Here is a 114,305-nt window from a genome sequence, read left to right on the forward strand (position 1 = left end):
TTCACTTGTTTTTGTGGCCTTGAGCTTCTGGGTCTCTCGAACACCTGGGCCGCTCGTATCTCTAGAATTGGTACATGCATGAATGGCTTCTTGTATGGGCTGGACGCTTCCCTAGGATGGGAAAGAAGCCTCTCTAGTCGCCAAGGACATATGTGGCCTGTTGGTATGAATGTGTGAATTATGTTACACAATACAATGTAAAGTTGTGTTGTTCGTTTTCGGGCTGGTTTGCTAAAGAGGCTAATGTAGCTAACAATAAACAATGACTAGCCAATTTAATATCACAATGACAAAGACGAACAGGAACGCTATAAATGCTCCGAGACCGGAAATTACGTCAAAATTGTAACTCGGAAGGCTGGCGTCCGAGGATTCAGAAACACACCATTATTTCCTCATTTGGTCATTTTAACATATTGCATAGTACCGCTCTTAGACACACAATGTTTATACTTAAGAGGCCAAGCTATCTTACTACTATAATAGCAGGCCTGTCGCACCAGTTACTCAAGTTGGTCATGTGCGCATGTGCCAAGCAGCCTGCAGCTCACACACACACAACACAGCACGCGCAAACGCATGCATACACCACACGCACGCACTTACACACCACATACACACACCGCACACACACGCACATGCGCACGAACATACACGGAAACGCACACACACGCACACGCACCGCACATCAAGACAAAGGCAGCGACACATACACGGAAGCACACACATGCGCGCACACACACGCACACACGTCGCATGTCAAGACAAAGCCAGTGACACACTCGCTGAGGTAAGGCGTTATGTTTTAAACGGCTCCGCCATCGACACACGCACAGGTTAGAACACACATGCACACACCACAGCGACACTCGCCCTTAAAGGAGACATATTATGGTGTTTTCCCGACAAGTAAACATAGTGAGTAAACATGAGTTCCAGCAAACATGGTTGAAGCTGTTTGCTGGAAATAGCTTTTAGGAAAAAATCTCGCCTACCGCTATTCCCCTATTGCCCCCCTTTCAGTCCCTTCAGAATGCACTGTTTCTGGTGTCTGTAGCTTTAATGCAAATGAGCAGCAGCTCATTTGACCAATTGACAATTGACTATTGACCAATGAGCTGTCAGAGTGAACCACAGCATGGAGGAGAAGTGATTGTTGCCGTGTGCGGACCAAGCCCCCAGGAGCAGTGCATACTTCCGCAATCCACCAGTGCTCAGCGGCCAAGCCTGGTATTGCAGCTGTTTTAGCGGGCTGTGGACGGGTCCATCAATTCATGGAGGTCCGGAAATAGATATCGCCGTTCACTCCAATACAAGTGGGGAACAGGAATGTGTCTCCACAAAAAATGTCTGGATATCAATCATAGGCTCATAATTATCTTTATACCATGTACTAATAAAATGTAAGTTTTCTCTTTACAAAACGACTCCTCAACCGTTTTATTAGCCGTTTTATTTATTTACTTTGGGGTGGGCAGCCGAAAGGAGTCGTAGTGAAACAAATGTTGTTTCGGCCTGGCATCCGATAGGGCTCAGTGCCATGGACCTATAAAGGATTAAAGTTACCTATTAGACCTGTTAAAGTTAACTTCTCGTGTCCGAGTTTTTTTCCTTTTACTTAACATGAATGACGTTGATGTTTATTAGGCACTGTGGTGACTTTTTAATCACTTAAAGTCGCTGAGGGATTTGTAGGCTGGTTCAGCTTTTGGACGTGTGCACTCAATCACTCACGTTTCTCTGCTTGCGATCATTGCAATTCACGATTTATTGATCCATTTATTCAAAAGATCCAAAGACAAAGAAGGGGTGCATTACGGTATCATGGTCAAAAACTGTTCATCCAGCCTCACAATCATAATTCTAAGTATTTAAGTCTGTTGTTGTTTTTATATAAGGTGTCCTTAAGTGTCCTGAAAGGTATAATAAATAAAATGCATTTTATTATTATTATTATTTTTAATTTTATTAATATTGATATAAAATGTTGGCTCCATCAAAAGCAATGTACACCTGCCACCTACAGTTATTCGATTTTTATTTATTTTTCTCTGACTTTTCAGATTTTTAAAATATTTTAAACTTTTTAAGATATTTTACTTTTAAAATATTATCATTTTTTAAACATGGGAGTCATAGGGAGTCGTCCTCCCATTGACTTCAACAGTACTTCAACTGTTTAAGACGTAACTAAAGCAATTTCCAACCGTTTATCTTCGTTCAAACCATGTAACAAATCTACACACTTGTATCTTCAATAATATTTAAATGGAATTTCGATATCATGTAAACTTTCTTCAGAATTAGTTTCATACCGGCTTCGATTTCAGCTGAAGACGTCTGCCCATTCTGACACACCTACTTCTTAAGACATCGTAACTCAATCATTTTTCAACCGTTTACCTTCGTTCAAACCATTTAACAAATCTACACACTTGTATCTTCGATAATATTGAAACTGAATTTCGATATCATTTAAACTTTATTCAGAATCACAGTTTTAGTTTCATACCGGCTTCGTTTTCAGTTGTTCTCACTGATTTACGTCGACGCTGGAGCTGAGGACGTTCAACACTGTTGCCAGATTGGGCAGTATTGCCCGCCAGATTGGGCTAGTTTTCAAGGACGTTCAGGCAGTGTTGCCATATTGGGCTGTTTTTCCCGCTCTATTGGTCTACTTTTAATTTAAGGTTTTCCTCGCGCTTAGGCACCACCGCCTCCTGCAGCGCGAGGTGGTGGTCCATCAGCAGCGGGAAGCAGGCCTCAAGCGGGAGACATTTGAGGCTAACAATCCCTTTCTCCTCCATGTCGTGGTTCGTGTACTTCCGGGAGTCAAAGCCAAAGTTCCTTTCCCCCAATTCATTCAAGAGCTCCAGGATTGTAATGCGTGTGTACGACACACGCATTACAATCCTGGAGCTCTATATCTAAATAATATCATATAATACATATTATCACGGCCAAGCTCCCGTGTGCGCCTCCAGACGATATTATGAATCACAAACAACTTCGTCGGGTTCTCCGACATCTCTGGTTCTTCCACTTCCACATCAATCTGAAGTAGACTGAACCGCGCACTGCCTGCTGCCGGCTGCCCGCTGCCGGGAGGTGGTGCTTCGCGGCGGTGGTGCCTCGCGGCAACCGGCGGCAGGCAGCATGTCGCAGTTCATACTTCAGGGAGTCAAAGCCAAAGTTCCTATCCCCCAATTCCTTCTCAACCATAGCTGAGATAACCCCAACTACAGTCTCGTTGTGGAAATACAAGAGACGTCAAAGAACCGACGTGTTATGCGCCATAACATCAACAGCAAATGCTGTGTGTAATCACACACACACACACACACACACACACACACACGTGGCGCTCGCACGGTCGTGTCTCATTGGCGGGCCAAATTCTCTGGGCGGGCCAGGGAGAGAAAGGGGAGGAGTTTAGATAATTTATGACGACACACAGGACCACATTCCAAATCAGCGCGCTTGAGCCTCCTTTTTTCAAAGGCGAGTAGAACACCTAGTGCTCGTTTTACACCGAACACAAGTTTTAGCCACTGGGGGACCATAGGCAGGCTAGGGGAACTCATATTTATGTTAGAAAACCTCATAAAGTGAGATTTTCATGCCATGGGACCTTTAATAGGTCCATGGTGCGGACTCCTGGAGCTCTATCTATATGATATAATATAATATAATATAATATAATATAATATAATATAATATTATATAATATTATATAATATTATATAATATAATATAATAATATTATTATATAATATATAGGTATTTATATAATATTATATCTAATATCACAGCCAAAAGCTTTGTGCGCCTCGGATGATTATGATGGTACAACAAGTAAAGACTCGTAATGGGCCATGGTTGAGAAGAATTGGGGGAAAGGAACTTTGGCCTTGACTCTCTGAAGTCCATATTGAACCGCGACATGGAGAAACGGCTTGTGTTCATTTAATTTCCTTAATTTAATTTAGAGAATAGATAGATAATAGATAAATAGATAGATTAAAGATATACATAATATATATTATATATATATATAGATAGATAATAGATGGGTAGATAGGTGAGCAGGCATTTACTAACTGGTAAATGTTTTTGTTTTTTATTCACGTTATCTCTGTAACATTTAGCTATTACTGTTTAGAGAAATAGATAAATACATTAATAATATAAAAAAAAATAAGCTTATAATATAGGTATAGTAAGTAGATAACTTAAAATAATCGAATCTATAAAAAGATATTCTTGATATAGTGGGATTTTGGGCTAAACCTCACCATTAATTTGAGTAAGGTAAAGTTGAAAATGAAAACAAAACAAGCACAGTATGGGGAAATATATTTATTTAACAAAGCGGCAGATATTTTGTGATCTAAGAATAGGACATCTTTGTAATGAGGCTAGTTATTATCTCATCTCAGGAGGAGTTAAAGAAATCTGAACGCTAGGGCATAATGATTTTCTGAACCTGTCTGTCTTCTCTATGTAGAATCTAGGGTTAAGACTCGATAGGTAGATTGACGAACACAGAGATTGTGACATCAGTCAGCAACACGCAAGCTGTGTTCGTCAATCTACTTCGAGTCTTAAAAACAAAATGGCGTTGACGGGTGATCTACTGATGGTATCGTGTGTATAAAATGTAAAAAAATTAATTAAATTAATAAACAATCTGTACACCTACAAAGTTCTCAATGCCTCGTTTTATATGTTAAGACCCTTATTATAATACCAAAGAAGTGTCGGGCTACTTTTAGCCTTTTAAGTGGTTTAAAATAGCGATTTCGTTTTTACCATAACCAGTGCCCCCATCGTTCCAAGTTTATAGCGTTTTGATAGAATCGGCTAAAAACAACCAACTGACAAAAGCGTCTATATACGGTTTTTGTGCTCCAAACGAACGTTTCAACTCGTTATCATACAAAACATATCCCAAATCCATTTTACACCGGAATTACCCTTTAACACCATTTGCACTATTGTCCACGGCACTAAAACAACATATGGACTCTACCATTACACATAGCATCACTTAACCCTTTCAATCTCAGTCTCATTTTAATTAATATAACACCAGGCCACATATGAATAACAATTAATTATTTGCCTCAGATATACAACTAACATTCACAACAATCGTATATGTAATGATCATGCTTCAATATAAAAAAGAAGCATGATCTTTTTTATATGATAAAAAGCATGATGATGAAAAAGGTGATAATGCAGTTTCTTGATGCATGTCATTTATAAGCGCTGAGGGACAGGTCTAGCTTGTTCCAGGTTCAGGTTGATGCACCACACTTCCAGAAGATGTTAATTCTTGATGTACCTAGTGTGTTCTTTGGCCTCTGCATGGTAAAATCTTCCTGTCACAGTGTCTTTGAGTTAAGGATAGACAAAGAAGGAAACAAAACCACAATGAAAAACAGAAACGTAATGGAAAAATGGTCTGTTTTAGTAGTAAGCCCTCTCACCAACGTTAAGGTACAGACCTTTAGAGAGGTTTTTCTTTCTTTTTTTAACTTTTTTTTTTAAGGCTAACTCAACTCAAACGTATTCATAGAACACATTTTTAAACAACAACTGTTGGCCAAAGTGCTGTACAATCAAAAAAAACAAAAGCATTAAACATATTTTGTTTATTCCAAAAAATAATAACTTATCTGGCTATATTATACTGTTTAGAAGATGCATTAAATATATACAATATCCATAACATTCGAACAGCAATATTGACAGTAGAACTATTTAGGAAAATCTGAATATTAACAAGAATCAAATAAGTCTAGGGGACTCTTACCTACCTGTCCTACAAAGGCATCCCTCCATATTATGCATATTTACATTTATGTTCCCTAAATTTCAATGGGTAAAAAAAAAACTGAGCAGAATAGTTAGAATATGATTTGACAATTTGGAAAAATGTATTCATAAATATTCTGTACATGGGAAAGACAGGACTGGTGAAAGGGCCTACCACGCCTCCTGCATGGGACCAGAGGTTATTTTCCTTGCCGGATGGTCCGTCTGCAGAGACAGTGCACATCCACATCAATGGCGAATGGCTCGGCAGTGGGGGACCTCATGGCTCTAGGGAAGCGTTGCACTTCTCCAGCCTGAAAACAGGAAAAGAGGTGACTGCGCATTTGTCCTTGATAGTATTGGACTGTGGTGGGACCCTCACCGCTGCAGAGAGCAAAACTGTTGGCAATAGCAAACAGTCCACAATCTGAGCCACCTGCCTGCTGCTGTATGTCAGGCCACTGCAGTCGGACACCCTTCCCTGGAAAAGCAAGCAGACCTGTGACCTGTTCAATGAAGACCTCTGTCCTGGTGTGTCCTAGGGAGTCATAAATGTTTACTGAACCTCCCCGGCAGCCAATGTCACTTACCGTAACCCAGTGATTTGCAGAAACATTAAGTATCTGTACAAACCCTTGTGCTGGCTTGGTCAAATTGGACAGCGAGGCTAGGGAGGTGGTGGCGTAGAGCCCGTTGATGTTAGGGTTCTGAGCCTTAAGCAGGCCCTGAGCATGGTCCATTGCATGGTCACCTAACCAAGTACTTGGGTTGTTGAGCATGGCCCTGAAGTCCTCCACCCTTTTGCTCAGTGCAGCTAGACAAGCCTGGCCTGGCTGGACACTAGTGATGACAACATCAAAGTCCTGAAACAAACAAAACAAACATTTCACTAATTTAGCAACAATGTGAGCATATAATAGACGAGCAACCAAAGTATTTAACTTGCAAAGCAAGTGAAGTTAAGACTGACTGAAATATTTCCCTCTAGTGGGTCCTCCTCCAACTCTGCTCTCGAGATGAAGCATCTTGTTTTCGAGGGGGTCCTATGAACTTGATGCCTTTGATGTCTTAACGATTTTTTGGTATCTTAACCATTTACCTGTACACAGTTGGCCAATCTGGGTCCATGGTGTGACCATGCCTTCCACACTTCCTCTCATTCTTCTTCAGGACCTCCATGCCTGGTGTGATCCTGAAGCGCTTGGTGCCCCTCTTCGTCCTCCTCTTGTATGATTCTTTCTGTCTCTCCTTGGCCTTCTCTATGTTGGCAGTCACCTGATGCAGGATAGTTAATCGATATATGAATATACTGCCCTCGCAATTGTCTTTCTGTGCAAGGCAACTAACTTAAGTACTGGTGATGTCCTCAAATATGAAGCAAAAACATGAAATACATAATGATAATAATATAAATAATGATTTGCTTCCCATTTATAAAACACTTGCCTTGTCGATGACCTTTCCATCGCTTGCCTGGACGTACTTCTCAATGTCCTCCTTATCTGGGGAAGCAATGTCCACATCATCTTCGCGTTGGGGTTCTGCATCACCCTGTTGGGGTTTATTTATCAATAATGACCGTCTCACTGTACATTATCCCATACATAATATACACTATACCTGAGGATGGTATGCTGATGTGATTCGGTGCGTGACACCAAACTCCTCAAACAGGGACTTGTTTACCTGAATTAAGGAATTCAACAGTTATTAGGTTTCTTGTTTGCCAGTGTTAATCAATCACTGTTAAATTACACATCTATATGTGTGAATACTTCACCTTTTTCCAGAATTCACGACCCTGGTCTTTCAAGATGGCCTCAGGAGCACCATGAGTGTAGAACATGTCCATCAAAGCCTGTGGAATATCAAAATAAACTAAAATTATTCGCCATCCCCCCCCCCCCAAAAAAAAATAAGTCAGTTTTAACAACATTCTACATTCACGATATGTGACTACGCTGCAAATGTTGCTATGATTTAGACACCTGTGATGTGGCAGTTGCAGTCTTGTCCTTGATGGGCCTGGCCTCCACCCACTTGGTGACGAAGTCAGTTGCTGTCAGACAGAAGGGGTTCCCATTCTTTGAGCCTTTGAATGGTCCAATTCGGTCAACACCTAGAGTAGGGACAGAAATAAACACATGCCAATTTGTACTCATACAAGTACCTGCCCACAGACCATGATGTTATAGAGATAGAAAAGGCAATACAGTACATTAAGAAAATAATAAAAATTAAACTATGACTTCGAGAGGTTGTAGCCGTTCCACAGAACCCAAAAGCAAGATATCTCACCAATCATATGCCATGGTGTCTTTGGTTTGATGGGCTTCAACTCTGGTGCCTCCGTTTTCACTTGCTCAAACCTCTGGCATGACATACAGGTTTTCACCTTTACAACACAAGGAGATTAAACACAACAGATTTAATAATATGCTCTAGAGTAGAGGCAATTTTCTTTGCGTGTAGTAGTTTGAACAGTTGTTTGAATTAACAATTACTTATATAAGGCAATCACTATAAATGATTCTTTAAATCTCATGTGCATGCAGCATCAGCATATCACAGGAAATATTAGAGCTGATCTGGATCAAACACAACTAGAACAAATTGATCACTTGCCCAGTCCTAATTGTCTTCCAGTAGAAGTGTTGGTTGATCTTGTCCTGCATCCTCTTGGCTCCAAAGTGGCCAGCATAGACTTCTGTCAGCACCTCATCCTTCTCTTTCTCAGTGAGGATCACCCTCCTCATTGAAAGGCCACTCTCCCCAAGGTAGTACATACAATTTCCTATAAAGAGGGAGAGAACATACATCAGCACTGCATTAGCTGTAGATTGCTTATAACATAATTCAGTTTCCTTTGCAGGGCCTACTAATTTGTGAAAATGGAAGATGAATTAAGATGGACTGCATAAAATGTTATTTATTTGATTACAGAATACCTTTAAGAGGGAATGTTTTTGCATCCCTCCGGATCTGCCGTTTCTCCGTGAGAGAGCCCTGCTTCATACATCTGAGACGACAGATACAAGAAAATAGAATTCAGTGACACTATTTTCAATCAACAAGAAAAACCTATAAACCTAAAATCTATCTAAATTAAATGAACACAAGCTAGCTAGCTAGACTATGATACACGTTAAACACTCAGTTTACTAGCTAAATGTGATTAAACATTAAATACAATACAAATATAAAGTTAGAAACGCTAATAAATGTCATTCGCAAAATAAGTTGTATCTGTTTAATGTTATTTCGTCTTGTGACGCTCAATGAATGAGCGCGAATGTTCGCGAACGTTCATCAACCTTCCTACATCATCGTTCGACGCGATCGTCCGTTGCCAGGCAGGTTTGGAATGTTGGAACCACAGGCGGTTTTCGCCCCCAGTACAATTTTGTGTGTCGACAGCTCCGCCATCGACACACACGCCCAGGTAAGATCACAAACGCACACACCGTAGCGACACTTGCCCAGGTAAGATGTTATGTTTTTAAACATAACCGCTCCGCCGTCGACAAACTCTCCCAGGTAAGACGTTCTGTCAATAGACTGTAGAAATTGCGATAAAAGAAGGGAAGAGACCATTTCTGACCTCGACAAGCAACGGCAGGTCGTTCATTTTATCATATAAAAAACGTTAAATTCAAACATTGCGCCGAACGGCATATCAACACACAAGTCACGTGATCAAAAAGAGCCAGTGTCCCTATAACGCAACAAAAACATGTCAATAACACAGTATGGTGAATTATGTTTATCGAGTCCCCCACAAGACTACACCTTGTTGCTAAAATGTAATATTACTCTCCTCCGTGAGCCTCCCAAAATGTCTTTACACTTTGTTGCTCAAACTTAATATTACTCTCCTTCTTGAGCCTCCCCAAATGCTTTGCGATATTGATATCCCCTTCCCCTCTGCGGACTGTTTTAGTTATTTTATTTTTCTTATGTTTTGTGTGTATGCTATGTGTTACTGTAAGCTACTGCTGCCTGTCTTGGCCAGGACACTGGAAGAGATGTTTAATCTCAATAATGATTATTATTTTTAACTAACCAATAGTAGTTGCCTTGCATTTTAAAATGTCAATGCACTTTTCATCCCTGAATAACAGTAAAAGCTACTTAAAAATTGATTTGCATGCATAGTATACTACACTTTCCATTGAACAATTACCCCTGTTACCATAAATTGACAAATTGTATGATGCAATGAAATGCTCACACACTAGCTGCTTTCAGACACACGTGTAAATCCTGATATTCTCCTGATCGGCCGTATGTAACATATCCTGAGATTTGTACCCTGAAAATCTCTTGAATAATGCTACCCCTGAGGTAGTATTTTCTCCATAGGAAATGTGAATTACCTTATATGTGAATGAGGAGTAGAAAGTCTTTATTTCTCACACCACTTCAGTGGGCGTGTTGATGACGCTTCTGCATTTCATTGAGTGGCCCCCTAAATGATATTCAGCCTGTTGCCTTTTGTTAGCTTAATGGTTAAAAAATATTTAAATGTTGGCACTGCTTTTAAGAGTCATTTGTGGTGAACGATATTATACGTTGTTACATTATAGGCAAGATGTAATTATATTATGCGCTCAGAAATCTGTTACATTATTGACTGGGGTTTCCACATTATTGCTATGGGTTTAATTACAACTGGAGGTTGAGCGCGCACAACCCGCACACAAAAACTCTAGTCTATATAATATATGGATAACTTCTTAGTAACGGAGCGACACAAGAACGCAGGTCGAGACATTGATATCCATATTAACTCTGATTTACTAGGACCGGAACAATGTTACAAGTTCTTCTTGACAGGTGCAGTAGAGCGCCCCCTAAGGCATGGGAATAACAATGAAACTATCCATTGTATGCATAACATGAGGGATGACTGTCGTGTCCGACATAACTATTAGTGAAGCGTAATTACTTGCTAATAAAATTCAAAGGCAAAGTCAATATATGCCGACATTAACATGAAAAGTGATAGTAGGATCTGTTTTGCAAACAACCACGTCTAGACTTCCATTGGCTCGGATGGAAATCAGTAAAAGACCAGGAAAACACACCCGCACACCCACAGACAGACACACACACACACTCCCCCCTCCACACACACACACACACACACACGCACACACACACGCACACACGCACACACACACACACACACACACACACACACACGGCAACCTACTGGGGCACAAGGAGAATTGTGCAACAATGGACCTCATTGTATTAGCAAGAGTTCATGAAATATGTGATGATTATTAGACTGATGTTTCCAGATCTCGGAGCCCTCAGCCATAGCAGCACTAACACTCCGGAGTATGTGGACCATGAATCATGATGACCTCATACACAACATGTCTTACTCCATCTTAAACTCATAAACTTCTCTGTTTAGATCAAAGTGTTTGCCTTTGTTTCCATTACATTTCATCTTACCTTCGACTGTAGAGGTAAATATCGTGAAGAAAAAAGTTAGATATGTCCATCAGTACGTAGCACAGTGAAAGTAAAGCGCCCTTATATAGACTCACTAAAGAACAAAACAGACTAAGACAAAGAACGAAGTATTTTCTAGTTACATAGACTGCCACCTCCAAATGTACAGTAAACACCCAATAATCCAGATTCCAAAGTATCATAGTAATAATATAATTATTAATCAGTTTGTGTCAGGCAGCCAGACCAGTGCAGAGCACTATGTTGAATAACAATCTACTCCTGAATATGCTTTCAAACGACACACGAGCACGCAAAATATCCCAAAATGCAAATGTTCTAAATAATTTTCATGAATGGATCAGACATGCAACCTGCAACCTCAGGGTCTACTATAACAACCTCCCCCATACCACTAATTTACATACGGCTGCGGGTAATGCTGCTTATAAGGAGAAAAACCTTCAGCGGAGTTAAAAAGGAGAAAAGTGTTGATAAGGAGAAAAGCATTTGTAAGGAGACAAACCTTCATAAGGAGACAAGCAATCACAAGGAGACAAGCTAACAGGCTGAGGATGTGGATCCCTGCTGTCTTTCTCCTCCTCGGAGCGATGCTGAACTCCTACAACCTGCTGGCCACGCTGGGCCATTCGCGCCCGCTGCAGCCGTCCTCTCTGATCATCGGCCTCATCTCTTCCGCCAACGTCCTGCTAACCGCTACTACCTTGGCCATGCACGTGGTGGTGTCCGAGCTCGTGTTCCAACGCGCCCAACTCCCGTTGTACCTGCCGGTGCTGTTGGTGGTGTGGCTGGGCACGAGCGCGGTCAGCTTCTGGAGCGTGGCGCTGCTCAGCACGCTCTACTGCGTCACGGTGGTCCGCTCCTCCTCGCCGCTCCTCCTCACCGTCAGGAGGAACTTGGGAGTCGTGGTCCGTGCCGGGCTAACGCTGATGCTGGTCTCCTCCTACCTGGTGTTCCTCCCATTGCTCAGCCTCCAGAAACGTCCCGTCCCGTGCTCGACCCACGCCTCAAACGACCCGATCGCGCTGAACACCTACAACGCCTCGCAGAGCCTCCCTCAGACGGCCCTTCAGAACCTCCAAGAAAACGTTACCTGCGTCTCCTCTGTTGTCGGGCTTCCTGTCCGGCTGAATCTGTACGTCTATGTGGCCTCCTTCATCAGCTACATGCTCCTGCTCCCCATGTGTACCATGTTGCCTACATCTCTGCGCTTGGTCTTCTTCCTCTTCTCCCACGCCCTGTCCATGAAGGCTCATCACAGCGGCGTCGGCAGCCCCGACTCCTACCTGCTGGTGTGTGGGGTGACGGTAGCCCTGGTGTGGGTCTTCATCTGCACGCTGATCACCATCACCATCTTCTACATCCACGCCACCTTCTACTCCAAGCCCAGCACAGACGTCCTGTTCTACACCTTCTCCTTCTACTGCCTAGCGTCCGCCACCCTCCTCTCTGCCTCCAACCTCCCGCTCAGGCAGCGCCTGCGAGCGCTGTTCTGCAGAGCGTGCGCTGTCCAGGGATGAGTGCACCATGACTTCAGTTTCTTCTCGTGTCACACATTAACAAGTAGAAAGGTACGATGGGGATTGGGAATGGCTGAAAAACGCCCCATCCCTTTTTTAGTCAATCAGGAAGGTAGTCATCAGTTTCACCAAAGAGGGTGCCATTTACTGTAGGTAGAATTGTATTGTTTTATTCAACCTTGAAGGGGAAGTGTGTAGAATGGACTATACACAAAATGAAAAAGAGTTTATGTTTTAATTGGTTTGTAATACCATGAAAATAAGAATGGTTGTGTTTTCCTTACCTTAGATTGAGCCCTATATATCTACCAAGGGGGTGGGTCCTCTTCCACAGAGACCACCATGTTGCACTGCCATGTTTATAAAGTAGCCCAGAGCGGCTTAAACAATCATAATTGTGATCTTACTTGTTTGCTATGACCTATCGTTTTACAGTAATAACCAATGCATCCTCTTCTTTTTGTCATTTTTGGCAGTCTCTGCATATCTTCATGTAGCCCATCATCCCCTTTCCAGTCAAAGCAAGGACAATGTCAGTGTTTGCTGAAATAGTGGGCGACCGCAACTATCAAAACTATGTTATTGTGCTGTTGTTGGGAGCCAGAAATAAAGAATTGTCATTTACCAGTCTTTACCAACAAATAGTAATTTGGGGAATTTTAAAATTTTCAATAGTATCACCTCTGAATCGTACAATATGATTTTATTTTCTTAAGATGTGCTCACATTTTTAGCATTAAAACACTTTAAAAACATGCAGAACGCTTTGTAATCTGTTCACGGCCATACACTCAAAGAGCAGAGTGCACTGATCTGACTGCATAGTAGCAACAGCACGCTGTAGCAAGTCTTTGCAGTAGGTTTAAGCCCTCCTAGTTTTAAAAATGTCTAAGCAGTCCCACAGACATTTGGGACTGCTTAGGTCCAGTCTGGGTTAATGGTGGTCAACCGTGATCATTAACCACAAGGTCAACATAGTAGGTTTTTTTACTCCTATGTTCATTTCTTCATGGACAAGAAGTCATCAAACATGGAAAATGTCTGTAAATAGTCATGCTCTTTACTTCAAGTACAGAAAGGATCATTAAATTACTTCGGCGGCGACCCTGAATGGGCCCCAAAACTTAGTTAGACAACCTCAACTTCTTGGTTAGGCAGCTCTTCCTGGCAGAAAGATCACTGCCAGAAAGAGCCTGTGTGCTGATTTATCTCAAAACTATCTTAGCAAAGTATAGCTAACTTTTAGCCATGGCCAGAGACAATTCCAAAATCTAGCCATTTGCTCAATGTTAATTACAATAATTATTGTCTATAAAGTGATTTATAAACTATTTTTCTATGTCAGGAAACGTTATAAATCTTTTTATTATATACATATTTATTTATTTATCTATCTGTTCCGTTTTAATACAGCGACGAAACAGATGCATGCTTGTTCTCCTTAGACTGCTACCAGGGTATAAATAATAAATTTCCCTTTAGAAAGCAGATATTGTTTAGGGTTTATGCTAGGATATATCTGATCTCGGAAGTCAGAAGCATCTACTATGGATACAACATTGACAGGGTCAATTTCCGATGGTGGTCGTGTTGGCTCAGCCTCAACACCACCACCATAATTAGAGCTTTGTTTTAAGTTTATGATAATTGAAAAAGTGTCCAAAATATTTACGCAGTCAAATATATTACTTTTAACTTAGCATTTTCCTGCACACTATCTTGCTACTTTGTGTAGGTCTATAAGTTAACAAGTTAATTGTTAAAATGTAATCTTCTGGACTCCTACAAGATCACATTTGAAGCAATGACTACTGGCGGCTTGCATGCTTTATGGCCGTTCTGAATTTTTCTGGAGTCTTTAAAGTATTGTTCAGTCTTTGGAAAAATTGACACCCACTCCTTTGAAAGACGAATCCTGTCCCACATGAGGAGTTTCTGAGAATGATTAAAATGTTGTAGTAAGTGCCTATCGTTACATATGATTTATCGTATGATTTCATGCTCATGCACACAAAAGTTAATCTATTGAATCGTGTCCCAAACACGATTGTCCGACTTTTTCCCTGCTACACAGAACGAAATGTAAACCAATGCATTCTGAAATGGATAGAGAGAAAGAGAGAGAGAGAGAGAGAGAGAGGGAGTGTGTCAAAACAACAAATGCAAATGCAAAGGGATACTTTGATTTCCCAATTTTTTACAGCAGATCTCCTCAAGAAAAATTCTTGCTCATGCTCACGAAAAGATCCCATTGAATCTTTCTGAAATAAGTCAGATTTTCTGACTTATTTCGTGCTACAAAGAACAAAATTCAAACCATTGCCTTTCAATTGGGATATTTTCTTAGACTACAGAAGGGTTTTTGCACAGATAGTACAGTGCACTGTATTATCTATGTACTTGATGTATCGATGTATATTTCAAAACAACAAATGCATCAAAGGGTAAATGTAGTGTATTAGGGATACTCTGATTTCCCAGTTTTTTACAGCAGACCTCCTCAAAAACATTTTGTGCTCATGCTCACGAAAATTAATCTATTGAATTGTGTCCCAAAGCACGATTGTCCGACTTTATTTCTTATTCCTTATTTCTTTCTTTACTGCACAGAACGAAATGTAAACCCATGCATTTTGGATGGGAGCGTTTCTCAGAATATAAACAGGTATATATACTGTATATATATATATATATATATATATATATATATATATATATACTGTATACTGTATATATGAATATATAAAAAAAATGTATATGTATATGTATGTAAAAAATATATATATATATATATATATTTATTATATACAGAGAGGCCCTCTTAAAGGAGAAATCCGGTGTAAAATGGATCTGGGATATGTTTAATATGATAACGAGTTGGGATGTTTGTTTGGGAGCAAAAAAGCGCATGAAGACTCAGGGCCCTATCTTGCATCCTGCGAATTGACTTTCTACACTGACCCAAGTGTCGTTGCTAGTTTGCAACTGGCGCAGAGCGTTCTTTTCCCTCCACCGCCACGCATCGGTAAATTAGGAAATGATTTACATTTTACATTTAGGGCATTTAGCAGACGCTTTTATCCAAAGCGACTTACAGTAAGTGCATTTGTTACAATAAGTACATTTGTCATAAGAAGTGAAACAATATATCGCTGTCGGTACAGTAAAGATGTTCATAGAACCAGGTGCAAATATTACAATCGCTAGGCTAACCCGTTCCCTGTGTAAAGCGTGTAAAGATAGCAGCTACTGTAGATGCTACACAATTAAGTCCCTTGAATAAGTGCAATGTACAAGTGCCAGGACGTACAACATTCAATGGTGGCTGTGCAAATGATCTTGCGCCCCAAGGGGCGGTTCGGCGAAAGGAGGAGGCATGTTCTGACGCAAACTTTCCCTGGTGCTATTTTGCAGTTTCAGAAAACAATTCTGCCACAAACCAGGAAATACCTGGTTTAAAGTCAGTGGCACGTTGTTCAGATGCTATTTTAAGGGCTCATGCATAATGTTGCTTGTGCACCTCGCGCATACACTTTGCTTCTCTCATCTACCTAGCCTAGATTAGCCTAAATTATTTGGGAAAGAACAGCTGATACAGCGTTAATAAGTTGTACTTTTAGATAAATGCATCTGCAAACACCGTACAGCAAACACATATTTTCTTGACACAGACATCGTGTACAAGCCCATAACTTTTAGGATTGATGAGTATTTGATTGTGAGAAAACATTGTTTTACCGCGAGTGAGTGTTAAAAAGAATGAATGAATGCGGGCGCGCGTAAAAGAATTAATGAATGCGGGTGCGCGTTTGTGCGTCCATCTGTTTAAACACACGCAAACTAAACACGTAACGCATAATACAGTCCATGGCAATGTATATTAATGGGGGGACACATGCATATTATGGTGTGTTCCTGAATCCTTGAACGCCAGACTTCCGAGTCGAAAGTCGAAGATCTCCCAGCTTTCATGCGGCATTTCTCGCAGGCACGCCCCCTTTTTGTCTTCATCTTTCGAAAATCTGAAAATCTGAGGGTTTGAGTCCACACTTACCGAGCCCTTTCCATGAGTCTGCATCAGTGCAGACTTCACCTAAGGGAATTACCCACAGTTCAAAGCATTGTGACATTTACCACGGGGACCATAGGGAAATCCGGAAATTAGGAAGGTAAACAACAAGACGACGCTACTGTCTATTCAGCTTATTCCGCACGTAAACAAGGGGGGCGCCATATTGGTTCCGTTTTGTGTTCTATCTTCCGGTTGAGCAACTCTGTCCGTTATCGTACAGTGGCACAATACATTAGCAATTTTAGTCAAGATGCCCAGCATTATTTGTTCCGTGCGGGGCTGCCATAACAACTGGAATAAAAGACGGGTGTCCTTGCAACAATACTGTGTTGTACACGGGAAAACCAGGGCAGAATGTTGTGGGGCAACCTTCAATCTTCATCCTCCGCCATCAAGCGATGAGGACCGGCGTATGTGGCTAAAGGCGCTAAATTTGAAGAACCCTCCGAAAAAACCCTACTCTGTTCTTTTCATTTTGTGGATGGCAGACCATCAGACCAACACCCATACCCCGAGAAATGGTTGGGATATGTTGTTCCTCCGGCGAAAAAGGCTTGTCAGATGCTTGTGAGGCTCCAAGGTAAGATAACATTTTAGCACTAACAGCTATCAATATCGCTAGTCGTTAGCCAGCTAGCGTCTAATGAGTATGATCAGCATATACCCGCAACTATGCCTTGGCTTGACCTCAATAAATGAACAGCATTACAAGATAAGATCAGGTCGAGGCTTTCTTATTTGATGTCCAGGACTGGTTATGTTGAAAGGCAGCAAAATGATTAACCTTATCGTTGATAACTTTCTGATGTCTGATGCTGTTATTTCTACAGAACCCTCAACCAGCTCTGCAATCCAGGAGACTGATGGGATGACACACCGTGATGCTTATACACAGGGGAAGTATACATTCATGGAAGATCGCATCTTTACTGTCAGTGACTCACTCCATTGTCCTCTCCCCCATGACCAGGCAACACAGTGTCCTGAACAACATCTTGTACACACCGAACTTCTCCGGAATGATCGGCTGTGTCTACTGTACACTGGGTTGTCAGTGGATGCCTTTGAGGCTTTATCTGATGACCTGAAAGAAGGATGCTGCATCTCTCAGCTACATCCCAAGGATCAACTGTTGATGACCCTGATGAAGCTCCGGCTGAACCTATTGCAGGACGACATCGCAGAGAGGTTCTGAGTGTCTCAGTCTGTGGTAGGTGGATAATCTCTCAGTGGCTGGACTTCATGGAGGAGAAGATGAGGTGCTATGTTCCTTGGCTGCCCAGGGAGACGATCCAGGCAATGATGCCACAGAGCTTCAAGGAACATTATCCATTAACCACATGCGTAATCGACTGTTCTGAGACCCCTCTTCAGAAGGCTCACAATCTGGACTCAAGAGGCTAGTCTTACAGTCATTACTATGGACATAATACAATCAAGTTCCTCATAGCTATATACAATAAAGTAATCATTTGCATAACTGCATATAACGCTCACAGAGCAACAGGCGACCTTCATTATACTTGTCTGAAACTAAAGGAAGCATGTCTCTGAAATAGAATGCTCTTAGTCTAGCCACAGTCTTTGCACAGAAAGCCTCATCATATGGTATGTGAAGCATTACCTGTTTTGAATGAGACCAAATCAGTAACTTGCATGCCTTTAGCTTTGTGCAGAACAAGCCAATTTGTACTTGCATGTAGAAGCCGCGGGTAATAATTAAAAATATCCCCATATGACACCTGAGGCCACCGCCGCATGTCATCCAACCACTCGGTGGAGTCCATTAACCTCGGGTGGCGAAGATCAATCCCTCCATCCAAACTTTTGACATGTTTTTTTGTCTCTTGGGTATTTCAATGTAGCTATCTAGCCATAGCTAGCCAACCGGAATCTTCAACACAAAGCGGAAGACAATAACATTTAAAAAGGGGCGTGGCGGAATAAGGAGTGGCAAAGTCACGCCCCTTCCGGTAGAGCCCATGGGACCTATGAGATCGAAAAATATGAATGGGTTTCACATATTACACATATGTTGTTTGTGGATTTAAAGGATAATTTTCCATGCAAAGAAAACTAAACATTTTCGTGAAGAAGTTTGATAATGTTCGTTTTTTTCCAAGGGGAGGATAAAAGCATCAAAAGAGGTGAAAACCATTATAAATTGGGGCATGTGGTGAGTTTCAGTTATGCCGATGGGGAGATTGTCGGTCTTGTCCACGCCAGTCGCAGGGAGCGTGACGGCACATACGAGACATGTAGTCTTTCTCATTGTGTTTTCTCTACAGCCTTTAACTGAACAATTGCACAATAAATGGTCAAACGCTCTTCACATGAAAAATTATCATTTAATTCCACAAACAATTTATGTGTAATCCAGGGCATATAAAGACTGGGACCAGAAGATAATTACCTTCTCTCCTTTGAAACCCATACATATTTTTCGATCTCATAGGTCCCATCGGCTCTACCGAAAGGGGCGTGACTTCGCCACTCTGCGCGACCATATAGGTATTTCTGCCTTTCTTTAGTGAGCCGGATCATTTGGATCAGCTCACCAACAAGATCCTGCTCTTTTGGCTCCCAAACGGCTCTTCATATTACTACTTATAATTAAGCCAAATGTAGCCCGTTCTGACTTATGATTAGTATGTGTAGGCCAATAATTATCTAAATTATTCAAGGCATCCTTTATACTTAAGTATTCAAAAGTAAAAATTATATTTTCTTATAATAATAAATTGCTGTAGCTGATTGTTTTCATTGCATTTACAAAAACAAAAAAAAGTGAAAATGAGAATTCCCAAACTGGCATGTGTCAGCAACATCTTTGTCATTAAACGTTGTCAAGGTAACATGTGCTCTCGTGAAGTGCTGTCCCAATCCCATATATACCTATCTGAGGCCATGTGGCTTCATACACTCGCTCACTTAGCACCTGAGATCAATTAAGTCTGTGAGTCCTTAGTCCTTAGTCCTCAGGGCTCACTTTGGGATTGGGCAATTGGATTGGAGATTAGCCTAAATTATTATTGGGCAATAATTTAGTCTAATCTTGACTTCAGACCAATTCCCCCTTTTGTTATTAGGGGTGGATGGTCCGGGAGGATGATGTAGGTGATTACCTCGGTCTTCTTGGCATTTAGCCTAAGACCAACCTTGGCACATTCCGTCTCCACTCTGGTCAAGAGCTCCTGTGCCTGCTCTACACGGTCCGATATCAGGCTGATGTCGTCTGCATAGCCCAGGTCTGTTAGGACTACGGCAGGGAATATCCTAGACCTCCTCAGTGTAATGGTGAAGGCGAGTTCCAGCTCTCGTCCACTGATGGCTTGCCTGAGTGCGTAGTCCAGCACTATAATGAAGTGGAAGGGGGCGAGGGTGTCTCCTTGTAACACCCCTGCTAGGATGTCAAACTCCTCACTGTCGCCTTCTGGGGTTACCACCCTTGCTCTTGTGCCCTCATACATGGTACCTATTGCTTGAAGTAGGTTAGAAGGGACACTGTAAGCCTTAAGAATGGTCATCATCACTCCTCTGTGTATTGAGTCAAAAGCTTTTTTGAAATCAATAAAACACAGGACCGCTGTCAGGTTGTTATTTTTTACCTCTTGGATGATCCTCCTTAAGGCTAGGATCTGGGATACGGTGGCTCTACCCTCTCTAAAGTCATTTTGGTTCTCTCTCAGGTGAGGGTCGATGGCACCCCGTATCCGATTCAGTATCATACGGTTGTACATCTTTGCGATGTTACATGTCAGACTGATGCCTCTGTAGTTGTCTGGCTTTGAGAGATCTCCAGATTTAGGCGCACCGGGATGATGTTGGAAAGAGACCACATATCGGGCTTGATGTTTTCCGTCAGAGCTAGGTTGCAGATCTCCAGGATGATGTCGTTGAGGTTGCAGTTTTTAAGGACCTCTGGGGGAATGCCGTCTGGCCCAGCCCTTTTCCCTTGCTTCAGGGTGGATTTTACTGCTGCAAGCTCGCTAATTGTAAAGGGGCCATCGTCAATTTTGAGGTCTCTTAGGACTGCCGATATTTCTTCCTCAGCTCCATCCATGTATGTATAACCTTATACATACATCTAGTCTAACTCTATATACATGTCAAATGTATGACATGCTGTACGTATAGCCTAGTTTTTACGTGATAAATATTTTTATATTGTCTGGCTATACCTGAACTTGGTTAATCCACTTCCACAATGGTGGAAGTGGATATCGAAGGGTCAGATACAGATCTTGTTATAACGATAATTGAATAAAAGCTATGGTCTACTTATATTATATAACTAAATAATTGTATCTTTTTATATAATGTATATTTTTATATTTAATTAATTAAATATTCAGATGTTTATAATTGTAAGCTATAATGTATTGTAATGTAAATATTAGAATGGGTGTTAAGTTCGCCTCTTATTGCTTGCTGCAAGTTCTCTTTAGTCCATAAATGAAATGGGCAGCCATTGTTGTGACGTGATCTCGGAGGACTCGGGTAGCTTTACTTCCGCAAGAAACTCAGAGCGAAAACTCAGACCCAACAGTGTTCAAAGCACTTTCCTCCGTGCTTAAGGTCCGAACCTCCGAACGTCCAGGAAACTATTTGTTGAAGTGTTTTGAAGGCGACATGATGGTGTGATCCAGATGCCTTGGCCACCAGCGTTCCGAGGTGGAAGTGGGTATTTCACGGAGGCACGCCGACTTTTTGGTCGAGCCCCCTTGGAATTCTGAGAGTATACCGAGTTCAGTGATGACCAGTGATGCCAGTAACGTGTTACTGGCCTCGGACCATTTTTTTCAGTAACGATTAATCGAATGCGTTACTATTTCCAAACCAGTAATCAGATTAAAGTTACTCATCAAAGTCAATGTGCGTGATACTGTTTTTTTACCGGATCACCGATGGCCTGGTGTTGAGAGCGATGGAGTGGTGTGTGTGTGTGTCTGTCTGTCTGTCTGTCTGTCTGTCTGTCTGTCTGTCTGTTTGTGTGAGAGTGCGTGTGCGTGTGAAGCGTAAGTCTCCAAAGTGTAGACACAGCTGGCTTGTGGACAAGTTTTTGAAGTCTGGGGTAAAAAGGTCAAAAGGAGCCGGCACCACGCCGCTTACGAGATAACAAAAAGTTAATGTGCATTTCTCTCATAACTTTTTGTCATTATTAAAGCGAGGCCTTATTCTCAGATATGCATGTTGGATGGCTAGGGTTTAGGTCTGGGAAGAACTTCAGGCCAAAATCTGGCAAGCAAGTGAGGTGAGGTGTAACGAGATGGAGCACTTGCTGAGTAATTTCTTTTATATATATACACCTGTGTATATTCTGAGAAATGCTCCTGTCCAAAATCCATGGGTTCAATCGTGCTCTGGGACAGAATTGAAGTACTTTTCGTGAGCATGAACTCGAAATGTTTTTGAGGAGGTCTGCTGTAAAAAACGGGGAAATCAGAGTATCCCTAATACACTACATTTACCCCTTGATTCATTTGTTGTTTTGACACATACATAAGTAGAGGGTGCACTGTACTATCCGCCCACACCCCTTTTGTTGTTGAAGAAAATATATAAATTGACAGACAATGGTTTTACTTTTGTCATAAAATCGTGCTCTGGGACACGATTCAATAGATTACATTTCGTGAGCTTAAGCACGAAATGTTTTTGAGGTTTGCTGTAAGAAACTGAGAAATCGGAGTATCCCTAATACACTACATTTACCCGTTGATGCATTTGTTGTTTTGACATATACATAACTAGAGGGTGCACTGTACTGTCTGCACACACTCCTTCTGAAGCCTCTCTCTCTCTCTCTCTCTTTCTCTCTCTCTCTCTCGTTTCTTTCTGTGGAGCACGATAATTGTCTGGAAAACGCTCCCATTCAAAATGCATTGGTTTACATTGCACTTTCCAAAAAAGCTTTAAAATGCCTTTTGAACTTTACCTTTATTTTCTTTTTTTACCAGAGAGATACATGATCTGAGAAATGATAAGCGTTTGAGACCCAAGTTCTGTCTGGGTTAGAGTTCTAGAATCCGGGTTGGAGTCCTAGAATCTGTGTTGGAGTCCCAGAGAAAGGACCAAGTTCCTTTAGGCGGGGTTGGAATACCAGAGAGACTGTTGATCTGATCTTTACAACACATTGCACTTTCTAAAATGCTTTTTTAACTTTGGCTTTATTTTCTATCTATTTTACTCATTTTTTGCATATGTTTTCTTTTCAATTATTTTATTTTATTTTATTTTATTGTATGAAAATGTTTACATGTGAAGCACTTTGAGTCTGCCTTGTGTATGAGAAGTGCTATATAAATAAAGTTTCCTTGCCTAGCCTATATTTCTCTCCCTCCCTCTCTCTCTTTCGCTCTCTATCTCGTTTCGTTCTGTGGAGCACGATCATTTTCTGAGAAACGCTCCTATTCGAAATCCATTGGTTAACATTTCGTTCTGTGTAGCACGAGAAAAGTCGGACAATCGTGCCCTGGGACACGATTCAATGATTAACGTTTGTGCGCATGAGCACAAAATCGCTTGATACCGAGTTGATCGTTAAGGTCATGGTAATAGTGGTGCACGGAGAATGCTGGACAATATACAGTCAACGCAATGTCGCATTGCTCAACACAAGGTTTAATCCACACCACAAATTAAGAAATATCTCAATCAAAGTTGAAGAACTACCTTTGGAATGAAACGAATGAAAAGATAATGAAAATTATTCATCACCCTGCATAAACGAAAACGTGAACTGAAGTGGAGCAGCTTGACCTGACGCTCAGGTGAACATCTTGTTGATGCGAGGCTTGAGGAACTCCAGCATGCCGTTGTCCTGAAAGGTCTTGGCCAGGCAGTCCACGTTCATGATGCTTTGGTGAGCTTCATCAAACAGCTCCTCTCCGATCACCTTCTTCACACGCTCTCTCCAGGCACTCAGTGCTGGCTGGCCCTCAAACACATCCAGACCAGTTCCAACCGGCTGCAAACCAGAGCATTACTTTTGGTCAATAAATATAAATATATATATATCATATAAAACGATAGATAGGGTATATATACATATATATATATATATATATATATATATATATATATATATATATATATATATATATATACATACCAGAAGGACTGGTCTATTACCTGCATGATCTCAACAATGGCCACCAGGTCTGCCAGGGAAACCTCTTCCCCAGCGATGAAGCTGCTGTCCCTTAGAAACTTGCTCTGAAACAAATCCATGGTCTGCTTCAGGTCCTCAAGCGCTGAGTCCATCTTCTCCTTCGGAACCGCCGTGCCTGTTACCACAGGAACCACAGCCTTCAAAAGACAAGGGTATAATATTCAGTGGCCGTAGTTTGTTCCAAGATCACCGTAGCATTCCTTACATTTAGTCGTTTGAAATGGAGGGTAACAAGTGAGGCTGAGAGACATACAATCAAACTTGTAGTCGTAAGAGTAACCGAAAATTACTCCAAGTGCTGTACAACCTTGTTACTGAGTACCATCTGGATGGAGTGCAGGGTGGGGCGGGGTGGGTCTGATTTAATCAACAACAGGAGATCATTAGATCCGCTAGCAGCTATGTGACATTGTCTAGGGACTAGAAACATTCATCATCAGAGCAAGGAACCATCCCCCCTAGCAGCAAGGTGACACTATCTCAGAGGTAGGAACCATCCTAGGCAACATCCTCTAGGAACTGAGAAGCATCCTTTAGGAGCTAGGAAACATTCTTTCAGATCTAGCTGACATTGTCTAGGTAGCTAGAAACCTTAATAGGTGTAAGGAACCATCCTCTAGGAGCTAGGAAACGAGGTAGTAAGCCTCCTAGGAAGCAGCAAGATGCCCTACCCTGAACCAGAAGACCTTTGAGCCATGGGCCCGCAGCGTGGTGTGCTGCCAGGACAGGAACTCATTGACAAGGGCTCGACGCTGGAGGTCAGAGGGGTACCAGTGACCAGGGACCAGCTGGGGGAACTTCTCCACCATGTACTGGAGGATAGCCACGCTGAGACACACACACACACACACACACACACACACTCACACACACACACATATAAAGACACACACACATATATAACCCCCCCCCACACACACACACACATAAAGACACACACACATATAAAGACACACACACACACACACACATATAAAAAAAAACACACACACACATAAAGACACACACACACACACATAAAGACACACACACAACCACACATAAAAAATCCACACATTAAACACATAGACACACAAACACACACACACACACAAAGACACACACGCACACATAAGAGAAAATATTTAAACAAGCCTGTAGCAGAAAATAACCTAGGCATATCTGTCAATGCAGATCGATATCGATTTCAAGGATGTTAATATAAAATACCACTATCAACAACATCAGTTGTAAAATCACTATCAACGCTATCAGTTGTAAAAATCACATTTTACAACTAATACTTTTCTACAAATGAATAATGCTTTAACTCTCTTTGTTTGCAAAATGTTTACTACGAAAACACCTCCTAGCCTCTAGCTCGGTAGTTTTCGTCACACAGTTGCAAGTCTCCCTCCTACTAATTGGGAGGGGTGCAATCTTACACATTGCGGCTTTAGATGAAGCAACATGAAGCTAGGAGTTATTGTATAATAAACCTACTTGCTGGATTCAACCAACTCACCGATTTCTCGTTATTTTTTATCTAAAATGTCCTTTTGTTTGATTTCAATCTATGAATTTCTGTAAGAATATAGATAAATAAAAAATAAAAACAAGGCCAATGGTTGAAATGTTTCACTGTGTTAAAATAAGCTTGTTTTACCTTTCTGTCAGGATAAAGTCGCCGTCTTTCATAGCTGGCACCTTCCGCACCACACTAACTTTACCAAAATCCTCCCCAAACTGCTGACCTTGGGATATACATTTTATTTACATTATTAATCTAAGCACCCACGCACACACAAGCATTTTTGACTGAATGGGTTTAAATAGATGAAAGGCTATATGGAAGAAGAGAAGCCCTCCTAGACACACACAAATAATGAGATTTGACATCTCTATTTGGTCAATTTGAATACATATATAGATACACATATTAAACTTATTTCCATTGGAATGCAAAATGTGCATAGATCTACAGACCAACTGCCTATGGGGGCTGCGATTGAACAACGTCAAGCGAGCTGTTGAGATCTGCTCTTGGGTCAGCCTGCAAGCTGCAGCTCCCTCACAGCAACCCACCCATCACAAGTACTCTGTTCCCCACACTCACAGAAGCATCCTTGAGTACACACAATCCCACACGCACACTCACACACGCATAAACACATACATACACATCTGTGTCTCAATGTGTTAAATAAAAAAAATATCTACATGGATAAAGCACAGCCCTCTTAGGCAAATAAAAATAAATAAGGATGAGATGTATCAAGGCTGAAACGCGAAGGCCCACCTGCAGAGAGGTCCACTAATTTGAAGGTGAAGGGGATGCCGGTCCTCTTGGCCAGGAGATAGACGGAGCGGCAGGGCTGTGAGTGGAGGTCCAGGTACAGCTCCATGTTCTCCACGGTGTGCCGTCACGGTCTGCTCAGGAACCGCACCAACCGCCTCTTTTGTCCCTCCTACGGCTCTGCCAGCAGCCTCGCTAAGTGATAGCGACAGTTCAAAGTATGCGATCTGTCGTGGATGACTGGTCTGAACTTTGGCCTTAAGCTTTGACCAACATTTTGTAAATATTGGAAATGATTTGGCAGAAGGAATGATTACAAACTAGCCAACAACCCCAATTAGCCGAGACGTGTGTGACGGCACAACCAATTACAACCAATGAGCTATAAAGGCTTCTGTTACAGCCACTGATCGGATGTAAAAGCATCCACTGCCACGAACTGTTTAGGTATGTAGCCTTTAACTACTAGTTATAAACTGTCAAATATAAAGTATTCAACTACAAGTAACAACTGATCAAATATAGAGGCTTCAGAGTTTGTCCCACAAACATTTATTCATATATTAGTTTCTGCGTCAGTGCTTGAATGTGGCTGAAAGGTAAGTCAACTTATGGTGTTTGTATTGAATCCGGAAGATAACAGCTGAACGCTTTCCAATACTGGCGATGGTCAAGGTCCAGGAGCCTATGAGTCTCATGACTCAGGCCTTTATTCACACCACTAGTTTACAGCTTTTGGGACTGAAGGAAGAATCTCTTTGAAGTCATGTTATTATCAATAAATGCATGTGTTTAATACCATGTGTGGTAGGTAATGAATACTGTTTAATATCAGAAGTGTGGATAAAGTAGTTCAAAATATTGTCTGTATTAATATTATACTGTTGGTGTTGATATTATATAGTTTATAATTTGGTTGGATACTTTCAAAATCTAGCTTAATCTGGCTGGTCTCTTCAACGTGCCTACCCTAGCTTTAATATATGAATACAAGAACAGATGGTGGACTAGCTAACAATAATTGTATTACCAATAATATAATGTTTCATATACACATTCATACATGATTATTCACACCAGAAAAGGGTTAGACCCAGGTCTGAGCCGTTGCCCCAGAGTTCATGACCTGACTTCCTGTTCCTACCGCCAGGCTCTGTTATGACAGGGCCAGGCCTCAGGGGTCATGGCCAAGGGTGATGACCCCAGCCCAAAGCAGAGAAGCCCTGCTCTCAGCCAATAGGAGAGGACTCTGTTCCAAATTAAGAGGAGAGGGCACTGGTCCCAGCCAATAGCAGCAGTTGCTGCTCCCACCCCAAAGCCGTGGGGGCTAGTGTGTCTGGTTCGTATTAAACGTGGGATGTGTTTGAGACTTGAGGCTGAGACGTATGACACATGAACTCTTCATGATTTGTTAGAAGCCATTACGAACACGTTAAATACAATATATAGAAACAGGGTTTTTATATTGTTATAACCATATCAATATAACATATTAAACACAAACAGCTCTCCCATCTGACCTGGTCTTGTACGGTTCTCGTAGTTTAGGGTCTAGCGGGTCGTAGTCTAGTAGGGTCTAGTAGGGTCCTGGTCTAGTAGGGTCCTGGCCTAGTAGGGTCCTGGTCTAGTAGGGTCCTGATCTAGTAGGGTCCTGTTCTAGTAGGGTCTAGTAGGGTCTAGAAGGGCCTAGTAGGATCTAGCAGGGTCTAGCAGGATCTAGAAGGGTCCTGTTCTAGTAAGGACTAATTGTGAATTTATCTAGTTAGGTCCTGGCCTATGAATTCATTTTGTAATTAATCACATAGATATTACCGATTTTTGCAAGGCCCACAGAGTACTTACATAGGGAGTTTGTCTTGGTGGAATATGACACCGCATCCACTACCCTTTGGTAGCACCCACCTGGGTGACATCACCCACCTGGGTGCCATTACCCGACTGGGTGACGCACAGCAGCCAGTGGGCACCAGAATGCTGCTGACACACGTCACAGTGCAGAGGAATGATGCTGTCTAATTAGAGACCAGAGGAATATGAGGTGGCCATGATGGGACAAGAGCCAGGGTGGGGATTTGGCAAGGATTCCGGGGGGGTTGGTCCCCACTACTGCTGTGATGAGTGGGATCTGTAGTGACCACAGAGAGACCTTGGTTTATCCTCTCATCCAAAAGAAGGTGCCCTACATCCCGGATCTTTTGTGGCAGTATGTAGGGGGATGAGCACTCCCTTCTGGCCCTCCAAAACCTCTACCAGTAGCAGCTGCTCTCAGAGGAATCACCAGACCTGCTGAGCTTCCAGAGGAACCAGCAGTGCAAGGCAGGTAGACCTGGTACATGGCAACCTGCTTTCAGAAGTTTACTGGTCTAGTTGGGTCTAGGGTCCTGGTCCAGTAAGGTCTAGCAGGGTCCTGGTCCAGTAGGGTCCTGGTCCAGTAAGGTCCTGGTCTAGTAGGGTCCTGGTCTAGTAGGGTCCTGGTCTAGTAGGGTCCTTGTCTACTAGGGTCCTGGTCTAGTAGGGTCCTTGTCTAGTAGGGTTTAGTTGGATCCTGGTATAGCTGGGTCCTGGTCTAGTAGAGTCTAGCAGGGTCCTGGTCCAGTAGGGTCCTGGTCCAGTAAGGTCCTGGTCCAGTAGAGTCTAGCAGGGTCCTGGTCCAGTAGGGTCCTGGTCCAGTAGAGTCTAGCAGGGTCCTGGTCTAGCAGGGTCCTGGTCTAGCAGGGTCCTGGTCCAGTAGGGTCCTGGTCCAGTAGAGTCTAGCAGGGTCCTGAGAGGAGAGTTATCGCCATAGTCCAACACCTCAGGCACTTTCAACATAGTGCTTTTTATTTAGTGTCTGGAAGTGTTTACCTCCAGACAGTATTTGGGATGCAAGTGCAGGATGTGGTCAAAACCCATCGATTACTCAAAATGCATAATGAAAAACACACACACATGCGCACAAACACACACACACACACGCACACACACACACACACACAAACACACACGCACACACACACACACACACACACACACACACACACACGTTTAACACCACCTTCTATCTCTGTTTGTAAGAGTCATTCGGTGTGGTCTAAAGTGTTGAACCCTGCTGGTCTCTTGGGGGCTGATCAGGTCTGGTATGGTCTTTAGTTATGAGTCATTAGTAAGGAGATTTAAACACACTCCAATGTCCTGTTCCTCACCAAACAAACACATCTGTCCCGTTATTGACTTTGACTTGTAATTATATAGATATTTATTGCGTTTTGTCGAGAGCTCTAAAGTGACACATGATTTATAATAAATGTGGTGGTAAATGGTTCTGTTTTAGTAGGGTCCTGGTCTAGTAGGGTCCTGATCTATAGCTCTAAAGTGACATATGATAATAAATGTCAACAGTTCTACTAATGTCAATAACCCATTCGTTACTGTGTGACTTTTCCTTATTACATTCCTTTCAAAACCCTTCTGCCTTTTGACTCTCCTCCATCCTTGCCTTAAAAAACTGATGGCCAGGATTCACATTCAAACTAAACTAATGTCTCGAACCATGAAGGCATAGTATGCAACAAAAGTCTCTCCTTGCTGTTGTTTGGCCCTTTATTTTTTCTTAATTGTTTCTTGCATTGTTCTTAATTATTGCAGTCAATAATAAACAAGGGAAACATTGGGTCCTCAAGCTTACCCACAGGTGGTTCTCACTTCATCTGCTTTGAATCCACCGCCTGAGTAGGGTTGGAAGGGGTTAAGAGTCACGTGGCTAAGCGAGTGGCGTTATAAAAAGTGTATGTGCAGAAAAAGAGAACAAAGAAATCACAATCTATTTACCAGGAGGGAGACTGAGTCACCCACCGCCAGGCTCGCAGGAGAAGGTTGCAGGGTCCGGGTCCCCGGTTCTCCCGGTTCTCCCGGTTCCGGCTGCTGCTGCTTCTGAGGATGAGGATGATGATGATGATGATGATGATGAGGACGGGTCCGGTGTTCTGGTGCTTCTTCACGCTGCTCTGCCTCCGAGGCATGCTGCATTGTTCTCCGGTTCTCCGCGGTGGGGCCAGCGAGCTGAGCGCTGCTGCACCGGTGAGTGAAACACTTTTCACTTCAACTTCATTCGTCCCGTCAGCACAAACCCTCTCCATGGACGAAGGAAATTCACCTTTACACAGTAAACAGATTACCTACTGCAGGGGGGAATTCTGCCTTAACACCTCCAGTTAACACATTACAGATAAACAACTTCTTCCTTATCATTATCTACAAGGATGAAATGTGTTGGGACTTGGGCCAGTCACGTGTTCGCCGCTTTAATGAGTTACAAATAAATGTGAGTTAAAGCACACACACGCACGCAAGTTAAAAAACAAGAACGCCCGCAAGTTAAAACACACACACGCACACGAGTTAAAACACACACACGCACGCGAGTTAAAACACAACCCCGCGCACTCGCGTGCGCTTTAACTCGCGTGCGTGTGTGTGTGTGTGTTTTAACGCACATTTCATTATAAAGCAAAAATCGCCAAGCTCGGTCCTGTCCGCTCAGCAGACCCCCTCCCCCCGCCTCATGTTTGGGTCACTGAGACCACAGTCACTTGTGTAATAATTAAGAAAATTAATATTTTTGAAGTGTTGAAAACAGCCTGCACTCACAGTAATTACATGAGTAACAGCCTAGTACCACCAGCATTAGCAGTAAGGCTGCTTTGACTTTCAATAGATTACTGTTATCTGGTTCTGTTTGCTCTGCAGTCTGCAGCCAGCGCCCTGGAGATGTGTTGACACCCGAGAGAAAATATGTTTTTGACAAGGGGATTGGGTTCCTGTGTCTGCAGGGCAGGAAGCGTTAATAACAGTTGTTCAACAACAACACCATAAAGAAAGAGAGGGGAGCTAACTTTGTGTCGGTGGAATCTGGCGAGGCGAGGGCTCAGGCATAGCAGACCAGAAGTGAAATGGTTTGATAGCAGTGTGACCACTTCGTGAAGAAATATAGGTACATGAAACATCACATGTGTAACACATACTACAGTCACAGGCTGCTGCGTGAACATTGACAAACAAAGACAGAAAAGTTTCTACACAGTAAACTATAGATAAACAATCTATTTACTGACAAAGATTGTAATCAAACTGCAACACTTGAGACTCAGTTCATAGAAATTTACAATCCATGGGACCAACTTGCACTAAGCCCAACGTAGAGATGAATAAAACCACATTTTGGGAGTCTGTGAGTTAACATATTATTTATCAGTGGGTTGCACCTGCAATGTCTGTGTGTTATTTTGTCTGCTGTTTTTAACCTGGAAAATCTAATCTGTGGTTTGGTCAATTTGTTTGCCATTGTTGACAAGGGAGAGGAGAGAGATTAGACACGCCTGGACAGGCCTGAGGGCTCCCGGGAGAAAAAGCCTGGTGGATAATTCTCTTGTAAATAAACGCAGGGCCAGTGCCTCTTGCCTACTGCCTCGTCCTGTCTGCTGCAGACCCCAGCCTCAGAACACAGCAGTAGACTGGCCCCCGGAGTAGACCCAGATCTGGGTCAGACCGGCCCTGGCAGCCCGCCCAGCCTCCCCACCACCACACACCTTTAGCGGCTATTCACATACTTAGCTTGTTAGGAGGGCGCAACTCATTAGTAGTAGAACGGGTGCGGCTCTTTAGTATTAGAGGCTGAACTCTGCATTAGTTGAGATTCAACTTGTTAGCATAAGGGGTTCAACTCTTTAGTATTAGAGGCTCAACTCTGCATTAGTTGAAACTCAACCTGTTAGTAGAAGGGGTTCAACTCTTTAGTATTAGAGGCTCAACTCGGCATTAGTTGAGACTCAACTTGCTAGGAGAAGGGTCAAATCGTTAGCGGAAGGGGTTCAACTCATTAGGAGAATATGTTCAACTGGTTAGTAAGGGAAGAAGCTAAACTAAACTTGTTTGCAGAAGAGGATTAACTCATAAATAGAAAATGCTCAACTTGTGGGGAGAAGAGGCTCAACTCATTAGGAGAAGAGGCTCAACTCGTTAGAAGAAGCTCCACTCGTTAGGTGAAGCTCAAATCATCAGGAGAAGAGTGAGTTCGACTCTCCTTTTCCTAATGAGTTCTACTCATTAGGAGAAGAGTTCTACTCGTAAGGAGAAGAGGCTCAACTCGTTGGAAGGAGAGGCTTAACTCGCTAGGAGAAGAGGCTCTACTCGATAGGAGAAGAGGCTCAACTCATTAGGAGAAGAGACTCAACCTCGTAAGGAGAAGAGGCTCAACTCGTTAGAAGGGGTTCAATCATAAACTGTGCAAAATATGGACAAGCATCTTTCAGCCATCGGAGTGTTGCCACAATGTTGAGACAACTGAGCAACAATCCATATCTGGTCCAATTCATAAGAGGGCGGGGCTTGAATGAGTGCATCGTACCAGTCTATGCATGAAAGAATTACAACCATATGGTGATCGTTCCTGCTAGGGTTCGACTCGTTAGTAGGAGAGGCTACTAACGAGTAGCCTCTCCTACTAACAGGAGAGGCAGTTGGAGAGGCTCAACTCGTTAGTAAGAGAGGCTAAACTCGTTAGTAGATGAGGCTCACCTCGTTAGTAGGTTGCAGGGTTTAGCTTGTTCATGGGAGGCCTGGCCTCCATCCCTCTATTAATTATAACAATAATAATAACTTTTATTCATATAATGAGTACCCAAAATATATTCAAGCGTCAGGACCTGTGAGTACATGATGTGATTATGCTGATTGTATGCTGATTTATAGTGCAGCAGCTTCCAACACATAGTATCTTGCTCACAGGCGTCTGTGTCGGTTTGGCTTGCTGATTGTGCTGTAGTTAAAGGGACAATATGTAGCAGAGCGTTAATAAGTTAATGCCTCTCCAGACTAGAACTAACGTGAGTTGCAAGGTTGAGGACGAGACAAGCACAACATTATACATCTTAGACTAGCGCAATAACTCTATATTGACAATGACAATTGTAATTTATTCATTGTTTGCATATTATAAACCAGCTCATGTGGCATCTCGAAATCCTTCTGGGATCCAACCTGTTTCCCAACCAAGCTTTTTCCAAAGCTAGGACAAGGCTTTTAAAGGGGAGTAGAATGTAGGCAATCTCAGCAGCTGCAGCACGCTGTCTTTGTGGGCCAATTTGTTTCTCATCTGGCAACCCGGGGTCCCGGGTACACACAGGCCAAAGCAATAAACAAACGCTCAGAATTTCAAAGGAGAACAGAGATAGTACGGCTAGTATTGTGCCTTGGCATGTTTCCTTAAACTCTAATGAAATATCATGGTCATTTTCTGATATGGGTTAGGTACAGTACATGTACATAGGTACGTCATTTTTTCTATACGTCCTCTGAGCTCCATAACGTCTTTAACGTAGGAATATAATCAGGTATACAAAAGAGTAGTTTATTCTATAATATATTTTACAGTAATGTTGTAGAACAAGCTGTCGTATGTTAGGAGCGTGTTAAAACACGCTGGATTAGCGCCTCAAATACCAGAAGGACACACACACACACACACACACACACACACACACACACACACACACACACGCACACACACACACACACACACGCATATGCACACCCCCACGTGTTGGCGTGGCGATGAGACACGTTGTGGTCGTGATGTTTCCTGACGAGTCAGCAGCCCCCCCCGTCCCCCCGTCTCGGGAGATTCTCACAAATTATACCACAACAAGCAGGAGATAGAGAGACACTTGCTGACACAATGTCTCTCTCTCTCTCTCCCTCCCCCTCTCTCTACCGCTCTGCCTCATATTATCTTTCTCTCTCCCTCTCTTTGTATCCCACCCTCTCTCTACCTCTCTTTGATAAGCGTTGACACTAATAGTCTTTACATTACTACACTACAATATTGTAGTGTAGTAATGTAGCAGTGGAAGCAGCGATAGTTGATCCTGATATCTGATATAATATCGAATCTAATCTGAATCTGACCCAATCAATAATCAATTGTAATTTCATATTATATTTAATGTAATCTGATCTAATCATATACCTAATGTAATCTGATCTAACAGAAATCATATCTTATATTATCTTTTTTTTCTGAGAGACGGTGTCAGAGGTGGGGCGGGGTAGGCTATGGGTGGAGGAGTAGAGAGATGGCGTAGGGGGAGAGGGATGGTGTCCTACTGTAGGAGGAGGGTGGCTACAAACTTTGAAAGGTTTCCTCTCCATCCTCCCTCTCCAATGGTTCTGTTAATTAGTATTTAGTATCAACACGCTGATCCTCCTCCTGCTGTTGTTTTGTGCAGGGCTCGGACAGGTTCCCAGTCCTGAGGAAGAGAAGCAGAGAAAACCCAACGAAGGACCCGGGGCCCCAATCCAACTCCAGTCAGGCCTGGAGCCGCCCGCGCTGTGGGGTCCCGGACGTCCCTGGGCCGGTACACCTCAGCGGGCGACGGAAGCGCTTCGTTGTGTACGGAGGTCGCTGGGAGAAGACTGACCTCACCTACAAGTACTGACACCTGGGCTACGTTGCCAATGTCTGTCTATTGAGATTCAAATTAACATCATGTCTTAGAGACACATGGCCACATATAACAAACGTGATTGGCTACAGTCTGAAGGTCAGCCAGTGAACATTGCACTTAATGTACGTACTTATTGTATGTCGTACTTAGTTATACTACTTAGTTGTGTAGCATCTTATCCCAGCTATCTTTGTTGTATACGGGGAATTGGTTAACCTAGCGATTGTTAGTGCTTGGCACTTGTTTCTATGAACATCCTTACTGTACTGTCAGTGATATATTGTTGTTTCACCTTCTTATGACAAATATACTTATTGTACCTCACTTTGGATAAAAGCGTCTGCTAAATGCTCTAAATGTAAATGTAACATGGCCCAGCTCAGCTGTCAGCTGGTAATGCTTCTGATTGGGCTCCAGGCTTGCGTTAACAAGCCTCATCTCCAGCATTAGGAAAACGTTTTGAACCAGACCCCTTGTGTCATCAGCCCTGCTCCAAGTTCAACATGTTTCGTTTCACACGTAATGTAATACCGCTAACCTTATAATCAGGATGCGATTTGCCGGTGGGGATGGTGGGGATTATCCCCCCCTCTGGTTTACACGTCCTACCCTCTGCTAAAAATTATCCCCCCCACCCAAAGTAGTTTCACCATTACATCGTAATAATTAACAACCAAAATACACAGGGTCCGTCTTCATTTTGAAACATTTTAAAATGTTTCTCAAAATTATCCCCCCCTCTGGTTTTTTCACAAATCGCACCCTGCTTATAATAGTGTTAAACCTTATAATACAAGCCTCTTATAACATGTGGGGTTTTAGCTCTGTATAAAAAGGGTTAGGTCGACTGCAGGCTGTGATGTAGTTCACCTCGTAAAACTCTGGAACACTTGAAAGAGCTGAACCTTAAAACGATTCCACGCAATCAAAGAGATATTGGTGATTTCATGGTGATGGTGAGGTCGTTGGTGTTTGTTTGAAGGTGTTTGAATGTAGGAGTGTGTTTTGTCTGCCCGCTTCTAGCTCTCAATTCAATTATGAGTTTTCACTTTGAGAGAGAGAGAGAGAGAGAGAGAGAGAGAGAGAGAGAGAGAGAGAGAGAGAGAGAGAGAGAGAGAGAGAGAGAGAGAGAGAGAGAGAAAGCATATACAGTAAACATGTCTGTCGGAGTGTTTATGTTGTGCACATTCCCAAATGTATGTTTGTGTGTAATTAAGTGCATACCTATGTGTGTGTGTGCCTGTGTGTGTGTGTTTGTGTCTGTGTGTGCAGGATTGTGCGGTTTCCATGGCAGATGGGTGAGGATAAGGTGCGTCGGGTGCTACAGGAAGCTCTGAGGGTTTGGAGCGAAGTGACGCCACTCACCTTCACTGAGCTCCGCAGCGGGAAGGCGGACATAGTCATCGACTTCACCAGGTAAAACAGTCCATCACCACCCCTTCATCACCCCCTCACCCTTTCATCACCCCTCACCAACACTACATCTCCCCCTCACAAACACCACATCACCCACTCACCACCACCATATCACCTGTATATCCTAGCAATATATATATATATATATATATATATATATATATATATATATATATATATATATATATAATATCATAACTACCATTTGTCTCAAGCTGTGTGTGTGTGTGTCTCTCTTGTTATCTCTCTTATCTATCAATCTATCACAACATACCATATGCATCACAAACTTCTTGATGTATATTCTAGCACTGTAGTTTGGCAGAAGGATATTAATGGGGAAAAATAGATTGGAATTTATATATTGCTTAAGCCCACAGGTAAATTACAACGTGCACAATAGACTAACATTCACACAAATAATCGCTGACAAACGGAGAGATTAGGAAACAAGATGAAACCTGCATGGCCTGACCCGTCAGATGTGGTGCCAGGTCTCATGTTGCCGTACGCTCACGTGTGTGCATGTGTCTTGACGTGCATGGGTCTCAAACTGCTGACTGGTATGGTCATGGTTCCAACATTACAAAAGAGTACTTGTATTGAAGTGAATTGCGCAAACAGGTAAATGCAAACAATAAAAACTTGATCATTGCTTAAAAGTAAAAATAGCTGTTATTTGTTGACACTGTTGACAGGAAGTTGCTGCTTGTTGTAGTGTTTCTGGGACGGTTGTAAAGTGAATGTCGATGTGGTCCAGGTACTGGCACGGGGACAGCCTCCCCTTCGACGGGCCGGGGGGAATCCTGGCCCATGCTTTCTTCCCTAAGACCCACCGCCAGGGAGACATCCACTTCGACTACGATGAGTCCTGGACGCTGGGCAACGACATGGGTAAGACCTGACCAGGCACACGGCTGCGGACCCCTACAGGAATGTATTTATAATCAACCCCCCTCAATTGCTTCCAAAATAATAGTAATAATAGTAAGTAATAATAGGCTTATTCGGATAATAAAACTAAATACAACAATGTCAAATCTTGTTTATCATATATAACAATAAATAAATAATAAACTGGGTCCACTCACACTCACACACGATCGGCTCACTGCTCGGAGCAGTGGGGTCTGAAACAACAACATGTGATCAGCAACATGGCCAGTCTACTTCATTAATAAGTAGACTTCATTGAAGTAAATGCAAATACTTCAATCCTACTTACCCGATGTGCTCATACATGTCTGACTGTCATTCCGAAAAGATACGATATGAAGCCAGACAGTACGTCTTACAAAGGAGGAGCCACGGTTAAGAGCTCCCTTAAACACAAACAATCAGCCCACCTGCACACAGTCACCTGGTCACCTCGCACCAATAATTACATTTAGAATATAAGGGATTCTGTGTACAGAAATGGCTTGGAAAGATCATGCACAGTGATCAGAGGGTGATTGACACCATATGACAACGTGGTCGGCCTAGCTCAGGAGATAGAGCGTGCTGCCTTTTAACCAGAAGGTTGCCAGATCGATCCCCGGCTCCTCTTAGCAGTGTCGAGGTGTCCCTGAGCAAGACACCAAACTAGACACGGACTGCTCCCGAAGAGCAGTCAGTGCTCACCCTGCGTGGTTGACTCCGCCATCGGTGTGTGAATGTGTGCTTTGGATAAATGCCCTAAATGCAAATGTGCCCTCCAGGCACGGACCTCCTCCAGGTGGCTGCCCATGAGTTCGGCCACGTCCTGGGACTGCAGCACTCCAGGGAGCCCGGGGCCGTCATGTCGGCCTACTACACCTTCTCCTACCCCCTGGAGCTCAGCCGGGACGACCGGCAGGGCATCCAGTACCTGTACGGCGCCCGGCCGCAGGCCCCCACCTCAGGCCCGCCCCGGCCCCCTGCCCCAGCTAACCCAGAGACCAATGAGATCACTGTGAGTGACACCCTCAAGCTCCAATAGGATCACTAAAAGCATAGTTCTAAACACATAAAGCTTTCAACACATCTCTCAGTATTGGCGTTGCCAAAGTATTCCTCTGAGGTTGAGAGTTGAAGCCTTGCCTGGCGTTGAAGCTACACCTTGACGCTGCACTCAAAGTTTAAATAATTTCAACTTTGACCCCAGTTGAAGTGCATCCAATCAGATTACAGCTTTGTTTGACCTTCTAATTCAACCACAACACACAAAATCCAACAGTGCTCTTGATTTCCGTACCTAAACCAATTTGATGCATTCAAAGTACTGAACTCACGTCTATCAGCTGTCTGTAGTCTGAACACCCAACCTGGTGTCCAATTAGCGGGACGCTTATCATGTGTTGACCGCTTCATAGACCTAGACAACCAAGGTTAGTCTGAAACAAATAATAAAGCTTAAAGATCCAGTGAACCCAAACCAGTTATTTTTTTGGCCTTGAACGTGGTCATTTGTCTTGATCTTCAACATAGAAATCTATGCCATTTTATCACTGTACTGAAATAAGTCCCCATTTAGAGAAAAAAGGGGGAAAATGTGTTTTTCCCATTCTCTCCAAAACACTATGTTAACGTTCCACTCTGCTGTGAACGCAGGTGGCGTTTGTTTGGTGACGTCAGACCCCCTTTTCCAAGTTAGTCTGACATCATGATCAAGGGGCACCTATTGCATACCACCACCAAGGTGTGTGTGAATGGTGAAGCTCTGTCTGAGCCACTGGGTTGGCTGGTAACCTGATCTATCTATCGTACATCTGGGTGGACACTCCCACCTGTGATGTCACTAAAGCAAGAGTAATTGGCTGCAGATCTCCTCTCTGAGGTTACTTCCGGTGCAGGCTCCACTGTCAGTACACCTCCACTGTCAGGACAGGAAATGCACGGGATACATTTCAAAATAAAATCGCGAATGCCTTTATACTTTTACTCAACTACGTTTCGTAGGGGAAAATCGTACTTTTTGCTCCACTACATTCCAAAAACCTGTCATTCCTTTCAACGTTCCTTTCCACGACATGCATGCGTGACCATAGACACAGCTAACCAATGCGGACGTTGCGGAGCCTAAACAACGTCAATATTTAACCTAGAAAAAACATGTCAAGCCTAAACGGTTAAGTTATACGTTAAAATTATTAATCGATTGGAAATATGATTGTTATATATTGTCTGTGGGGACCCCCTGTTTATATGGCTAGAGGCTAGGCGCTTTCTACATATCCAGGTGTACTCCCGTTAGAAGCTAAATGCTAAAAACAATGCTTGCCTGTTCAATAGTAATTGTGGGGTGAGGGAGGGCCATCAGACCTGTCACTCAAACCTCTGCGCCAGTTTAAAAAGTCTGCGTTTAAAAGTCTGCGTCCTGACAGTGGAGGTGTACTGACAGTGGAGCCTGAACCGGAAACGACCTCACAGAGGAGGTCTGCAGCCAGGTGCCTCTCCACTAAAGGGTCGATAGAGGAATGGCTTGTGATGGCTCGTCAACATCACACCTGCTGTTTAAATAGGGGACCTCAACAACAAGTTAAAGCTTAGTTTTAAAAAGGTCTTTACACCAATTCCAACATGAATATTTGCTCTCTGCCGTCAAACTGATCCACAAAGTGGAGTCATTTACTGTCTTAATCAAACATTTAAAGACCTGTTGCTTAGCGACAGCACACCATGTAGCTCTGAATTACAAACCTATGAACGATGGTTTCCTCAGCCAACCTCCCATCACATGTGTCTGTGTTCCAGCCTGACGCATGTCACACAGACTTTGACGCCGTGTCCATGATCCGTGGCGAGCTGTTCTTCTTCAAGAGGGGCTACGTGTGGCGGATCCGCGATGGCTACCTTGAGCGCGGCTACCCGGCCCTCGCCTCCCGCCACTGGAAAGGAATCCCAGACACCGTGGATGCCGCTTTTGAAGACCAGACGGGAAATATCTGGTTCTTCCAAGGTTAGGCCTCTTGCCATGTGGTTCATCACCTAGAATAGTCACATAATTACAGAGATCACACCAGACAAACCATCTCACAGTTCCTCTGCAGCAGAAATAAGATTACAAAGAACAATACAAGCTGAGATCGTTCAATCGTCCAATTAAAGGCTTTCCTGTAAATGTTTCCCTGAGAGATTTGGTTTAAACACATTGGAATTCCGTACGGGTGGGGCTACAACATAACAGGAATTAACAACCACTGTAAGGTATTCCAAGTCACGCTATTATGATCAAAAACATACCAGGCACGACCAAAATTGCCCTGATAGCAGTCTGGTTTTGAGGTACAGACAAACTTGAATCAAGGAAAACAACATGTTCAGCTAAACTTCCTGTTGAGGAAAACTCCTTGTTCATGTGGTGCGTTGATTAGGAGTCTTAAGTACAGAGACTTTCACACATTTGAAGGCAAATATGTTTTTTTCTTCACTCTAGCTCACTAAATAATTAAGTTAGCTAGACAGCTTACAAGTAAGATAGCTATTATGATAAAAGATACAATTTAAAAGCATCCCCTCTAGAGCTGTTAGTCCGTTCTGGGCAACAGCAGAAATATGGCGGCACAACATGGCCGCCTCCTTGAAGAGGACCCTCTGTCCCAGAGCCCGCAATGTTGCAGCACCAGGTTTCTACAGTAGCCCTAAATGGACAATTTGCTAAATATAAGACACATTTTTATAGAACGCTACCACCATGCAGAACATTGAACAATCACAATTGCAATATTTCTTTTACGCTATGGCCTATAGTTTTTACAGACCAAATAACCAAAAATGATTTATATCTGTATCAAAGAACCTCATCACTAGACATTTTGCTACTTGATGTCGTCTTAGACGATGACATTATTTTGGAACAGTACAGAACACCGTAGCTTCTCCTATATAAATGTGTGTGTGTGTGTGCTTCAAAAGGTTGATGATGCAGCTTGACCTCATAGGGCACAGTAACAGTAATTGCCTGTGAGTAACCAGAATAAAAAAAAAAACGATTGCCTATTGGTTTAAGGCAACCAAAAGTGATAGGAAAGGGATCCATTAAGTTACTGCTTGATATAACATTTTCCTTAAAAAATGTGCCCAATTTAATGACTGATTGATGGCACTTAAGGCTGTCATGGTGAAAATGGTTTTCATGGTCATAGTGGTCTTCATGGTCATGATGGTCATCGTGGTGATTAATGTCTCGGTGTGCAGGGGACAACTACTGGGTGTTTGATGCAGAGCGGCCAATCAGGGGGCCAGAGTCCATCCGGGGTCTGGGTCTGTCCGTGTCCCACCTCCAGGCCGCCCTCCGCTGGGGGCAGGACTCTAACTACAACACCTACCTCTTCCAGTCGGGCAGCTACTGGAAGCTCAGTCCCAGTGAGGGCCGCGTAGAGTCAGTCTACCCCCACAGCATGCAGGACTGGAGCGGAATCCCACACGACGTAGACGCAGCCTTCAAAGACATCTATGGTAACTCTACAGTAAATACCCTTGAAGTACTTACTAACCCCAATCTCTTACCTTAACCTTTAACTGCTAAAGTACGACCATTGCAACTCTAACATAGTACGACCTCTAGCTAACCCTGACCTTTAAGTAAACGATAAAAGCCTAACCCTTTCAATGTACCTATATCTGTGTATATATTAGGGCTGGGCGAGATAACACGTTAATTACGCGTTAACGCAATCTTATTTGAACGCGATTAATTCAAATTAATTTTCTTTTGATTTCTTTCTTTGATTTTGAAAGGTTTTGCCCAGAGAATGTCAACATTCATATCAGAATTAATGTTTGTTTTTAGTTCCACTTACTTTACATTAAATTACACTTGTGACTGCCTGATTACAATTGCAGTAATTGACTGCCTGTTTACAATTCCCAAATCTGTGGCGCTACTTATTTTAATTTAACTACACTTGTAGCAACTGCTCATTTACAATTGTACTAATTGAATACCTGTTTACAACTCCCAAATCAGTTTCATATTCAACCCACACTGAAACTCCCTCAAGATCACTTGGTCTAGTTTTTGCTTATTAGTACATTTGGTATGAATGATAATATGTCATTCCATTTGATAATCTCATTTAACTTTAATTGGAGTCGATTTAAAATAGAATTTTAAAAGTGTGATTAATCGCGAGTTAACTCACCAATACTATGCGATTAATTACAAATTATACTTTTAATTGTTGCCAAGCCCTAATATATATATATATATATATATATATATATATATACACACACACAGTGTATTGACCCAGCAGACTGTGACCAACATGTCCCCTTGTGTGTTTGGGTCCAGGTTATGCCCACTTCATCCGGGGAAGGCAGTATTGGAAGTTTGACCCAGTGGCTAGAAACTCTCTGGAGGGCTACCCACGGTACATCGGCCAGGACTTCTTCGGCTGCAGACAGAAGAAGTGACTTGGAGAGAGTGGAGGGGGCATTCTATTTGTTTGGACCAGAAGAGAACCCTTCCTATTCTTCTTCTTTTATGATCACTCGACCGTCCTCTCAGGAACACATTTCTTCAGACTCTGAACTCTGGTGTTGTTAATGTAATTATAATAAGAATGACGATAATAATGACCATGTTTTACAGTAGACCAAGACACGTATTAACTTTAGGACAAAAAGAGGTGGATGCTGCAAGTTTTTGTGGAGAAACTGTGCCTTTATGTTATCAGGGTCTTTTTTTACCAATACTGTATATAACATTTTTCTCCCTCTTCACATGACATTTTGTGTGTCAGTGGATGTTTACTAATTGTTTCCTATTTTCTCAAAAATACTCTCTGTTTTGTGAAATCACTCCCATAAGCACAACCATAAGATGTCTATCCTCACCATGAGCCACATATATCCACCCATCTGCAAACATCTTTTGATTGTAGTGTGATCTACAGGGAAACTAGAACTGCAAGTTCTCCAAATGTTATTCGTTTTTTTGTATTTAATGAAGTTATTAATTATAACACGGTGCTGTATTCAAGATAATCTTTTCAGGGACAGAAGACCAGAGAGTATCTGTAAGGTTCTTCACATTGAAACCCCTCACACCTTGCGGTTCTCCTCACCTCGGCAGAACCTGGCACCCTACCCGGTACCAGTATCCTGATACCCTTCTCATACCCTAGTTGCCTTATTTCCTTCAAAACCTAAAATTGTGTTTATCTCAATTGTTTTATAGCAATACTAATACATATATCTTATTTCACCTTATCAGCAAAAAAATTGGCACATACCACAATAAATACGAGTATGTCATTGGAATGTGTGTGATAATTTTGACCTTTTATCATGATAATCCCCATGTGTGCAGATGCGCATGCAAGCATGCTTGTTTGTGTGAATTGCTGAGTCGTGCAACATGTAACTCTCCTGCGGTGCTCGGAGGAGACCAGCGCAGGTCGCTGGCGCTACACTGACCTCTCGGTACTAAGTGATCGATTTGTTGTGCTTGTTGTTGTTTTGTTGTCTTCCTCTTAAGAGCTGTTGATCATGACTGGTATGTTGAAAACGACAACAACGTATTTATAAGCAAACAATTGAGCACACATTTTGCTGTACATGTATGCTTTCTTTTCCCTTTTGTACTCACTGATATGTAAAAACATAAATATATGTTGATTTCTAATAAAATACCAAACAAAAAAGTATTACTATCAAGCCTACTGTGTGTAACGTAGGTTAATACTGGTATACCGGATTATAGAATGATGTAGTCCTGAATTCTATATATTATCAATATGATTATATAATGTCATATTTTGGCTGATTCTCACAGCTGATTCATTATTTATTTTCAACACAATACAGTCAGCCCTGACCAGGTAGTTTTCAATGATCAATAATGCTCTCAAACCAACACACTACTTTTTACACACTACTACCTCTATGCATGCTCACAGACTTGGAGACTGACAGGCATGCAGCTAGAATCCTAAGCAAAGGAATTCTTTAAAATAATGGATGTCATGGGCTTGCTAACTGCCCAATTTCGGAACATACAATTAACAATTAACCTGCTTCCTAGCCAAATGGCGAAATCCTTTAAAGTGCATATGATTGGTGAAATACATGCCCCCGAAACACCTTAGAGGGTTTGGAACCCCCCCACCATAGTTTCACAAATTAGGCCCTCCCTAGACAACGTATATATGTATATATCAAGGGCTCATTCTGAGCTTAAACTAAAGGTTAAACTATACAAACATATAGGGAAGAGTAAACACTTTATGTTGAAAGCATAGCGTCGCGATTCCCATTTAAATGAATAGCACAGTGATTATTCTTCAAAACGAGAGCTGGTAAATTGTGAAAAATGAATTAAACTGTAATCAGATAACATATGCTAAAGACCCTAGAGCAGGGGTTCTCAAAGTTTTGGCAGCTGAGGGCCAATATAGGAACCCATAATTTGACTGCGGGCCGCCAAAGGAAAATTAATTAGGCGGGAAACGCCGTCAGCATCCCAGTGGTGAAAAAAAACATTGCACCATGGACCTCTGGGAGTGAGGTCAAGTGAGGTCTAAATCACGAAACTGAGGTTCATCCTTTCAAAGTAATGTACAGTCGGATTAAAACTAACAAATGTAGCAGGATTTAATTGAAAGCTAGAGAGGGTCGACTTTTCTCTTTATATTTATTTATTTTTGTTTACATTAATATTGATTTAATAATAATAAAAAAAGGACTAAAATCTTTTTTCTTTTTAACTTACTTTATATTACTTAATCTGTATGTCGTTGCGGGCCGCCAGGAATGTTTCTGCGGGCCGCCATTGGCCCGCGGGCCGCACTTTGAGATCAAATGCCCTAGAGTATCTGTGGTATAAAGGCTGGGCTGAATTTCGAATTATAATCCATAACGTTAGCTCTCTGGCTCATAGCTCAGCGGACTAGAATACCTTCCGTTGCCAAGTCATAGCTACGGTCCGTCCTATTTATGTGAAAAACTTTATATTTGGATTGTAAAACGCATAAAACTATAAATTAATGATCTTAATTTATTTTCTTTGGCAAGTGGTATAAACGGGATAATGCCCTTCGAGGTGTCAAAAACATGTTTGATCGATCGTAATTAAAGGGGACTACTTTTTGAGGGAGATGAAAACAGAGTATACATTTAATAAGCATGCAATACGAATAAGAAAAAGCATAATTATTAAAGTATTTGAATTGTTGGCAAGCAATAAGTAGAATAAATGGGATAATCAGTCTTATTAAAAGGGTTTGTGCAACCAACCGCATAACAAGACATGATTGCGGCTCTTGTCGCTCTGTCTCTTTCTGCAAACGACATGCGCGTAGAGCGGGGAGTGACGTAGACGTAGACTGATAATCCCTCTATTGATTTTCACAATCGAGTGATGGAGGTGGTTTTGGAGGCGTTTGATTGGTCAATGCGAGGAGAGGCGTATCGATCCGTAAAACGGTAATGCCGTTTTGAACAGTAGGCTGCTTTAAAAAGTTGTTTCGCTACCAGCCGTCATGGACGTTTTATGAGAGGTAAATGGTAAATGGACTACATTTATACAACACTTTTCTAACCAGTGGCCACTCAAAGCGCTTTACAATTATTGCCTAACATTCACCATTTCACGCACACATTAACACACCAACGGCGGAGTCAACCACGTAGTGCGACAGCCAGCTCGTCGGGAGCAGTCAGGGTGAGGTGTCTTGCTCAGGGTCACCTCGATACTAAGGAGCCGGGGATCTAACCAGCAACTTTCCGGTTTGCCAGCCAACCCGTTCTACCTCCTGAGCCACATGCCGCCCCTAGAAGTAACCATCATGGATGTTTAATAAGAGCCATGCCATGGCCCTGAGCCCCGTCCGCCTCTACCTCCAGACCCCCGCGGTAACCCGGGTCTACGTGACCGCCTGCGTCCTGACCACAGCGGCCGTGGTAAGCACCCCATACCTTGGACAGGTGATGTAGGCCAGGGATCATGAGTAGGTGCTGTGCTTAATAGTAGGCCTGATGTCGATGAACTGTGTGTTCTGATGAAGGCTTCTTATTAATGGTGAACCACAGGTGTCCATGGAGATGAAGTTGAGTTTTAAAGTTGTATGTTATTGTCGCGTATTAAACGTTCATATCATGAGAGATTCGTTTTTTGTAGTAGTAGTAGCCGAGTCAGAATCAGATTCAGGAGTAGTTTTATTACATCTTATTGTACGAGTACACAAGACTACAATTCTTAGGCTGGGTTCCTCAACAGCCAGATAGAACTAACAATACAAGAGAAAGTAAATAAAGATAAGTACAAATACAAATATGTAAAACTAAGTGGCAGCATAGATCACTATATAAACAATAATAATAAAATAAACTAAGTAATAATTAGAGAAACTAGGACAGTGGTAATAAGTAATAATAAGTAATGAGGTGTGGTAAAGTGTAGTGTAAACTGTTCAAGTGGTAGTGGTACCATCCACGGTTCTGATCTATCTAAGCTATTATTGACGGTGGTATTGTGGGTGTTTGTTTTGTTTTGCAGCAACTTGGTCTGATCACTCCTCTCCAGCTCGCCTTCAACCCTCAGCTGGTCTTCAGGAAGTGGCAGGTATACAGGAACACAGAACAACCTGGTGGATCAGCCTTCGTTTGGACTGATCCTCCTCTCAGACCCCCTCTCTCTCTGTCTCTTATCTTTCAGATCTGGCGTCTGATAACAAACTTCTTGTTCTTCGGCTCTCTCAGCTTTGGCTTCTTGATCAACATCATCTTTCTGTATCTTATTCCCCCCCTGTTTCTAGTAACCTAATCAATCACAAGCAAATGATAAAGGTACTGGGAGAACTCAGTTTAGATGATATATTGTAGACGGTGGGCTTGTGGTACCATATACAGGGCGCTTTGGGTAACATGTACAGGGGGCTTATGGTACCAAATGAAAGGATTGTGGTTCTGATCGGTTGGGCGTGTGGTTCCATACGTATGGATTGTGTTTTGATACAGTTGTGGTTCCACAACTAAAGCTTGTGGTTTATATCATAGCTAAGGATTGTGGTTCCATAGCTAAAGATTGTGGTTCCATCAGTAAGGATTGTGGTTCCAAAACTAAGGATTATGGTTCCATACGTAAGGACTGTGTTCCATACAGGAACGGTATGAAAGTGTTTGCGTTCCTTGACGATTCCCAAGGTTCCGGTACTGCCGCCTGCTGGAGGAAGGCTGCTTCAGGCGCCGGACAGCTGACTTCGTCTTCCTCTTTCTGTTTGGCGGAGTCCTGATGACCGTATCCTTTCGTACAAACACCACTGAAATGGAGTGTGAAGGATTGTAAAAGCCTTAAAGCCAGCAGCTGGGAATTTAGGGGAGCTGGGGGGATTGGCTGTGATATACTGTGATGGGGTTGTTATGACATAAAGCACAAGGGTGCCGTCTGGCTGTGCGAGCCAGACGGCAAGGAGGTAGATTTGGGGGTTTATCTGTCCTTTATGTGACACAGGCCTGCGGAGGTCAATGCTGAGTTTAATGAGTGTGTTTGAAGCGGTCTCAGGTTTCATGTGTCGTTGATCTGTGAGTCTGTTGTAATTATCTGGTAATCAGTCTCATTTAATGCAAAGTCACATGTTCTGCGTGTACAGGACAGTTTTTCTGGACCCTTTTCCACATGAAATAACCAGTATTACATTTTTATTACATTATGTATTACATGTAAATTACATTAATGGTTGATCTCCGATTAAATAAGTTAAAGTTTGTTTTGACACTGAAATTCATCCACCTACCCTGGGGAAGATACTCACTACTGGTCAGATATTTATTTACTTGATTTTTGTATTTACTTGGAAGGTTCCAAGGGAGTGTTTATTGTATCCTACCAGGGGACAGGTGTGTTTGGTGTATTGAGCCTTCAGAAGCCAGGTGTGTTCGGTGTATTGTATGATCCTTCAGAGGTCAGGTAGGTTCGCTGTAATGTATGATCCTTCAGAGGTCAGATGTGTGTATTGTATTAACCTTGCATGGGTCAGGTGTGACGGTGTACAGAGGTCAGGTGTGTTCAGTGTATTCTATTAACCCTCTAGAGCTCAGGTACTGGGTATCGTTGGTGTATTGTATTAAGCCTAAGAGGTCAGGTACGTTTGATGTACGGATGTCAGGTGTGTTTGGTGTATTTTATTAACCTTCCAGATGTGTGTTCGGTGTATCATATTAACCTTTCCGAGCTCAGGTATGTGTATTGTATTAACCTTCCAGAGCTCAGGTAATGGGTGTGTTCACGGACCAGGTCTTTCTGGGCCAGTCCTTCCCCTCCATGCTGGTCTACGTGTGGAGCCGACGGAACCCGCTCCTGAAGATCCACTTCCTGGGCTTGCTGTCCTTCCACGCCCGCTTACTGCCCTGGGGGCTGGTTGCATTTTCACTTATGCTCGGAAACTCAATCGTCGTTGATGTTCTCGGTACACAAGCTGTACCTCAATATTCCCAGCCGCTTTACTGGAATATTAGAATGTTTAATCTAAGGAATCCTTATGTGGTAAAACTTCAGAAACTAAGTTATGTGGTAGCAATGGTTTTGTGGTAAAGGTTTTGTGGTAACGGTTTTGTGGTAAAGGTTTTAGGGTAACGGTTTTAGGGCAACAGTTGAGTGTTGGTCCCCAGGGTTTCCGTGAAGGTCTTGTGTTAATGGTTTTCATGTGTTGTCGTCCCCAGGGATTATGGTGGGTCAAACATACTTCTATCTGGAGGATGTCCTACCAAACCAGCTGGGAGGATGGAAGCTCCTCCGGACGCCACATATCCTGTAAGTCCCCCTACCTGCTGGGTCGATTCCTCCTGCTAGGATGTGGTCAGTTGTAACTTCTAGTACTTCAAAGTAAAAGTCCTCCATCAGAAGTAAAGAGACAGTACAGCTGCCTGGTTGGAGATGAGACCTTACATTTACATACAGTATTACAATAACACGCCACAATCTACTAACTGCCGCATTAGACACTGCAGTATTAAAGTGGCAATTTGTGACAGCTTTGGCAATAAGCGGGTATTGTTCCCATAGGTCCCAACGGTGTCGCCACCGACACCCAGTTCGTAATATTCCTACTCCAAATACATGGTTTGTCATCAGAATTTTGTGCGCTGATAGTGACTTAACATAAAAAATGTTTACATGCAAATCCACAACATTAGCACTGAGTACTATTTTTGTTTATGACTGTGGGGTTAAGAAATGTACCCGGAATAAAGAATGAGAGACTGTCATTTCTTTCAGACGGTGTGTGTTGGATCACCAGGAGGGGGAGCCATTAATGCTGCGATAGAGCTACACTAGAAGTACGCAGCACTAAAGCTACGAGTCCCTGGGCTCATGGACAGAGTGGGTCCACCCTCAAGTCCGACCAGCCTCTTTCCTTCAGTCCCACACATTAACAAAAAAAGGGTGACTGAATCAAGCCTCCTTGTGCTCCGATGGGACGGAAATAGACCGGCCAAATAACTGGTATCTTATGGAAGTACTCCAAGAAGCATTGGAGGAGAGCGTCCACCCAATAGCTTAGAATGATATGAATATTATACATATTTATTTATGTCACAAATTGTGCACAAATGGTGAAGCATGAAGGTGAAACCTCTGCAAGTGACAATAAATACTTAAAAACCTTTAAAAACATCTATTAAAACATTATTTTTCTTTATAGCAGAAATAAAGCATTTTACATTTTAACAGTCATCCGTGGCCAACTAGGACCCTGACTAAATGTTTTAAAGGACGAGGTCTGAAAGGTTTCAGCCTAGCACTGGAATCTGTGCCAGGTCTGCACTTTCCCTGTTGCCTTTGTGGAGATCACAGAATAGAAAGTGCTGAGAGTGATAACCCACCTGCTAACCCACCTCCATGGCTGCAAACCACCTGACCTTGGACTCAAAGACCATCATAATCATTATCATTCAATCAACACATTCATACACCAGATATTGCATGAATCGTGACATTTGTCAGTTTTCTGAAGTGACTACTGTAAGATTAAAGAACCATATTTCAAACAACAAACCTGGGCTGGATTCTTTGGTATTTGACGAGATACAAGATGAATCAGGTATACATATGATATAGGATGTATAGATATTAACAGACAAATTGAGATTGTTTACTTTTATTTTGTAAGAATTATTAAATTGTACAAAAAGACAACTAAAACAACAGCATATATTATCTGTGATTGGGCGATGCGGAGACAACAGTCATTGGCTGAGGGGCAGGGAGGGATGGCGCTGTCAACTAGCAGGGAATTTGAAAATTAAATTAAACACGCAGATCAACATGACAACCTGATTTGGGCCAGCGAGCAGAAGGAATGTCTCGATTGCCGCCAAAGTTTGAGACCTCGTACCGTCAGCTAGCTGCGAGCTAGCCAGCACTGGCTTTTGGGGGAGGAGGGGCTACCAGGCGGGGGCGGTGTTGGCCAGCCGTCTCATTCGCCTGCAAAACAAAACAAGCATCAGGTCACAACACTGTCTTCAGAGGCTGCCATTTTTTCCTGAACTGAAGCATCTTCCAGAATTCCCATATTCTCCCAGAATTCCCATAGTCTCCCAGTCCCCCAGAAATCCAATATTCTCCAAGAACCAGTTTGAATTTCAATATTCTCTCAGAATGTCACAGAATTATTACAGCATTCCAGCTAACGAATTTTCTCCCAGAACCCCCAGAATTGCCATAACCTCCCATTATGCCTACTCCCAGGTCCTCAGGAAGGAGCAGAATCAGGCTGGTCCTGTTAGCCAACAAACTGTTGCTGGGAAGAGAGCCCTGCTCCCTAACAGGTCCTCACCTGGTGTTCCTGTCCTGGTCTCTGATCTTCTTCTCCATCTCGGCGTCGGTCAGGGTCTCCAGCAGGGGGCACCACTGGTCAGCCTCCCCCGTGTTCCTGATGGCGATCTCCACTGTGGGCAACGGGTTCTCACTGCACAACACATAATCACACCTTCATTGAATCTGTCCTACAGCAGTCAGTCAGTCCTCTGTTCATCTGTCCTCTATCAAAGTCTGCCCTCTATCAGTCCAGTACAGTCTTTATCACAGGCTGTTCTTTATCGCCATGTTTCCTTCATCTCAATCTGTCTGCTGGTCACGACAGCACAGGCCAAGCAGTGAGACCAGATTAATGTGTGTTTGTTTTTCTGCAGGTCATGAACTCATCAGAGCCAAAAGTGATCGGTTCTCAGGCGTTTAGAGTAGCAAACACCAGATGATGAGGTTTTAGCATTCCAGCTCAGACCTCTAACACACAAAACTCTGGATGGAGGGGTGTGTGTGTGTGTTTGTGTGTGTGTGTGTGTGTGTGTGTGTGTGTGTGTGTGTGTGTGTGTGTGTGTGTGTGTGTGTGTGTGTGTGTGTGTGTGTGTGTGTGTGTGTGTGTGTGTGACAATGAATTAAAAATGCTTAAATTTTTCTGACTGATACGCTTTTTCCTCCTGCGCAATTCTAAATTACGCACCAATTACTTAAGCCATTTCAAATATTTCTCCATCCATTGATGGCCTTACTGTTTCTAGTAATTATACAGCATGTGCCTATTGTCCTCAGGTTGTCATTGAGAGGATGAAGGAGAAATGTCAAGCTTGTTTCCTTCCTTCCTATTTACTTCTGAACATGGAATGTATTGTTGTGTAAGGAATAATTATTTTATTTAGAAAGTCAAGCTAAGATGCCTAGTGTTTCCACAGAAAGTATAGAAAGTATAAATTAAAACACCCGGGGACATCTAAACACTGCATTTTCAATTTGTTGCAATACTTGCACTGCAAACCCTGCACCGTTGTGTACACGTTAACACGAAACGGAAGTATGAACTCGTGCAGCACTGCAAAGATCTATTTTTTTCTCTCTGCATCACAATGTGGATTAATAAAATAAATCATACATTTATGATTTCATAAATATTATCATAAATATATGTTATGTTAAGCCCTTTGAGTTTGTACTGGTGATTGTGGTAATAAAATGTAATTGAAAATTGAATTTGATCTTCGCAAACATACCGTACGTAGAACTGTTAATCTTTTTTGCACTGCATAGCGTATAGAGTGCGTACCTGAAGGCGTAGGTCCTCTGGTGCCAGCTGAGCTGTCCCCTGATGCTGTAGGCGATGGTGGTGACAAACTCCCCCCCAAGGCCCAGCTCCGAGCACAGCTTCAGGGCAAACTTCTCTGGGGAGTTGTCCCTCTCAGACATGTCCCACTCAAACTGATCCACCAGAGAAATGTTCCCCACGTGGATGTTGAGCTGGCAGGGGCACAGGGACAGTTCTTGATCACGGTCTGTCCTTCATCACAGCTAAAGTAGTTGGTTATCACAGCTACAGGGCTTCGTCAATGCTACAGTTCATCATAACAGTTGGTCTGTCTTATAATTAATGCCACTGTAGGTCATCACAGTTACAGCCTGTCCTCGATCGCAGCTCCAGCCCGTTCCCTAACACAGTTACAGTCATTTATCAAAGCTACAGTAGTTAATCACAGTTACTTTATCACCTCTATCACGGCTGAAGCCTGTGCTTCATCACAGCTACATGCTATACTTCATCACAGCTACAGGCTATACTTCATCACAGCTACAGGCTGTGCTTCATCACAGCTACAGGCTATACTTCATCACAGCTACAGGCTGTGCTTCATCACAGCTACAGGCTATACTTCATCACAGCTACAAGCTGTGCTTCATCACAGCTACAGGCTGTATTTCATCATTACAGCTACGATCGGTGCTTCATCACTTCTGTATCAAAGCTTCAGTCCTTTGTCCCAGCGATCAGTCCTGATCTACCGGTGGTCTCACCTTGATGATGACCCTCTGGTCGCTCTGCTCCTCCAGCAGGCTGTCCGTGGGATAGGACTCCATCTGCTGGCGGATGGCTGAGGCGATGGCCGGCACGAAGGCCAGGGGGTTGAGATCCAGGTCGTCACACAGGATCTCCGCAAACATCTCCGGAGTCATCAGCTTCTCTGAAGGACAACAAACAGAGTGAGTGACTTTGATGATTTTGGTGATATAGTGGTGACGGTGTTATGATGATGGCAGTGACGCGGTGCTGTTGGTGTTATAGTGGTGCCAGTGTTGTGGTGATGTGGGCGTTGTGATGGTGGCCTGGTGGTGACGGTGTTATACTGGTGGCCGTGTGGTGGTGATGGTCTTATAGTGGTGATTGTGTTCTGGCTGTGATTTACCGTTCATGTTCCAGGTGAAGGCATCTCTGAGTTTCTGGCCCTCGATCTCCATGTCGAGACGGATGGGAACCAGGACCTCGGCCTGGGTGGCGTTCTCATGGATCACAGCGGGGTCGTGGTCGTCGAAGCTGGACACCCACCAGGAGAGATAGACGTTATTTATGGCAGGGGATGGAACTCACAATATAGGCTCCCAAAGACAACAAAAATGCATTTTTCTTTTGGTTTGTTCAATACAGCTCTACAATAAGGGCAAGTAAGAAGTCACGTGGGGACAGTGAAACTTTCATTCACATTCAGGGGTTTTTGCTGGAGTCAACCACGCAGGTTGACAGCCAGCTCGTCAGAAGCAGTCAGGGTGTGGTGCCTTGCTCAGGGACACCAACACTCGGCTAGGAGGAGCCGGGGATCGAACTTGCAGCCTTCCGGTTACCAGTCAAGCCACTCTACCTCTTGAGCTACTGCCGCCCCCCCTTTCAACTCACTTCACCGATTAGGCCGGCACAAAAAAAACACGAACACCTCCAGTGTTCTTGGTTGGGCACAAGCACATACAACATGACGGGTTGGACCCACCATGAGCATGTGTTGTTCTCAATTTTAACATAAACCCTGTTCTTATTGTAGAATTGTTTCTCGACCATTAATCAATAATTGAACAAATATCAACACATTCTCTTCTAATTGAGTTCAGCACGCTGTGTGGGTCCCTGGGGTAGAGTACCAGAGGGGGAAGGTCCTCTTCTTGTCGCGGCCCAGCCGGCTGCGGTTGATGGTGGTGGAGCAGGGGACGGCGTCCAGATGGTGGGAGCTGTTGGGGAGGGTGGGGACCCATTGGCTGTTCCTCTTGCCCTTCTGCTCCCTAGAACACAGGTAGAACACAGGTAGTCGGTAGGGAAAGGACCATATTAGGTTGGTGCTTTACCAGAATTTGTAGAGGAAGGCCCATGTTGGGTAGCGTCCTACCTAAGGTATGCTGGAGGTTCTGTGCTGATGGATATAGCTTTGTACTTCTCATCGTTTCCTTCAAAGATCTCTTCTACTTCAGACGCCTTCAACAGGGTGACGCTGGTGGCCAATGACGTGTAGCCGTGATCTGAGCAAAAAGAACACCAGAAAACACAAACATTGACATGGACGGCCATTAGATACAGCCAAAAATGACAGGTGATGACAGCCATCACTGATGACAGGTGTTTCACTGACCATGTGATGATTCAACTATCTTCTTCCGTTCCTCAACCGATGCTAGTTTCCTCCATAAGGACGGGTACCTCTTGTAGAGGGAACCCCGGAACATGCGGAGGTAGTTCCCCACCTACAAGGACACATAAAAAACAACTAGGACATGTTATCACGTCAAACAATTGTTATACGAGAAGCTTAACCCATAACAGAGACCGCTCAATGAGGCGAACGAATTGAGTTAATTTAATAGCAAGAATAATGGATACGTCCACATCATACTTTAAATTACAAACGGAGAGCATTGGTATTATCTCGAAGTTTAAACTCAAACGCAGAAAAAATGAATGAGTCGCAGCCACCGTAGATGAGTTATTAGCTGGTGGGCTAGCGGACGCCACAGCTTCCGGTGCTAAAACCATATTATCACAACAACATCAACCTTTTGATCATTGATATGTGTAAAACACGAACCTCTGACCCGATCATATAGAAATCTCCATCATCCTCGAGCTGAAATTTGACAGGTTTCTGTCCAAAGGTCTTGCTAAGCGCCATGGCGAAATGCAACAACAAAGCCTGGAGTTTGTGCGCATGCGCAAATTCATTTTTCGTCTCCCCTTGAGATGACGTTTGTCACATTTATTTTATTTATTTATATTATTATTATTTATTTATTTTTATTAAATGTGTCCTACACTCTTTATAGGTCCATGGTCCTACATAATCGATTCCTAACCCCCGGTGCCCGGACCGGAGCAAGTCCGTGGACCCGTTAGAACCGGGCCTTGAAGTATTGACAGAAAGGGCAAAAGAAAATTGATTACTGGTATTTTTAAATATATACATATATAATTTTTTTATAACTTAGGCCATACGAGTCATGTTATTTCCTCCAACAAATATACTCCATACCCTTATTTGTAGTGGAGATTCATACAATTAGCCTTTGTAGCCATCTAGTTGAAGCTAAACCAAACGTAAAATGCAGTGGCTTTGCACTGCTTTTGTGTTCATTGAAGTCTCAGGTGACTTTTCTTGTGCTTCTCTTATAAAATAGTTATTATTTTATATTATTGCATTATTGAAGGGAGCCTGAGACTCAAGCACTTCATTGCTGTTGCTTTAATTGTTGTGAATATGACATAAACCCTCTCAATAAACAGCCACATCCTTTATTTAAACATGATGCACCTTAAAATGAAGGCATTAAATTGACTATCGGTCCTCAATTTTTTGTTATGAGTATGCCTGTCCTTGGAACAAAAAGTAGGTAACCCCTGTTCTACATGGTACTCAGAGCTACCAACTCTCAGACATTGAGCGTGCGACCAAAGCAAATGACCTTCTTCAAAAAACATTTGTATTTTACGCAGCTTTTTATTAAAATGTACATACCGGTGTTACACCGAATTCTGCGACCCACCGAAAAGTATGACCCCAGGGGACGCTGTTGCATATTTTCTGCAATATGCACGAGTTTGAAGCGTAGACAGGCATGACAAAAACATACATAAAATATAAGATCTCCCCTCAAACAATTACCTTTTTATTAAAGGTGCTTAATAAATACATTTGATTGATTTGATCAGCATTTTACAGACCCATACAATGGATAGGGCGTTTAGTACGGTCCTTCACCGTTGCTTCTTTACCCGGAAAAAGCTACAGTCAGTGTTAAATTACGCTGATTTACCTTAGAGCATTTCCTATTATAGGCTACTGTGTAAAATGCTGTTTAGAATTAATGTTATTATCAAGAAAAGAAATACCCACTGGGGGGGGGGGAGATCTTATGTTTTATTTATGTTTTTGTTATAATGCACACGTGCATGTTGCAGAAAATGTGCAACAGCGCCCCCTGGGGCCACACTTTTCGGTGGGTCGCAGAATTCGGTGTACCACCGGTATTTGCACCAGACTTATTTTTTATTTATCATCTAATACTTCTCAAAATACATATTTGTCTTTTGAGACGTATGATTGTTGGGTTATTGATTGTTTTTAAGGCAATCTTTGTGATTCAGGTTTTTCAGCCTCCACACAGCTGGTCAGTTCTCCAGTGTTTTCCGCATCTACATCTTTCCGCAGTATGTTAATGTACACACATTACACGGGCAGATGTTAATGTGTACCCATGAATTGGTTCCCAAATCACCAGCCTGCTGGCTGGGAGCTCCTGGTGTCTCTGGCGATGAGCGACCAGTTTCATTTCCCTGACTACAGATGCTTTTTGGAATCTCATATACCCGGAAACTTGTTTTGGCATTTAGCCTAGGACCAACCTTGGCACACTCTGGTCAAGAGCCCCTGTGCCTGCTCGACACGGTCTGATATCAGGCTGATGTCATCTAGGGCTTACCACCTCTGCTCTTGTGCCCGTTACCATGGTCCCAATTGCCCAGAGCAGGTTAGGAGGGCCTTAAGTAAGTCCTGTATATATGATTGTCATTAATGATTTCTTTTAGTTTAACTTGTGCCTGTAGAAACACTAAAAATGGCATTGGGTTCGAACATCAGCAACGGCATATATCTATCTAAACAGATAGATAGATCTATGTAAATATATCTATATAGATAGTAGATATAAACAGGACAGAGAACAACAACAGCCATCTCAACTTTTATAAACTTAAGGTTTATTCATATATACATGAATATATTAATCTATAACCAAGAAACAAGAGAATGTACAATGCAAAACAGAATCTCTATATACAAATCAATAAATAAAGTTGTACATGGAGGACGGTAAGGGGGGGGGGGGGAATCTACTATACTAAACAGTTGGGGGGGGGGGGGGGGGTTAGAAAAATGTAAGATCTGTGTCTAAAAACGCTCATGGCACCAGAGCACACTTTAGAAAACAAGCAAGCCAGGTCCGGGTGGTCGTCATAACAACACAGCCTGTGTCGCCATGGCGACATAGGTCAGTAGGGGCTGCCATGGTAACCGTCCACCGTCTCGTTGGATAGGAAAAGCTTTCATGGGGTTAGGGTTAGGTTCATGTACACACAGCAATGTCACGCTAAATCAAAGAGAAGCACGTTGAAGAGAGAGAGATACAACACAGCACAGCCCCCTGGAGGACATGGGTTCCATCCCCAATGTAAAATTAACGCTGCTTGGGGGATTTAGTGGTTGAAGGGACGCAGCTGTCAGATCCCAATGTAGGGTTAGACCTACAACCAACTGTGTCGGTTTAGCCCTAAAAAACCAAAGAGTATAGGAATAGATCTCAACCCAACCGTATAGGGTTATAACAAAATCCTACAGGATAGGGTTAGATCTCAACCCAACAGTATAGGGTTATAACAAAATCCTACAGTATAAGGTTAGATCTCCACCCAACAGTATAGGGTCAGACCAAATCCTACTGTATAGGAATAGAACTCAACCCAACAGTATAGTGTTAGAACAATATCCTACAGTATAGGTTAAGAACTCAACCCAACAGTAAAGGGTTAGAATCAAATCCTACAGTATATGGTTAGAACTAAACTCGACAGAACAGATTTAGCTCTCAATCCAACAGTATGGGTTTAGAACATAACACTTCACGTCTCCAGTAGCATTCCTGCATGGGGTCTCACCATGCTTCACCTCTCACCTTTCTTCATTACAACACGTTAGACATACAAAACCATTCACAAACATGTTCTCATGGTGAAAGGCCCCAACCTATCTACCTGCTTTTGGCACATGAAGGGTTAAGTCTGCTGCCTCCGGTCTATAAACATACATAATAACATACTCACATCACTTCTGAAACGACCATGACATGACAACACAACCAGCCAATCAGAAAGAGGGGGCGGAGCTAATGGATGGAAGATCACAGTGATGACCAGTAGAGGACCAATAGTGGCAGCCAGGGGGTGTGGCCACCTGGGGGAGTGTCTTTCCTCTCTCTCTGCTCACTTTTCCAATGGCATGAGGATGAATGATAATAAATGTCATGCAGGTTAAAACGATGGAAGGTAACACTCGCTCTGAGCTGTGTTTAGCTGTGTTGTGTTTGTGTGTTAGCGGGGTTTTTTGGTACAGTGTTGTGGTACCGGGTTGTGACGCGCATCACGGTCGTGTGTGGTGTTAGTGTGCCGTGGTATTGGGTTTCGGTAGTCTGTTGGGGTATCATGTTGTGTTGTGCGTCAGAGTAGTGTGTTGTGGTAGCATGTTGTGTTGTGCGTCGGTGTAGTGTGTTGTGGTAGCATGTTGTGTTGTGCGTCAAAGTAGTGTGTTGTGGTAGCATGTTGTGTTGTGCATCAGTGTAGTGTGTTGTGGTAGCATGTTGTGTTGTGCGTAAGCGCAGTATGTTGTGGTAGCGTGTTGTGCTGTGCGTACACGTAGTGTGTTGTGGTAGCGTGTTGTGTTGTGTGTAAACGTGATGTGTTATTGTAGTGTGTTGTGTTTTGCGTAAGCAAACTGTGTCGTTGTAGTGTGTTGTGTTGTTGTAGCATGTTGTGTTGTGTGTAAACGTAGAGTGTTGTGGTAGTGTGTTGTGCGTATGCGTAGTGTGTTGTGGTAGCGTGTTGTGTTTTGCGTAAGCGTAGTGTGTTGTGGTAGCGTGTTGTGCTAGGGTGTCAGGACAAGAAGGAGCAGGTGATGGTTAAGCAAAGAGCTGTCTGGAGCGGAGATGTTTTAGCTGGAGTTTGGCAGCTTTAAGGACCATATCAATCACACTTCTGCCTGAGTCTTTGGCCCAAGACAGACAGGTAGAACCTCGTTAGATGTACTGTACTGTAAACTGGACCAAAACTCTGACCCTTCTACCATCCCTCACATCACCTCGACCACCAATCACAACACTCCATTGCCAGCAGTGATCAAAGACCCACTGACCCACCACCCCACCCATCCCTGCTGGGGCACCAAACACTGATCAACTCAAACCAGGTTAATGACATCATCATTCAGCAAGAATCACAGCCAATCAGAAAGAGCATTATATCCCAGGTCATGTGATCACTAATCCGACATGGCGTTGTGTCGCTGGTTATCCATAGTAACCACAGAGAAACCACCCCCTGCCATTCCAGCAAGAGAGAGAGACTGAGAGCTGGAGCAGAGAGAGAGTATCTTTCAGTTGTTTAAGCGCTGTTGATCCATTAAGGTGCAGCTCATGATCCAATCAAACATCGCCAGAGATGTTCTATGTACACACAGGTCTGGTCCAGAACAGACACCCAAGTAGGACGTCAACCCATGGCAGAGTGAGATATCGTTCAGTAAAAAAAAACAGTGCCATGTGATCCATGGCCACCTCACACAGGTTAAAATCATTCACCCCTGGTTTAACACCTGGTTGGTCCACGCAGGTTAAAAGTCCACCTCACACCTGTTATGACATCTCGTTTGTATACACGTTAGCAGTAACTTTCGCACTACCGGTATGTTAAACCGTGTTCACAGCTGAAAACGCCACAGAGCGCAAGAGCCCCCTTTCAACATGGCTGCAGCGATGACATCACATCCTGTCCTGCGGAGCACGGAGAGAGCTGGCAGCCATGATAGAGTCCTGGTGAGGGGGTGTTACTCAGAGCAAGCGTCTCTGTGTCCCAGTATTCAACGCCAACGCTATGTTCATCTCTCCAAGGTGAGGAGGAGAGGAGGATAGGGAAGAGGATAGGACGATGAGGAGGAGGTTGAGGAGGAGAGGAGGAAGTTGAGGAGGAGAGGAGGAGGAGGAGATGGATGGAGAGGAGATCAGAAGATGCCCTTGGCGATCTTCAGGCCTTTCTGCTTCATGCGCGGTAGTGTGGAGCTGGTGACGCTCTTGGCGCGCAGTGGGCGCGTGGGGCCGCGCTTCTTCAGCACAAAGTCGTAGTTGGCAGTGGAGTTCATGGCATAGAAGACGTTGGCGTTGTCAGGGATACGCAGTTCTGAGACAGAGAGTTAGACAGGACTTAAGACATGAAGCATCACGTCAATTCTTTGTCAGATCAACAGATCAACCGCATCAGCGATTTCAAATGTTTTGCCTTTATATATGTATGTCAATTCTGGCCCCCATTGCATTCCTGATCATCTCTGAAGGAGTTCCTCCTCAAGATTTCTTCATGCTAATTAACTGAGTTTTTTCGTGCCCTCTTTGGGGCTAGGGACAGGGGTTCTTAAATATATGGCCTATTAAGCCCTTTGAGACTGTACCGGTGATTAAGGGCTGAACAAATAAAATTGAATTGAATTGAACAGACAAGCCGATAGTCATGTTGGTACTTTAACATATTACAGGAATAACTTTATCTGACATCTTACTCAAAAAACAAAGTCAACCTTTGTTGTCTTATTTATGCTACAGTTTGAACGTGAAGCCCTTTGAGACTTTGACTGTGATGACTTACAAGTCCCATCTCGTCTCATCCCACTTATTGGCTATAACAAAAGTTCCTACTGCTAGATCTGCTCACTCCCCTGCTGCATTTTAGATAACCGGCATCACCCTGACCGCACGCAGTACAGGACGGTATTGTTTTCACATGGTCCATGTGTCGTACAGTCGCGTAGTATAATTGTATTATAAATTCCTGCCAATGATATGCATATACATCAACATCAACCCCTGTGCTGTGTGTTCACCTTTCTCCTCAGATATCTTCTGCATGAGCTCGTAGTCCTCGGCCTTCTCCCTCTCCAGGTTGTGTTTGATCATCGCCTTACGGATCACCGCCGGGGTCTTGTCCTGGCTGGTGACCTGAGAGACATACACACACATTGAGACCTCTACTCCTCTCCTCCTCCTCTCCTTCTCTCTCCTCTCCTCTCTCCTCAGCCCCTCTTCCTCCTCTCCTCTACCCTTTTGATCTTGATCTCCTTTCCTCCTCTCACCAGTCTTGTACTCTTGTTTCCTCTCTTGTCTCCTCCTTCTCCCCCTCTCCTCTGTCCCTTCCCCCTATGTCTCTACTCTTCCAATCCCCTCCTCCCTCTTCCCTTCCTCCTCCGTTCATGTTTCAGTTCTCCACGTCGGGGCTGACCTCCCCCTTCTTTGCCCTCTGCTCCTGCCCCCCTCTCTCCTCCTCTCTTCTCCTGCTTCCCCCTCTCCTCCCCTCCTCACCAGCATACAATGGAACGTGTTTCAAAACATGACTTCCCCCCTTCCTCCTCCCTCCCCTCTCTCTCCCCCCTCACCTCTTCTCCCCCTCGGCTCCTCTCTTCCTCTCTCCCATCTCTCTTCCCCCTCTCCCCTCCTCTCCCCATCCTCACCAGTATACTCTTGTACATGTTACCTCTCTCCCCCGTCTCACCAGTATACTCTTGAACATGTTCCCTCTCACCCCTCCTCTCTGCCCTCTCCCCTCCTCCACCCCGTCTCACCAGTATGCTCTTGAACATGTTCCCTCTCACCCCTCCTCTCTGCCCTCTCCCCTCCTCCACCCCGTCTCACCAGTATGCTCTTGAACATGTTCCCTCTCACCCCTTCTCTCTGCCCTCTCCCCTCCTCCACCCCGTCTCACCAGTATGCTCTTGTACATGTTCCCGTTCTCCACGTCCAGGCTGACCCTGATGATGCAGCAGTCGTCCACCTGCTGGTTGTAGAGCGGCAGTGACAGGGTGGAGTAGTTTGACACGGCCGAGGCAGAGCGCTTGTGGGAGCGGGAGGCGGCCAGAGGTGTGGAGCAGGAGGCAGAGGAGGAGGAGGTGCTGCTGGAGCCGGAGGCGGAGCCAGATGTGTCGAGGGAGGACAGCGATGTGCACTCCCAGAACTGCACACAGGAAACACAAGACAGTTGAGTACATTCCAGAGGAGAGAGCGGACTCATTAACATTCGGCCAATGGTTGTTCACGTACAACTAGTACAAGTATACAGTACTACAGTATTAGACAAAAGTTCTTTAAAAGGGGTGATATCATGCTTTTTCAACTTTTCCCTTTGCTTTTGACTGTTATATGACATATGTTTACATGTTTTACGTCTGCTAAGCTAGAAAAATCTTAGTCGGAGCCAGGGGAAGTATTCCATCGAGAACGCCCCTCAATAAGTGGTGAAGCAGCTCGTTTGCTCTCAAACATTACTTCCATAACAGTGTGACGTCAGACTGCAGTGGGCGTTGCTGACGTGCAGAAGTCCCGCCTCCCGGCTACCCGCAATGTTTACAACTTCTCGGGGGGGGGGGTGAATTTGCCAACACACGCGCAAAGCGTTCAACCAATCGCAACAGAGTACCCCCAAAGGCAATTATTAACCCTAAACTGGCATCCCAATATGGGGTCTTTAACTACATTCCAGAGGTAAGAGCGGACTCATTTGGGAAAATGGTCACGTACTAGTAGCACTAATACACAGTACTTCAGTATTAGACAAAAGCACTTTAAACATCGGGAGAAGGGTCTCAAAGGTCGTTGATCCTCTTCTCTCTGTACTCAGCCCTACTGGGCCATTTCGGAGGGGGCAGTGGACGGAGCTATGGAGAAGGGATAAGAGAAGGGGGGGGAGCCATTGGGAATGGGGAGCATCAATGGACAAGTGGGAGGGTCTTACCGTAGAGGCAGTCTCAGTAACATGCGTCTCTCGTCCCAGAACAGAAATTGAATGTTTGACCGAAGGAGTCGATGTCTGGAAAATGCAACAGAAACAAAACAAGAACAAAAACCCTTATAAAACAGCAACATTTGTATCACAAATTGAAGACAGCATCACAGCTAATATAATTTGAATCAGTTCTAAGCTAGGCGGCTTCGTGCCTTCCTCTCGTGGACCTCCGGTGAGTCGGACAGGAAGCTGGCATTGACGTCCTCCAGGTCGGAACCACTGGAGCTGACTGACGTCACGCTCAAAGCGTCCCCGCTGTCCCCTCCCCCTCCCCCCCCACTGCTTTGGTACGGTCTGCTGGGGGCGTGGTCAAAGGACTTGGAATGGTGGGAGCCCGGAGCGCCACTGGCCCCCGCCTCCAGCTGACGACTGGAGAGAGAGACAGAGAGACAGAGAGAACAGGGTTATTGTATACGGTGTGTCTGGTTGTGTGCGTGCATGCGTGCGTTTCTATGTGGGGTGTGTGTGTGTGTGTGCGTGCGTGCGTGCGTGTGTGCGTGTGTGACTCACTCGCTCCAGCGTTTGATGATGCCTCCGTTCTTCTTGGCCCTCAGCGTGTTGCTGGCCGACTCAGACAGAGGCTCAATCTCACAGGACAGGTGGTAGCTGGGCAGTAGAGACAGGTTATAGACAGGAGAGACAGGTTATAGGAGAGACAGGTTATAGCTATACAGGTTGTAGCTAGACAGGAGAGACAGGTTATAGACAGGAGAGGCTGGTTGACAGGAGAGACAGGTTAAAGACAGGAGAGACAGGTTACAGCTAGACAGGACAGACAGTTTAGAGACAGGAGAGACAGGATATAGACAGGAGAGACAGGTTATAGACAAGAGAGACAGGTTAAAGCTAGACAGGAGAGACAGGTTATAGCTAGACAGGTGAAACAGTTTATAGACGGGAGAGACAGGTTATAGACAGGAGAGACAGGTTATAGACAAGAGAGACAGGTTAAAGATAGACAGGAGAGACAGGTTATAACTAGACATGTGAGACAGGTTAAAGCTAGACAGGTGAGACTACCACAACTAGGCTAATCTATCTAGGCAAACCCAACCTATTCTAGCCTACCATTAGTAGCCTATGCCATAATACTATATTAACCAAACGTATTTTCATTGTCTATATAATGTTTTTAAAATGTATTGTAAATTTGTCTATTTCAAGAATATAACCCATGCAAAACCTGCAAAACCCTCGTGTTCAGCCAACCAGTGAGGTACACACGCTACAGGTTGAAAAGCACTGGCCTATCCTGGCGTTACACTACTAGCCTAACCTGGTATAGTACCACTAGCACCACTGGCCTATCCTAGCGTTACACTACTAGCCTAACCTGGTATAGTACCACTAGCACCACTGGCCTATCCTAGCGTTACACTACACAGCTAGCGTAGCAATAATAGCCATGCTATCATAGCACTACTGGCCTAGAAAAAAACAGTAATTAGGTATACTAGCAAAGCAGTACTAGCCTATCCAAGTATAGGATTATTAGCACCACTAGCCTATGATAGCATCGCACTTCACACCTAGCGGAGCAATAATAGCCTTGCTATCAAAGTACTACTGACCTAGACATCAGTCATTAGCTATACTAGCAAAGCAGCAGTAGCCTATCCTAGCATAGCACTACTGGCCTACTGGACTACAGCCTACTAGCCTAGCCTAGCGTAGCAATAATCACCTCTCAGCCTCGCTGAGTCTCTCCACGCTGGAGAACCAGTCTCTGAAGTGGCCGTCGGGCGTGAAGCTGTAGTTGTTAGAGGCTAGCTGGAGCAGCTTGATCTGAGCTATAACCTCGAACTCCTGGAGAGATGGACAGAGTCAGAGAGGGAGAGAGGGTGGGGGAGAGTCAGAGAAGAGAATCTCTTTCATTTCTGTGGTATATAAATCAATAAAGCTAGAGAGGTCATCTCTAGATTTATTCGCAGTATTGTATTCAGCCATGAGCACGAGGTCTTCAAACATACCTTTCTCCTTTTCTCAAAGTTGATCAGCCCTCCCTGCAATACACGGAAAATCGGTTTAGTTGACATGACATAGAGGTTAAGAGAGTGTTAAGGGCTCTTTATGGTACCACATTCACGCAACGCAAGGGGGTTACGGACCCCTTACGTCCTTGCGGACCCTCCTTGCGTCCACCGCAAGGGCTTGATGTGTGCCTCTAAAAAATCGGAACCTTCAGTCGAGGCGACGCAGCAGCAAGGGCTGTGATTATCACTTACTAAACCTGACGCATGGTCATTGCGGTGCGGGAACGTGGGACCATAAAAAGGCCTTTAGTCAGAGTCACTGAAGAGTGGTGCGTAACCGTGTCCTTCTTTACACCAGCATATTCAATCTCTTTCAAAATCTCGAATTGAGAACAGTCATTTGCTTGATGTTTGCCTCGTCTAAACAGGCGAGAATTTTTATTTTTTTTGTTAAGGTCAGCGGCTAGTTCATCTACATATTGTGTTTTTTGAGCTTTTTGAGAGGGGTTATTAAGGATGAATACTAATGACTACTGGGAGGCAGCCATTAAATTCCGCTCTCAATGTGCCAATTGACGTCACAGATGCTGCGTCCATATTTTATACAGGCTCTGGTCTAGACAGAATCTCTCTAGTCCCGTGCTTAGCTGTTACGTGACTGGTCGCTAAGCAATAAAGCAAGGTGGGTGTCATATGCATATATCCTCCTTTTTACTAATCTATGATTCACAGCTTTTGCAATTCTATTATAAAACATGAATTGCATCATGATCCAAAGTAATATAAATGTGTTATCATTTACATTCACATTGAGGGCATTTAGCAGACGCTTTTATCAAAAGTGACTTACAATAAGTTTATTTGTCAGAAGGTGAAAGGTGAAGGTGAAACAATATATCTCTGTCGGTACAGTAAAGATGTTCATAGAACCAAGTGCAAAGCACTAACAATCGCTAGGTTCACCCATTCCCTGTGTACAACAAAGATAGCTAGACTATGATGCTACACATCTAAGTACTATAACTTAGTACGACATACAAAAAGTGCGTACATTAAGTGCCAGGATGTACAACATACAATAAGTAGGAGGGGTGGGAGGGCTATGCAGTCTTTTGTGTAAACAGATTTGTTTATAATTCTATATTCAACGGTATAAAACTATCTAGAATCTCTGACATTTTGTAAACAGGGCCTGAGAGGGTTAGTGTGTTGTACTAGAGAGTGGTGCTGAAGAGAGCAATCCAGACCTCTGTGTAGTCCTTCATGGCTGTGTCCATCATCACCAGGTCGGTCAGGAAGGTTCCCAGATAGGGGATGGTACCCTGCATGACTCCCTGAGTACGAGGAGGAGGAGAATACAATATTTTCTGGATGTGCATTATAAACAAATAATAACATGAGTCTGTTAGACTGTGTGAGTGAGTGAGTGAGTGAGTGAGTGAGTGAATGAGTGAGTGAGTGAGTGAATGAGTGAGTGAGTGTGTACCAGCTCTCTCTGCTGCTGGTGTCTCCTCTGGGTGCGTTTGGGATTGAGCTCCAGCGTTGCAAACTTGGACGTTCCCTCCTAGGGGACAGAACACAACCCGTAAGCCCAGAGGAAACTTGTGCATCAGCACGTCAAAGAGCTGTGAAGATCTAGTTCAGTACAGTGACCCGGTCGCGATTGGTTGGTAAGGTGGAGAGCTTTAATATGGTTCCACAGTGCGACACGTGAATAAATCAATGCATACGGAGGGATCCAAACACTGTATGTTCAGTTGGTTTCTATACATCAACAGCTTTTCAGCAGTTTATTTAAAAAAAGTAGTTAAACATATTTTTCAAATGGCTATATTTTGTGACATGGATAGGGTTAGCTCTGCGTGAATCTGTGTCCATGAATGGATCTTCGCAGACGTAAAGTAAGTAGAACTGTAGATCCAGCTTAAATCTAATTCTGTAAATATATTCTTATATCTAATAGGGCTATCATATGATTATCCCTATACTAAACCATGCCAGACTATCTAACCAACTGACCTTGACCAGGAGTTCTCTACTCAGGGAGTAGTTGTTGTCGTCTGAGAAGATCTCTGACAGCTCCCGGAAGGTACGAAAGTTTTCCCTAAGAGAGAAGTGTCAGGTAGCATGTTACATGTAGCGTGTGGCATGTTGCATACATTGTGTTGCATTTTGAATATATTGTGTAGCATGTGGCGTGTTGCATCTTGAGTGCATCGTCTAGCATGTAGTGTGTCGCATGTAAAATGAAGCGTGTCGTATGTAGTGTGTTGCGTGTTGCCTGTAGCATGTAGCCCGTAGCTCCTCACCTGGACACCTCCTCCCAGGTGCGCTTCAGGCGGTGGATGGCGTTACACTGCAGTGCTGAGAGGATCGCTCTCAAAGAGGAGAAGTTCTTAAGTATGCGACACTCCTGAACGCAACAAAAAACACAGTCTCATAAAACACACACTCCTGAACGCCACACAAAGCACTCTCATACAACACACACTCCTGAACACAACACAAAACAGCCTCATAAAACCCACACTCCTTTACCCAACACGATGCACAGTCACAAACAAACACATAGCTGACACAACAGAATACAGTGTAAGTGTTTAAGAATAAGTGTTTTGTGCAACACACAAATTCAGTGTTGATTTGGCTCCCTTGTCTCCTCATCCCTATTTTCTTTATGCTGAACACAATATACTTAGGTACTTAGTGTATATGTAATGTCTTGACACTGAGCCAGTGTGACACGTATTGGTCACCTAAACAAGCCGATGTGTGTTAGATCCCAAACCATGACAGATTATTATGTGTATGAAGAACCGGACCACCGATGATGATGAAAAACGCTGACCATCATGGGATATACTTTGGAACTAATAAATCACACTTATTTTACAGTGCATTAGGGGTATAAAGAAGTTTCCTGTAAAGGGAACAATATTTGTACACTCACATTTCAGAAAACACTACCAAATGGTGACATCCTTAATAGTAGGGGTTGGACAAAATATCGATATGGTGATATATCGTCCCGCTTCTCCGTGCGATACGAGAATCGATAAAGTGGTGCATAATATCGATATATATATTTTTCATTTTTTATACTTTTTTTTCTTTTCTTTTTAAAATTTATTTAGCATTTTTCTGCTTTAATACTAAAGGGTTAGAAAGGAAAAGTCCCCCTGTGATTCCCGACCCTAATCGTAAATAGTGCACTTGTGGACCCATCGAACACAGCATAAGTGGTCGTCCCTAGTGCTAACATGCTAACGTACCCGGGCCACCTCCACCCAGCGCTCCAGCAGGCGTGCCCGCTGGCTGGCCTTCAGCAGCGGCGTGCTAAGGAGGGTGGTGATGACGCAGTTGGTGACGGAGTTGAACTGGGCGACAGTAGCCCGGATGGTGGGGGCCACATGCTCCTTCCCCTTCTTATCCCTCTGGGACCAGATCCCCCCTAGACAGTGGTAGGGAACCACTCTCTTAAACAGGTCCTGGGGGGGGGGGGGGGGGGGGGGAGAGAGAGAGAGAAAAAGGAAGAGAGAAGATTAGTCAAAAGGTATAAAACGGAAAGTGGACAATGTGTTTGTACAGTCAGTGGACCAGTGCTGCCCAGGACACGGGGACAGTCAGCAGTCAGTTCAGGATGGTGGCGGTGTGTTTCACAGGGAGTGGGTGGTACTTTCTACAGGAAGCGGTACTCACAGCGTCCATGAGGGTGAACTGCTCCGCCACCATGATGGGGTCAAAGGACAGGAAGCTGAGCATTGGAAGTTCATCCTCGAAGCCGCTCTCTTCCTGTGTGGCGAAGGGACAGCCGATATGCTCCGCTGCAGAACATCCCAGGAAACATCAAGTCTTACTATTAGATTTCTATATGTCTTCATATCGGCGGTCAAAATAACCCTGAAATCATGATACTATCGCATTTATGTATACCTCTCTATATCAGCTGCGGAACAACCCCTTAAATCATCAAGTCATACCATCACATCTCTGTACATATCTGCTGCAGAACAACCCTGAAATAATCAAGTCATACTATCACATTTCTGTCTTTCCGGGATAATCTGAAATAATAATAGCAACATAAGGGTGTATGTACACACTGAGTAACCCCTACTTACGCCGGACCTGTCTCTGTATTCAACTCTTAATAAACTGTTTCTGTACTGTCAAACCCCTAATTGCTCCTTAATGACCTGTCTCTGTACTGACTAACCCCTACCTGCTCCTTAATATCCTGTCTCTGTACTGTCTAACCCCTACCTGCTCCTTAATGACCTGTCTCTGTACTGTCTAACCCCTACCTGCTCCTTAATGACCTGTCTCTGTACTGTCTAACCCCTACCTGCTCCTTGATGACCTGTCTCTGTACTGTCTAACCCCTACCTGCTCCTTAATGACCTGTCTCTGTACTGTCTAACCCCTACCTGCTCCTTGATGACCTGTCTCTGTACTGTCTAACCCCTACCTGCTCCTAAATGACCTGGCCCTGTACTGTCTAACCCCTACCTGCTCCTTAATGACCTGGCCCTGTACTGTCTAACCCCTACCTGCTACTTAATAACCTGTCTCTGTAATCACTGTCTAACCCCTACCTGGTCTTTCATGCACTGTTAACCTGTATCCGCATGAGTCTAGTCTCAACCCTGACCCCTGACCCTTACCGTCGGGGTCTGGCTCGGTGACCTGCCGGCGGTGGAAGTGGGCCAGTAGGTTGTGGGCGCGGCGCTCCAGGTCCGAGCCAGGGAAGTGTTTGTGGAGGTAGGACAGCAGCTGGTGCAGACAGCCGTAGTCCGGGGGCGACCAGAAGTCCTCAGAGTACTGGTCCAACCACGCGCCCAGAATAGACGACACCGTGCTGAGAGAGTGGAAGAGGTTAACTACACTATATACATGGTAGTGTAACTATTATATAAATAGATTCATTATTTATAGTTTAGATAGGTGGGTGGGTCGGTGGGTGGATGGATGGATGGATGGATGGATGGATGGATGGATGGATGGATGGATGGATGGATGGATGGATGGATGGATGGATGGATGGATGGATAGATAGATATAGATAGATATAAAACATGCTCTATGTAAAACAAGAGGAATAGTGTATAAACTGTATAGATATTCACTATATAATACAATATAACTAGTATTTACATATGCAGTAGGACTGGTCTACCGTTTTGCCTCCCTTTAAAGAATGCGGCTAACTAGCCGTAGCGCTTGGTCTCAAAAAGAACAATACGGTTACTTTAGATTTCTACAGTCCTGTTTTTTGAAGAATGTTAAATATGCGACATACTTCCTCAGTTCGATGCGGTCGTCCTCACACACTCTGTGGGCCGCCATGGCTGGAAGGTTCTGGAGTTTAGCATACCTGGAGATTGTTCACATTCATTAGTTTAGCTTTCGGGAAGAGAGCTTTTATTAGTTCAGACTTCTGGTTGTATGTATGTTATTACTGTAAGTAGTTGCATTTAATGGTTGCATTTATTTATATTATAATCAGGTATATATTGGTAGTATATTCAGTTACATATAGTTTATATTGTATGTATTAATGTACTATTTCTAGTATATTCAGGTATGTATTGGTAGTATATTCTGTAGGGTCTGGCAATGAGTAATGAAAATGGCCCAACTCGAGGGGCCGCACCATGCATGCATTTGAAAATATCAGAAGAATACAAGGGGTGAGGTATTCAGACCAGTGGAGCTAACCAATAGATAAGACTCTTGCCGTATCCGGTCGGTAAAACAGCAACGCTTTTGGCCCGCCCATATTGATACATCGATTGATTAATGTTGTGGGCCAGGGGAGGCCCAGAATATACACGAGTATATTGCTCGTTCCCAGAGTGAACTCTGGATTTCCAGGGTATTACCGGCTCCAAATATCGGCTCAAGAAAATCGGTATCGGCGTATCGGTTATCGGCTAAGGCTGATGAATAAATATCTGTATCGTATCGTCCCTAAAAAATCCATATTGATCGATCCCTAGTATCAATGTAGTATTTCTAGTACATGCAGGTATATATTGGTAGTGTATCATGTATATATGGTATATATTGTATGTATTAATGTAGTCTTGCTAGTATATACTGCACATGTATATATCGGTAGTGTGTTCTGGTCCATATGATATATATCGTGTGTATCCATGTCGTAGTATATTCAGGTACATGTATATATTATACAGTTCACATGTATTGGTGGTACCTGTTGAGCAGCAGGTCGAGGACCTGCCGCGTGCTGGCGAAGGAGCGGTAGGTGCACAGGAAGATGGTGACGTAGCTGGAGTCCTTCCCGCGGAACGCCTTCAACATGTACTCCACCAGCCTCTCCAGCGTCCCCGCCTTGATGGTGCGCACCTTGCAGGTCTCGTAGAGGCTGAGGGCGGAGTCTGTGTCCACGCCCAGCCATCGCTGCCCCTTACTGGCCGACTGGTGCAGCTGCACCTTCCTCAGGGTGATGGTGAAGACCGCCCCATCCTCTTCCTCCTCTCCTATCTCCTGGGTGGAGCTCTGGAGGAGCAGAGAGGGAGGACGTCAGTCTCTTCGTCTCCAGCAAAACCCTCATGATCATAATCATCATCAGCATCAGCACCATCATCAGATAATTAGGTGCATCTTCAAATTTTACTGTTGTTAAATATGTAAAAGGCACTCCTCCACCTCATCCCCACCCGTTAACCCTGCACATCACTGCATATTAATAATAACATAATATATAATAATAAGAAGAAGGAGAAGGAGAAGAAGAGACCACGCCCCCAATATCCCTGAGCCATTCACAATTCTCCTGGGGTGATGGGTAATCTAGAACACCAGTCATCATCTCTTGGAAATACCCACAACATGACTCACGGCATACTATCTCACTCTCTCGCTCTCTCTTTCTCGGTCAACCAGCCTCTCTGTCTCTCTCTCTTCTCGTTGGGGTGGTTTCCGTGGTGACAGAGAGCGAACAACAGTGGGTCAGGTCTTGTAGTTTAGTTTAATCCTACAGCTGTTTTTGTACAGTTGCACTCATGTGTTTTTGTTGTGATGTGAGCAACAGAGAGTTTGTGTGTGTGTGTCAGAATGGGTTTTCTTTTACCAAATTCCAGCTAGTTCTATTTCCGTACGCAAACCACAATGTCTCTAGCTCAATCTATTCTTGTCTCTATTTGGCCTGTCTGTCTCTGACTTGTTTCCTGTCTCTTTCTCTCCGTTTCTAAATCTCTTTTTTTCTATAAGGGAATAACAAGTTAGTTGTCTCTCTTGGGTACAGGGAGTTTATTGTCTCTCTAGGGATCAGGGAGTTTCTTGTCTCTCTAGGGAGCAGGGAGTTTGTTGTCTCTCTCTAGGGAACAGGGAGTTTGTTCTCTATCTCTCTCTAGGGAACAGGGAGTTTGTTGTCTCTCTCTCTCTAGGGAACAGGGAGTTTGCTGTCTCTCTCTCTCTAGGGAACAGGAATTTATTGTCCCTCTAGGGAACAGGGAGTTACTTGTCGCTCTAGGGAACAGGGAGTTTGCTGTCTCTCTCTCTCTAGGGAACAGGAATTTGTTGTCTCTCTAGGGAACAGGGAGTTGGTTGTCTATCTCTCTAGGGAACGGGGAGTTTGTTGTCTCTCTCTCTAGGGAACAGCTCGTTTGCTGTCTCTCTCTCTCTAGGGAACAGGGAGTTTGTTGTCTCTCTCTCTAGGGAACAGGGAGCTGGTTGTCTGTCTCTCTCTAGGGAACAGTGAGTTTGTTGTCTCTCTCTCTCTCTCTCTCTAGAGAACAGGGAGTTTGTTGTCTCTCAAGGGAACAGCTTGTTTGTTGTCTCTCTCTCTCTAGGGAACAGGGAGTTTGTTGTCTCTCTCGCTAGGGAACAGGGAGTTTGTTGTCTGTCTCTCTCTAGGGAACAGGGAGTTTGTTGTCTCTCTATCTAGGGAACAGGGAGTTTTCTGTCTCTATATCTAGGGAACAGGGAGTTTCAATAATAAACTGAAGGAGTATCAGGGTAAGAAGAAAGTAATAAGTAAATGTCATGTATTGGCATATAGAATGCAAAGGCTCATTGGCAAGTCTAGTAAGCCCCATACAATCGGTGAGAATTTTATTCTCCCCTACAAAAAAGAGGTAGTTTGGGAGATGTTGGAGAGAAGTCATGCAAGCCAATCAACTAATCTCATTGTCTGATAACTAAGTCAAACGCAAGATAGACAATATGGCCGAGAAAGTGTTAGACCAGCTGATAACAAGCATACCAGAGTTATTTGTATGCCCTACAGTTGGATAAATCGACAGACAATATCAACAAATATGTTACGGCATGCCTATATTAGGTATGAAAACAATGGAGAGATAAAAGAAGTGTTCCTGCCTTTCAAATCTTTAACGATGTGTTCAACTAATGAGGACTTCTTTGACATTCTGAAGGCGTTCATAGTTTCAAATGGGATTGATTGGTCCAAATGTGTGGGATTGAGCACTGATGGGGAGCACCGTGAGCTGCAGGGCCGGCACAGTGGAGTCATCGCCGGGGTAAAGGCTATGGCTCCCCTGGTAGTACTGCACTGCAGTATACACAGAGAACGGCTGGCTGTAAAGAAAAAGCCTGTATGTTTAAAGACTACAGACTACTATAAGGCAGTAAAAGTAGTCAACTTAATCAAAAGACTCCCCCCTGCAATCCAATTTAATTATCCGTTTTATGTGAAGAGATAGGCAGTGACCATAAGCAGCTTCTGTCACACACAGGAGTCCAATGACTCTCAAGGGAGAAAGTGCTGATGTGACTTTTTGAATTGCTTGATGAGGGGAGGGTGTTTTTTCTTCAAACAAAGTTTGAACTCGCACATCGCGTCAGGGATTTTAAGTGGTTGGCTAAATGGGGATACCTGGCCGACATTTTCAGCAACATAAATGGACTCAACCTCAGCCTCCAAGGTAAAGCAGGGACCATGTTCAAATGTCCAGAATAAAATAGAAGCAACCATTAAACAAATCGACATGTGGGCCAGGCTGACAAAGTACCCTTTGACTTCGTATTGCTTCTGAGTATCCCGATCTGTCCAACAGAGCTGTGTGGTTTCTGATGCCTTTCCCGATGTCGTATCTCTCTATCCTGATCTAAAACTGAGACTCTCATTACTTAAGCCAGACATCAAGCATTTGATGAGTGGCATGCAACATCAGCCTTCTCATTAGGTGAGTCAACATTAATGGGCTCCTATTATGGTTGGTTTTACCACTTCTTCATTGTGTGTATGAGAATGCATATAATTGTTAAACAAAACGTCCTCTGAGAACGCAAAGTTTGGCTCAGTATTACTTCTGGTTGGATGTGGGCCGACCAGAAGTGTGTCTCTCTAGGGAACAGGAAGTTAGTTGTCTTTCTAGGGATCAAGGAGTCATTTGTCTCTCTAGGAAACATTGAGTTAGATGTGGGTATTTTTTCTTACTGCTATAATGACAGGGATGCATTACCATGGAGACAAGCCAACACACATCCTGCTGGCTCCCCAGAGTGAGTAAGCACTCTAAATATAAGATGGCAACCAGTTTGTTCCCCCTACACATCAGTCTGCACAGTCAGAGAAAATGAGAGAGGGAGATGAGAGAAGGGTTAGGGAGAGAGACCTGCAGTTGTCTAATTATCTGAATATATGGATTCCGGAATATATGGATTTTGTGTAATCATAACATAAAAAGCATGGTTTTGTTATCTACACATCCCCCTGCCCTAGTTATATCCTCACTTTGGCTGTAGCTTACACAAATGATTCAACAAAACAAACACAGCACAAAATACACACAACACAAAACACACACACATCCTCAGCTTGGGGCTGTGACCTAGTGCCTTCTACAGAGCCTTGCCATTGTATACGATTTTCAGTGAAAACTATCCATTTCTGTCACATTTAAGTTTGGAATGGGTGGACACCTTGCACTGGTCTATGGACAAAAATAATGAATATTTAATCCTTAATAACTTCAACAGAGCCGTCAACGTGGACCTTTCGTCAACGTGGACCTTCCTGTTCACTTAGATTGGACTTGGGTCCCTCTGATCCACCTACCGTGAACCACCTGGGGCAGTTCGAGGAACTCCATGTTAGCCATGGGCCTCACAAACAGGCGGGCATGACTGCCGCTTGGTGTAAACAAGGCCATTGGGGCGTTCTGGTGCTGACCAGGGACCTCCCTCACAAACAATGGCCGTGATGTCACTGGGAGCCGGGAGTCCGTTCCCAAAAGCATACTGTAGGCCCCGGAACAAGGCATCGGCGCTCTCACTCTATTCTATTGATGATGTACTATAAATGAATGTACATTTGCATTTTATATTAAGGGAATTTAGCAGACGATTTTATCCATAACGACTTACAATTGGTACATTTGTCAGAAGAAGGTGAAACAATATATTGCTGTCGGTACAGTAATGATGTTCATAAAACCTAGGATAACCCATTACCTGTATACAACAAGGATAGCTAGGATAAGAAGCTACACAACTAAGTACTATCGCTAAGTACGACAGACAATAAGTGTGTACATTAAGTGCCAGGATGTAATACATATAACATACAATAAGTGCTTAGGAGGGGTGAGAGGGGTTGGCTATGCAGAGTCTAGGTGATGTCTGCTGATGTATACTGTATTCTATTAATGTACAGAATCCTACAATGTACTGTATGTCGGGATGATGTTACTAATCTGATGTCCTGAATGAGGACGTTAATGTTAATGCATTGATGTATTGTTATCGCAGTAATTGTTTGTCACTAATGTAGTGATGTGATGTTATTAATGTAGTGATGTGTTGTTATCAATGTAGTTATATGTGATGTAAATAATGTAGTGATATGTGATGCTATTGTAGCTATGTAATGTTATTAATGTAGTTATATGTGATGTTTTTATTGCTTTGTGATGTCATTTGTGGGATATGTGGTGTAATGAATGATATGTGATTATTAAGGTAATGCTATTCAGGAAACCTTAACCATCCGATTAGATGGAAATTAGTTTACTCCTCTTTCTTCACACTAAATAAGTAATTCCTTTTCAGTTCTAGTAGTGCATTTAGAAAGCATAACTGGTATTATGTCACTATATTCTGTTGCTATGTGATATGGGTAGACTACAGGCTAAACAGCCAATACATCTTACACATTTATCATCTATTATATAGCCTGTATGATACATGATATATCCTGTCTTGGGTATGGTTCACAGCTGAAATCTCTTCCCCTGAGCAGGGACAGGACTCTGTTTCTAAGCTTAGTGTTAATCCTATCCCTTACTAGAGGACGAGGAGGACAGCAGGTTGTGGTGAGGCGGCCTGCTACGAGAGAACAGATTAAGGATTAGGTAATTATGTTGTAGTGAGAGGATTAGATTAAATGAACCTCACAGGTTGAAGGGTTGGGACAGGACAACAAGGCAGATAAACTAAAATATGAATAATAAAGTAAACATGTTTGCAACAACAAACCAACAAAATAAAGTGATGAAACACAAAATCACTTTGTGATGGTCATGCACTGCTGATTCTGACTCTCAGGAGAACAGTGTTATAATGTAGACCTATGTAATATAGTTAAACTATCATATGGTTATAACCGTCATATAGGCATAGTTATAACTATCCTAGAGCTATCCTAGAGATAGTTAGGCCCATTGTTTGTTCTGTCTGCATGTATTCCTTTCTTATTTGTAAAGCGTCTGAGTATTTAGAAAAGCGCTATAAAAACTGATCAATTATTATTATTATTATTATTATTATAACTTTAAGAAATCCTATAGTTATAACTATAAAACTAGGAAAACAAGGCGACAATCCAGGGTCGACAAAAATGATCATCCATAAGATTATATTAACTAATAAATTAATCCATAACAACTATAAGGCAAATCCACTGCATTTATACAGCGCTTTTCTAACCAGTGGCAACTCAAAGTGCTTTACAATGCCAAACATTCACCCATTCAAACACATTCACACACCGACGGAGGAGTCAACCACGCAGGGCCAAAGAGCTGGTTTGCTCGCGACGACCAGCTCGTCATGAGCAGTCAGGGCGGGCTATCTTGCTCAGGGACACCTCGACGCTAGAAGGAGCCGGGGATCGAACAAGCAACCTTTCGGTCACCAGCCGACCCGCTCTACCTCCAGAGCCATATGCCGCTCCAAATAACGGCACCGGTCTATTATTATATTATGAGTTATTATGAGCCTGTACCAAAGGGGGGCTCTAATCTAGCTCACCTCTGGGTGCCGGGGCAGGTCGGGGTCCAGGTGGGTGAAGCTGTGGAGGAGGACGGGGCTCGGATCGTCGCTGAGCTCCAGCCGCACCCCGCCCCAAATGCTGCGCACCCGCCGCGAACCCTCAAACATTTCAGGGTACAGGCCCTCCGAGTGTCCGCACTGAGCCCCACACTGAGAGCCCGGAAAATACACCATGGGGGCCGAGGAGGGAGGCTACTCTAACAGCGTACATCCGTTATGACCGCGGTCGGGTCCAGCGGGGATGTGGGAAGGCGGACCGTGACTCATCAGGCTCGGTTCCTAGCTAGTGTAGCCAGATTGGGCCAGAAATCGGACCCAATCTGGCAACACTTTTCCTAGCTCCGCCCGCTTCCCCTCCTCCCCCATTCCTAGCCCCGCCCCCTTCTCCTCCTCCCCCATACACATGGTTCAGGGACTACATGTCACATTGTTTATGTTGTTGATGTCTATAACTTTTCAATATTATATATCATAGACAGTGTCCCATATATAAACAGACGGGCAGGCAGACATAGACAGACCTTTTAGACAGATAAGACCCATTAATGGATTGACATTAAGACGGATAGATGGATTTACCTTCTTTAATAGGTCCATGGGATTGACAGAAAGACAGATGAACGGATAGATGGATGTAAATACTGAACAAATACGCGTTAACAGCATGATTGGTCCAACGTCGCCCCCTATCTGTCAGTCTATATTTCAACCTATTATTTTAAACCGAATAATGTTAAATCTAAACTAAAAGCAGTTGATCTCTGACCATAGCAGCTGCAAGTGCTGTTTGTCTGAACACATCTGTTCTGTAAACATGTTCTACTCCTTTTCTTACGGTGGACGAAACCAGCTGAATCACATCTGGCTCTTTGAGAGACCAACTGTGTGTGTGTGTGTGTGTGTGTGTGTGTGTGTGTGTGTGTGTGTGTGTGTGTGTGTGTGTGTGTGTGTGTGTGTGTGTGTTTGTGTCAGATAGGGAAAAAGAGGTACACTTAAAATAAAAAAGTGCATCAGGGAGTAGAGACATCCGGAGCGGACCCGAGGAACAGCAGTAATAAGAAACTCTAATGTCTTATTTCTAAGACAGTAATAAGACCGTGGAGATAGGGCTGCTCGATTTTGGGAAAAATCATAATCCCTATTAACTTGGTCAATATTGAGATCACGATTATTCAAACGATTATTTTTGAGTTTGAAAACATGATGTATTTATTCAGCATGTCTCTCCCCAAAAAAAAAAAAAAATGTAACAGAACTTTGAAATTCCGTCTTAAAAAATTACACAAAATGGTCAAAAAGAAAATGTTCCAATCTAAAATGATATACAGATATGTTTCCAGCTGTTCTGCCCTTTCTATAAAACATAAAAAAAACTAAAAAAAAACTTGATTATGTTAATTTTGTGATCGTTCAACGCTAAAATCGAAATCGCGATCAAATTTCGATTATTCGCCCAGCCCTACGTGGAGAGATGAATAGTTGCAACAAACTGTCACTATGTTTTACATAGAGCCAATGCACGGCAAGCCTGTTCCATGGACTGCATTTGGATTAATGGTAAATGGACTGCATTTATTTAGCGCTTTTCTAACCAAAGCGGTTTAGAAAATTGCCCAGCATTCATCCATTCATGCACACATCGACGGTGATGTCAGCCATAGGAGACACCAGTCAGCTCGTCTGGAGCAGTTAGGGTGAGGTGTCTTGCTCAGGGACACCTTGACACTGCCGGGGATCAAACTAGCAACCTTCTGGTTACCAGCCAACCTGCTCTACCTCCTGAGACACATGCCGCCAACCAATTCCCGGGCTATCCTGTATTTTCCTTTTGTTGGCAGAACTGCATTTGGATCCTCTCCCTTGAGTTCCTGCTGCCTGCTGCAGCACTAGTCGTGACACTGGGTCGACACGGCCGCCGTTATATCTATGGTCCCAAAGTAATTCCCTAACAAAAAAATGACATGTTGTTGACACATGTATTTCTTTCAAATGATGGTGGCGGGGTGTTGAGGCGTAAAGAAGAGCTAGTCCGGAATGCCCTAAACTCATTCAATTGTAAACAAATAAAATAAGCACTTCATAAACTGCAATTACATTGTATCATGGCCTTCTAGGATATAAGACTTTCTAGGGAGAACAACTATTCCTTCAAATCCATGATTCATACCTAGATTCTACCAACAAAAGGAAAATACAGGATGCCCCGGCTTTTGGATCAATCACGTCAATGGTCAAATTGATCCCCAATTCCATGGGTTTGGATTCCCTTTAACCTCATAATTGTAAGACTATATATGGGATTGCCTCTGGCCATACAGCTAGATAATAAACTTAGCTAATGCGCCAAGTTATGACAAGATAAATCATCTATTCCACCTAGTTCCCTAATTTCTGTTTAGGTGGACAGCCCAATCCTTTAGACACATATCTATACAACATAATTATTTATTTCCGGCACCCAACAAAACAGCAAAGGTGCATGGTTTCAATAGTTGGTTTAGCCGACCTCTCTGAGCGGAGTAGTGTTTTCCTCCAGCTGCTGCTTTGTTTTGCCACAAGCGAGCAATGTGATGTAATCGTGACGTTGGCTGAACAAGGTCCATGAGATGCCAGAAATGCCTTCAGATGATTAATTAAAGTGTGGCGATCAAAACTTCAAATACCAACAGAGAGAAGGGAGGAGGGGCAGAGAAGGAATATCCCACAATTGAAATGATGCCAGAGATCAGAAGAGGAAACATGAAAAGAGGAGGGGTGAGAGGAGAGAGTAGGAGAAAAGACAAACCCTGAGGTACAAGGCCACCTACAGCTTTTGGCACACCTAACTCTAGGCACACATACATATTTAGGGTTAGTGTTAGGGTGGTGCTATTCTGTAGCAACAGTGTGTGTGTGTGCGTGCGTGCGTGCGTGCGTGCATGCGTGCGTGCTTACCAGGTCCTCAAGGATGCTAAAAGGCAGATCCAACATGCACATCCTGACAGGCTGAGCCAGAGCCAAGTGCAGAGAGAACCTGGGCTCCATGGCACCCATAAAAACAAGTCCGTCCTCACTAGCCACCAATACGAAACACAACACACACACACACACTCTGCTCTGTCTGCATGTCTCTGCTGTCCTCTCATCCATCCCTCCTCCTCCTCCCCTCCCTCACTTTTCCACTCGTCCATCCCTGCTCCTCCTTTTCCTCGATTCCCTCCTCTCATCCTTTCTATTCCACTGCTCCTCTCCTTCGTCTCTTCTCTGTTTCCTCTGTCTCCTGGCTGAGTTACAGCGCAGAGTAAGGGGCGAGAGAGACGCTCACAGGGGAATTACTGTTCCCCTCTCTCTCTCTCTCTCTCTCTATCTCTCTCTCTCTCTCTGAGCAGTAAACACTGGGGTATCTCCACAGCAACGAGGAGCTACTGAGAAGAGATCTGTGATCCGGCTCTCCCTATACCTACCCGGTTGGCACGGCAACAGAGATGTTAAACATCCATCTCTGCTGCGGAGCCCTGCCCACAAGCATCATGTGGGTCCAGCCCTGCCCTACCTGAGTTAGACCTTGTGATCCTACCTTCCCTAGACCAGTCCTCCCTGAGTCCTACCTAGTGGTTCTACCTGCCCTAGACCACTCCTCTCGGAGTCCTACTTAGTGGTTCTACCTGCCCTAGACCAGTCCTCCCTGATTCCTACCTAGTGGTTCTTCCTGCCCTAGACCAGTCCTATGACTATAATCTGCTAGGCTTACCTGGTAGTCCTACATGCCGTATAACCGTTGGGCATATGGTCAAAATTAATTGTCCAACTTATTCCTACGAAATATATATTTTTTGCAACAATTATTAGTCATTGAAAAATGTGTGTGTGCGTGTGTGTGTGTGTGTGTGTGTGTGTGTGTGTGTGTGTGTGTGAGTGTACATGTTTGCGCATGTGTGTGTGTGGGGGGGGGGGGATACCATTTCATATGCGAGACAGTGTCTCATGGCCTCTTACAGTAAGGGAGCTGTTGTCATGGAAACAGCGAGTACACCTCCCCCCTCCCCATCCCACTCTGCAGCAGAGACAGGAAGTGGGGCAGAACCTGGGGTTCCTCTTCCTGTTCCTACACCACCGAATACTTTCAAGATATTCACAACAATATATTGATGGATATCATATATTATATTTTGATATAATGTATGGAATTTAACAACACTTACAAGTGTTGTTAAATTATTGTCAATTATTGTCAATTAACCCATTTGTACCGGCTGCTGCGCGGCGCAACATTGTATCTACTAGATACAATGTTGCGCCGCGCAGCAGCCGGTACAAATGGGTTAAGGTCAGCACAATATCCGGAATAATGAAGAAAAATAGAAGATATAAACTATCATGATAGTGGGGGATCTGGACTTGTCAGACTTGTCAGAAAATGCTTTAGCGGGGTGCTGTACTCTCTCTCAGCAAATAATATACGCTTTCTACAATGCAATAGAAAAAACGAAATCCAAGGACTACAACATAGGCAGAAACACCTAGAAGCCACCACCAGGGGGCGGGACTAGGGAACAAATAAGAACACAGGTGAACAGAATTACAAATCAAAAACACACACACAAACACACACACAGACACACACACACACACACACACACACACACACACACACACAGCTGAAGTTGGATCACGTCCTGTTATATAAATATGTTATTATAATAATTATCATCAACCCGAACCAACAAGCTTTCATCAACAAACCCACCCACAAACACACACAGTTTTACAATATAATATATATGTATTTTTTAAATATAGAAATTACAAAAATAGATTTAAGGACAGTCCATCTCTCCATTTCACACAACTTGCCTCCCCTGACCACCTGGTCACCTGACAACATTAAACCAAGACCGTGGGAACGGAAGGCAATAGGGAACTGACTTGAGTCAGCCCCTCTACAACAGGAAGATCTCAGCCTTAGAGGAGAGAGAGATGGAGTCACTGACTCTTCACATGTTGAGTTGGAGGTCACTAGGGTCACAAACCCATCTAGTGTGTGTGTGTGTATGTGTGTGTGTGCGTGTGTGTGTGTGTGTGTGGGGGGGGGGGGGGGGCATTACTGTGTGTACAGCATTAGATAGTGTGTGTGCGTGTGTGTGTGTGTGTGTGTGTGTGTGTGTGTCTTTAAGTGCATGGGTGTGTGTGTCAGCAAGAGAAAAAGAGGTACACTAAAGATAACAAAGTGCATTCGGAAGGAGAGACATCCGGACCGAGGAACAACAGTAATTAGATACAATAAATAATACAATCTATAAAGAATATATATATATATATATATATATATATATACACATACATACATACATACATACATACATACATACATACATACATACATACATACATACATAAACACACACAATAGGTCAGATCCACAAATAATATAAATCCACATAAGGAACATTGCTTTAATGTAAGGTTTCTCATCAATGCTCTTGTACCTGTTTCTCCAACATGATCATCCTCTCTCCCTCATCATCCAATCGTCACCTTCATGGAGTCGCTGTCAACACAAGTTCAGATCACTGATCCACAGCAGGAGATGAGAGCACGAACCAATTATTTAAATGTCCAACATCTCGAAATCCATAGAAATGCTCTTCACAGAGTAAATCCTTGGAAAAAAACATCGACGGGCGATCCAAGGAAAACCCAGTTAGCTAGTTAGCTTAGCTGCGGAATCCCAGTGATTATCTATCATTTTAATTCTCTACATCCATCATGATGGTTTTCTTCTCTCTGACGTCAGAAGATAAACCCGTTAGATCGCATCCCGCGGACCCGATGTTTGTAGGATTATAAAGGCCTGTATATTGGACTCCATCGTCGGTGTGAATGTGGATGGGAGCTCTATAACACTGATATATTAAATGGATGCTCTCGCTATCTCCTCCTCCAAGGAGCTGCGGTGGTGGAAATGTCGGGAGCATCACACCAACAGCGTTGGTAAACGCTGAAACGTAGGGCTCTTGAACGCAATGGTTGTGTGCGGGTCCCCGCACACAACCATTGCATTTCACGCGACGGCTTCTAACACTCACAGAATCAGAATTTACTTTTATTACATCTTCTTGTACAAGTACACAAGAGTGAAATTATTAGGCTTGGTTCCTCAACAGCCATATAGCAGCAACACTACACGATAAGGTAAATGAAGATCAGTAAAAATAGAAATATGTAAATCTAGTATGATAATGACATAGATTAATATAACTAGATATTATAACATGGTGGGTTATGGTTAGTATTGGTTCAGTAATAATTATTCAATAGGAACGTTATTGAGTTCCCTGGTTATCCCGCCCACACATCAATACAACCCGCCGCTCTTGAACATATCCTGTTGATGCATTCTGGGAGGCAGCGTAAACATGGCAGCCTCCTGTAGAGCCCTATGTAACGTCCGATCTTACTTTAACCCACTGGGTCTGGTCCGGTCTCAGTATGGAGCCCTGGGTCCGATCGGAGTACGAGTATTGGACTCCGAGACCCACCGACCCAGGAGAGGGGCTCACCCGGGGAAGACGAGCTCCCAAGGCGGGTACAGGAGGTCGTACGGGACCGGCAGTGGCGGCTCAGGGTCCTCCAGACCCGGTGTGTTCGGGAGAGGGGCCGGGGTCCGGGTCAGTGTCCGTGTCATGGGCTGTGCCGTCCTGCTGGGAGCCGGACTCGGGACGTACAAGACCGTAAAGAACTCTGTTCAAACTCACCTTGCTGCGGAGGACACCAAGGTGACACACATCTACCAGCGTTTACATCTGCTGTTCGTCTCCCGTTTTTAAGTATTGCTTTACTTATTGCTGCTATTTGGTAAACATAATTCGTATTTTAGCAGACGCATTTATCTAAAGCGACTTCCGGTGAACAGAATCTCACACACACACACACACACACACACACACACACACACACACACACACACACACACACCAACAGACGTTGGATCACGTCCTGTTATAAAAAACAAACACACACTACAACAACAGTGAACATGTCGTTAGCAGGTGCACAGTGAGAGCAACCCCCCAGGAACAGTGCATACTTCCGCAATCCACCAGTGCTCAGCAGCCAAGCCTGGTATTGCAGCTGTTTAAGCGGGCTGTGGACGGGTCCCTCGATTCAAGGGGCCAGAAGTAGATATCTCCGTTCACTCCAATACAAGTGGGGAACAGGAATGTGTCTCCGCAAAAAATGTCTGGATATCAATCAAAGGCTCATAATTATCTTTATACCATGTACTAAAAAAATGTAAGTTTTCCCTTTTCAAAACGCCACCTCAAGCGTTTTATTAGCCGTTTTATGTTATTTTTTGCTGGAGAAGGAGGAGTGGGCAGCTGAAAGGAGTCGTAGTGAAACAAATGTTGTTTCGGCCCGGCATTCGAGAGGGCCTAGTGCACGGTTCCGTTAACTTCTCGTGTCCGAGGTTTTTCCTTTTACTTAACATGAATGACGTTGATGGTTTTTAGTCACTGTGGTGACTTTTTATCTTAAAGGGATTTTTTAGACTGGTTCCTCTGCTTGCGATCATTGCGAGTCACCATACCCATTTAATCAAAAGATCCAAAGACAAAGAACGGGTGCATTACTGTATCATTTTCATAATATTGTTAATAGCCTAATAAACATTTCAGTTGCGTTAGTATTTCATTTTTCATTTGCTTGTTTAGCTGTGTGACAGTTAACAGTGTGTATTACAATAATGTATGTGGGTAGGCTACTCCAACCTCGTTGCTGATCGATATTTAACCATTTATTTGTATATAAATTATTGATTGCATTTTTTATAAATAGTTGGAAGGAATCTGTTTCTTAAGCAATAACATTGAACTGTATTTTTTTCTAGGCCTACATTTACTATGTTGTTGGTGTTATATGGAGCAATCTTTCATATTGATGAAGTAAACTTGTACTTCCATGGTCGGTAATCAATGCGACTGCGATCGTGCAGACCTCTCGCTTATGATGCTACAGTGCTAACAATGCTAGAAAACAATGAATATTTCTGCATCCGGTACGTCATGAACTAGGGCGTGGCTAGGCTCCCATGATGCGGAAGCAAATCTCTCCTTGATGTTGCCCTGCGACATTGAGCAGTTTTCATAGGAATGAATGGGCGCCATTTTGGAATCCGCTGTCCATTCTATAATATGTCCATGAGTGAGAGGGTGAGGAAATCTTGGCTTAAAGAGGAATACAGATAACGTCCACTGAGTGTGGACGTTGAGTTTCGAACCCAGGACATTTTGGCTGACCACGACTATACCTAATATGTAGTTTTATATCGACATGAACCAAAGCTCGCTGCGATAAGATTGTTAGTAATATGGCAGACGCATTTACATCAAGCGACTTACAGGCTGACCAATACAATTAAGCATACTCACTTCCTGCTACAATAACCTTGATGTCCTTCCAGGGTCCTCAGGGTTTGAAGCTGACCTTGTACCAGTACAAGACATGTCCATTCTGCAGCAAAGTGCGAGCCTTCCTGGACTTCCATGGGCTGCCCTATGAGGTGGTGGAGGTCAACCCCGTCATGAGGAAGGAGATCAAGTGGTCCACCTACCGGAAGGTCCCCATCCTCATGGTGGATGGAGATGTGGTACGACCGTCCACAATCCCGGGGCCCCTTAAGCACACTATTGGGCCCCTTAAGCATCCTACTGGGCCCCTTAAGCACCCTACTTGGCCCCCTTAAGCACCGTACTGGGCCCCGCAAGCACCCTACTGGTCCCTTAAGCACCCTACTTGACCCCTTAAGCACCCTACTTGGACCCTTAAGCACCCTACTGTCCCCTTAATGACCCTATTAGGCCCCTTAGGCACCCTATCGAGCCCCTTAGGCACCCTATTGGGCCCCTTAAGCACCCTATTTGCCTCTTAAGGACCCTACTGGGCTCCTATTCGGCCCCTTAAGCACCCTATTGGGCCCATGGAAGTGTTCCTGGGTGCCCAAGGCCAACTGCCTGGGCTGCTCTGACTGTTAATTTTCTCTCCGGTCCTGTTCTGAAGGGACCAGCTTGTAAATTACCTCTTGTTTTCTAGCAACTGAACGACTCATCCGTTATCATCAGCTCCCTGAAGACCTACTCAGTGACCAAGTGAGTGTGTGTGTGTGTGTGTGTGTTTCTTAAAATGATTGTTTTCTGTGTGTGTATTGTGATATAATGTGTACTATAATGTTTTGTGTTTCAGGAAGAAGTCGCTCTCTGAGGTGTTGGGATTCTACCCGGAGATGCGATCGAAGAATGACAGCGGGAAGGAGGTGACGGAGTACAGCAACAAGTACTGGCTGATGCTGAGTGAGGAGGAGACCCAGGACCTCTACCCCCAGAAGGAGGCGCAAAAGTACGCCTCCCCCCAACAGCCCTAGCATAGACCTCCTCCTCTGGAGAATGATTTCCACCTCCTTCAGCTTCATGCTACATTGTGCTGCTGAACGCTGTGTTTCTGAATGTTATGTTGTTGAACGCTCTGTGTTGCTGAACGCTCTGTGTTGTTGAATGTTATGAAGCTGAACGCTCTGTGTTGCTGAACGCTCTGTGTTGCTGAACGCTCTGTGTTGTTGAACGCTTTGTGATGTTGAACCCTCTGTGTTGTTGAACGTTGTGAAGCTGAACCCTCCTTGTTGTTAAACCCTCCTTGTTGTTGAAAGTTCTGTGTTGCTGAACGCTCTGTGTTGCTGAACGCTTTGTGATGTTGAACGCTCTGTGATGTTGAACCCTCTGTGTTGTTCAATGTTGTGAAGCTGAACCCTCCTTGTTGTTGAACGCTCTGTGTTGTTGAACGTTGGGAAGCTGAACGCTCTGTATTGCTGAACGCAGCCCGTCTGTCTCCCTGCAGGGAGGAGATGAAGTGGCGCCAGTGGGCGGACGATTGGCTCGTTCACCTCATCTCACCCAACGTGTACCGGACCCCCGGTGAGGCCCTGGCCTCCTTCGACTACATCGTGCGCGAGGGAAAATTTGGAAGCTTCGAGGGATTCTTCGCCAAGTATGTTGGTGCCACCGCCATGTTCCTGATCGCCAAGAGACTGAAGAACAAGTGAGTCTGACCAGGTGGTGGGGTTCTGGGATGAGTCAGTGTTCATTGAGGACCTAAGAGATGAGAGCATCGTCCTATGCAATCCCTTTGGAAATGTTTTTCTTTGCTCTGGAAGCTCCTTGGAACTAGCCTCGCGAAAACAGCCTTAATCTGCCAAGCCCACCTCCGGTTTTGCCTCAAGATACGAGTCGGCAGATTGGCGCCTAACAACATTCAGTCTGGCAACACGAGCCAGAGATGTAGGTGATGCTTCTTTGAAATTAGTTTTATTTGATCACAATGTCTGAAGTTGGCTCTGATGGTCATGTGATTTTGGGTGTTAAAAAAAAACATTTTTTTCCAGCCCCTGTTGAGTCGGGAGGCCAAAGATTTGTTCTGGTGCAATATTACCGGCCTGACTCGTGTAGTGTGTGAAATAAGGCGAGTTTTTAGAGAAGATGCAGAAAGAATTTGCCTAGCCTGGATCGATGGCAAAGCAAGTCTGAACCTCAAGACCAGTACTGCCATGTAGGAAGGTTATTTTAACTGATTTGTATTAGTTTATGTTTACATACATTTATTTCATAGCCTTGTTTATTTTTTACTTAAATGGCATTCCATAGATGGCAGACTTTCTAGATCTAATGAGGATCGAATATGGTTTGGCCATGAGAGGCACCAATTCCTCTTTAATAATAAATAATCATTCATTATATTTATATAGCGCTTTTCAATGACCCAAAGACGCTTACAGTGAAGGGGGGGACCTAACCCATCACCACCAGTGTGTAGCACCCACTTGGGTGATGCACGGCAGCCAATCTGCGCCAGAACGCTCACCACACACCAGCTTGAGTTGGAAAGTGAGTGATTAATGAGTCAGCCAATTGTACAGGAAGATCAGGGGGGCCAGATTGAATTAGCCTGGTTGGGCCAGGACACCGGGGAAACCCCTACTCTTTGCGATAAGTTTCCTTGGATCTTTTATGACCACAGTGATTCAGGACCTCGGTTTTACGTCTCCCCTGAAGGACGGCACCTTCCACTGCACAGTGTCCCCATCACTGCACTGGGGCACCGGGATTGATGAGGGAAGGGGCCAGAGGGAAGAGTGCCACCTATTGGCCACCACTTACAGCACCTGGTTTTCCCAGGCGGTCTCCCATCCAAGTACTAAGCGGGCCTGACCCTGCTTAGCTTCTGAGATCGGGCGTGTTCAGGGTGGTATGACCTAGCATTGTGTTCTTTCCAACCACAAATAATATTGATCCACCCATCAGTGACTTTCCTTTTGAGGAGACATAGTACATTAAGAGGGTGTAGAAATCTTCCAGTATAATCTTTTTTTATTATTTTTACTTTTATTTGCATTTTATGCTTTATTATAGAGTGAGATAGACAGGAAGGTATGGGAGAGAGGGGAGGAGATGCAGCAAACGACCACGGGCAGGATTCGAACCCCGGTCGCTGCGATTACGACTGCCTTAATGGTACGCGCCCTACCCGGTGAGCCACTGGCAACCCCCCCAGAACAATCTCTAGATGCCCAGTGTGTCTTCCCTGCAGGTACCACCTCCAGGACGACGTGAGGCAGGACCTCTATACCGCCGTCAACGACTGGGTGGCCGCCATCGGCAAGAAGAACTTCATGGGCGGGGAGCAGCCCAACCTGGCAGACCTGGTGAGACAGCAAGGGGAGGGCCGTCGACCGAAGATGGGTCACGATCCACCTTGGGGTTGGGCTATGGTCTGCGACACCCAGAGAGTGCCTGTACATTGTCATTCTGTCTGTGAGCTTGGGTCACCGTGAAATTGTTCCTTTTCAGGTCCCGAGGTGAATAGTTCTTAAGTACCCCTGCTCTGTTGTGTCTCCATGGCAACGATGTGCCGGCTCATCCATCCACTCCCGTGTCCCGTTCTGAAATGTATTTAACTCGGCGGGTTGAGTCAAGCTGTTCCCAGGACTGACTGGCCTCTTACTCCCACCAGGCAGTCTTCGGGATCCTGAGGGTCATGGAGGGGCTGCAGGCCTTTGAGGACATGATGGAGAACACCAAAGTGAAGCACTGGTACCAGCGCATGGAGACGGCCAGGCTCAACCCCCAGGACCTCCAGCTCTGAACCAGGGGCTCCACACCCTGAACCCAGACCCTTTCTCCTGAAGGTCCCAGACGCTAAGAATAACTAATGCAGTTGGCACAGTTCTACACTTGTTGCCCCAGCAGGGCACAGTAAGCTTGTCGTCCTCACTATGAGGTTGTTTGTTTTAGGTGTCAGAGCAGACCAAACTAGTAACATGGATCCTCTGCTTGTTCAGATGAAAACATGTTCCTGCTTTGCGGTTACAGTGATAATTCTTCCTCAAATTGGAAATGCAATACATTAATACATTAGTGTGTTTGTTGGACTCTGGTAGTCAGTGTTACAATTCCAGTTTTGATGTAAACGATATGCTTGTCTGCAAACTAAATTCTAAATATTGTTAATTACTGTAAAGATATTGAATAAAGACATGATGCTGCATGAGGATAACTTCATTTGTGCAATATTTAGCCATTAAGAGATGATTTAATAACTCTTAACTTCAGCTGCTTCCTTCAGTGTAGGGAGGAGGAACAGTGTCCGGCCCTGTCTGCCGTGTTTTCCTTTCATACCCGCCCCTCACTGCACAGACGCACAGCCTATTCCGAATTCCCATTCATATTTTAACATTCATGCAGTACTTCGTGTGACCACAGACGGTGTAGGTTTTCACTTAAAGGGGTGATATCATGCTTTTTTCCATTTACCGTTATATGACGTATGTATACATGTTTTACGTCTGCTGAGCTAGAATAATCTAAGTCTGAGCCAGGGGGAGTATTCACACCCACCGAGAACGCCCCTCAAAAAGTGTGTGGAACAGCTTGCTCAACACTGCTCAAACTTTGCAGTGTTGAAGTGCATAAGTCCCGCCTCCCGGCTACCCGCAATCTTAACAACTTCTTGGGGGTGGGGGGGGGGGTGAATTTGCTGACACACGCACAAAGGGTTCGACCAATCGCAAAAGTGGGTGTGCTGACTGGTCCCAGCAGACTGGGCTACTCGGTAGGGGGGCCTTTAAGCGACAAGATTCAAAACAGAACGTTTTTGAAAGATGCTGAAATTGGTTTTGCAGAATTGAGCAGTGAGAATAATAAGGGCTGTTTTTAACATACAGGCATGTAACCCTACTCTAGTAGTACCTCCAAATGCAATTAACCATAAAAAAGCATGATATAAGGTCTTTGAATAAGTTCCACAAGAACAACTCTCACCAACGTGGATCCTAATGAGAGCTCTGCTAGGAACTAGATCAAGAGGATTTGACTTGATGCTTCCTAACATGGTACCTACAGATCATTGATTTATTAATAATCAAATTTGGCAGGTGAGACGCTAATGTTGAACAACCATTAGACATTAAAATCTCAGTACATTCAGAGTTGCATTATATAATTCGAATCGTCTCTAAACAGCTTTAAATAAAACCATGATCCAAGACACTATAGGCTGTACATTAAATCGAGGCTTATGCCTAGGCTTTGACCCACCATTTCATATGTTCTACCATTAGTGTTTTTGTGAGAGAGTGGAGAGTATTTAAACACTGAACAATTAAATTGGATAACGTGCTTCAACTCTTCAGCAGATCTAACTCATGTATTGATCATAACCTGGTCCATAAAACAAACATGACAAACCACCAGTACACAGTCTGACAGGTCGTCTCAAAAAACACATGGCTCTGCCCCAAGCGCAAAGATTCGACACACACCAAAATAAAAAAATAGTTCAACTATAAAAAGGGATGGGGATCTCAGCCCAGCCAGAGAGAGTCTGCTTCGATGAGCTCCAAGTAGAGCTGGTTCAAGTCCATCAAAAATGAGGAGCATCCATGTTAGATCCAGACTTCCATGTTGGCTCAATACCTCCAGAACTCGGAGGTGAGGTATCCTTTGGGAGGGCTGATCTGACGGCTTCGCAAGGACCCCTGGAGAACAAAACACACAGGAACATCATGCATATTAGATATCAAAACATAACCAAACATTCAAAGACACAAATTCAACCAAACAACTCAGATGCTACATCCAACATAACAGAAAGTCCAGCATTCTATCCAAATGTCTGACCCACTGCTAGAGGTCTGCATCTGTTGAGCCAGAACCACTGACCCTAGATCAGTACTCACCTCCAGGAACTGCTTAAGTCTCATGACGGAACCCATCTGACCAGCGCTGGTGATCACCTGGATCCTGAGGAACACACCCAACCAGAACGTTAGAGAACCACAGAGAGGGTGAGGTTCCTCCTCAGTGGAAGTCCATTTTATTTCACTGGGTGGTGGCAGTGTGGGCAGGTGCCAAGTCCTGCAGGATAATGATTTCAGCATCTCCATAAAGCTTGTCAGCAGAAGGAAGCATGAAATGCTCTAAAACATCCTGGTGACGACTGCGTTGACTTTGGACTTGATAAAACACAATCAACGCCCATGTCATCACCAGAAGATGACATGGCACCCCAAATCATCACTGACTTCACACTGGACTTCAAGCAGCTTGGAATCTGTGACTCTCCATTCTTCCTCCAGAATCTTGGACCTTGATTTCCAAAGGAAATGAGCAACAGACCAGTTCTCTTAGCCTAGGTAAGACGCTTCTGACGTTGTCTCTGGTTCAGTAGTGGCTTGATACGATGAATTCGGTGACAGTTGTAGTAGCCCATGTCCTGGATCCGTCTGTGTGTGGATGCTCTTGATGCATTGCCTCCTGCCTCAGCCCACTCCTTGTGAAGCTCCCACACATTTTTAATGGCCTTTGCTTAACAATCCTCTAAGGGCAGCGGCTACTGTTGCTTGTGCAACCTTTTCAATCACATTTTTCCTTCCACTCAACTCTCAATGAATATGCTTCGATACAGCTCTCTGTGAACAGCCAGTTTCTTTAGCGATGACCTTTTGAGGCTTAGCGTGCTTGTGGAGGGTGTCAATGACGTTCTGTCAGCAGTCTTCCCCATGTTTGTGAAGCATACTTAACCAGACTGAGAGACCATTAAAATGCTCAGGAAACCTTTGCATAATTTTGCGGTAATAAGATGATTAGAGTGTGACACCTTGAGTGGAACTACAATATGGAACTTTTTCACATTATTCACATTTTCTGAGATACTGAATTCTGGATTTTCATGAGCTGCAAGCCATAATTATCAAGAATTATACAAATAAAGGCTTGAAATATTTAACTTTGGGTGTAATGAATCTATATAATATATTAATTTCACTTTTTAAGTTGAATTATTGAAATTAATTAACTGTTCCACAATATTATAATTTATTGAGATGCACTTGTACATTAATGCATGCGGGGAAGGTTGACTTGGTGTGTGTGTGTGTGTGTGTGTGTGTGTGTGTGTGTGTGTGTGTGTGTGTGTGTGTGTGTGTGTGTGTGTGTGCGTGCGTGCGTGTGTGTGCGTGCGTGCGTGCGTGCGTGTGTGCCTGTACCTGGGGAAATATTCCTGATGGATGAACATGAGGAGTTTCCAGAACTGACCCTGGTACTGCTTCATCAGGGCGTGACCACAAACCTGTGAACACAACAAAACACCTTGATGCAAAAAAAACATCCGGTCCATTCCAGCAACACACCTGTACACACTTGAACATACCCACCAAAGAATACAACACGACTACCAGGTGGTTTGCATCAGGGTTCAAGCCAAATCCCAAGTCTTTGTACTGAAGGTTTGCAGAGAACCACGTCGCTACTCAGTGACCCTACTCAGTGACCCTACTCAGTGACCCTACTCAGTGACCCTACTCAGTGACCCTACTCAGTGACCCTACTCAGTGACCCTACTCAGTGACCCTACATGCCACTTTTGGCGGCCGATGACCTGAGCGTATGAGGTCCTCCCAGAGCTTCACTCCCATGAGTAGATTCAGTCTGGTGTATTCATATCCTGAGAGCCAATATACTGTCCTTTTGTGTCCACCTAAACCTGATGTGGCAGTATAAATGCCGGCAGCTCTGGAACAATTCATGACCGTGGTCATGAATAGGATGATGGAAAATATGCCATTACACACGGGGTACGCAGAAATGAAGGGGTCAGTAATAGGCAGAGGTTAAGAAAATTCCAGATAATAACCCAGTTGTCCAGAATATAACCGATAATATAATCCACACCTTCAGATTATAACGATATTATAATCCAAACCTCCAGATTATAACGTAATCCTCCAGATTATAACTGATATTATAATCCACACCACCAGATTATAACCAATATTATAATCCAAACCTCAAGATTATAACACAGCCCTCCAGATTATAATCCAAATCTCCATATTATAACGCAGTCATCCAGATTATAACCCATATTTAGAATCCAGGCCTCCAGATATAACACAGTCCTCCAGATATAACCCAGTCCTCCAGATTATAACCCAGTCCTCCAGATTATAACCCAGTCCTCCAGATTATAACCAATATTATAATCCAAACATCCAGATTATAACCCAGCTCTCAAAATTATAATCCTGTATTATAAACCTGGCCTCCAGATTATAATCTAGTATTACTGACCTCCAGGAAGTCGAAGAGCAGCGTTGCTGTGACGTCTGCCAGAGGCTCCATGTTGAGCATCTGGGCCAGCCAGCGCCAGCCATGGTTCAGCCCGTGAGGACCCGGCTGGAAAACAAAACACCAGTCAGAACCCTGCTTCTACTGCTAGAACCTCCATTATAATAATAGTTTGAACCCCGCTTCTACAGCTAGAACCTGTTATTATACTGTCAGAACCCCGCTTCTACTGCTAGAACCTCTGTTATAATACTGTCAGAACCCTGGTTCTACTGCAAACCAACATTTCTACTAATACTAGAACACAGCTGAGTAACAGTTATGGTGATAATAAAGAGGGTCAGCACAACTACAAGAACCCTGGTACTAACAGTACAGCCCTGGTTCTACTGCTACTGATCTGGTACTAAGAGGATAGCCCTGGTTCTACTGCTACTGACCTGGTACTAAGAGGATAGCCCTGGTTCTACTGCTACTGACCTGGTACTAACAGGATAACCCTGGTTCTACTGCTGCTGACCTGGTACTAAAAGGATAGCCCTGGTTCTACTGCTGCTGACCTGGTACTAAAAGGATAGCCCTGGTTCTACTGCTACTGACCTGGTACTAACAGGATAACCCTGGTTCTACTGCTGCTGACCTGGTACTAAAAGGATAGCCCTGGTTCTACTGCTGCTGACCTGGTACTAAAAGGATAGCCCTGGTTCTACTGCTACTGACCTGGTACTAAAAGGATAGCCCTGGTTCTACTGCTTCAACCCTGGTACTAACAGTGGGGACCTGGTTCTACTGCTATAACCCTGGTACTAACAGGACCACTGGTTCTACTTCTAGCACAGCCCTGGTTCAGCCTACCCCAGGTTTGGCGCCGTAGGGCCACCTCAGCTGGATGATGGCGGCGTAGAGGCGGATCATCCCCGACATCCTCTTCAGGAAGCTGTCCTGACCCTCGACCCCAGAGTCATCCACCCGGTAGCCCAGGATCCTATTTAAAATAACATTCATATTAACAATACCATAACATTACTATTAACAAAGGACCCTGGTAATTAAGTAGCATAATACTGCATTTTAGCATATTGTACCAACCCATAATGTTAACATAATATACCAGAACAATATTAACATGACCATTTACATACTGGATATTAAGAGAGAAATATTACCCATATAGTATCTAGGTATGGAACTGGGTAACCAACAGCAGTGCTGATGTGTGTGTGGTGCACTATGTTGATGTGTGTTTCTAGATTTCTGTCGTACCAAATGAAAAAGCCAACAGAGCCAACTGTTTCAGATCCAGAACACTGATCTAAAAAAAGGTGTTATTGGCTGAGAGTTTAAGGATAGAGGGGGGCGTGTTATCCCCATGGTTACGACCCACGTCAGCTTTATGATACTTATTTAGCACCGTCCTGGTGTAACTCTATTGTAATAATCAATATTGTATATGAAATGCGCCACACACCGTAGTGTTATACTATATGTGTCCGTAAGCCTTACCCTCGGACACGGGTATTAAATGCATCTCTGTTCAGGCGGAGCTTCAACCTCCACACACTGTGGTGTTATACTACAAGTGTCCGAAGAACGGAACGGTAATCTGACGTCACGAAAAGAACGCCCGCAGCAGATTGAAACGTTCATAGTGTTTCGGGGAAAATGGCAAGAACGTTGGATTTGATCCCTTTTTTTCCACATGCATCTCAATGATTCAGAATATTGTGGAAAAGTTTATTAGTTTAAATAATTCAATAATCCCTTGTGGAGAGTGTCAATGACTATTTTCTGAACAACTGTCAAGTCAGCAATCTTCTCATTCTGGTCCAGCCTACTGGACCAGAATGAGAAACCATAAAAAAATACTATTTAGAGGTAATTAGCTGATTATAGTGTGACACCTTGAGTCTACAATATTGAACTTTTTTACAATATTCTAATTTACTGAGATACTGAATATTGGGTTTCATGATCTGTAATCCATATTCATGAAGATTAATAAAAACAAAGTCTTGAAATATTACACTTTGGTGTAATGAATCTATAAAATATATGAGGTTCACTTTTTATGTACATTTTCCACAATATTCAAATGTATTGAAATGCACCTCCAAAAAACAGTGTTTAGGGTTCCAATCATCGGAGTGACCGCAGTGGCTACCAACCCAGCAGCGGCACTGCTTCACAGCTGGCTGCATGGAGGGGAAACCCTTTAGATAGTACTCTTATAGTAGTAGAAGTATCACTGTACCTCTGGTACTCTTCTAGGGAGGTGCCCTCTGTCATGGGCGGGTAGTGAGGGACGGAGTAGGGGCACTTCCTGTGGAGGTGGGCCAGGATGAGTTCCCCCACCTGGGGGTGTCGCTCCCATACCCCCGAGGCCACCACGGCGATGGGGAAGGCGGCCTCGTGGTGGGACGCCACCTCCTCCTCCCCTTGTTTCTACCCGGAGGGGGAAGGAGCACAAAGCAGCATAAGAAACACAGGATTAACTTAAGGTTATACTAAAATACCAACACCCCTACATCTACATTTAATTGTTGCAAACAGGGAATGGGTTAACCTAGCACTTGTTAGTGCTTTGCACTTGGTTCTAGGAACATCCTTACTGTACCGGCAGCGATAGGTTGTTGTTTCTCCTTCTGACAAACGTAATTAATGTAAGTCGCTTTGGATAAAAGTGTCTGCTAAATTTCTTAAATGTAAATCGGCATGCTATGGCATTCGAGAGTAACCTCTGAATGAGGCAATTGGAAATAGTAGTTCTGAAACACACTCACATCCATGACTTAAAGGTCCCATGGCATGCTACTTCATGGATGCTTTTATATAGGTGTTAGTGGGCCCCTAATACAGTACTTGAAGATGTTCAAGAAATTCAGCCTTGGTGCAGAATTACAGCCACTACGAACCAGTCCCATAATGAGCTTTCCAAAAACCTGCCGTTTTTTAGAGGCGGGTCAAGGTGGAGGACGGGGGTGTGGCCCTGAGCAGCTTGTGGCCACCGTACCAGGCGCTAGTGTTTAGTTTCCCATCGCAATGGCTCGGATTTATAATATCAACCGGAGGTGCACACACCTTTTTCATGGTTCAATCTGTACTTCAGGGAGTCAAAGCCAAAGTTCCTTTCCCCCAATTCCTTCTCAACCATGGCCAGGGACGCGGGAAGTCAGTCCGAGGGGGGGGTGCTGAGAGAGAGTCTTTATAATGACGTCATAATAAATGCTGCGCAACATCCATTGTTTACGGAGACGAGATGACGGGTGACGTCACATTCAGGGCTCCGCTCTGATAAACACTCTACTGGTGTGTAAAAAGACTAATGGATGACCGGCTGGTGCTTTGATGAAGTTTTGCCTTCTTCGGGCCAAAAAAATCTGAAATACATCTTTTCTGCGACATGTTGCACTTGTAACAAGCTTGACTTTTTGAATTTTACCGCCGCGCATAGCCTTAGTCAGCCTACACAGACAATGTTTCAAATAAAATGAAATGATAAATATCATAAAAAGGGTGGATGTCAATAATTTTATGAAAAATCATGTTGTATGATAAAATAATACTAATAAAAAAAAAGCATTGATTTGTTCAGAAAACTTTCTCACTTGCAGTTACAGCCAGGGGCCACCGGGGGGGGGATGCTGCAGCACCCTAAGCACCCCCCACTTCCCGTGTCCCTGACCATGGCCGAGATAACCCCAACAACTAGTCTTGTTGTGGAAGTACCAGAGACGTAGAGAACCCGACGCAGTCTAGTCTTTTCACCAAATGGGAGCTTTATGCAAACCTTACATTATGTTGCGTGTTATGCGACCATAACACCAACAGCATAACGGTTATCCAAATAACAAAGAAGTGTACAACACTTGCGTTACAGTGTGTATAATCAGACACACACGTGGCGCTCACACGGTCGTAGCTCATTGTCTCATTGGTGGGCCAAATTCTCTGGGTGGGCAAGGCAGAGAAAGAGGAGGTAACCTGGCTCCTTACGACGACATATGGGGCCAAATTCGTAATCGGAGCGTCTGATCTTTCATTTTTCAAAGGCGGAGCAGAATACCTAGTGCTCAGTTTTACACCTAACGTTATTTCTAGCCACTGGGGGACCATAAGCAGGCTAGGGGAACTCATGTTAGAAAACCTCATAAAGTGACATTTTCATGCCATTGGACCTTTAAACAGGACTCAACAGGACGTCGTCCCGTTCCCACCTGAAACTTCTCGGCCAATTTGTAACAGACGAACGCCAGTCCCTTTGTATGCTGGGAGGTGGAGACGGACCTCCCCCCGGTCACCACTGTCCGTCCCGACAGCAGCTTGTCCAGTTTGTCCAGGACCTCTCGGAGCTGGGAGCCGGAGACACTGGAGATCTGGCTGACGGGAGTGGTGGCGGCTTTCTGGAGCTCCATCCTCAGCCTCTTGGTCTAGGGAGACACCTCCGTCACCACACAGCTACTACACAACGACAGGAGACAACTACACCCATCCTGAACTTACAGTTAATTCCAGTTTCTTTCCCCCAGCCCGAGTTGACAGGTCACTAAGCGAGGGACTGTGTTGGTAAGGGGGCTGGCATGTAAGTAAAGAGAAGCCTGGTCTGTGATTGGTCGGCCAGTCTCACCTGGGTGTCCGTGGCGGTGTTGAGCGACTGTAGGGAGGAAAGGGTCTGGGAGGCGGAGGCCTGGAGCTCTCGGTACCATTGCAACGTGGCATCTTCAGCACTGTTCTGCAGTCCTGCTCAACAAAACACACACAGAGGCACCCTAAGAACGAGGGCGAGACACTGGAGTCTAGGCTGCTATCCTTGGGATTGGGTTGAAGATTTGAATTTCCAAGGACCCAACGATCTGGACAACACACGCGCACACACACACGCAGAAAATATTGTGCTTTTTAAAGTTAAATGCATCAATCTGCTGCACTTTGAGAGTAAAATTAAAAGGCAAGAGGAAAATGCATATCTGTGTCGTAACTGATGTAAATAGATGACGCAATGCCCTTTATTCGTTATGTGCCTGATGTAAAATGACCTTTATTCGGCTTACTTTCACTGGTCTTTAGACTGTGTTGGAAATACAGACGTTTAAGTGTAAACGTTTGTAAAAAGAAAAATATTTTCGTTTTACAGCAGTTTAAACTGTATTATATACAGTCCATGTTAAGTCAGTTAAACCTGGATCATATACAGTCTATTGTAAGTCACTTTAACCTGTATCATATACAGCTTATGTTAAGTCAGTTTATTCTGTATTATTTACAGTCTACGTTAAGTCTGTTTAACCTTTATTATATGCAGTTCATGTTAAGTATGTTTATTCTGTATTATAGTCTTTGTTAAGTAAGTATAACCTGTAGTACACAGTCTACATACACTCACTCACCTTTTTTCTTCGCCTTCTCTTTAGCAGACTGTGCAGCTTTCTTCTGCTCCTCCACCCTCACCTGGAGCTCCACCTGCTTCCTTCTCTCCTCCACCTCTTCCTCATCCATCCTCTTCCTCTCCTGGGCCTTGGTCGCCGCCTCCTGCCTCTCTCGGATCAACGCTTGCATCACCTGCAGAGCCCGCTCTGCTACCGCCATGTCTTGCACGCTGGGGAACGCCCCCTAAACAAAGCCACACCCCCAGGAGTTAGCCACACCCCTACACACAGCCACACCCCCAGGAGTTAGCCACACCCCTACACACAGCCACACCCCCAGGAGTTAGCCACACCCCTACACACAGCCACACCCCCAGGAGTTAGCCACACCCCTACACACAGCCACACCCCCAGGAGTTAGCCACACCCCTACACACAGCCACACCCCCAGGAGTTAGCCACACCCCTACACACAGCCACACCCCCAGGAGTTAGCCACACCCCTACACACAGCCACACCCCCAGGAGTTAGCCACACCCCTACACACAGCCACACCACCAGGAGTTAGCCACATTTGAATTCTCTCTGAACCGGAGGGGGGCCAGACATAAATGCCAGAGCAAATAAGACATGAGCCTGCAGATCCACCTGGTTCAAAGTCTAGATCTCTAAGGCTTCCGGTTAACCCTTCAGATCTTTACTTGATATCCATTCTGCTGTTCCAATAGTCAAATGACAAGAAGCTCAGTGGTTCACCGTATCAACTTGGGGGGCCGAGGACTAAGGATGGGTAACGTTACCATTTTATCGGTGCTTTTACTCTTATCGATACTGCTTATTCATCCGGTACACTTATCGGTTCTTTTTGACGGAACGCGATCGATTTTACGATAATGTATGATAAAATATGATGTATCATCATTCTTTAAACTATCCAGCATTATACACACTTAAATAATATCCAATTGTGCTGATAAAGGTCAGTTTAACAACAATAAATATGTTATTCCTTTGTTTCAGATCGAAGAGATTGAACACAAAAAAGGTTTTCTTAACAGTATTTTTACTGCGCCGTATTAATAGTTTTAAAGCATTCCAAATTGAATTCATGAACGCAACCATAGCAAAAACAATCAGCGGGGTAATGGTTACTTCAAATCAATAACCCTTGTTTGTATTATTCATTTAAATCCTGCATAATAGAAGTGGAGTTGGTAAGATATAATGTGCAAGATGACATTTATGTAGAAAGAATAAATAAATATATCTACTTAATTTCTCGAGTACCGAGAGCCGAACCAATAATATCTGCGCTTATATAGGACTATATGAATGCAGCCCATGTCAGGGACCAGATCCGGCGATGACCTCACCTCTGCGGTCGTCCGCACCACCTCCGACACCTGGGAACACAGCTGGTTTCCGCGGGTTATGTAGACAGCGTTGTCATCGGGGGCCGGGCCGGGCTCCAGCAGCTGGTTGAGTTGGAGGATCTCTTCCTGGATGGAGTTGAGGTTCCTCAGCCTATCCTGGCCCTCCTCCCGCCGCTGACGTTCTAGCCCCGCCTCCCGCACACGCTGCTGCTCCGCCTCTCGCAGGCGCAGGTTCTGAATCTGATGTTCAAGATCAACTTTATTGGATTGATCTACTCTATTGATCATTTATTCCACCAGTAACATAAATATTTGGCCTGTTATGCCCTTTGAGAGTGTAATGGTGATGAAGGGCTATACAAATCAATTTGAATTGCATTAACAGTAAGAAAAATAAAAAGAAGATAAACCAGTCCATTCTCCATTGAAATGGTAAAATGCTTGACAAGAAGGTCAGTGGTTCACCATATCAACTTGGGGAACAAGGACTAAGGATGGGTATCGTTACAATTTTAACAGTACTACTACTCTTATCGATACTGCTCAATAATCCGGTACGCTTATCGGTTCTTTCTGTTGTTCATTTGACCGAGGGTCGTAGATTTTCCCAATGGATGAAAGGTGTAATTGCACTCAGGGCCGGCTCTGGAAAACAGGCGCCCTAGGCTCGATTTTCTTTGGGGGGCTCCGATGGAGTGAATATAGTGCCAATATTACTTACACGCAGTGTTTGTAATAACGCCGTTTAAAATAACGCCGTTAGGTAACGCCGTTATTTTTTCAGTAACGGGGTAATCTAACTAATTACTTCTTCCGTCGTTACAACGCCGTTACCGTTACTGAACCTTAAATGCGGTGCGTTACAATGAATTGATTAAATAAACTGCGTAATCCAAACGCAGCCCTGGTGCTCCACCCACAAACTGCTAGTGAGGAGAGCGGGTGGGTTAACGTCCGAGATAAGCAATTATGATAGGCTAAGGCAGGGTCATATTTCATGGTAGCCAATCGGAGCCAGTGTTTAAACTTTTTACACACATAAGCCAGGACACGCGCGCCACATACAAACAGCAAACATTCGATGAAGCAGGAGAAATGGCGAGTCCGGAGCAATCTGGTGAAAAGTTGGCATTTTCAGGGTGGCGATATAAGCACTACTTCCAATTCATTGAGGTCAAGGGCAAAAACGTGAATGTAAAGTGTACATTATGTCCAGGACCAAGAGCGAAGACTTTATCAACATTCGTTATGAGCAACTCCAATTTAATTTAGCATCTCACAACGACAACCTTATCTACAAAGCTAGTGGCCAAAAACACTGATACCTCCACCACAGATGATAGCTCGTCATCCACTAGCAAAGAAGGACACGGAGTAAAGTCGTCCAAGCAGCAACAGCTAGATTTTTCTGCCCCACAACAAAAACCTATGACACAGGCTGAAGTCAACCGTATGATAGGCAGGTATGTGGTTAAAGATATGTCGCCATTATCGACGGTGGAGGATGATTCATTCCGAGCCATTATTGCTAAAATACCTAAGAAAGGAGGGGCCTGTACGCTTTGCACAAAGACGTTTGCTAAATACCTAGATGCTCAGTACGCCAAAATGAACACAGAGCTTAAAAAGAGTTATGAAGAGTTGGACTTTTTGTCTACAAATGCAGATATTTGGACTGCTCACAACCGCAGTTACCTCGGCGTGACCGCCCACTGGATAGATCCAAACAGCCTAGAGCGAAAGAAAGCAGCCTTGGCCGGCAGACGGTTCAAGGGCCGTCATACGCATGACCACATTGCTACTGAACTAGACAATATCAAATCATCCTCATCTTTGCTATTTCTAACAAAATCACAGCTACTGTCACAGACAATGGTTCGAATTTGTGAAGGCCTTCAAAGTTTACCAGCCCGTTCAGGGTGATGACTCTGGGAAGAAGGATGCTGATGATGTAACTTTTGTCGACCTTCATGATGCCTTACAAGACATGAATGTGGATGAGGATGTGGTAGAGGATGTTGTGACTTCGCCACCACACCACAGATGTGCATCGCACACAGCAAACCTTATTTCATGCTCTGATGTGGACAAGTGGTTACTCTCAAGGCCAGACATAAAATCTGTGTACAGAAGTGCAACCTCAAAATGCACAGCTTTGTAGAATAAGGCTAGCCATTCCACAGTATCTTCAGAGACCGTGGATGAAGTCCTTGAAAGGAAGCTCCTTGTCCCATGTACGACCAGATCGAACTCCTTTCATGATGCCGTTGCTCGTGTCTGTGAATTCCCAATTGCTGAGCGTAACACAATCTCCTACAATTTTGGGTTGAAGGCCATCACAGATCGGGAGTACCAGTTCCTCAGAGAATACTGCACAGGGATGAAGCCAATAACAGTAGCCCTCGACATTCTTCAGGGCGAAGACAACTGTTTCTATGGCACACTCCTACCCACACTGGAGACATTGATCTCCAAGACCCTGGACTTGAAGAGTGGCCTGCAAATCCTTGGTGACCTTCCAGAGGCTGTTGTCAAGGTAAGAGCAAGTATCTCTTCAATTAAAGCATTAAATACATACTCCCAAACATGAATTATGTGTTAATTATGAATTATGATATCAAAGTAAAATGAAATGTATATCTCTTGGCTCATATGTGTGTGTGGGTATGTGTGTGTGTGTGTCTCACTTCAGGCGATCAAAACCAGATTTGCAGAGGTGCTGGAATGTGAGTCTGCAGTCTTGGCTGCGGTGACACTGCCCAGGTTTAAACTACGTTGGCTGCGGACACAGGAAAGGAAGGACAATGCCAAGGCAAGTCTGCTGGCGGAGTGCCGGAAAAGTGCCCAGGATAAACACCAGCTAACGGGTACCAACGCACCAACACGCAACCTCAGCACCAACTCAGCCATAGAGGATGAATTATTTTCCTTTGAGGAAGAGGAGGACACCTCTGCTTCTGTGGAAAGCCAAGTCGCTGACTATTTAAAATCAGGAGCACAAGGGATGGACACTCTTAACGGATTCCCACTAATAAAGAAAATGTCACTCAAATACAATGCAGCCACTCCATCCAGTGCCCCAGTTGAGAGACTATTTAGCCTGGGGAAGCTGGTCTTCAACCCAAAGGGGAACAGGCTGTCTGACAAGAGGTTTGAAATGCTGCTGCTTCTTAGATACAATCAGTGGTTTGAAGGGTAGGATGGTTAGGCTACATGGGTTAGCTGGATACATGACGCATACAGGAATAGACGAGTGTTTTGAAAGGAGTGTATGGATGTGTAGATTAATATATAGGAGCTAAAGTTCAATCTTTAAAAGCACTCCATGTTGTTCAACTCATTACTTTTTTAATGAAGAAATTACTTGAAATACAGTAGCTTATGTCTTCCAGACTATTTGTCTCAGGTTGTGAGTTTGATTTATTTAATTTGCTACAGTTAGTATAAACACACTTTATATTGTTTAACTGTTTATTTTTGAGAATATACTTAAAGAATGTCTACCACACCAGTTGTCTCAGGTTGTGAGAGTATGATTTATTTAATTTCCAACAGTTACTGCAATCACACGTTATATTGTTTAACTGTTTAATACTTAAAGAATGTCTACCAGACCATTTGTCTGAGATTGGGAGTTTGATTTATTTATTTAATTAAGACTACAGAGTTGAACACACTTTTTGTTGTTTAAATGTTTACTTTTGTTGTCTCAGGTTGTGAGAGTTTGATTTAATTTGCTACAGTTACTGCAAACACACTTTATTTTGTTTAACTGTTTGTTACAACGATATTAATGCTTGAAGTCCATGATAAACCTCTTGCTATCTGTTGATGTGCAATAAATATTGAAGGTTATGTACAAGTACCTGTCTGTTCTACTCATTTCATCTGACTTGTGAAAACTGCTCAGAAAAATCCAAAAATCTTTGACATATAGCAACTTTTTTTTTTTACAGTAACGCAAATAGTTACTTTTCCTGGTAACTAGTTACTTTTATTATAGAGTAATTCAGTTACTAACACACTGCTTACACGCATCTAAAAATCCATATATGTAAATCATTTTTGAGACGTGATGACATCGATTATGCATTTGTAAGTTAAGAATTGGTGAACAGCAAATCACATCAAATGTGTTAATACATATCCACAAAGCGTGAAACCGTTGTCGCATTCGTCGATCTCATCTTGTGGCTAGACTGCTGCTGAAAAATCCTTTGGCACTCATTTTCCACAACTGCGGAGAAGAAAATCCACAAATGTATCCACCAATCAGAACCCAGGTATCTTATTGATGGTTTAGTGTGTGTTTACAAGAGGAACTTGAAATGCTATCAAATACCTCGTGAGGATTTTAGTTCCTTTGAAGCCCTTACATTTAAGCTTGGTGGTCCCAGCCTTATTGTATTTGCAATAATTTATCGCCCACAAAAACCAGCTGGCTACTTTTTAGCATAATTCTCTGACTTTCTTTCCACTCTTATTATGAAATATGACAGAATTATTCTATCTTGTGACTTTAATTTTCATGTTGATGACTCTACTAATGTTTATGCTACTGATTTTATGAACAATGTTACATCTTTAAATTGTATTCAGTATGTGTGTGGGCCAACGCATAACTGAGGCCATACACTGGACGTTGTTTTTACCCTGGGTGTAGAAATATCCACTGTCAACTGCCTGGATATGACTCAAAATTCGATATTTGATGCCTATCAATCTGGGGTCCGGGTAAATCACAGCACAGAAATTGCTCTGGCCCTCATTTCCTGATAACGATGGATCTTCGCTCGTACGATCATTCTCACGATGGATCTTGCGAACCATCGTGAATTTCTTTGGAGCGTTTCCCGAAACTCCTCTTAACATGAACGCGCGTTCACTGCACTCACAACGTTCGTAGGATTGTAACTGTCCACTGACACGGTGCTGAAACAGGCTATGACACAGGGGGAGATGCAGGAAAATGGGGTTAAAAAGGGTAAAAAATTATTGCATATCTCCCCATCAAGGCCAACAGCAGAGTAGCCTTCGAAAAGAATAGACTGCAATAATATGAATGCTAAAGATATTAAAACACAATTGATTAGGCCTAGGCCGACGTATGCTATATCAGTCCTAATCCTTAACGCACTGTGCATGCAATTTTTCACAGCATTTCCCCCCCTGAAATAATTGGATATTACAAAAATCCAAAATAGCTTGTGTGACAACTACATTTATCTTAATGTGCTGATTTCTGAAACATACTTTGCGCAGCAAAGAGAGACGACTTTATCTGATTCCGCATAAGGTTTCATTGATTGGCTCTCTAGTCTAGAATATTTGTAGACATAAAATGCAACGTTCCATTCATTCATTATGATTCGAACACAGAGGCTAAGCATTGACACACGGCTATTGCCGACCCGATTAGGAGAGCTTGGTCTAGATCCTGCCCATATTTTTGGGCAGGATGAAGTAGGCTATAGGTCTATTTACACTGCCGACCGGTTCGGTCGTAGCTTGGCACGCCCGGCGATTTCACCTTCTTATCTCAAGTTTCCTGTGTAAAATCGAGGGGGTCAAATCCCCCGTTCGTCACAGCGCCGGCTTTCTTGGTTCACCGGGGAAGGCGGGGCTGCGCACGGAGTCTCTGACCTCTTTTGAATAATTTGTATCATTGCATCTCATTATCTCAGCATGATGCATGCCTAGTAGCCTATGTCTTCTGTCATTGATCAATATGAGGACATTTTAACCACGATGGTTGAATTAAATTCTGACGGATACAGCAAGTGCAGCTCGAAAGCGACCTCCCACACAAGAGCAATGGAATCATTAGATTTTATTATATGCCTTGTGACGGGCATTTGATCGGTACATTTCGGCTGCGCATGTATTTTTGGAATTTTAAATTGCTGCAATAAATTATGTTGTTGACTTCTAAAATGTCTCGATCTTTGCTGTTTAAATCTAACAGTTGTCTATGAATAATATATCGGCGGTAACCACTGTTTGTGATTGCGAAATTGCTCAAGCTGGGCATTCCATGGTATTGGATGTGTTTTAATAAAACGCATCCAATACACGGAATGCCCGCTGGTGACGCCACTGAGGCTATAGTAGGCTAACGATGCTCTTAGCATCCTACGAGTACCCCTGGAGTCCTTGTTAGCTACGAGCGTTTTCACAACGTTCGTTACCAACGATGCTTTCGGGAAACGGTGTGAAAACTGTACGATGCTCGTACGACGCACTTCACGATCCACTTAGGCTAACGATGCTTTCGGGAAACTGGGCCCTGGTCAGAGTTGTAAATTACCTTAGAATTGCGACTGACAATCACAAAATGTTGATTCTTTTTTTCCTTGATCTAAGTGCTGCCTTTGATACAGTTGATCATGCTATACTTCTTCAACGTCTTCAGCATTTAGTTGGTCTCCAAGGTACAGCTCTTATTTGGATCTCATCCTATTTAAACGGGAGATCTTTTTCTGTTTCTATTAATAGCCTCTCTTCTGATGTAATGCCCATTTCATATGGAGTACCTCAGGGGTCTATTCTTGGTCCTTTGCTTTTTAACTTGTACATGTTACCACTTGGGTCTATCAATCAGCAACACAACGTCTCTTATCATTCACATGCTGATGATACCTAACTTTACAGATCTATCTCTTCCAATGACCCCAGTCCGGTGAATGACCTCATATGCTGTATCTCCGACATTAAAAATTGGATGGCCCAAATTTGTTTAATGATGCCAAGACAGAGATCCTGGTTGTAGGTCCTAAGGCCCTGAGACATCACTTTCACCCAATCCTAACCGCCCTCTTGGTTTAACATCCATGTAAGGATGTTAAAAATTTAGGAATGACTCTTGATGCCAATCTTAATTTTCAAAAACATATATCTAACATTACAAAGAAGGCTTTTTACCACCTCAGAAATATTTCTAAAGTTTGTGGCCTCCTGTCTTTACAGGATTCTGAAAAATTAGTACACTCATTTATCTCCAGTCGTTTAGATTATTGTAACGCACTCTATGCTGGTCTAACAAAACAGATGTTAAACAAACTTCAACTTATCCAAAATTCAGCTGCTAGAATACTCACTAGAATATCTCAATTTAATCATATCATCCCTATTTTTAAATCACTTCACTGGCTCACAGTAAAACAAAGAATTGAGTTCAAAATACTCCTTGTCTTTAAATCATTCAACGGCCTCGCCCCACCCTTTATTTCCGATATGATCTCTTTTTATGATCCAACCCGTTACTTAAGGTCCTCCAGTAAATGTCTCCTCACGACCCCCAGAATTAACACTAATGCAGCACATGGGGCCTTTAGTTACTGTGCACCAATCCTCTGGAATAGCCTACCTTTGGAATTAAGGTCATCGCAATCTATCTCTTTTAAAAAGGATCTTAAAACGTATTTATTTTCTTTGGCTTTTAATTCATGACGACGGGTCTTCGCTTTTAAACACTCCATTTTATTATTATTTTTCAGTTTGTTTTGTCTTTTCTTTTGCTAAGTGTGTTTGTTTATTTTAGATAATTTAATGACATCTCTCCACTCAAAGCACATTGTGTCTATGTATGCCATATGAAATGTGTTATAGAAATAAACCTGACTTGACTATTTCTGACCACATATGTATAGTTTTTAGCTGTGAACCACCTGCTATTAAAAGGATCTCACCCCGCTCCTCATGCACCCGTATCTTCAATGATTTTAGTGCCCCAAAATTCTGTGCATTATTTGATGGCCATTGTCCAACTTTTCTCTGTACTACAACATCTCTGTACTAATAATCTTACTGAGCATTTTAATTCCATCTGTTTATTTTCTCTTGATATAATTGCACCTCTTAAGATCAGAACCAAGTCATCAGAGAAAAAATAGCCTTGGATTAACAAAAATATTCACAGCTATAAACAGGAATGCAAGAAAGCAGATGGAAAAAAGTCTGGTCTCCAAGTACATTATGATATTATGAAAGATGTATAATCACAATACAATAACATGGTAATGAATGCAAGATCACATTCTTTTTCAGAGCTTATCTCTACCAAAAATAACAACCCTAGATCTTTAGTCAAAACAGTAGATTATCTGGTAAACCCAAACCCACCTTCTGACCTAGTTGAAAGTGATGCTGAGTGTGACAAATTCTTGTCATTTTTTACTGAGAAGGTGGAGACTATAAGACTGCCTGTGTGAACCATTTGCTAAAAAAAAATCTGGACATGATCCCTCTGTTCCTCAGAATTATAGACCTATTTCCAAATTGCCTTTTCTATCAAAAATTCTGGAAAAAAAATAGTACCTAATCAACTTCTTTCTGCCTTGGAAAGTATCAACATTTTAGAGGTTTCAATCTGGCTTCCGAAAAAACATAGCACTGAAACAGCACTGATGAAAGTTACCAATGACCTTTTAAGAATAGCTGATGAGGGCTTGTGCTCTGTCCTGGTACTCCTGGACCTTAGTGCGGCTTTTGATACTATTGATCACTGCATACTGTTTGACAGGCTGAAGCATTGGGTGGGGTTATCCCCACCCTAAAGCTATGTCCGGGCAGCAGTTGAATGCTGCATCTGAGAGAAGTTCAGCATTCCGGACACTTGTAGTTTAACACCACTGTGTGTGGATTGTAAAGCTCCATCTGAGCAGCGATTTATATAATAACTGCAAAATCTAACATCCATACTCCTTTCTCAGAGCGATTGGAGCATCACCTTGCACCACAGAGAACCGTGGTGGAGCCTATACCCATGAACAACACTGAGAAATGGGCACAGACACACTGCTTGACATGCTATTCATGTTTCACAATTTATTCGATTTTGAATGAGTATTCAGCGTTTAGGGCCGGCCAGCGCTGCTAGCACTACAGTAGAAGAACAGCCATACAATTTTCTTGTGTGTGTGTGTTTGCTTTTAGACAACAATTGAAGACAAGCCTTTATCTAGCAAGTTTCCACAATGATCCCTGGTCTCATGGTCATACCTTCACCCTGTGTCTGTACTCCTCCTTCAGTTTCTCCTGTCGCCCAATACTCTCCTTCATCCTGAGAAAGAGCAAAAGAAAGAGGACTGACTTTCCAAACCTTAACTTCTCCTCTCTGTATGGTTGCATAGTGTAGTTATAATATGTAAAGTATGCTAGAGGTCTTCCTTCTGATAGTTTCAATGTGGATGTAATAGTATATAGTAAAGGGTATATAGTGTATTAGAATTACTCTCTGTCCTCCAGGTCTCTGATGCCCTGGGAGTCCTTCCTCTGCTTCAGCTCCATGAACTCCTCGAAGCGTTTCAGCTGCTCAGACTCTCTGTTAGCAATCTCCATCACCTGCTGCTCCTGTCTCTCCTGCCGCAGACTCAGCTCCTTCTACACACACATACACAATGTCACCAGTGTGACTGTGGTGTGTAGCATGTAATATGTAATGTGCAGAATGTAGCATGTAGCTGTGTAGTTTCAGTGTGCAGCGTGTAGTACATAGTGTGCAGAATGAATGTAGTGTGTATCGTTTAGTATGTTTGTGTGTAGTGTGCAGAATGTAGTATGTAGCCTGTGTAGTTGTAGTATGTAGTGTGTAGAACGTTATGTGCATAATGTAGCATGTAGTATGTGGCGTGTGTAGATATTGCGTTCAGTATGTTGCGTATAGCATGAAGTGTTGCCGTCGAAAAGTATAAAAACAATATTGGCACAAATTATTAGTCTGGCTATTGCCAGACCAAGCTCAATCGTATATTGCAAGTTGGTCTGGGGAAGCTGCTGTCATTTTCTTTAGCACAAGAGACGTGATCAACGGGCCTAGTTCAACTGACTCTGTACACGATTTGCTGCTTGCCGTCGCTTCCCTGTCGTCATTGTGTTAAACCAGCCAATAGCGCGCCAAGGGGAAACACCAGCTCGGTGATTGGCTCCCGCAAAAACGTATCGGAAGCAGAAAGAAATGGAATGCTCTTCTTCAGGACCTTGTGCAGGGCAAACTCAAATCGCCGGCAGAATGGGCGGGGCTACCCAGTCTTACAAATTATATCAAGTTATTTACTCTATTACTAGTGTAATGGTATGTAGTGTAGCTTTTACTACGTAGTGTGTAGCACTTGTTATGTGCGATAGTATGTAGAGTAGCATGTAGAATGTAATGTGTAATAGTAGGTAGTGTCTAGTATGTAGTGTACAGCCTTTAGAGTGTAGCATGAAGGGTGCAGCCTGCAGTGTGTGGGTGTGGCCGACCTTGGCCTTGGCGCGGTGCTTTTCCTCACACAGCCGGATGCAACCGGCGGTCTGCGTTGCCCTGGGAGACAGCAGCGACATGCTGGGGGGAGGGGAGGGACTGGGCGAGGGCGGTTCAACTTCCTGAACATCAGGAACCAGCTAAGGGGGATGAGCCATCATAGCAGGTTACATCAGGAGAGATGGAATATTGATGTACCGGTATGAATATATAAAATATAAATACACACATATATATATATATATATATATATATATATATATATATATATATATATATATATATATATATATATATATATATATATATATATATATATATATAGAGAAAAAGAACAAAGTCCCTGTGCACAGCCTTTTTGATTCTCAGGTGCTGGTGATGTGCACTCAACAATAGTATATCAAGCCAAAGAAGTGTAAAATCACTGCAGACTGGTATACGGTGATTTATTTTGTGAACGACGCAATTTTGCTGTTGCTTCGTCAGGTTCACTCTTCCTCTTGAAGAGTGAACCTGACGAAGCAACAGCGAAACAGTAGCTCCAATGGGGGGGGGGGGGGGGGGGCATCAGGTGAATGCAAGTGAGGGAGAAGCTTACCTCTTCACTTTCACTCTTTTCTGATGGCGCCCCCAAAGATTGGATATGAATGTGGTTGGGAGCAGAAGAGGAAGGACAGCTTTGGGAGACCGTCTCACTTTGGCGTGACTGACAGCTGGCGTCTCCGAGGCGTTTCCTTGGGCTTAGCTTTGTAATGATGTGACCAGACAGAGGAGACAAACTGGGGCCCTCGGTACAACCGGATAGGATGTCCTGCAGTAGCACAGCGACAGATGAATATGAAGTTAAACACTGGCTGGATAAACAAGTTAGTTTGGTTCATCCCTTTCCTTATAGAACAGTTCCATCTCTGTGTTAGAGATTTCCTTCTTCATGTTTGTGATAGTAGCGAGCAACATACAGGAAATTCAAGTATTGCTCAAAGTTTTCACCAATAATAGTGTAGTGTATACTGGTTTATAAAAGAGACTTGAGTCGATTATGTTTTGCTTAGCAATTCCGTAGTGTCTCTCTCTCCCGAATCTATACTGAAGTATAGCATTAAATCACATTGTAGGCTAAAGTTTAGATAACAATACCAACCCGTTATGTAATAACCATCTACTGCTGATAACACTTCTAATTAATAAAGTTGAAGACAACATAATATTACTTAATGAACTCACCTCGCCCCTCTCCACCCAGTCCGCTTGATACTTTAGTTGGCCTTTTGAGGAATTATTTAGAGCTTCTATGGTTTCCCATCGTAAGCTTGCAAAAGCCATGACAAGGCGCTTATCAAAGCTTGAATTACCGTTTTAAATAAAACCTTTAAATGCCTTTTACCGCCTTTTAATCCCCTTGTTTTTTTCCAAAACCTGCAGGGCAGACTGTAAAATATAAATTGAATATGGGTCCGACGGTAAATACTGTTCGTCAGGAAACATGAGCATACACGTTGGTTCCGGCGTTCAATGCCTTTCATGTACACTTTTGATGGAATAAATGTGAGTCTCCGTTCACAGATCGTGCTCTGTAAATCAAAGACATTTTCAGAAAGATCTGTAAATCAAAGACATTTACAGACAGATCTGTATGAAATGTTTAGTTTAGTTTATTTATTGGCCACGAGTTTAAGGTCATAACCAAAGGACCCTGATACATGCATCATTGTCACGGACAGCACAATAAAGTCACTAAAAATGGCAAAGGCATGAGAGTGATGGCACATACGGCAGAGTCAGCACAAACAAATACACTTTGACTATAAAACCCATACTACATACTCTTTGCTAGGAGCGTTCTAACGTTAGTTGAATGTAGAACATTCCTTGTACGGGAACTTTAACTTCCTTCATCTTTCTTCAGATTGAACCTTCATAACCGGCCTCATGCAATCCTCGGTAGCTATCCAACTACAACCTAGGTTATTGATGGATGTCTTGGTAAACCTCACCTCCAACATTGACTATGATTTCTGTTGCCTTGTGCAATTCAGGCTTAGAAACGAAAATAACTGACCCTTTCTTTCCTAAAGGTGAGTTTGTTATCAAAGAGCCACAGGCTAACCGTTTTATAGTTGAATCGTTGATGATACATAACACAGTTGTATCATGGATCTAGGATTATTTTCCAATCCCTGATGAATGAACGCCTAGGGGGCGCCACCACAACCCTAAATTATCCAATGTTACCGGGTCCAACTAATGGGTATGCAACCATGGATCCAAAGCATGTAAATACTATAGGCCTACTGGTCCAACATCCGCATAATGCTTTGTACAGATAATCTGAGAATCACAAGTAAACATGTTATTGGTTTAGTGGAAGTGGACACTCCTAGTCAGAGGAATATGTCCAAATGAGCTTCAATGTGAGATCCATGCGCACACACACGCGCGCACATGCAAACACACACACACACACACACACACACACACACACACACACACACACACACACACACACACACCTTATTTCTATTGACGGAAAGAAAACATGATGGAATGCAAACAAATAGAGTTTAGCATAAACATGTTGATTTGTGTTTGACCTCTCCTCCACATCCAGTATGTGATGATCAGTGTTTTCTCTTATCTCATGGCCTAGTTCACAATACACACCCATATACACTCCCTCTGGGCTTTCTACTTATGCACTAAAACAGTTGATTTGTGTCTTTGTTTGCTCTCTCAGCATTCAGAACACAATTCAAACCACTTCATAAATGGGGATTGAATGCATCCTGGTCCTGGTGGGAACCCACTTGTATTGGCACCAGATGGTGTCTACTGGTGAAGAGACACTCCACATCTGGGATCTTTGTTCTGTGTTTGATGTAAAACTCATCCGGAGATAGCTTCTCCTGATGTCAACATTCAAACCAACAGGCCCATTGAGTGAGTCTGACTGGACTACCTCTCCCTAGAGCCAGATGGGAGCAACAACGTCATTCTTGTAATTACAGATCACTTCACCAAGTATGCGGTTGCCAGACGCATGGCTAATTAGAAGGGACATCGTTTCTATAAAATATCTGTTTGAGATTGGAGGCATTAAGAGGGTCAGAACCACTCCCTATCATCCTAGAGGAAGTCCTGTAAAGGCTTAGAAGTCCAGTTAAGCCTTTACCAGTTCATCGAACAGACTATTCAGACCGTTCTCCCATGCAAATCCCATGGAAAATTAAATGAATCAACTTAAACTATGAGCTTTTCCACTGCTTTTAATCTAGGCCTTTTACAGATCCCTTCACTTTTGCATAGGCTATATGCTACATAAAATTAGTTTTTTATTTTCAAAAAC

At 43.6% G+C, this 114,305-nt stretch overlaps 7 protein-coding genes across 8 annotated transcripts; 3 read left to right on the plus strand and 4 right to left on the minus strand.

Annotated features, from left to right (window-relative positions):
- Positions 1-23,671: 23,671 nt before the first annotated feature.
- On the minus strand, positions 23,672-26,460 carry gstt1a (glutathione S-transferase theta 1a; the record flags this gene model as incomplete). Its single annotated transcript, XM_079734297.1, has 5 exons — positions 23,672-23,872; positions 24,037-24,213; positions 24,748-24,904; positions 25,722-25,809; positions 26,355-26,460. The coding sequence occupies 5 exons, from the start codon at positions 26,458-26,460 to the stop codon at positions 23,672-23,674; spliced, it is 729 nt and encodes a 242-aa protein (XP_079590423.1).
- Positions 26,461-30,266: 3,806 nt separating this feature from the next.
- mmp11a (matrix metallopeptidase 11a) lies at positions 30,267-42,783 on the plus strand (the record flags this gene model as incomplete). Its single annotated transcript, XM_079731098.1, has 8 exons — positions 30,267-30,407; positions 34,613-34,815; positions 36,104-36,247; positions 37,008-37,141; positions 37,948-38,180; positions 39,962-40,166; positions 41,405-41,665; positions 42,504-42,783. The coding sequence occupies 8 exons, from the start codon at positions 30,267-30,269 to the stop codon at positions 42,623-42,625; spliced, it is 1,443 nt and encodes a 480-aa protein (XP_079587224.1). The 3' UTR covers positions 42,626-42,783.
- Positions 42,784-45,855: 3,072 nt separating this feature from the next.
- LOC307088843 (derlin-2-like) lies at positions 45,856-49,476 on the plus strand (the record flags this gene model as incomplete). The annotated part of the gene is made up of 7 exons (XM_079754856.1): positions 45,856-46,114; positions 46,710-46,775; positions 46,869-46,942; positions 47,357-47,450; positions 48,423-48,618; positions 48,872-48,962; positions 49,428-49,476. Exons 1-7 carry the CDS (start codon positions 46,004-46,006, stop codon positions 49,474-49,476), a joined length of 681 nt encoding a protein of 226 aa, XP_079610982.1. The 5' UTR covers positions 45,856-46,003.
- An 834-nt stretch (positions 49,477-50,310) lies between these two features.
- LOC307073416 (SWI/SNF-related matrix-associated actin-dependent regulator of chromatin subfamily B member 1) lies at positions 50,311-55,140 on the minus strand. Its single transcript, XM_079733233.1, has 9 exons — positions 55,043-55,140; positions 54,590-54,701; positions 54,350-54,479; positions 54,108-54,245; positions 53,384-53,511; positions 52,995-53,161; positions 52,252-52,442; positions 50,989-51,120; positions 50,311-50,636 (listed from the first exon to the last, which is right to left on the minus strand). The coding sequence occupies exons 1-9, from the start codon at positions 55,124-55,126 to the stop codon at positions 50,597-50,599; spliced, it is 1,122 nt and encodes a 373-aa protein (XP_079589359.1). The 5' UTR covers positions 55,127-55,140; the 3' UTR covers positions 50,311-50,596.
- A 2,198-nt stretch (positions 55,141-57,338) lies between these two features.
- Positions 57,339-83,128, minus strand: LOC307087392 (ral guanine nucleotide dissociation stimulator-like; the record flags this gene model as incomplete). 2 transcript variants are annotated; one of them, XM_079752958.1, is made up of 18 exons in its annotated part: positions 57,339-60,450; positions 61,148-61,262; positions 62,023-62,271; positions 63,049-63,123; positions 63,252-63,468; positions 63,610-63,705; positions 64,784-64,905; positions 65,070-65,102; positions 66,320-66,406; positions 66,559-66,636; positions 67,092-67,176; positions 67,382-67,485; positions 68,345-68,560; positions 68,772-68,896; positions 69,737-69,930; positions 70,372-70,446; positions 71,290-71,594; positions 82,799-83,128. In XM_079752958.1, the coding sequence occupies 18 exons, from the start codon at positions 82,817-82,819 to the stop codon at positions 60,275-60,277; spliced, it is 2,373 nt and encodes a 790-aa protein (XP_079609084.1). In that variant the 3' UTR covers positions 57,339-60,274. The 2 variants fall into 2 exon arrangements, with proteins under 2 accessions (XP_079609084.1, XP_079609083.1); XM_079752957.1 differs by lacking the exon at positions 82,799-83,128 and adding an exon at positions 77,313-77,507.
- A 598-nt stretch (positions 83,129-83,726) lies between these two features.
- Positions 83,727-89,901, plus strand: ptgesl (prostaglandin E synthase 2-like). The gene is made up of 7 exons (XM_079753371.1): positions 83,727-84,088; positions 85,774-85,959; positions 86,403-86,458; positions 86,553-86,705; positions 87,201-87,401; positions 88,947-89,061; positions 89,370-89,901. The coding sequence occupies exons 1-7, from the start codon at positions 83,729-83,731 to the stop codon at positions 89,499-89,501; spliced, it is 1,203 nt and encodes a 400-aa protein (XP_079609497.1). The 5' UTR covers positions 83,727-83,728; the 3' UTR covers positions 89,502-89,901.
- An 889-nt stretch (positions 89,902-90,790) lies between these two features.
- Positions 90,791-112,385, minus strand: gle1 (GLE1 RNA export mediator). The gene is made up of 15 exons (XM_079751461.1): positions 112,187-112,385; positions 111,561-111,773; positions 110,962-111,102; positions 109,952-110,100; positions 109,720-109,780; positions 100,720-100,959; positions 99,367-99,589; positions 98,607-98,719; positions 98,197-98,409; positions 96,234-96,424; positions 94,838-94,967; positions 93,986-94,090; positions 92,902-92,984; positions 91,594-91,657; positions 90,791-91,392 (listed from the first exon to the last, which is right to left on the minus strand). Exons 1-15 carry the CDS (start codon positions 112,283-112,285, stop codon positions 91,324-91,326), a joined length of 2,094 nt encoding a protein of 697 aa, XP_079607587.1. The 5' UTR covers positions 112,286-112,385; the 3' UTR covers positions 90,791-91,323.
- Positions 112,386-114,305: the final 1,920 nt, after the last annotated feature.

This window comes from Pollachius pollachius (assembly GCF_949987615.1).
Source record: "Pollachius pollachius genome assembly, chromosome: 1".
In the NCBI taxonomy this organism is placed as follows: domain Eukaryota; kingdom Metazoa; phylum Chordata; class Actinopteri; order Gadiformes; family Gadidae; genus Pollachius; species Pollachius pollachius.

Coding starts and splice junctions, on each gene's coding strand:
- LOC307073416 (XM_079733233.1), bottom strand. CDS start 55,126: ATGGCGCTTAGCAAGACCTTTGGACAGAAACCTGTCAAATTTCAGCTC. Junction 53,512..54,107: donor AAGAGGACCTTCCCCCTCTG/GTACTCTACCCC, acceptor GTGGGTGTCCAG/CTTCGACGACCACGACCCCG. Junction 50,637..50,988: donor GACCAGGACAGGAACACCAG/GTGAGGACCTGT, acceptor TTTGTTTTGCAG/GCGAATGAGACGGCTGGCCA.
- ptgesl (XM_079753371.1), top strand. CDS start 83,729: ATGGCAGCCTCCTGTAGAGCCCTATGTAACGTCCGATCTTACTTTAAC. Junction 86,706..87,200: donor CCCCAGAAGGAGGCGCAAAA/GTACGCCTCCCC, acceptor GTCTCCCTGCAG/GGAGGAGATGAAGTGGCGCC. Junction 87,402..88,946: donor GCCAAGAGACTGAAGAACAA/GTGAGTCTGACC, acceptor TCTTCCCTGCAG/GTACCACCTCCAGGACGACG.
- gle1 (XM_079751461.1), bottom strand. CDS start 112,285: ATGGCTTTTGCAAGCTTACGATGGGAAACCATAGAAGCTCTAAATAAT. Junction 98,410..98,606: donor ACACCGCCACGGACACCCAG/GTGAGACTGGCC, acceptor GTGTCTCCCTAG/ACCAAGAGGCTGAGGATGGA. Junction 96,425..98,196: donor AATTGGCCGAGAAGTTTCAG/GTGGGAACGGGA, acceptor CCCTCCGGGTAG/AAACAAGGGGAGGAGGAGGT.